This window comes from Mixophyes fleayi, chromosome 6 (assembly GCF_038048845.1).
Source record: "Mixophyes fleayi isolate aMixFle1 chromosome 6, aMixFle1.hap1, whole genome shotgun sequence".
In the NCBI taxonomy this organism is placed as follows: domain Eukaryota; kingdom Metazoa; phylum Chordata; class Amphibia; order Anura; family Limnodynastidae; genus Mixophyes; species Mixophyes fleayi.
In genome coordinates this window covers 62,010,231-62,154,409 of record NC_134407.1, presented here as the reverse complement: position 1 = coordinate 62,154,409, position 144,179 = coordinate 62,010,231, and the positions used below count along the sequence as shown (strand labels likewise).

The following is a 144,179-nucleotide window of genomic DNA, read 5'->3' as shown; positions in this document are numbered from 1 at the left end:
TCTCAAGAAACACGAGGCATTATAAGTAATCTCCACAAGACACCAATAAGCTTTCTCATGAATCAACCACCGCCTCTACACTCTATCAGGTCACTAACAGGGCATCACACTTTAAATATAGTTTAAGACAGCAGTAAGCTGTTGCCACAAGTATAGATTTACTGTAAAAAGTTCTATTCTTTAATAGCTTAAAATGCAAAAAAAATTACGAAAATAGAAAATGTTATCTATTTTATTTGCTATAGTTACACATAGGCCACAAGATTAAAATATTTGGTTTCTTTTTTTATATCCCAGCTAACATTATGTAAATGTATCTCATGAAGCACCTTGGTGTTTCTCATATTCATTTCTGTTAATTGTAATCTAAACCTGATTCATATGTCCCCTGTCATAAAAGCATTGGAAGTTGTGGGTGTTTTTGGACTTTCAAACTCTGAAACCTTAGGGACATCAGAAATTGTATTCAAACCCCCATTTTCAGCTGAATCCTAACCTGAATCCTGAATTTAATGTTTCCTCTACCTCTTGCCAACTGTCCACTGCCCACTGCCTTTCTACATTAGCCCTTCTCCTCTTATTGTTCTGAGACGACATAGAAAGCACATGCAGTCTTACACACAGCACCATTAATAGACAGTGACAGCACAAGGGCGTAGAGAGTAGGGAAGAGCCAATTGGTCAATGCAATTGCTGTGTTCAAAGCACCAGAGTCACCCAACAATGCCACATTGCCACCTGGATAGCTAAGAAATCTGGTGATATACAACGAATACTTGATGAGGATTCCCTTATATGTAGTTCTTAACTGGATTTGAGAAGTTCCAGATCCGATTTTCCGTGACACCAACACTAGAAAATTCAGTGTATCCTGGATCTAACAACAGCTTAAGCATCTTAAGCCAGATAACACTAGTGCGAACACCATTCCAAAAAATAAAAACGTCAGTAATTAAAAATAAGTAAAGAAAAAAATAATAAAATAAAACTAATTATGTCCTTAACAACATCCCTAGCTCAATAACAAGTCAAAATACAGAACTTTGTTCATAGACCCCATAATGGTGTCAGACCTTGTATAAAGTACACATATTTGGTACTTGGTTAAACTAGCTAAACACATTTTATGATAAATAGTTGGGATAGCGCTATTTGCACAAAAGTAACTATGGAAGAATCATGGGTTAAGGGAATTTCTCCTTATATAATTTCCATAAAATAAAATAAATTCACTTGTGTATACTAAGAAATAAAAAAAAATGATTACCTCTGAAATGGGCCCCTTACCACAATATGAAAATTAACCTGATCATGAAGAATGGAAAACCATCCAGTCGTGGAATTAGTTAATTTGTAGGCATCACTTTGAAATGCAATAAAAATCTAGTGAACACCATAAAGGGGCTAATCCTGCTGTTTGGCCTGAGTGAACACCCTGGAGGTCAGGCTGTTTCAGGAACTTCTGGAGAGACAGGCAGTGGACCCCCTGTCTCGGACTTCTGAATGACAACTTACTTTGGGAACAGTGGACTCTTTAAAAAAAGACGTCATAAGGGGATCACCGGGGACCGCTGGCAGTGAATTCTTCTTTGGGGCTACTGGGAGCGACGCAGGGACTGGACACCCTGGCGGTGATTCTTGAACCTAGTCAGGACATTCAAACAACTCAGGAGCCAGGGCTGTGCGTTCTTTTGAGACAGATGGTGCTAGAGTTTTGTACTCTAGAGGCTGGGCTGACACCTCCTAAGTAAAATACTTGTCCTCTGACAGCTGGACTCAGAAGACAGGACCTCATCGTGAACTGGTGCAAAGGGGCAGAATTTACCACTTATATTTTAGCCTACTAATGACCTGAGATCAATTAACCAAAGTTGGAGCTAATACCACTTTCATACTGCCGCCCCGGCAATATCCCGGGTAGTTAACCCCGGATATTGCCGGGGCACAGGGCAGTAAAGATAACAAGATTCCCGGGTCGGGCGGGTTCATACTGCACCTGTCCGACCCGGGTTTTAGAAAAAAAAAGTGTTAAAAAATATTTTAATTAAAAAAAAATACATAAGAAATGTTTACTTAACTTATTTTCAGCCAGCGGTGTCTCCGGTGCGTTGCAGGCTGTCAGGGGGACCTCTGGGTACTGAAATGACGTAATTTCTAGTCCATTAGAAATGACATCATTTTAGTACCCAGAGGTCCCCCTGACAGCCTGCAACGCACCGGAGACACCGCTGGCTGAAAATAAGTTAAGTAAACATTTCTTACGTATTTTTTATTCATTAAAATCCTTTTTTTTTACTTCACAATTTTTTTTTTTACAGTATGAATGGTGAGACCCGGGAATTACACGGGTTGCACCATTCATACTGCAGGCTAGCGGGGTCCAACATGGGAATTACCCCTCGCAAAATCCCGGGTCTAAGTCCCGGGATTTTAGACCCGGGATTTTGTGGTTGGACTATTCATACTGCACCAAGACCCGGGTTTTTCAGCGTGCCTCTGCAAAAACCCGGGTTTTTGGTGCAGTATGAATGGGGTATTAGTAACACTGGCAAGGAGTGGACTTTTAACCTACATAAATGACCTTGGCCCGAGTGAGTTAGTAAAGCCTTAGTCTCCATAATAGCCTGCCAGAACAGTTGCAGTCTTCTCACTACCCCAAAGTATCAGAAAACCTCAGTGACACTTTTATTCAAGTTCGTGTTGAGGCTTTCTATGGACCTCTGCAGCTGTACGCCAAAGACTTTGCGTTCTTAAAACACTGATCTTCTTATTCCTGGACACTTAAACCCGACAGCTGTAATGCTAGCTCAAATTGGGACTGTGGGGGATTTGCAGTGTTTATTTATTTACAGTGAAGTTACCTGTATGTGAACCTAGCATATTGTTGATATTGCAAACTGTCTGATACTTGATTGTTGCCAATTGGAAATCTTATAACTATTGCCATAGTAGAGTACAATATTTCACTGAGAGTCATATGTTTGCTCTGTTACATTTGATGTATACTGCCTTTTTCCATTGCTATTTACTATATACTATTTTTTTTAAGCGGATGTTCACTACCATATATTTGCCATTTTAAACACACCAGATGGTTTTCCCTTCATCCATTGTGTAATGTGTTTAATGTAGTTGGAGTTGACTGGGGTTTCTCGAATCAACCCCTGGCTTAGACATCTGTCACGTTGTGACCCAGAAGACTCTGATAAGAATCGGGTGGAGACACTGCACTGAAGACTGGAGGTGAGGAGCATTAAACACACCACCCACACATCAAAACAACCCTCTAAATGTGGAGATTCCAGGGTTTTACATACAGTATGCATCAGGTTTTTTCAACTAGTGACTTCTCCTTGGACTTGTGTATACAAATACCTGTGTAATGGAAGTTGAAATAGGATCTGTTGAAACTGAGGACTGTGCAGCGTAACTTGTATTAGCTGCTTGGGGACTAGATTCTGAACCACAGCTATGATGAGCATGTTGATACTGCTTAACAAAGGATGGCAGTGAGTTAATGAGATCCAATCAGTTGCTGTGTTCAATGAATACTTTTCCTTGACAAAAGTTCCTTGCAGTGCTCAGAAGATGGTGATTCCTGCCTCAATTTGTGTAGATTGTAAGATAAGTGGAGGAGTTCCCAGGGAAGGGACCTCCACATTATGGGCCTGAGTCATTAAGGAAAACAAAGCATAAAAAAGGAGTAACTTTGCACCTGGGGCATACTTGCCAACATTTTTTTTTTTTTTCCGGGAGATGCCGGCTGGGACGTGGGCGTGCAGGGGGCGGGGCTGCGAAATCGCGTCATTTTGGCCCCGCCCCCGTGACGGAATGACGCAAATCGCGTCATTTTACAGTGGGGGCGGGGCTAAACGCCGCGATTCCGGGTGAATCGCGGCGTTTAAACTAAATTTTTCCCCCTTCCTATCAGGGAGATTGCCACACTCGTCTGGGAGACTCTTGCAAAATGCGGGAGTCTCCCGGACAATCCGGGAGAGTTGGCAAGTATGACCTGGGCAAAACCATGTTGCATTGGAGAGGGAGGTAAATTTAAAATGTGGGGACAGATTTATAGCTGGGGTAGGGCTTGTCCTACATCAACTTTAAATATCATCATAAAAATAATGCTATCAAGTATTTGTGTGCTAGATGAAAAAAACAGGCAGTATTTAACTTATATGCAAAATAAACTAATTTGCACCCCTTGCATAGTAATATGGTTTATCCCGGACAAAATTTTCTCCTTTTTGTTTTGCCTTACCTTCCTTAATGACTTAGGCCCTATGTATTCACATTTACAAATATTATACTCAGTGCAAAGGACTTATCACACATGCACTGCTTCATTTAAGTCCACAGGTTACAAACAGCACCAAATAAATGCTTATTCTTCTTTCTCTACCTTTTTCTCTCGCTATCTCTATTTTAATTTGTTTTAATTATTTACACTCTTATACACTCTTACAATAAACTTTATTTTTGTTTCTCTTTTACGTGCTCTTTGATTCATTACTGTGACCTATCAAAAAAGGTTAAGATTAGGTACTAGGCCATAGGTATTATTATCACCACCAAACAGTGGTACAATTCTAATATCATGAAAGGTGAATAACTGTTTTCTTTAAAAGACACTAAAAAAGACATCATTTAGTAAATGTTGGGATAAGTGGTATTATTTTGCAATGCTATTAAATAAACAGACATTTTTCCTTCAGAAACATTTTCTAAATCAGAAAGGAAACAAGTATATACCTCAGCCGTCATCTGCAATTTGTTGACAATTATCTGAAAGAAGTAATTTAATAGATTGACCCTGGATGTGGAATTTCTCACCAACTTGTGTAGTGGCATTTAGGAATTTTGGTGTTGGTATTTCGCTTCCTTAATTTAAAAAGCATATTTGTCTATTTATACTGTAACATCATGTATTATCAATACTGAATGTGTTTGTCCCCAATTGTAAAGCGCTACGGAATTTGCTGACACTATATAAATAAATGTTGTTGATGATGATGATGATGATGTATTGGGAGTGATGTAGAGTGATTGCTATGCCTGTTTGGGTAGCGTATCTTGCATGAAGTGTTCTGTGGGTGCCCAGAAAGTGGACGAATGCATAAGCGCCTATGTAAATTTGTATGATTCTGGCACTCACTCCCGCTTGCATCTGGAGAGATGGTGCAGGAAAAGGCTTCTTACATAGCCCGAATACAGTAAGATCATGGTCATGAAATTGCAAAAAACGTAGACCAGGTTACAAATGCTTATGCGTCTGCCAAGCCATATTATTTGTGAATGGGCAAAGGCAGTTGCAAATAGCGGGTGATGTTGATGACAGTCGCCATGCCAGTCCAACTGTGAAATTATCCAGGGGGCTCTAGGAATGCTGAGATACCAGGCAGGCCATAAGTTTTTACTAAATCTACCTAATAGTGAATACAATGTATTACAAGTGGCTTGTGTGAGGTAAATAGCATATACATGGCTGGCTTTTGGGGAGATCCCACTGCACAGTGCCCAAGGAACACCTCAAAAGACCATAGGGTACTGCTCAAACTACGGACCCTAGTAATGATAAATGCACCACTGTGGCTTCCCTTTAAGCATTGCAATGTCATTTCATCTCTTACACTTAGGACCTCATTTAGAGTTGGACGCAAAGTCTGTTTAAGAAGTGTAGGAGTGGGAGGGTGTTATGAGTGTCAAGCAACCCCAGTTGCGTCCCACTCTTAATACCCTATGGAGCTGCGAGCAGTTCCTGCAGCTAGCTAACACTTGCGCCACCTAATTCCTGACGCACAGCTTTAGCCCTGTTTTAACGTGTGTTGCGTCTGCGCCTCACTGCGACTAGGATGTATTTACATGGTCACGCCTTCACAATTCCGCGTTCCTCCCATTCTCTCGTAGTGAGTCGCAAGCTGTCGCAAGTGTTAATTGCGTCCAAGATGCAGTCAGAGTTGGTGCTTTCTGCACATGCGTGGTAGTGTTTTTATGGTTAGATGCGCCTAAAACGGACTTTGCGTCTGACTCTAAATGAGGTCCTTAAACTGGAAACAGTGGCTCTGCTTTCTGGGGGAGAGGAACAGCTGCCTGGCCTGTCTGGAAGATGAGGCCAGCAGACTGCTGGCGAGGGGAGAGAACCAGCGGTAGAGAGAACAAGAGACAGGAGGAGTTCCATACATTTTATCAATACACTCCATTAATACAATGCATTTCATTGCGGTTAGTGGTAAGACCCAGGGCTTGCTGAGACCAGTAGTGCACCAGCGGAAAAAAAAGATATCATTTTTTGTTCAAGCACTGGATTACAGAGGAATTAGAGGATGAGTAAATATTCTGTTTGGCACAAATTCATGCACCATGCATCATATTTACTTTTCTACGTAAATATAAAAAAATCACTATATATATATATATATATATATATATATATATATATATAGGGATTGGCACCTACCATTTACACTATATTCCTATTCAGCAATCAATAATTTATCAAACAGACTCAATGGAGGAAGAACTTTTATTTGCTGAATCACTTAAAAATAGCTTGATATTTATTGAGGGTTTATTTTCATGGGCTGTTTGAGCATCATAACATCATTATTGTCATAAATTTGGGGTGACAGTGACACCCTGTGTAATATTCAGGCTGCTTTTGGAGGCGTTCTTAATAAGGTTTTCATTCATAAGTTGTACATTATTATGCAAATTGACGTGAGTCTCACCTATTATTTATTCATGAGTTTATAGTGCATTCAATATATTTTAAGAGGCATTCTTGCATTCATTGTCAGGCATTTCTTGTAATATATTATATAATGTATAATGTATTATTCATGGCACTGATTTTCCCATATATACTCTATACATAAATATGGATTTTTTCTTCTTTTTTTTTGTGCTTAAACACATCTCATCCTGTTCCTATTTCTCCATAATTCTCTTTAATGAATTAAGTGAACACAAAAGCTTGCAAGCAGAATTCAAATCAGCATGCAAATTTTTCTCACATTCTTTAAAAGAATACCAAGAGCTTTTCTACAGCAAGAAGAAAGTGTTAATGAATGGCAGCTCATCAGAAGCTCTTCACACTGCAAGTATACAAATGCAGAATGGCAAATCTCACTTGCAGCTGACACACAAAGGCAAAATCAGCAGACTGTGAGATCCCACTGATCACGCACACTATGGGGGAGATGTATTCACTAATCATTGCTATTTAAAGGGAAAATAAAGCTATTCTATTTTCATACTATAGATTTTTTCCACATTAATGGAACTGAAAGACAAAATTTGAGCTTTGCGTTTCACTGCAAATGCGCAGACCGGCTCACGCATACGTACGTGTCCAAAGACAGGACCAATGAAGCAGCAAGTTAACTCTTACAGATTCAAGCCAGTATTATCAATATTTTTAAGAAAATCTTAAAACAATCAGTGATTTTTTTTCTCTCTGCAATATGTGGTGAGAATGCTGTGATCGGGGTTCTAATGATAACTATTCAGTTATTGACGATATTTATATAGCACATACACATTACAAAAGGGGTTTACAGAGAATATTTAATTATTCACATTGGTCCCTGTCCCAGTGGAGCTTACAATCTATATTCTCAATTACACACACACTAAAACTAGGTACACACTACACAGTTTTCATCCAATAAATCAGCCGACATCCGACCGCTCGTTCTAAAGTCGGGTCAGTGTGTGCAGTGAGACGATGGTCGAAAATCTGTCCAAATGGACGATTGTCGCCTCATTTGGTTGGTCGTACCGTCTAATATTTTCGTTCCAATCTCGTTTCCGTTGTGTAGTGTGTATAAACTGCCGACCGATCCACAACAGTGAGTACGAAATTACATTGCTCACGACAACATGGCTGTAAAAAGTCGCTAAAGGGACGTCCGCTCTTCCCTTTATCGTCTTAAACAAGGCTAGTGTGTATGCAGTCCATGGACAGAGCGATCGGAACATCGATCGCATGTAAAATCGCTCGACATAAAAAGTTGGTGGAAAATTCTGTAGTGTGTACCCAGCTTAAGGATAATTTCAACAAGCCAGTTCACCTACCAGTATGTCTTTGGACTGTGGGAAGAAACCAGAGAACCCAGAAGAAACACACACAAACAGAGGTAAAAGATCAAACTCCACACATATAGGGCCCTGCTTGGAATCAAACCTATGACCCCAGTACTATGAGGAAGCAATGGTAACCAATACCATAGTACCAATAAATGATACTGTTAGTCAATTATAGAAAATAGGATTATTGTGAGGGACAAATAATTTCAAGGACAAATTTAATTTAAAAAGTTTTCTCTTCCATATTATTTTCATATTTACTAATTCGTGCTTTCTGATTTGAGACTTGACTATACACTGGCTTGTTCAGGGTCAATAGGGGGAATTCAATTGACCGCAAGATATTTTTCATTAATTTATTTTAACGCTGTTTTTTTTTTTATCATTTTCGAGCGGGTTAACTTTACCCGTGATTCAATTCCATTTTTAACTCTCCGTTTTTTTTTTTTATAAAACGGTTCTCTCGCACTCCAGTCGAAGGTCTATTGAAAGTATAAGGTGGGTGAGAGCCCACTGCGTTGTAAGCTACTCAATTGTTTTTTAACATGGCGCGTTAAACAGGCCAATATGCTGTTTTATGTCGCACCTCTTTGGGGTGTGCTAAAAACAAAAAACCTAAGAAAGCTATTTGAAATCATGTAATAATGAAAAAAAAAAGATAAACAATGTTTATCAGTAATGCATAACATGAAAAAGTTGATTTTATTTAAAAAAAATTATGAAAAAAAACATAAAAATAAATAAATCACTAATTAAATATATTTATGAATGTTTTGTGTACAAGAATGTATGTACTAATGTGTTTTGACATGGTATAGATGATTCTATAGTAAAAAAGTAATGAAATAAAAAAATATGCTAAAGAAAGTACTGTAATGTAGATATTATCAAAATAATGGTTGTGTAATGCAATCTAATGTATGAAAATGTATTCCAATCCTTTTTTTGGTTATAAATGACCGTGTTAAACACTCCCCTTCACTCCCCTAAAAACTCGCAAACACCAATGATTAACGCGCAGGGGCAGCGTTACCTCTTTTTCAATTAAATTGCACAAGTTTTAACGCTGTGTTAACTAAAAATGGTTGCTATAGCAGTTAAAAACGCGTGTGGGATTTTTTTTTTTTTTAACGCTACAGGAAAAAACAACAACTCGCGGTCTATTAAATTCCCCAATCAGATTCTATCTGTCATTTTGTAGAATGCACTAAATAAATGAAAGTTAGAATGCGATTGGTTGCTATAGGCAACATCTCCACTTTTTAAAACCTGCAGTTTAGTAAATATACCCCAAAGTATTTATTAAAAATGCTGTAGTGGAAGTTCTACTTGGCATGATGGGGCAGATGGGACTGATAGTGAGCCAAGTCCAAAACTGTTTTGTTTAACTTGCAGAGAAATAACTTAATTTAGAATAAAATGCATTTCTGGGGCCCTAAGGTTAACATAAACTGGATTTGAGTATCCTGTATATTAAGATATGTGCAGCTCGAAATACACCATCAATAATCATCATCAACTTGGTGTTGATGACTGGCGAATCTATTGCATAAAGTAAATATATAATTAAAACAAAATCTTCACTCTAACAAACTGAAACCAGAGCTAGTTACGTTGGGCTGATAAACGCTAATGTGGAGGACAAATCATACTTGCCTACATTTGAGACTTCCCCTATGTGGTCCAAAATTAATTAATATTTAAGTAAACAGGAAAATATAGAAAGACTTTTAAAACTAAAAGCTAGGATTGTTAATACAAATATAAAATAAGACTTGTAAAATAAATACATACCTATAAAAGCACAATATGTAAAGTGATGAAGAGGTGAATTATTAGTTAAACCACTTTGTCTAAATCCCACTTAATTTAATTAACACTTAATTAGAGCATAAACAAACAGCTACATTCAAGTCACACTAAACAGCAAATCACAGTGGTGAAAATGTCCCAGCAAAATGTATCATGTGAAATGCTAATGAGTAGTCAAAAGGAAAATGTTGTATCAAAGTAACAATTGTTAGTATAGTTAACTCCTCCTCATCCTAACCACTACAATAATAAATAAATCCCTCTATTGGAAACCCTGATATCTTTAGATATGACTCCACCAGAGGCCCACCTTGGTATATTCTCCAGAATGCAAATCTGATTAGGACTTTAGCTCAATTCTCAAAGGAGCTGATTGAACATGGCATGTGTAGATTTGTACATAGATGTGGTTTTACTAACTTTAGTAAATTTCCCTAAACATTCTTTTTAAATCAAGCATCACACATGGAGCAAGGTTAATTAACCGGTATGTTAGAGTGAAGAGTAAACCAACTCTCTGCTGATTTAGTTGATTCCAACACAAGAAATGTTCTGAAATACATGGCCCTACTCACCTCTATATAAAGATTTAAACTAGCCACATATGCTAAGATATCACTAGTGGTGGATTATAATAGGGGTGGAATTGCTACATGTTTCTTTATTTTTTGTAACTATTTTTTTTATAAAATGTTGATTGGCATGTGGGTGGAGGCTAGGGCTCTGGTCTGGTTGTCTCTGGCCTAAAGCATTGGCATTGCAATTCTTCCTGGTGGATGGCTCCCCAGGAATTAGTCACAGTATTAATTGTCCTGTTGCTAACAGCTGGGATCAGCCCCCCGCCTGCTCTGACTCACTCAGCTCCCTTTCTGCAAGCCTAGACCTAGCCAGTCAGGACAGGGGCTGATCCACTCCTACTTCATGATGGTCCAGCTGGCTCCCCTTCATCTCTCTTCTCTGCGTAGGCTAGATTCTCCGTCATGCTTCAACACACATGGGGCTGATGCCAGCTCCTCAAATTTGCACAGAGCATGCAGAAAGCTGACAGAGAAGTCTGGCACCCACAGCATTCATGCTCTGCAAATGTGTGGTGGTGGGGTATTATTATAATGTAGTGGTAAGTATTAATGTAATGTAGTAGGGCTATTAATGTAATGTGGAGGCTATTCATGCAGGAGTTATATGTGACAAGGGGGGATAGGGGGAATAATGTGACCGATGACAGAAGCGCAGGACCACACAAGTCTCAACTACATGTCAAGCGGACATTATATGGCAGATATATGCCACATAATGTATGCTTGACGTGTAGTTGAGACTTGCAAGTGGGGTGAGAGCCCATGGTATAAAACCAATCTTAATTTACTACTGGACATCACAGCCTGATAGCACAGCCTGTATGCCCCCTCCTCTCAAATGACCATAATGCCAGATACTTATCCTACCAAAGTCAATAGGATCATAATTTGGTATGGTGGAAAATGTGGTTGGAATATAACTGCTATCTACCTGTGTGTGACCCACATGACTTGACCACCTATATGTGTGGTCAAAATTTATTTTGTAGATCAATTCTTGGATCGAGCAGCAGGATTGCCCTGTGTTTGGGTACTCTTTGTCTGAAAATGGAGTTATAATGTTGTTGAAAAATAAACATGATGACTTCTATAAATTTACATCAGATTATGATTTCCAAGAATGTAGTAGATCTAGAAAAAGATAATTCAAAGCATCTTCTGTTCCAGGATGAGATGCATGGTAGTGTGTTTATCTATGGGGCTTGTTTGGATTGTGATTCCTAGAATTGTTTATAGTTACACAGAGTGTGCATATACATTGCAGCCTTAGGGTCAAAGAAGAAGCTGTAGGTCATTTATCCCAATCACAGTTCACTGACTTTTTGAATGTAATACTTTGTGTTTAAGTCTTGATCCTCTCCATCAGATAGATGCACCAGAATAGACAGCAGAAACAATGGAGCAATGAACTCATTATTATAATGTTTATTCAGCCTTCTCCCCATATGGCAGGACAAAATTAACCATTTCACTGCGACAGTGCTCAGTCCATGAATTAAAGCCAGAAAGTGGTCTTATTATTTTTATTTTAGTATTACTATTTTTTATATAGTGGACCATGCTAAATGATACAGTGACATTGGAGGTAGCCCAGACCAAACAAGCCGACGATAATTGTGATACACATTTAAAATAATAAACACACATTCACAGAATACCACCAGACCACCACATTGCTGCGATATTAGACATGCACTATCTATAGAAATAACATCCACTCTGTTGTCTTCTTAAATGAAAACTAGAGCAAAATGACAAGTTGCCCTACAATTTATATTACATTAAAATTGAAATAATTACAAATAAGTGTAAAGATTATGTACTTCCTCAAAAAAGGATTTGAAAGATTCTGATCCAATTTTAGTAATTGTACTAATTTGCACCAATGATGTCTTTCTGCTTTACCCAACAGTAAGTCCTATTGTATGATTGCTAAAAAAATAAAGCCACTCAGATCTGAAAAATGTAGCAAGTTACAGGAAAACCGCTGAGACCTAGCTTACTGACAACAGTACATACTGTGTGACTAAAAACAATAGGCTTGATTCAGAGTGAATCACACTCCCGGTTGTCTAATGTATGTTTACGTTTATTAGCACAACGCATGCTCAGAAAATGAATGTACAGAACTGCGGCTATGCTGACACTTTTTGGCACTTGCAAATTCTTACACCCAAAAAAGCCCGAAGGGGGAGGGGAGGGCTGTTCTAATATAGGCAATGCACTGTAAGAGTGTGTACGAGCAATTGCGTTCACATGCAGATGGGGATGTAGTCACAGATGCGACTGAAATAAAGGTTTTGCAGGTGGTCAGGGGCAGTGGTGGATCAAGATCACCCCCCCCCTTTAGCAGGGGCAGGCTGCTTGCTGCCACACATTATGTACATGTGCCTTATGGCTGAAAGGCAGGAAGAGAATCTTGGCCGGCTACTCCGATTGTGTTTAAAAGGATAAGGTCCGAACTTGGGCAGGAGTAGGTGAAAGTGGTGGATGATGATGATGATTATGATGATGAACATCCAAACTAGTGAACTGCTTGTAATTAGAGGCTTGCTAATTGAGACTTTAATAGTCACTTGGCCATAGATTAGGATTTGCTCAACGTGCAGTAGGACAGATATTTTTTGTATGCATGGTGAGAAGTTGTTCCTGCTATAATAGATAGATTATTCAAGTTTAAATGATGATTCATCTGCTACCCATTCAGACCTGGACACATCTTCAACTCTGAATATGACGTAGATACACAATTACTTCCGTGCTAATTTTTAAAACACAAGAACAGTAAGGTTAATCTATGAAGTGGGGAACAAAATACCCCCCTGCAGAGCGTTTTAATTTACATACATGAGCCATGTTTTTCTCATTGTGCACACATACATAGACAGAAGCCCAATAGATGGACAAGCACATGCGGCTTTCTGGAATTGCCTCCAGAAGAGCACTCCACTCCTACTTTTGTTTATTTCAGGGTCTGTCAAAAATATGCTTGTTTCTGCCTCTTGGTAGCCTCCCTGAATGGTTTTCTACTTGTCCTGTCATCATGATTTTGAATTTGATTGGTTAATTCATAGCAAAGTTACAACCCCATTATGAAAAGCTGTGCTTACTTATTAAACCTTAATATTGTAGTGGGGGGAGGGGGGGGGCGGCGTGGGGGTAATTTTTTTCCCTAAACGTTGTTTATTTCTTTTTCACTTGAATTTTGCTGGTTGCATGGTCGCATTAGAGGTGGAAAAAAGTCTTGCATGATTTATCTTGATTTCTGCCTTTACATCACAAACATCAGTAGGGTGTGTAGACTTTTTATATCCACTGTAAGTGAAGTGGCCTGCACTCAACCCGAAACACCCTGATCTACCCAGTTCCTCCCATCAGAAGCTGCCCTATTGACAAGCAAGTTCATAGGCTTCCTATAAAATCTGATTAACTTGAGTAAAAAATAGGTGCATGAAGTTGCATTTTTGCCCTGCAGACCCGGGGGCTGATTCATTAAGGATCCTAACTTAAGAAACTTCTTATTTCAGTCTCCTGGACAAAACCATGTTACAATGCAAGGGGTGCAAATTAGTATTCTGTTAAATACTGACTGTTTTTTCATGTAGCACACAAATATCAACTTTAAATTTCAGTGTACAAATAAGCTATCAAGTATTTGTGTGCTACATGAAAAAACAGTCAGTATTTAACTTATGTGCAAAACAGAATACTAATTTGCACCCCTTGCATTGTAACATGGTTTTGTCCAGGAGACTGAAATAAGAAGTTTCTTAAGTTAAGATCCTTAATGAATCAGGCCCCTGCATTTTATGTACATTCATAAATGGTCTCCACTGCTCAAAAAACATTCAAACTCACAATAGCAAACAGAGTAGATCCTAATATATTGCCAATTTTAAGAGTAAGATCAGGGATGCACAGAATGTTGTAACAGAAACAGTACTGCTGCTTCACTACATTTTGCAATAACAAAAACATGGGACTATGTATTTATATATTTATATTTTACAGTGCACCTTTTTTCACACGTTTCTTAATTAGCAGAGTGTGATAATATATTCCTGCTGTGCGACTTCCCTTCAAGTCAATGAAGATTTATCAAATGGAAAAAAGTTACATCTATCCTCAAATGTCCTATTAAATATGCTGTTAATCACAGTTTGTGGCAAGATGGCCTTACCCGCATACTACAAGAAATTTATAGCCTGTCAGAGGCCCTCTCTTGTCAGGAAGAATGCTTAAAAATTGCCCTATAGCAGTATATGTATTTGTTTTACACACTGAATTATACCACATGCAGTGGTTTCCCTGAAAATAGCTCTGATGCCCCAAAGACCGTGAGCTGTGGATATTGTTATTTACTTTCAGCCTGGCCACTGCCGACCACTACATTGTGCAGTATGAAGAGACTAATACCAACTGGAAGTTCTAGATGGTCCAGAGTCCTAACCAGCACAAAAAGCGCAGAATAGGCTAAAATCAGAGAGGGAACCACCCTCATCGTTATTAAGAGTAATTAAGATACTTTATGAAACAATATCAATGCCCATGTGTAAGCCCTTATCTCCCAACTTTAGGGCGCCATCCACAGCAGGAGACTCAGGCAATCTAGCGGCTGTACCCAAGCTTTAAATCTTTTGGCGAAAACTACTAATGCAACCGGTCCACAGTCTTGCATCCCCTTCCCTCCTGGCACCCAACAGCACGGGAACAGCAGTAGACTTAAAAGTTAGTGCCAGAGAGCAAACAGGATGCCTGGGTGACAGGACTGGCTGGTAAAAGCAGTTTCTGCTGAACTTTCTGAAAAAGTAATCACAGCTCAGAGAAGACTGCACATCCAGCGCTACTGAAACCTCATTCCATGGGTATTGATCTTACATTCTCCTACCGAAAGCGGGGTAACATTAGAGCTTGACCACTGCTTTGCTGGCAGCAGGAACCATCATCGGGATCGTTGTAGCTCCAGGGTTGTGGCTGTGTATTGTATATAGTATTTATTCCTTGGGTGTGTTATCTCGTGCAATGCGGTAATATATAATTAGAACAGAATTATAGTCACTTTTGTGAGTTTGTTTATTAATAAAAAGCTGTGCTTTGGTTCAAGACATTTGGCTTATGTGAAGATTGTGCCCATGTTAGTGACACCGGCTAAAGAGGGGAAAGCATGGGCATAGAGGCTGGAGGAAATCCTGTAATCTGACACAATTATACATGTATTTGTTCCCATCATAATAACAAATTATGGGGCACATTTATCAATATTCACATAAAGTGAAAAGTAGTTTTCAATCCTTATCGCAATGATAAGGATTGAACTATTTCTCACATTTATGTACAGCCCTGCACAGAAACAGCAGTTCCGAAAAACTGCTGTTTCTGTGATGTAAAAAATCATACTTACCCCCCTCTTCGGAAGCGCTGTCTCCGGGTCTTCTCCTCGTTCTTTTCATTCTTCAATTGTGCATGTCCAGTTCCAAGAACTGTACATGCGCACAAAGATCCCCTCTCTGTCTCTGCAACTATCGTTGCAGAGAGAGAGCGCTGAGTGACAGGGAGGGATCATGTGATCCCTCCACACATGCGCTGTCCAGCTCTGCTCTTCGGAGCTGAGCTGACAGCATTGGATTTCTTCAATTCTGATAATGTACGCCAGCTTCAGCTGGCGTACATTAACATAACAAGTTCCCGAACATAACAAGTTCCCGAAAAAAAGGACTTTCGGGACTTGTTAGATTGCGGCCAGAGCAGTCACCACACTGTTGTATGGTGACTGCTCGCAAAAGCTATAAGGAGTGCAAGGCAGCAGATATCCATGATGCAAATAAATTGAGTAGGAGACATCGTGGACTAATTTACACGGTAAGTGCACGATAGTGCACTACCGTTATTTCTTAAATATACCCCTATATTACAACAAATGTGCTGCCTAAATCCGTTGCTGTGGAAATGTTAATCAGATAGCCTGTCCCTTGAGAGAGGCAGGGATCCTGAAGATATATACAAGTGACTCTATATGAAACTCCATATACAGATGCAAAGGAAGTGAAAAGGGAAATTGTGTCCAAATATGCCCGTGGGAATCTTATAGATGAGCTTGAGCTAAATGTCTGATGAGGGATCTGTAACTAAATGTCCCAACAATAAAATCCTACCATCGCCATAAACCAAAACTCACTGGATTACAACCAGTAGGCTGTATATGGCTGAATAAAATAAATGATAATAGCAGTTAATACTTTTGAGGACTATAGAAGATCATGTAGATTATGTAGTAGTATTCATTAGTTCTAAATAGTACTAAATAGTTCTAGTTGTCAAAATTGTAAACCAGTTTCCAGGGACACTTTGCTGTCTGGTGGACGCATCTAAGGCAAACATGATTGATGGTGTCTAAATGGATCATTATGTGGTATATTCACAAGCATGATGTTTACTGAACTTGATTATAATGTAATTGCTTTTTAAATCCTCCAAATCATTAAATATTACCTTACATAGACATCACCAAGGAAAAAATTCTAAGAATAAATATTTAATTTACTTGCACCATGTTTTTGTTTTTAATTTTGTTTAAAAAATGTGTATGCATCAATATAAACAATGAGGCTTACATGCCTCAAAACAAAAAGAAAAGTATCTAAATAAAAAGAGCAAATCCCTATATCTATAATTACCTTAACAATAGTTGCATAATGTCTATTAAGTAATATTATTGACTTCTGTTTTTAAGGTGTCACAGTGCTCCACAGCATCGGACAGTGGGGAAAACAGAGCATACATAGAACAAAGGCATACAAGGTAGACAAAATACATGCAGACATGAAAACAAAGTGTATGGAGGTTTCTGTTGATGAGAGACAGCCTAATGCCCTAATATCCTTAACACTACAATTTAGAGGTTTCATGACATTTCTCTAATCATTGTATGCATCCAATATTCTTTCTTACACATAGGGGTAAATGTATCAAGCTGTGATTTTCTGGCAGGTTTGAAAAGTAGAGATGTTGCCTATAGCAACCAATCAGAATCTAGCTGTCATTTTGTAGACTATACTAAACAAATGTCACCTATAATCTGATTGGTTATTATAAGCAACATCTCCACTTTTCAAACTCACTCGCAGCTTGATACATTTACCCCATAGTGTCTTAGCAAGTACAGACCAAGTCATAAAATGCATGTGAAAATAGAAAAGTATTATTATACCTATTGCAGTGTGCAGTTGACTCAGTGTCCATACATCCACTATGCTGGATAGTAATACCAAAACAGTATCTATCAATACATCCTTCCATCATTATTATCATCAATTATTTACATAGCACCATCAATTCCGCAACGCTGTACAGAGAATATTTCTCACTCATATCAGTCCCTATTCGATTGGAGCTTACAGTCTAAATTCCCTAACACACACACACAGACACACACACATACACACACACACACAGACACACAGACACACGCACACACACACACACACACACACACACACACACACACACACACACACAGAATAGGCTACTACTACATACTACTACTTTATGTTACCTGTCCAAGGATCAAAAGCATCAGATGAAGGATCCTGCTCTGTGCTTCCCACCGCATATGGTGACTGAGCCCACCTGGACCAAATAGTATCATACAGTACCATTAACTAGTGCTTCCCACTCCTGGAAGTGTGGACCATCTGAAACCTTCCATGCTCTCGATATGCTCACCTTAGCCAGTACAGGCAAAGGTATTATATCTGGCCAGGTCATTTTGTAGAATGTACTAAATAAATGATAACCAGAATCTGATTGGTGGCTATAGGCAACATCTCCACTTTTTCAAACCCTCAGCTTGATAAATATACCCCCAGGTCTCCTTATACATTGTGTCACAGCACACTAATAAATTCTGTATTTTGGGTAGTTCCCACAGATGGCACTAGAATGGCCTAATTTCTCCACCACATTTAGGACAATTTGGTCTTTGTCCTCTGCAAACTGCATTAATCTTATGGGTGTAAAATATACCTTATGCAAAATACAACTGGATCTGCTGTTTCCAAAACACCTGACATGGTATGAATATAGGGACATGTTTAAGTGCATATAGGGATTTAGGCTGCACAATAATTTTAATTAAATTAACTCTGCACGTCACTGAGAGGAGTACATTTTTCTAGTGTGAATTCTGATCTTTAAAAATTCCATTAGATGATGAATATTCAGCTGAATGCATTCTGACATGTTATTAGACATTTAAACCTGGAAGGACACTGCAGGGCGAGCTGATGTGAGTCTGTATGCAGACAGTATGTTTTCATTGTAAATATATTGGATTTATCGTAACACCAGAAAAATAGCCAAACCTGTCCACTAACTATGTTTTGTTTGCTGTAACTCTGATGTCATATTCTTGAGCTTTGCTAAAGATTCTCCTCAATTCGGGAACAATAACAACATAGTTCAAGTGATCCCCAGGAAAACCTTAAAGTGCACATATCAGTAAACATGTAGTAATAATAATAGTAGTATTCATTTTGCAGTTCAAATGGATTGCAAGTGTGAAATGGCAAGAGAGTTTAAAATAGCCTTAGAAATAGTAGCCTTACAGATCTAGGGGTAAATGTATGAAGCTCCGGGTACTTCAACACCCGCGAGTTCGGCGTCTTCAGCGCTTAAATTTAAAGCGGCACTGCCTTGTAAAGGAAAACTTCCCTTTACAAGGCAGCGCCGCTTTAAATTTAAGCGCTGAAGACGCCGAACTCGCGGGTGTTGAAGAACCCGGAGCTTCATACATTTACCCCCTACTGTACTGTGCACCTAAACAAAAGCAACTTCTTGCCTTAAGTTGCTAAACCATTGTTTAAACAGTGTTTACACATACAGCACCAGGCGACTAGACTAATGTAGCTTCCCTTACTCCTGGACCTCCTGTAATAACACTTAGGGGCATATTTAACAATAACCGCATTTTCATTCCTTATCGCAATGATAAAGAATAAAATATTGTGACCAATTACAGGGGCGCACGGAAGATTGTCGGGGGAGGGGGGGGGGTTTCTCCCCGCCGACCCCAAAAAAAAACCCGAGAGAGAGCTGCTGCGCATGCGCCCGCGCATGCGCAGCAGCTCCATTTTGCCAGCGCTGTCCTATACAGCAGCCGCGGCGCTGTCTATGAAGCGTCTGTGGCGGTGCTGTATACAATACAGCACCGCCGCGGACGCTTCTTTGACAGCGCCACGGCTGCTGTATAGGACAGTGGCCACTTAGTTAGCGCAGTGGGGGGGGTTCTAGAGACTCAGAAACCCCCCCTGCGTGCGCCACTGAATTTTTAAAAGTGTTCTGCTGGAACAGCAGTCATGATAAATTACTATGCCAGCGAACACCTATCTCCTCTATGGTCACTATCACACCTTTACCATAGTAACCAGATAGGGTTTAACAGCCATCTGAACATCGGGCACAAGTTCCGCAAATCTTTGACTTTTGGAATTTGGTAAATTACGCTAAATAGCAGAACCCTATGGGGACTGCTTTTGTGTATGATAACAGTGGGACCAAAGCAGATATCAGAGCTATCTGCTGTGATTCTTTCGTTATAAATAGCTGGGATTCCTAATATTGCAGTAGTCCCCGGTCTATCTTCTTGAATAGGCCCCATAATTACAAGGTAAGGCTTGGATAATCAACAATTTGGCAGGGGCTGATGGAATTATTGGTTATACATTTTGATGTTAGCGGTGTTGGGTGGATGTGAAGCAACAGATTATTTTAACTTAACCAGGTTGCTGGTTTATTTGAACTTGATAACAAACAGATTATGCAAGTACTCACAGTTGAATGTATAACCATTGTAGTACAGCGGCAAATAGGTGTACAGTCTTGTATGCAGTATATACAGATGCAGGTTATTGTAATGGTACTTAGTCTCTGAACGCCCATTCAGGATAATATCACTGTTGTGGGCACAGACTCTAGTTATAGGGTTAGGAGACCCTCCAGTCACTTTCTGTTAGGTATCTGGGGTTTCTACAGTTTAACTGACACGCAGCTATCATCATCAGCAGTAGCAGCAGCTATTTATATAGCGCTACTTACTCTGCAGCGCTGTACAGAGAAGTCACATCAGTACCTGCCCCATTGGAGCTTACAGTCTAAATTCCCTAACACACACACCGAGAGTGACTAAGGTCTATTTAATATAGGGATGTGCACCGGCGACTTTTGAGGTCTCGTGTTTTGTGTTTTGGATCCGGATTTTCGTTATTTTTGGGGTTCGGATTTGTCTCGCAAAACACTTGACGAAAGGTCTCGGTTCGGATTTAAGGTTTTGGATTCGGATTTTTTTTGAAAAAAACATAAAAAGTGTAAAAATCAAGTTTTTGGGCTTATTTTCACTCCTAGGCTATTATTAACCTCAATAACATTCAATAACAAGCATTTCCACTAATTTACAGTGTATTCTGAACACCTCACAATATAGTTATTAGTCCAAAACGTTGCAACAAGGTATCTTTCTTGACTGCGTAGAGGAGTGGGTCACCACAATATATATTAAAAACCCTGAACTTTTATGATTCGCACCAATAAATGTACCTGGACTGCGTAGAGGAGTGGGTCACCACAATATATATTAAAAACCCTGAACTTTTATGAATCGCACCAATAAATGTACCTGGACTGCGTAGAGGAGTGGGTCACCACAATATATATTAAAAACCCTGAACTTTTATGATTCGCACCAATAAATGTACCTGGACTGCCTAGAGGAGTGGGTCACCACAATATATATTAAAAACCCTGAACTTTTATGAATCGCACCAATAAATGTACCTGGACTGCGTAGAGGAGTGGGTCACCACAATATATATAATAAGAAAACCATCAACTTGTTTGATTCGCACCAATAAATGTACCTGGACTGCGTAGAGGAGTGGGTCACCACAATATATTAAAAACCCTGAACTTTTATGAATCGCACCAATAAATGTACCTGGACTGCGTAGAGGAGTGGGTCACCACAAAATATATTAAAAACCCTGAAATTTTATGATTCGCACCAATAAATGTACCTGGACTGCCTAGAGGAGTGGGTCACCACAATATATATTAAAAACCCTGAACTTTTATGAATCGCACCAATAAATGTACCTGGACTACGTAGAGGAGTGGGTCACCACAATATATATAATAAGAAAACCATCAACTTGTTTGATTCGCACCAATAAATGTACCTGCACTGCGTAGAGGAGTGGGTCACCACAATATATTAAAAACCCTGAACTTTTATGAATCGCACCAATAAATGTACCTGGACTGCGTAGAGGAGTGGGTCACCACAATATATTAAAAACCCTGAACTTTTATGAATCGCACCAATAAATGTACCTGGACTGCCTAGAGGAGTGGGTCACCACAATATATATAATAAGAAAACCATCAACTTGTTTGATTCGCACCAATAAATGTACCTGGACTGCGTAGAGGAGTGGGTCACCACAATATATTAAAAACCCTGAACTTTTATGAATCGCACCAATAAATGTACCTGGACTGCGTAGAGGAGTGGGTCACCACAATATATTAAAAACCCTGAACTTTTATGAATCGCACCAATAAATGTACCTGGACTGCGTAGAGGAGTGGGTCACCACAATATATTAAAAACCCTGAACTTTTATGAATCGCACCAATAAATGTACCTGGACTGCCTAGAGGAGTGGGCACTGGGCACCACAATAAAATATATAAAAAACCTTCAACAGGTCTGCATTACACTACACATACGGCTGCTCCTCCATCCTCTCCATCATATACATGTTGGAGTTTTAGCGTGTGACAACCTCTTGTTTTTGCTAATGTCAGTGCATTTTGAATATTTTTCAATTTGCCCCACACCACTGAATGTACTTTATCTATGATACGCATCTATCTATCTTGACTGCGTAGTGTGGTGGCCCCGGTACACAATTTGGTACCGAGGCCACAATATAATTAAAAAACCCTCCACGTGTCAGAATTCCACCAAACAAGTATCTGGACTGCGTAGTGGGGTGGCCCCGGTACCCAATTTGATACCGGGGCCACAATACCTCCTCCAAACATGGTACAGACAATTTGTCATTGAGATCCCATCAAGTATGTTAAAGACAGACAGGGTCGAAGTGTTATTGGTTGACTTTGTAAACCAAAAAACTGTCCCTGTTGCACATAGTCGTGCAATGAAGACTGACTTTTTCATTTAAAGGCACCATCTTTCAAGTGTAGTGTTTGTAAGTCTAAGTCATATTATACTTTTGGTAAAATTGGTTTATTTTGTTCCTCTTTATGGTAACTACTAATAGAATTAAAGTATTAAATAGAAGCGGCAGTTCCTCTTTATGGTAATTAGTAATAGAATTAAAGTATTAAATAGAATTAAAGTATGAAATAGAATTAAAGTATTAAATAGAATTAAAGTATGAAATAGAATTAAAGTATTAAATAGAATTAAAGTATTAAATAGAGTGGTATAGAGTTGTAGTGTGGTATAGATAGAGTGGTCCCCACAATATAATAATAAAACCCTCAACTGGTCTGAATTCCACCAAACAAGTATCTGGACTGCGTAGTGTGGTGGCCCCGGTACACAATTTGGTACCGAGGCCACAATATAATTAAAAAATTGGGCATCAACTGTCACCGTTGTTTAATATCTGATACACCTAAATATGGACTGCACAGTGGAGTGGCCCCGGTAGTAAATTTGGTGCCGGGGCCACAATACCTCCTCCAACTTCCAAGTGTAGTGTTTATAAAGACAGACAGCGTCGAAGTGTTATTAGTTGACTTTCTTAACCCTAAAATTGTCCCTGTTGCAAATATTCGTGCAATGGACAGTTACTTTTTTATTGAAAGACTCAAGCTTTCAAGTGTAGTGTTTATAAAATATAAACAACAATACAGTAGTTTTAGAGCACGTCAATACCTCTTGTTTTAAATTATGACACGGCATTTTACTTTTGGTTTAATTTCTTGAATTTTTTTAAATTTGGTTTTACTTTTTGAACATGGCAAACGACTGTTGATTGGTCATATAATGCAAAAAAAAAAGTTCCAAGATGGAATTGTCCTTGGGCCCTCACACCCACCCTTATGTTGTTGAAATAGGACATGCACACTTTAACAAACCAATCATTTCAGCGACAGGGCCTACCAAACAACTTTGGCTGAAATGATTGGTTTGTTTGGGCCCCCACACCAAAAAAGCTATTCATCTCTCCCTGTACAGACTAAACAGGCTCTACTGAGGCAAGATGTCGTCCTCATCCTCAACCTCTGATTCCTCTCCCCCTACAGTGTGTACTTCCTCCTCATCACACATTATCAATTCGTCCCCGCTGGACTCCACAACCACAGGTCCCTCTGTAGTATCTGGAGGGCAGTGCTGTACTTCATTGAGGAATTGATTATTCATTTTTTATAAACATCATTTTTTCAACGTTGTGAGGAAGCAACCTCCTTCGCCGCTCACTGACCAGGTTCCCCGCTGCACTAAAAACTCTTTCCGAGTACACACTGGAGGGGGGACAACTCAGGTAAAATAGAGCCAGTTTGTACAGGGGCTTCCAAACTGCCTTTTTTTCCTGCCAGTAACAATATGGACTGTCTGACATGTCTACTTGGATGGTGTCAGCAAAGTAATCATCCACAATTTTTTCTATTGTGACAGCATCCAATGCAGCGAGAGTAGACATGTCTGCAATGGTTGGCAGGTCCTTCAGTCCGGACCAGATGTTATCAGCATCCCCGCCAGTGCCTCTTTTGGGAAAACTGAGCTTTTTCCTCGCAGCCATAGATGTGGAAGAAAATGAGGGTGGAGCTGTTGGCATGTCACGGTCCTCTTCAGAGGACAATCTCCTGACCAGCAGCTCTTTGCACCGCTGTAGACTTGTGTCTGCCGGAAACAGAGACACAACATACGCTTTAAACCGAGGATCGAGCACGGTGGCCAGAATGTATTCCTCTGACTTTAAAAGAGTGACTACCCTCGGATCCTGGCAAAGCGTACGAAGGGCTACATCCACAAGAGCTACATGCTTGGTGTAATCGTAATGGCTTACCAGCTCCTCCCTCACTTTCTCCAGCTGCTTCTGCAACAGCCTGATCAGGGGAATGACCTGACTCAAGCTGGCAGTGTCGGAACTGACTTCTCGTGTGGCAAGTTCAAATGGCTGCAGAACCTTGCACAACACGGAAATCAGTCTCCACTGCGCTTGACTGAGGCGCATCCCCACTCCTTTGCCTATGTCGTAGGTGGCTGTGTAGGCCTGAATGGCCTTTTGCTGCTCCTCCATCCTCTGCAGCATATAGAGGGTGGAGTTCCAGCGCGTCACAACCTCTTGTTTGAGGTGATGGCAGGGCAGGTTCATGCTTTGTTGATGTGCCTCTAGTCTGCGGTAGGCACTGGCTGAATGCCGAAAGTGTCCAGCAATTTTGCGCGCCACCGCAAGCATCTCCTGCACACCCCTGTCACTCTTGAGGTAATGCTGCACCACCAAATTAATGGTGTGGGCAAAACATGGGACGTGCTGGAAATTGCCCATATTTAATGCCCGCACAATGTTACTGGCATTGTCTGACACAACAAATCCCCATGAGAGTCTAAGTGGGGTAAGCCACTGGGAGATAATTTCCCTCATTTTCTCTAATATGTTGTCAGCGTTGTGCCTCTTATTAAAGCCTGTAATACACAATGTTGCCTGCCTTTGCACGAGCCGCCATTTTGTAGTTGCTGCTACTGATGCAGCTGTTGCTGCGGAAGGGGATGCATCTACCCAGTGGGCTGTCACAGTCATATAGTCCTTCGTTTGCCCAGAACCACTTGTCCACATGTCCGTGGTTAAGTGGACAGTGGGTACAACCGCATTTTTAAGAGCACTGAGGACACTTGATCGTACTTCTCTGTACATTTTTGGTATCGCCTGCCTAGTGAAGTGGAATCTCGACGGGATTTGGTACCGGGGACACAATACCTCCATCAACCCTCTAAATCCCACTCCACTGATGGCGGACACCGGGCGCACGTCTAACACCAACATTGCAGTTACAGCCGCAGTTATACGCTTTGCAATAGGGTGACTACTATCGTATTTTGTGGTCATGGCAAACGACTGTTGGACGGTCAATTGTTTTGTGAAAGACTTAGCGGTCTTACGACTTCCCCTCTGGGAAGATGACCGACTAACAGCAGCAACAGCAGCAGTGGCAGTAGTAGGCGTACCGCTGCAGGATTCCTCGGATGAATCCCGTATTGAGGAGGACTCAGTCTGGCTGCTGACTTGGGCTGCAGGACTGAATCTGATGGAGATTGTGGAGGAAGTTGACGAGGAGGGTGTTGCTGGTGTGTATCCAACTGGACCACGGGATTTAGGTGTCCCTGTACCGATGAGGGTCCTAGCCCCAGTTCCTGAACTAACCACTGAACTATGAAGGTTATTCAGGTGACGTATAAGGGAGGATGTTCCTAGGTGGGCAAGATCCTTACCCCTGCTTATTTGAGCTTTACATAAGCTACATATGGCCATACATTGGTTGTCTGGATTTGGATAAAAATAACTCCAGACCGAAGAGGTGCATTTTTTGGTCTTTTGACCAGGCATGACGATGGGCTTTTTCATCCCATGGACATCAGCTGTTTCCCCCCCTGGTGCCTCATTTACAATAACCACATCACCATCCTCATCATCAAGTTCCTCCACAGCGCCAGCTACATCATCAATAGCCTCCTCCCGAGCCACCTCTTCCCGTACAGTGATGGGAAGGTCAGGCTTGACAACCACCAACATCCTTGGACTCGACTTGTGGATTTGTGATAATTTCTCTTTAGAAGGCAGAGTTGTTTGCTGTTTTGTTGCTGACAGCATAACTCTCTTCAATTTTTTGTAGGGGGGGGGGAGGTGGAGGAGGGCTAAGATCCGTGGGTGAAGCTGAACCACTAGGCCAGGGCCTAAGCCGTTCCTTGCCACTCCGTGTCGTAAATGGCATATTGGCAACTTTACGTTTCTCCTCAGATGATTTTAAGTTTCTCTTTTTGCTACTTTTTCTTAACTTGGGCTTTTTGGATTTTACATGCCCGGTACTACGAGATTGGGCATCGGGCTTGGAAGTTGATGGCATTTCATCGTCTATGTCATGACTAGTGGCAGCAGCTTCAGCATTAGGAGGAAGTGGGTCTTGATCTTTCCCTACTTTATCCTCCAAATTTTTGGTCTCCATTATATGTAGCACAAGATACTGCAGAATGTGTGAACTTGGTAATATTGCAGTACCAATGGACTTATACTGCTGTATTGGTTTTGCAAATTTGGTTATAATTATTATATTTTTTTTTTTTTTTAATTTTTTATTTTTTTTTACTTTTTTTTTATTTTTTAAAAACTTGGGAATAATGGGGAAATAACTATGCCCTTAGAAGCACAGAGCACAGGACACAGCACCACTGGACTGAACAGGACACGGCACAGGACCCAGCAGCACTACGGAACTCAGCAGGACAGAGCACAGGACACAGCACCACTGGACTGATACTGCAGAATGTGTGAACTTTGTAATATTGCAGTACCAATGGACTTATACTGCTGTATTGGTTTTGCAAATTTGGTTATAATTATTATATATTTTTTTTTTTTACTTTTTTTTTATTTTTTAAAAACTTGGGAATAATGGGGAAATAACTATGCCCTTAGAAGCACAGAGCACAGGACACAGCACCACTGGACTGAACAGGACACGGCACAGGACCCAGCAGCACTACGGAACTCAGCTGGACAGAGCACAGGACACAGCACCACTGGACTGATACTGCAGAATGTGTGAACTTTGTAATATTGCAGTACCAATGGACTTATACTGCTGGATTGGTTTTGCAAATTTGGTTATAATTATTATATATTTTTATTTTTTTTTAAATTTTTTATTTTTTTTTACTTTTTTTTTATTTTTAAAAAACTTGGGAATAATGGGGAAATAACTATGCCCTTAGAAGCACAGAGCACAGGACACAGCACCACTGGACTGAACAGGACACGGCACAGGACCCAGCAGCACTACGGAACTCAGCAGGACAGAGCACAGGACACAGCAGCACCACTTGACTGATACTGCAGAATGTGTGAACTTTGTAATATTGCAGTACCAATGGACTTATACTGCTGGATTGGTTTTGCAAATTTGGTTATAATTATATATATTTTTTTTTTAATTTTTAATTGTAATTTTTTTTTTACTTTTTTTTATTTTTTAAAAGCTTGGGAATAATGGGGAAATAACTATGCCCTTAGAAGCACAGAGCACAGGACACAGCACCACTGGACTGAACAGGACACGGCACAGGACCCAGCAGCACTACGGAACTCAGCAGGACAGAGCACAGGACACAGCACCACTGGACTGATACTGCAGAATGTGTAAACTTTGTAATATTGCAGTACCACTGGACTTTTACTGCTGAATGTGTGAACTTGGTAATATTGCAGTACCAATGGGCATATACTGCAGGATTGGTTGTGCAAATTTTGTGGTAATTAAAAAAAAATAAAGTAGTTTTTGGTATTTTTTTAAAAAACTTTTTTTTATTTTTTTAAACACAGGGGAATATTGGGGAAATAACTATGCCCAGGACACAGCACCACTGGACTGATACTGCAGAACACAGCACAGCACAGCACAGCACAGCACAGCACAGCACAGAACTAAACAGCACAGCACAGAACTAAACAGCACAGCACGAGATCTACCAGGACAGAGGACCACCTAACACACCCTCCCTCTACCCTGATCAATGCCCGAGTGAAGATGGCGGCGACTAGCGGGGAATTTATAGGATCCGAGTATCGCGAGATCCGACAATGGGATTATGAGTCAGAGCCTCAGTTTCAGATTTGAATTTGGCGCCAATACCCGGATCTGTCTCGGATCCGACTCGGATCCGCAACGTTCGGGTGGGCTCGGATTTCATAAATCCGAGTGCGCTCATCCCTAATTTAATAGCAGCCAATTAGCCTATTAGTATGTTTTTTGAGAGAACATACAAACACCACATAGATAAGGCCCTGTTTGGGAATGGAACTTATGACCCTGGTGCTATGAGGCAGAAGTGCTAACCAATAAACCACTGTGCTATTAGAGCTTTGTCTGTCTCATGCACAGTATAATGGAAGACTCAACACTTAAACCGAACTTCCGGTTTTAGACATTGCAGTCCTGCCTCAATTCCTCCTACACTAGTACTCCCATTCTAACAGGAATTTATTGAAATAAAGCAGTATGATATAATTACCATGTGTCAGATGTGTGTCCATTGGTAATCTATATCAGTGTAATAAAGGAAAATGCAGTAGATATTTATTTATGATTATTTCACAATTTCACATTGGGAGCTATGCATTGAAAGAAGCCTCTGTGGAGATCTCTATACTTAATACAATGCAATTTTTAAGTAAGCATAATATAAAATGGGGCAACCCCACTCACCCTCACGTGGTTCATTGCTGTGGAGTGATATCAACATGGTTAAGTACTGTACAAGGAATTCCTATCATCTTGGACTTTCTAATCTGTTTGGTGGAGGATGTCTAAGGGTTATATTTATTAAACTGCGGGTTTGAAAAAGTGGATGTGTTGCCTATAGCAACCAATCAGATTCTAGTTATGATTTATTTAATACATTCTACAAAATGATATCTAGAATCTGATTGGCTGCTATAGGCAACATCTCCACTTTTTCAAGCCCACAGTTTAGTAAATATACCCCTAAGTGTTTACATATTACACTAGGGGGCATATTCAATTAGGTTTCCGGTCTACGGTAACGCGCCGAAACGGGCCGCGAAGGCAATCCACGGTACAGCAATAACGTGGATTTTCTTGCCATGGTTGGAAATTGACCCCAGTGCTTTCAGGCAGAAGTGCTAACCACTAAGCCACCATGCTGCCCTAGGAATTTGAGGCTGAATAGGCAGTATCTGCCTATGCAGTCACAGTAGTAGAAATATAATATAAACCACAATCATGCTAATTTAAAAAAAACTTAAGCAATTGATCCCATGCCAGAGCGTGAGTGATGGTACACGTCACACTGCGCTAATTACAGCTCAAATTTTCAAATAGGGAACAAAGATATTTATTTCAATGTTTATTAACACTGGGAGTGGACGTTTGGGTGATGCATCTTTCGCATTCATTCATCAAATACCCTTAGGATAGTTCTATATCTGTATTTTGCAAAACTTCTGTTATATAAAATTCAGGTCTTTAGTATATGTTCCTATTTTCTGGTCTAATATGTGTAGATTCATTTTGAATGACAATATATAATGCAAAAATATTTTATCATCAAATTGAGCAATCATATTGGACCTCATTTAGAGTCGGATGCAGAGTCCGTTTTAGGCGCATCTAACCAAAAAACACTACCACGCATGTGCAGAAAGCACCAAATCCGCCTGCATCTTGGATGCAATTAACACTTGTGACAGCTTGCGACTCACTACGAGAGAATGGGAGGAACGTGGAATTGTGAAGGCGTGACCATGTAAGTACATCCTAGTCGCAGTGAGGCGCAGACGCAACACACGTCAAAACAGGGCTAAAGCTGTATGGCAGGAATTAGGTGGCACAAGCGTTAGCTAGCTGCAAGAACTTCTCGCGGCTCCATAGGGTATTAAGAGTGGGACGCAACTGGGGTTGCTTGCCACTCGTAATACCCTACCTAGCTGCGGCACACTTCCACGCTTACATTTCTTAAACAGACTTTGGATTGACTCTAAATGAGGTCCATTGTGAGGATTATACTGCACCAAGGTCCTCCAAGACAAAATGTACATGTTATGAAAAGCATACTCAGTTGCAAAATGTCCCTTATTTTTTATTTTTTTAAATGTGGCAATGTGACCAGTGCTACTAGATTAAACATATATCATGAAATACTTTGGGTTTATAAATTACATGATTAATATTCATAAGCATCATACTTCAGACAAGTTTTTATCAATGGCAACTTGATATATACTTTCACAAATATTTATGGGTGGGATTTTTTAGCACCTCAGTTTGCTTGTAATTGAATTGCCCCCCATAGACCTTGATCAGGGGACTGACAGATCATTTAATCACGCCATTTGTTCCATATGGACAGCAACGCAAGACATAAGCTCTGCTAATATTCATCTGTTGTTGGCATAATCCATGGGTCAAATCAAGCTCCCAACCGATGGAAAATTGTGCATTTTGATCTGATCCGCAGCTGTCCGTGTGAACTGGAGAGAAATGTAGGTACAGGGATCAATGATCTTTGTGCTTGCTGAATTTCCAGACCGATATTCTTGCATCTGTCTGAAAGCATTCATCTGGACTAGCCTTTAAGCTTAAATTCAGTTAAGATATATTTCAGTACCTCTCCTTGCACTTAGTACACCATCCTCTATTCTTCACAGTTATTATCCAGTTGCAGTAAACTGAACATAATGGATTAAGTAGCAACATAAATAAGATACTGAAAACGAATTAATTAACCACACTACAATGCAACTGGAAAATAAATAGTAGGAATAGGAGGGAGCACATTATTGTGTACAGAATCAAACTGTGCGTTTTCTATATCGTTTTATACAGCAATAACCAGTAAGTGGTACGTGGGTCAATCATTCCTCAGATGTCAGTGTGCACTATTCTGTCTTATAATGCTTGAACGCTATTTATTGCAGGCAGCCCTTATTTTAACAAGACTGTTGGGACAGCAGTAAATAACCATTCCTTAGAAAAACAAGCTGATGAAGAAACGACTGTCCGAAGAAATGACTTCTATTTTCAAGGAAAAGTGCCAGATAGCCAAACAGCGCACACTTGGTGCTAGTCTGAGACAAAGCTAACAGAGAGATCGTTGTTCATAGAGATCCCTGGAGAAGAGGAGGGGGGAGATGATGGGAGTGGAAAAGAAGTTGGTGGGAGGAGAGGGAGATATGAGGGACAAGACGAGAAATACGGTGAAGAGGGTGGTGAGAGGGGAAAGAGGGTGGTGACAGAGGAGGGATACCCTAGAACCCCTCCCATAGACAGACACGGACCTCACTGAGATGATGCACTCCAGGCTCCAGCTAGAACCCACTGAACACTCACCAACTTCTCGCCCAGCTCCTAACCTCATATACAAGTCTCTCAGAGGGTGTGTTACAGCAGAGCAGCTAAAACCGAGGAAGGGAGACTTTGAAGTGCCTGCGCCTGATGAAAAGTTATCCTCTATTGGTTCTGCATAGGAAATTCCATCTTTTGTTGCTATTCTCACTATTCAAGATTTGAAAAGAACAAGGTGACGGCAGAAATTTGGCGTCTGGTTGACTTCATGCTGCACCCCCCACTCTTATTTCTGCTTAAACCCAAAAGGAAGGGATAAGAGAGTGTGAGGAGCCCGCTGCCTGCTGCTGACATGCGGGCTGTCCTACTGACCAGAGACCACCCCCGGGCTGTGTGTCACCCGGCTTGGATCTTACCCTCACACTAACACCGATATAATACAGCATTGGGGAGGCTAGAGGCAGTCATACAAGGGACCAAGGAGGAGAACTAGAAACTGGATGCTCCAACTCCACATTGTAAGTACACGTTTTACTTTTAGTAACATGCAGGAAGGGGGCGATCTTGTGGCTGTCTGGGATGTGAACTCAAATTAGAACAAAACGCGCTTCTTCCTGTACAGGCACTGCCTAGTAATTTGTTCTGAATTGGGACCCAATCACTTATATGAATCATAACCACTTATTAGAAAATGCTACAACAGCCACTGTTTATAGCAGTGTTCTCGGTTGTTAAACCAAGGAATACATTGTAGCATTAGTGTAATAATAAGGGAACATGATTAAAAAAAAAGAAAAAGAAATATTGTACTATATACTTGATTACCTAATTTCCCTATAAGAGGTTTTAATTTAAAAAGTGATCCTCATTTACATGTTTTGCAAAGAAAAATGATACTTCCTAAAAGGTATCTCCCCAGTCTGAATGCTCATGTTGTATAAGGGTGATAGATGGGTCTATGTTAGTTCGACTTTCGATATTCGTGACTCATCTAGGATGACAGCGTCTCAAAAAATGTTTATATTTGGCTGCTGGTGCCTGTAGCAGCCTGCTGCATGTGATTCTCTTATTGGCAGCAGCAATACACACTCTACCTCTCCGAACACTGAAATGTGAAACTGATGTGAGGACAGAGGTTCTCCTACTTGTTGATGACAGCTCCGTTCTAGCTTAGAGTACATATTATACACATTTAATTATGCTGTTCACGATTAACACTTTTCAACAATAAACTCTAATTAGCTTTGTGGCCCTAAGTCAGTTTACTCTGCAGCTGTCAGCAAACATGGGACAACTTATTACACATCATTAGTATCTAAGATACTATTACATTAAAAAGTACAAATGAAAGTTGCAGGATTATCTAATAATATCCTGCATTCCAATTGCGAACATATATCAACCTGTTTGAAGTCACCTGTCCACTTCAACATATCTTTAATAGGAAACTCGGCCACTAAAGTTGTGATACCCATGCATTCTTCCTAGTCCGCTACAGCAGTAGCAAGTCAATGTGGAATGTCTAATCTTAATCGCTAGTCAGACGTAAAATGTGTCCGCAGGCTACGATGACAGATGTCACCAGGGAGTTAATCTATGGGCAATGCTGTCTAACCATCCTCTCAATGCTGCTATTTTAGGTGTTTTGTCATTAATTTACTTTGGCCATGAATTCTCCGATGTGACAACTATTTATGGGAAAACGTGAATGTATCTGCTTTTAAAGGGTTCTAAAATTGCAAAGTGCCATGTATTAAAGACACACTGTGGAGTGTTGTACACAGGATCAGTGGTACGTGGCACAGCAGACAGTTATTTCTAAGGAATGCTATAGTCCCAAGATCTGGTTAGCGTTACAGTATTTGACACGGATGCTAATTATATTTATAACCTGCTAACTACATGTATTCACCCCAGCAGACTGGAAGTGTCAGTAGCTGTTATAACCCATGCACGCCGTCTACTTTTTGCAGTTTAACACCTTTGCATTGGTTGGATTAAATTTCATGAAAGTACGAGGGGGGGGGGTCTATTCTGGCTGCTTATATTATATAAAATTCAGTAAAAATGAATACTGGTTTTTTTTTAGAACTAATCTGGAGCACACATATATAGGGGGAAGGGTAATTACAAAGTTGATGTGGTAATTGATTCCCTACAACAGGCTGGAGGGAATAGTGCTTTTAGCTGAGAAAGAGCTGTACCACAGAGCCCGAGAGCCGTCAGGGCATGAATAGAGCTCAGGAGCCCGGATTTGTTTGTTAAGCATTAAAGCTCTGTGCTAACTAACTATTCACATTCACTTAAAATACCAAAAGGAAAAGGGGACATCAAAGCCACAAGCCTTGAAGCTGGGATGGTTTTCTGTTCCTTTGTGAGTTTATCCATGTCTCTGGAAGATTCACAGACTAGCAGAAGCTCAGCTAACAAAACCCAAAACTGCTGTTTATAACCACAGGAAGCATGTATTATTTCATGGCATGGGTTCAATGGCTGTGCTCTTCTGAAACATATAACAATCAAACAAATATAACCCAATGCATAACAGTAACAATACTGATATAAATATTTACTGTCTCGCGGTTTATGAGAAATGTCTTCAAATAGGCAATATATAAAGTATAAAATGATTTCTACCCATATATTTGCAGCACACATATTAACCTTAGTAGATAATAAATCATTAGTCTAAATTAGGGTTGTCCAGTAGGTGGCCCAGTTAGGGAGTAAATATTGGTCTCATGTGGACAGTATACACTATAAGGGCTTGTATTCATCAGAAGTCAGGCTTTCAATGTGTGTTCCTAAAACCTGCTAAACACTATTTCACGCTGATAGTACAAAAGATGATGGACCTCATTTAGAGTAGGACGCAAAGTCTGTTTTAGGCGCAAGTGTCCAAGGTGCAGGCGAATTTGGTGCTTTCTGCACATGCATGATAGTGTTTTTTTGTTGGATGCGCCTAAAACGGACTTTGCGTCCGACTCTAAATGAGGTCTAATGTAAGCAAATGGACCTGTACACACACAATTTCTGACAAGCCTTTGATTCATGTCAATTTCAATATGGCCAACACCGTTTATGAGTGTTAATATATAGGTTTTCTATGGGGCTGCTCATTAAGTACATAGTACACTGTAGGGAGGCTTCGAAAGTATACTTATAATTCTCCGTTTTAGGTGAGTAACAGGAACATTTTCTCTTACATTGCTTTCAACTGGCCTCATAGTAATAATCAGTGTATACAGTGGTCAAAGTGTGGGTGTATAAGATGGTATGCCATACCACCACTTCAGCGGTGGTAGTCAGCATATCGATACTGACTACCCTGACAAGACTTACACCAACGTCTTCACACCGAACGGCTCCTTTCACGTCCAGGCTCCAGGACGACTGATGTGACAACCGGCTGCAAGACATCGCAACGAATGAAGAAGCCGGAGAGACTTGGTGACGTCACTGGTGACCGCAACGCTGTTATCGGTGCTGTTAAGGGGGTATGTAAGTATGCGGGCATGGACAATGTACAACGCTTTGCAAAGTACATTGTCCATGCATGCATACTTACATCACCCCCTTAACAGCACCGATAACAGCGTCGCGGTCGCCAGTGACGTCATCAAGTCTCTTCGTTGCGATGCCTTGCAGCCGGTTGTCAAATCAGTCGTCCTGAAGCCTGGTCGTGGAAGGAGCCGTTCGGTGTGAAGACATCAGGGTAAGTCTTGTCAGAATAATCACCATCATTATTCCGTATCCCACCCCACTTCAGCTTCTCCTTTGATTGTAAAACTATCAAATTCAACTGTCTTACATTCCCATTACATTTTTCATACCGCCACTTCTAAAGTCCCACTTCGACCACTGACTATATACAATGAATAACAGACTTATACTGTCAAATATTCAATGCTCTTCAGTATTGTATAAAAGATGTCACTGTATGCAAAGCTGATAGGGACACAATGCTGGCTCATGCAAAGTGTGGTGAACAGATGTTTACTACAGATTTGCACTATAAAGCTTACAGTGTAATTATGTAATATGTCCAATAGGCTTCAAGAATCCCTATGTTAAAGTCTAATGTATTTACAAAGGGATTCAAATTGATTGGTCATGCTGAGAGTTACTGTTAAACATTAACTGGAGTGCTACTGGCTGTTTAAATTGTCCTTGCATATTACATATACATTTGTAAATCACCTGTCAGACAACACTGCATGTGTCATGGATGCCTAAAATAGGTTTTCTTAACCTGTGGCATGTGTACCCCAGAAAGATTCGAGGGGTTATTCAATGGTATTCCGCAAAGTTAAAATCAGTATAACAGTTTAGTACATAAGTAATACATAAAACATAGCCAAAATAAAGTAGAATTCTTATTTTATTTAAAAAAAAATTAAAGGCATAAAGATTTACTTGGCTACCATTTATACACATTATGGGACAATAATCATACTTATAAATGTACACGTTTTAGGGGTACTCTGTAAGTTAAAGGGGTACATGCAAAAAGGATGAGGAACCCTGGCTTAAACCAAACTCACGTATTAAAGGACAATTTAACCTAAAATACAAGTTGATTATATAAAACATTAATAACATTAACAGATATGTATGTACAAGATACAGGACCTTATCAGAAACTAAAATATTTGAGATAAGCATGTGCTTTTAGCCCAATAGTCAGTCATTCCATTGATTAATGCTGCAGCAAACCTCCTTTAAACATCTTTTTCTGAAAATGGCTAATAATAGAAAACAATTGCACAGCAAAGTTAAATGTAATGTCAAGCATCTGGAATTCTGTCAAGGTATGTGAACCTTTACTTACATATATATACTTGGGTATTAAGTATCTTTTATATAAGGCAAGTTGTACTTTAATCATACTGGTCCTTTAAGAACAGATCCTGAAAACCAATATTTTATCAGCTGGGTTTAGAAATACACAGCAACACTGCATGACAAATGACAATACATTCCCCTTGGCAATGTAACACATAGGTGTGACATGACACCATACAATGTGTGCTAATATTCATTATCACTTTTTTACTAGGCTGTGATTAATGGGTCATTAAGAAAGTTGGAGTTGGGATGTAAATCAGCAATACATTTGCATGTGGAAATATATCTTGAAATACATCAGTTTTATAGTCCCCCATCCTCAACTAAAGTAACTGGTAAACTTAAACATTTCTGACGCTTACCTATGCAGGTACTAGTACTGATTTCAATGAGCTGTTAGCTTATATTCTAATAGATACATAGGGGCATATTTAACAAACACTGCGTTTTGTACACAATCATTTTCATTCCTTATTGTAATTACAAGGAATGAAAGATTGTGACCATTTATCAAAATTGTTATTTAGGAACAGCAGTCACGATAAACGGCTGTCCCAGCGAACACACAAGTGTACCTATCTTCTTAGTGGTCACCTTTGCGACAGTAACCAGAGGGGAGAGCAGGTGAGATGTGGTGAGGGATCCGGAGATTCCTCTAATGCAGATGTGTCAAATGCCCTTTTTTTTGCTGCCCTGCATTACTATGGGAAAACAAGTGGAATGCGGCTCATGTTTTAGTTTATTTGGTTAAACGACTTCACTGAATCCGACAGAACATGCGCTACGGAATATGTTGGCGCTATATAAATAAATGATGATGATGATGATGATGAGTTCAGTCAACCTTCCCCATCAGTGACATGTGACACGTGTGCACGCAGATTACGCTCGTCTCCCTCCACCCACGGTGTATGTTGACGCACACAGTCAGAGCAGTACGCTTTTGTAATCATTATTTGTTTGGTAAGATGGTGACCAAGGACAAATGTATTACCTGTTTGTGCTGACGAAGGTTATTTATTTAGTTTTAGTTTTCTTGCGGCCCACACATTCTTAGACTTTAATGTCTGTCTGCACACGTTGCTGGCTATTACATTAAGGAATCTCAGCTCATTTTTCCTTGCACCTCTATGGGGTGAAAAAAAGAGCAGCGATTTTAGCCTCAACATGGGCGCAGTGTGTCTCCGGGGAATGTTCTGAAGACACATTGCACTGAATCCCCCCCTTGGAGCAATGTTGGGGCAGTTAGATCGGTATTGACTAAATTGGCAGGCTTGATCCCTCCATGTGTAATTACAGTTTGACCCACAATGTAATAGATCTTGTAACATTAAAAAACCCATTAATTAACACTTCCATAACATGAGTCTAACATGTTTGATGTATTTAATTCTAGTAGTGAATTTATTTAATAACACAGTGCAACTGAACCTTTAGCAAGCAATTTGTAACTAGCTTTGTTTCAATGGCGGAACGACCGTCTCTACAGAGGGTGTGGCAGCTACAGGGTCGCGAGATAAGGGATCCAGGCAATACTGGGTCACCCTCCCAAGGCTCCATGCTCTGCTCTCAGAAAAGCAGAGTAGTGGAATCTAATGAGCATGCGCCGATTCAGTACATGTGGAATGAAGCCACGATTGAGGTATTAATGAGCATGGTCAGAAGAGTTGGAGCCAGAACGTAGCCTGCATTGGTCCAGTGCATACGTAGTGCAGCTCCAGTCAGGACTGTAAAACACATGCATAGGACCCACACATGCTCCGATGAGCCCCCTGTTCTGCTCTTCTGAGAGCACAGCAGGGGCCCTTATGGCTCTCCCCCAAATTTTGCCATGGGGCTCGGCGATGCAGCACTTCACCCCTGCTTTGGTTGATCTAATGCAAATTTGACTACTAGACAAATGTGTAATTGCTTGTTATAGGTCTTTGAACTGCTGCAGTTTGTTAATAATAGCTCCCAATATCCTTTGTTCAGGATCTTGAACCATTTGCATGCTACTATTTGCTGTTTCTTATAAAATTACTTGCTTTTTATTCTTGCTGTTTTGGATGTGTGATAGATGATTCTTATTCTCACTTGTCATTTTCACACTTCAGAAATTGCACATAAAAATGCATCTATTTCTGCCAACTATTTTTGTGCTTCGTAGTCGTCTCAAAGCAACGCTTTATTATAAATGCAATGACAGGTATTGAATTACCGACAAAGGCAATCCTAGGTGCCGCACTGTAAGCATCTGTAGCTACTTTGAGAAGTATAATTTAGGAAATATATATTCATAGAACAATGTATTGAACACTGACTCATCTTTGACAAATCACCCAGTTGTAACCTAAGGGGTACACATAATCCAATCTACATTTTGTGAAACCTGTGTGAATAGAAATCAATGTGTATTTCTATTCCATATAAGGCTACAGAACAGCACATTTTATCAGCAGATTTTGCTGGTCATTTGTCATTGCCATATTGTGTTTCCTCACTCTAATCATCATGGAAATTACAAGGGAAGAATTTTTTGAACTGTCCTTGCTGGCTGCACGAACACTGTTCAGATCATTGAGATACATGTGCTTACACAGTTCTGATCACTTAAAAATATGTTCTTGTATTGGAAGGGTCACACGTGAATTCATGCATAGATTCTATTGATAGAAAATATAAAATATCTAAGGCATAATTGCCAACATTGGCAGCTCTTGTCCCAGGGGGGCAGGTGGGTGTGTGGGGGCGGGGCTCGAAGAATCGTGCCATTAGCCCCACCCCCAAAGCTGTCACCATCCCTATTCGGCCAATAAAACTGGGGGACGGGGCCACAATGACGCGTTTATTTACTTTTCCACAGCCGTTGGGGATCGGGAGAATTGCCCTCACTCCCGGAAGTCCGGGAGACTGACCCAGATTTTGGGAGTCTCCCGGATATTCCGGGAGAGTTGGCAAGTATGATCTAAAGAGATTACACAGTAAGCAGTGTCTCCACTGTTTCTCTTAATATGTATAAAGGTAACTCTTATTATATGTATGTCACTATTTTACTCTGGTCAACCATTCTTCTTATATGGGTGTTTAAAGCATATTTAGAGGTTACTTTTTAATCTATACTGAGTAGAAACACACCTAAAGAAATTTAATATGCTTTGTTTTTGCCTTGTACCTTATCATGATTTGATGTATCTGATATGTCTTAACATGAGTGTTTAATGAGTCTCTTATAGTGTTTCTTTGTGTGTCTTACAGTGAATTTGTGTATTTGTACAATATGTTTTATATGCATAATGTATGTGTAGGTGCTGTTTAGTAAAACAGAGTTGATGCTGCCTTTTTTATTGTTAATGTTTGTTGAGGGGGCCCTTGACATCATTTGTTCTGGACAGTCCCCTGTACTGGCACTGCCTACAATTTGGAAGCATCATAACTCTTGCTAGGGTATGGTATTTTTTTTTTCCTTATATATTTGTGAAAACCAACCACAATGAATAATTTTGTATAGCGGAGGGTTTTTTAAAGACTTTTTCATTCATTTACTTAAGTTAAGTTACAGGCTTCTATTTAATACCTACTAAATGTCTGCTGAACCTATTTCTTCTCATTGGCATGCAATGCCAATAGTAATTGGTACAGCTGAACTGTTACATTTTGAATAACAAAAGGAGTGTCCGGGGAAAATAAATAACAAAAGCAGGGTTTCCTGCAGCAAGCAAAAAAAAAAAATCCAACTGCAAACTTCATAATGGCCTTTTTAAATGTGACATGCATGTCATGATTAGCAGCTCCTCAAATAACTCACCGATGCATTAGAAATCATGTCATTCATTATTAATGTGTGATGTAGTATTGATTCCACCAACAAGAGCAAACTAACTGTAGTTTGTGATACCTTCCAGTGGTCACAGTCCAAAGAAATTTTGTAGATAGAAGCTAGCACTTAAAAAATAGTTACAGTTTATAATGTCTGTGAATGTTAGAACATTTAGACTGTCAGCTCTATTGGGGCAGGGACTGATGCACGTGCGTTCTCTGTACAGCGCTGCAGAATTAGAGACGCTATATAAATAGATAAATTGATGATGATGATGATAAGTGTCAATGTATGAAGATGGTAGATAAAAGAGGAGTGTGAGGCATTATGAGATATTGCATACTCTTGTGAACCGACCCCTCCCACCCCCGACTTCAGCTGTCAGTGTATAGTGAAAAGATCGTCTTGTTTGCACTTCAGTAAAAAGTTAAATGATTCTGAAGTAGAGTAGGAAACGGATCATAAATAAACCTCACACATTCCACACCTGTAAACCTGAAGACTCTGTGTGACTACAAGAGATGCGCTCCAGTTTAGTCTTTGAAACCCAGCTCTGATATGGGGAAGAAAGGGGAAGTAGTACATTCAAAACAGGACGTATAACATTTCTCTATACACTTTACAGCCTTTTGTTTTTGTCATTGGGACAGGTGTGGTTAAGTAGGGTTGTAGTAGCTGTTCAGCCTTTAAATTAGCTTTATTACTACTAAGGGACTTACATATTTAAATTGTCACTATTAAAGCACAATTAATTAGCCCATTACAATAGAACGTTATTTTATTTTCTAAAACATATCGGGCCTGATTAATTAAGGAGAGCAAAGCAAAAAAAAAAAGGAGTAGCTTTGCACCTTGGCAAAACCATGTTGCATTGAAGAGGGAGGTACATTTAAAACATGGGGACAGATTTATCGTTGGGGTAGGACATGTCTCAGATCAACTGTAAATTTCAGTGTAAAAATAAAGCTATTAAATATTTGTATGCAACATGAAAAAACAGCTAGTATTTGATTTATGTGCAAAGTAATAAACTAATTTGCACCCCTTGCAATGTAACATGGGTTGTCCAGGAGAAAATGTACTCCTTTTTTAACTTACTTTCCTTAATGAATCAGGCCCATCAGCTTTTGTCAGTAATTCTACTGGAGAATGTTGCAGCAAACCTCTTTTAACCCCTTTTGCTGAAAATGACTGTAACAGATAACAATCCCAGAGCATATGTAAATACAATGGCAAGAATTCAGTCAAGTTATGGGTACTTTTATATATGCACACAGCATGTTTGTGAATGGTATTAGTACACTTATATAAGGCGACTTGTATTTTGGTAGTAGTGGTTCTTTAAGAACAGATCCTCAAAACCAATATTTTATCAGCTGGGGTTCAGTAACACACAGCAGCACTCCATTCCATTCCATATGACAGGGTACATTCCTCTTGGCAAGGTAACACATAGGTGTGACATGACACCATACAATGTGTGCTAATATTCATTATCACTTTTCTACTAGGCTGTGATTAATGGGTCATTAAGAAAGTTGGGATGTAAATCAGCAATACATTTGCACATGAAAACTTATCTGGAAACACATCAGTTTTATATATTCTCCCACCCTCAATTAAACTGGCTGCTCCACTTAAACAGTTTTGACCTTTACATATTATAATTTATGTATGTACCAAAGTGACGTTACTTGCCCTTTAACATGTACAATGTATTTTTAATTAGCACTATTTGTTTTAAATGTAATTGATAGGGAAAGGATGCGTTTTCAATGCTTTCCCAATATCTACTTTCACTACCCTATATTCTATATTTTGGCTATGATTCCTCAGTGGTGCAACAACTGCTGTATCACTATATATAAGATAAATTCCCACTGCGGACACTCTAAAAATAATATATATATATATATATATATATATATATATATATATATATGTAATGGTGTATATAGCACTTGCCTTTCCAGAAGCTCTCTCTGGGTGGTGGTAGCCCCCACTCCTGCCAGAGCTTGCTGACATCAACTGTTCACACTAGGTTCAAGCCTGAAGATGTCAGGTTTGTGATGTGCCAGTAGGGACCACGTGCACATATAGGGCATGTAGGGTAATACAATTGTGACCGCTACACCCATAGATAGAGCAGCTGCAAAAAAGCAGGTGCTGTATATACTCTGTTAAAAACTATTTCCCATAGGATAGGGTGTACATTCACACTAAAACCTCTAGAAAGGTGGACAATCTTGAAGAAAGTCTTGGAACTCAGTCCCCAATTGAACATGGCTGTCATCTGATATCACATGAACAAATGCTGTGCATGTCATCAGATACAGATGCTCCTCAGTGAACTGGGGCAAAAACCAGATCTTGGAGATGAAACCAGCAAGCAGCTTATGTTCTTATCGGTGTCAGAATTACCACCATTACAGGGGTTGCAGAGGACACAGGCCCAGAAGATAAATGGGGGCCGCCCAGGCGGACACCATGCCACAATAGTAACTCTGCCCCTGCCTGCACCCTCTATCATCTCTGCACAAGCTCAGTGATGCCAAAACAAAATTACAAAAAATGTGCAAACTCTAAGCTGTTCGGACCTGCAGATGTCCAGTAAACCATGTAATAAAATAAACATTAAACAGTTGGATTCTGTTTGTGATTCTCTCAGTTTACGTGGAAAAGTTTAATTACATAATGTTTTTATTAATGAATTAAAATGTAAAGTGAATAACAATATGACTTAGTCTGATCTGTGAATCAATTTTAAGTGTTTGAATTAGCACAATTTATACCAATCTGCATTCCTAGAACGATCAGTTCCCTTATCTCTGCTTGTAAGCAGTTTTCTGGTAGTAAATGCCAAGTCTCCTTAAATCATAACATTTTGCAGACATAAAGTGGTTGCCAACTACTTTTGATAGTCCGTGATGTATCAGGCAGCCATTAAATGTAATCTGCACCATAGGAAAGATATTTACATTGATATCGCCAGAGGTAACCGCTGTCAGTGATAACATTTGCTGTCTTTCTCCCGTGGTAGCCTTTACCATGCTTTGCTTGCCTATTTAACAAAATCCTCCTTTCTCTCAGGATGGGGATAGCAGACGATAACAAATGGAAAAAATGCTTTGATTTGTTATTTAATTAAAGTCTTAATAAATTATTTTCCAATGACAAATATTTTTAAATAATAATTTTTAAAATATTTTTTTGACCTTTTTTTGTTCACTAAGTGGAACTTAAAGCACAGACCTGGGCTTCCGGTTCAACTGTGCATGTGGGAGCCGACAATATAACATCCATATAATATAGTAACAAATCTCTGGCCCATTTCATCCAAGTTGTACTGGTGTCTGTCTAAAGAATTCCCAACAAAATATTCTGTCCTGACTGATCAAATTGGATTTTTATTGTCAAGATGGTACCTTTTGTGTTCAAATGTTTAGGCAACATTGACCAAATGCCCAACCGAATTAACATGTGTGTGGCTAGATTTTAGTTGGTCATACATGAGTAGATCTAGTTACTTAGCGGTAGGTATTTCCATATTAACCAGATATTTTGCCATATTGGACAATCCACATGTCTGGATTGTCCAATATGAGTCACAAAGTCGGATCACTCAGGGCAAAATTAAGCTGGGTACACACTACAGAAAATTGCTGCAGATGCAAATTTTGTAACAATTTTACTAACCAATGAAAGTCCTGATGATCATGCAGATTCATGTGTACAGACCTACACAATTTACCTTCAGATCTGTGCTCTTCATCTGTCATAGCCATCTGCTGAAAAAATTGTGACTCTGCACACTCTATAGACATCTGCCTACACTGCTGGTTGTGAGTGCAGACACACTTCCACATTTGCCTGACACTGTTCCATTGTTGATCGTGATTTTTAGGAAGTTTATCCAATCATATCAAATGATACAATGTGCTTTGGTGTGAAAAAACATGATCGTGGGAGCGTACACACTAATGGGATATCGGACCTTACAGTCGTTTATAGTGTGATTGGCATGCTAATTGGTTGAAAAACCTGTAGTAGGTACCCAACTTTAGTCTGATCAGGCAAGAACCACATACTGCCAGATTACAGTCATTTCCTGCTAATCCTGATCAGATGATGATTGAGATCAGTTGTTTTGAGTCAGTAGCCGGCTGGGCTTGGGGGCAGGGGAGCAGGTGCCCCCCGGGCAGGTCCCATAGTGGGCTACCTTAGGCTGGGTCACTGGGCCACCTGCATTTTCATGTTCCTAATAGGTCGCTGAGTTGAGTCTTGCCCCCCAGGCTAAAATTTGCCAGCCCTTCTCTCTTTTGATCCTGTTCTAGTAGCAATTTGCAGCCAATTTGGTACTACCATGACCACATTGGCTGCCAGAATGGCTGTGTGTATTGGTAGCCTTAGGGATGTAGAAACAGCAGAACCCTGGTTTAGAGAAGCCCTGCTATAATCTAACCATAGTCTTCTATTGGATGGCTCTGCAAGTGATCTTACACCATTACAAAGAAATACTAAAAAATTACGTTAGCTATTCAAATAGTTTAATTACGTCCAGATTTAAGAATGAAGGTGCACATTTAGTCATCAATGCGCTATATACAACTGTTAGAAAAGCATCTTTCTCGTGTTACATCCTGCCAGCGTTCACACAGCATTCATAGGCAGCTTGTGTTTAAAGGCGCATCATGTATCAAAAAAAGCTGTTTAAAGCTATCATGTTACTTTTTCATGTCAAAATGAATGAACTTTGTATGTCTGAAGTTCCCAGATGTGAGGCGTACTTCCTTTGTAACATCAGATTTAACATCCCAGATGTGGAAGATTTCCTCCTTTCTATCTTTTCATTTACTACAGATCCAGGCAATGTTTTTTTATGTAATAAAGCAGCAACATTAGATTACACTATCTCCAGGCTACAATCTTTAATGCCATGAATCATGCCCCGTGAGTGTTGTTGGCACATTTATTCTCTCACTGGCAGGAGTTCTATCGCTCATTACTACAGCAGATGGGTAAAAACATCTGGATCTGAAGTAGTTAAGCAAATGTATTTGGAAAATTAGCCATGCTCATATTGGTTACATTTAATGACATGAACCAGTCAATTTACACTGAGCTTTGCTTCAACTCTGTAAGTGTCAGAATGTTTTATATATTGTTGTCTTGTAGTGGCTTAATCCAATAACAATGAAATGATTGTCACAGAAATAGTGCAAAAATAAATAACAGCAAAGCAAAAGGATTTACTTGCTTAAACAGAAGTGTTAATCAGAAAACACAAAGCACACTGAACTGAACTTTTGCACATTCTTAAATGAGCCTTAGGGCTAGATTTACTAAGCTGCGGGTTTGCAAAAGTGGGGATGTTGCCAATAGCAACCAATCAGATTCTAGCTATCATTTTGTAGAAGGTACTTAATAAATGAAAGCTAGAATCAGATTGGTTGCTATAGGCAACATCCCCACTTTTTCAAACCCACAGCTTAGTAAATCTGGCCCTTAGTGTCAGTAAGAAAATGTTTGAATTCAACATTTATTACCTACAATCTTCGCTTTCACTAAACCTTCTGCCCGAGGCAACTACATTAGTCTGTATGAAAGTACCTAAGTACACATGGATTTGTCACACTGACTTGTTGGTTCGTATATTCTTTACATACTTACATTCTAGCTCCACGGCATATCGTGTCTGTCTACCCCTGTCCTCTAATAGTATTTTGTGATTTGCAGTCAAGCTGTCACTGTTCTTGCATTGATTTTGCCAGTGTGTATCAGGGAGATATATCTGTGTGCATCTAGAAGTGAACAACTTACAACTAAACTATTAATACTATTGAATAAAAAGAAAAAGAAAAAGGTTAAAAACATGATACTATGTTATATACATTTGAACTGTGCTTTGATGACATGTGGTAAGTGTAGCTTTCTATGTCGCATTCAGTGCGCTGTACATGACATACACATGCGCTGCAGGTATGCACTACTTCCATGTGTAATGAATTTCCTTATAGAAACAGCACTGATCATAGGGTAATGATCTTGTGGTCATGCTGACATCACTATTTGCACCACATATTAGAAGATCTATTTCTCCTCCCAGCTAGTCGTCTAAGCAAGACCCAGTTGCTCAATTTTAGGCAGTGGCAGTGTAAGTGAGCATCATGATGTGGGCAGAGCTGGATTACGGGGTGCCCGGGGAACGTAAGACAGGAGGGCCTCTATGGGATAGTTACTTATCCAATTTTGAGTCACATTGTTCTGAATATACGACACTATCACCCTTGATAAATGAATAATGGTGCCCCCCTTATGATCTAAATCAGTGGTAGAAGTGAGGGGTGTAAATGGTGGTACAGCTTTAATGTAAAAGTCTACTGCCGTCATTGTAAAACTATCAAATGCCATTCACTTACATTCCCATTACATTTTTCATACCGCCACTTCTAAATTTCCATTCTGACCACTCATCTAAATTAATATTAGTGCCCCTTGATGATCTAAAGTAATACAACTAACCTCTTGATGATCTTAATACAGTGCCCTTTTCATTATCACAATTAATAAGACAACCCCCTTGATGGTTGCAATTAATTAGAGTGCCCCCTTGATAGTTGTAAGTAATAATATTATCCCTTTGATAAGTATAATTAATAGTAGCTGCTGCATTGCCAGCCCTGGTAGCACCTGTTGCGGACAGATGCTGCCGCTTCGTCAATGGAGGCCCCATGAGACAGGGGGGCCCAGGGCACATGTCCCATGTCCCCCTTCCTTAATCCGGCTCTGGTTGCGGGGGTTTATGAAGTGAGGTACTACAGACATATGTATGAATATCAGGACCTCCATCAGGGAGATACAAGGAGTACAGAAGTATAGGACCCAACAGCAGTATGGGGCCCCACCAATCCAGAGCCAAAACTTTTTTTTAGGGGAGTGGGGCCTCCACAATGAATTAAGGGATGTAGCGGGCTTCATTTCTAGGCAGCAGCTCCTCAGATATGAGGGGTTTGGAGTGGCCTCCACACTGAATTAAGGTATGTGCCAGCGGTCCCCACTTGTAGGCAGCATGTCCGCATCCACTCCCAATAAGTTGTGGCCCTTGGCTGCCTCCATTTGTCCTAGTCCCAGCCCCCCAGGTGCACATCTTCCAGATAGGCGCCCGGCTCCTGGACATAGAGCCACAATAAGGCAGACAGGCTCCCTGCAGCATCATTGAAGTCATGTAGTTAATAACGTCACACCGCTGTCAATGGAGAGGAGCCGAAAGGAGCCAGCAAGAAGAATCAGAGAGGTCAGCAAACGATTGTAGGGGTTAGATAGAACCGGGGACAAGGGGTGACTGAAGAGAGCATGGGGAGAATGCAAATGCTGAGTGGAGGATAAAGTAAAAATGGATGTGGGGTGAGAGAAGGGGGGGGGGGCAGCCTGTTACATTTGTACAGGGCCCTGCAATTTCTGGTGGCAGACTTGATGGACACTGGTGGTATAATGTGTGTATTGTTATGTATTGGGACTAGTTGCTAGTATAAGTTATGGAACTTTCTGGTAAATACAATATATATATATATATGGGTTGGTCCTGTTGGCATGTTAATGTGCAGTGGTATATGGGACACATTGCTGATATACTTTTCTGGTGAACTAAATGTGTAGTAGATGTTTAAGGGGTGCTGAGAAGAGCAGATGATGTGATGTGGCCTTAAAAGAGCTGCACTGACTTGGTCTACATTTACTCTCCTTCAATCAATTGGTTTCATATTACGGGTCAGGAGATTGGACATTTAAGGTTGCCTTTTTTGGACTTCTCTAGGGAGCCTTAATGTGAAAAATAACCCAAATGGCTTTTTTTTTTAAATTACAACATAAAACCTATATCTAATTGTTTGTTTGATACATTCTCCAGCAGAATGTATCAAATGTATGTTTTTGAGCAGATTTTCAACATGCAGGTGGCAGGGTGTATGCAGTCCCCTGCCTATGCCTGGCTCCAACTTGTTACCTGGCCAACTTTAACTGTTTGAACTGAGTAGTGTGAAAATATATTTACACTACTTAGTTCACAACCTATGACATTGCTGGGATAGAGGATATAGATTATAGAGAGATATATTGCACTCCCTCCCCATTAACCACATAAATAGAATGATCGCTATTTCAATTTTGAACACATGGCCTACTGTCTATTAATAAATACCTTTTAATACCTTTTAAAAACTGGATAAAGGTGCAGTGAGGCACTGTTGGCCCAAATGTGTGATTTCTGCAGTTACACAGTGAATAAGTCTATTTAACCTGTTTGATGTTTACTTGTGTCAAAGTTTACCCATTAAGAGATCTCTTATCTAAGTTTGTAGGACATTATTTAGAGGACAGATCTAAGTGTAAGTGCAATACTGTTTGAACACAAGCAGTTATTTTATTGTTGCAGATTTATCAACACAATCAATGTGTCTAATTACTATTCAACCAAATATCGCAGCCAACCACAGACACTGTTTGGTTCTTTTTCAAATAACTTGGAGTAGCCAGATTTTGCATCCTAATTGTCTATAGAAATTCTTGCTTCTTAAGATGTTTAATTTCTAACATGTAATATGTAGTTTTCTCTTATCATCATCTATTTATATAGCGCGACTAATTCCGCAGCGCTGTACAGAGAACTCACTTACATCAGTCCCTGCCCCATTGGGGAGGGGGGGAGAGAGAGATAGAGAGAGAGAGAGAGAGAGAGAAGAGGCAAGTTGATAGCAGCCAATTAACCTACTAGTATATTTTTGGAGTGCGGGAGGAAACCGGAGGAAACCCACACAAACACGGGGAGAAAATACAAACTCCACACAGATAAGGCCATGGTCGGGAATCAAACTCAGGACCCCAGTGCTGTGAGACAGAAGTGCTAACCACTATTGATGAGCAATATTTAAAAAGCATTATACATTATATCCAAATTCAGTAATCAATACACAATGGAGATTGTCGTCTACCAAGGTAATGCATATTGTAGATAATTGCATGACAGACCTAGGGGTATATTTACTAAACTGCGGGTTTGGAGATGTTGCCTATAGCAACCAATCAGATTCTAGCTGTCATTTTGTAGAATGCACTAAATAAATGAAAGCTAGAATCTGATTTGTTGCTATACATCTCCACTTTTCCAAACCCGCAGTTTAGTAAATTTAGTCCCTAGGCTCACTTCTGTACCTAACGGCCCCTGCAGATTTGAAAATGTTTTTAAGTATGCATTTTGTACCCTATATGTGGGGGTGAAACTTTAATTACAGGTAGATTATGCATTTGGTGAACTCAGCCTTTTATAAATAGATGTTGATACTAATATTGCCAATTTCCTTGTTCATACCAAGGATGTCAACCTGAGACAAATATGGAAGACTTCTGGGTGTGTTGAAATATGGACAAGAAAGCTGGCAGGCATGTTTGTCTATTGTGTGAGTGATTTTACACAGCCAATAAACTATACAAAACATTGTTAATTCAAATCAAATATATTCAATAATTTAGCTTTATCTGACCAGTAGTCAATGAAGATATTATTCTAGTGACAAATATAAAATCAGATAGTCTATTCTAGGGTTGAATATATGAAACTGAGTCTATTCTAGTGACCAATTAGAGAGAGCATTCTAGTAACCATTCTATAAAACCTGGTATATGATAAATCTGGAGTGTATTAACACTTATTGGGTTATTTAATAACTACAATACATATATTACCATAATATTTTTATATTTAATTTTAATATTTTGATAAATATTGTTTTTAAAGTATTAGGTTTTCCTGTGTGTCTAATTAATTTTAAATGCACAATAATTCAGACTGTGAACCAATAATCGAAATGTTTTATTTCTTAAACCTGGTTGTTACATTTAATATAAAAGTACACCCAGTATCTCTGTTTCCTTTCATAAAGTTTGGGCTCCCTGGGCTTCTTGCCATAATCAGCCACTACTCCACCATCAGGTGGGACTCAGCCACTACTCCACCATCAGGTGGGACTCAGTCACTACTCCACCATCAGGTGGGACTCAATGACTACTCCATCTTCAGGCGGGACTCAGTCACTACTCCACCATCAGGTGGGACTCAGTCACTACTCCACCATCAGGTGGGACTCAGTCACTACTCCACCATCAGGTGGGACTCAGTCACTACTCCACCATCAGGTGGGACTCAGACACTACTCCACCATCAGGTGGGACTCAGTCACTACTCCACCATCAGGTGGGACTCAATGACTACTCCATCATCAGGCGGGACTCAGTCACTACTCTACCAGAAGGTGGGACTCAGTCACTACTCCACCATCAGGTGGGACTCAGTCACTACTCCACATCAGGTGGGACTCAGTCACTACTCCACCATCAGGTGGGACTCAGTCACTACTCCACCATCAGGTGGGACTCAGTCACTACTCCACCATCAGGTGGGACTCAATGACTACTCCATCATCAGGCGGGACTCAGTCACTACTCCACCATCAGGTGGGACTCAGTCACTACTCCACCATCAGGAGGGACTCAGCCACTACTCAACCATCAGACGGGACTCAATGACTACTCCACCATCAGACGGGACTCAATCACTGCTCCACCATCAGACGGTACTCAGCCACTACTCCACCATTAGAAGGAACTCTGTTTAGGGCAGGTGCTACCCTTTGCTACCCTACCTTTTTACTGCTCTTTTTTCTTCACGTGAACTTCACTTCTCTCTCTCTCTTTCCTTTTCTCTCCTCAACCTTTCTCTTGACCTCTCCCCCTCTCTTTTTCCTGATAAATATTAAAATGTGCATTGCTGCCGATGGTATCTAGAAAGTCGCGTTCACTTTGTGTATGTATATTCCTAGGTCAAGTCTATCGTGAACTTATATATTGTTTTATACAAGACTACTTGTCCTTTGTTTGTTTATTACCATTTCTTGTTTGTCTTATTATTTCTCTTGCAATGTTACCAAAAAACAGTATTAAAAAAAAAGTACTAATAAAACCAATGGAATTTTGGTAATTTTTGAAAGCTGGTGTCAATCTCCAGTCTCTGCCCAAATGAGCACTATCCATTGACATGTTTATTCACATAGCTATGTCACAAGATAAGTTATCTTGCTTTTTAATTAAATAAACAGATGTTGTATGCCTATGCCTCTTATTTTAACTTGTTCATGAGCTAGCCATACACAGACCAGTTTTGCCATACAACATTATGGTGGTAATCTAACATACTTCATTAAGGTTGTCAGAGAAGACTGCATCTGTCCTACACCTTCTGCTGGACTGTTGTGCTTTGGATCATTGGCTTTTAAATTTGTTCCCCAGGACTATCTATTTTTCATATTTCATATAAATATAACATATTTTGATATAATTGCCAAATTTTAGAGTTATATAAAACAATTTATTAGTAGCAAGGGCCTGGAAATTAATGGAAACAGACACTTGAAAAGGGCAAGCCTGTGAAACTTTGAGATCTGTCAGTCACTGTCACCTCCTACAGCCAGTTAGTCTGAGTATGTGTTTGTAAAAGCATGGCTAATGGAAATAGAAGGCAGCCAGGAATTGGAAAATGTAACCATCTTCTCGATGCTATAAAAAGCACATGAGTTCTTAAATATCTTCATTTTTGTTACGGTCTGGAAATACATGTATAAATGTTACAAAATGACCTTTTATTAAACTATAGCCATGCTTTTATCAAGGGTTTTCAATAAATTCTTCCAAACTGCTCTATGAAATAGTCACAAGTTTTGCTGGCGGAAGTTCCCAGTCTTACCCCAAGCACCCCACACAGCAGATTTTATGGGCCATCTTTATCCCAGCCCTATTCGTAGTCTATAGTCTATAAATGACCATAAATAGCATTCCATAGACTGGCAAAGAACAAACATAACTCTAAGGGGCATATTCAATTACGATTCCGGTCTACCGTGGAAAGTGCGCAGTATTACCGGTAATACGGTACCGCAATAACGTGGTTTTTATTACGCAACCCTATGGGCTGTGAACGAAAATCCACGTTATTGCGGTACCGTGCATTAAGTTCGCGGTCTGTTCCGCCCCGATCCCGCGGACCGGAATCGTAATTGATTGTGCCCATAAGACAGTATTGCTGAAAGTTTGCAATTCTACAAAACATTCTTTTCCGTCTCGAAACTCGATTTGGGCAATATTTAGCCATAATGTGTCTCTTCGTTAGTTTTCAATTAAGGCGTATCTTTTGGGTGACACAAGCCTGAGCACAATACCAAAGTGCAAAAAGCAATAACATCAGTCATTCAGATCTTTATAACAACGTTAATACTGTACAGTAATCCTAACTAAGATGGAGGCAGGATTATAGCTAAACACATAGACCTACACAATTTACCTAGCATAAATATTTTATCTTGAAATTACACTTTAATTTGAACAAATGGCTAACTAATATGCACATTTCTTTTGCATATATACAGAGCGTAAACTGCTCTGAGAAAGAGTAAAGATCCATTATTGTTATAATTTATTTATATAGCGCCAAACAGTGGTCAAAGTGGACATTTAGAAGTGGGGGTATGAAAAATGTAATGGGAATGTAAGTGAATGGAATTTGATAGTTTTTTAATGAAAGCAGTAGGAGAAGTGGCGGTATGACATACCCCCCTCTTCCACCACTAGTGCCAAACAAATTATACAACACTGTACAGAGTAGTTATGTGGTCAAACATATCCGTCCCTGTGCCAATGGAACTTACAATCTATATTCCATACCATACACACACTGACTAGGATCCTTTTTGTTAGAAGTCAATTAGTCTACCAGTATGTTTTTGGAGTGCGGAAAGAAACCGGATGAAACCCACAGAAACATGGGAAAAACATACAAACTCCACACAGCGAAGGCCATGGTCAGGAATCAAACTCATGTCCCCAGTGCTGTAAGGTAGCAATGCTAACCACCACACCACTGTGCTGCCCACTGGGGTAACTGTATAACATATACAACTACATTCTGGACTGTGGAACCTCATATTCTCTTCTATGATAGGTTGAGTAGAGTGGCCAAAACAAAATAAAATAAAAGTCTCCAATGCCCACCATACCTGGGAACTTTATGCTTAGCACGGTGCCCAAGGGTTATGGGGCCCAGCAGCTGAAGGGACCCACCAGGGGTTGTCAGGCAACTTGTCCAACCGAGTGGCTCAGTGAGTGCCACTGCCGGAGAATGAATAACCAAGGTGATCTAGCAATAGACCGTCCTCCAACCCTTACACTTGCACTAGAAAAATAATCTCTATATCTGCCTGCAAACCAGGCGACATCCCTCAAGATGGTCCACATGACATGACAGTGCCCCCTTTTGTGCTTGCTTCTACACGTACCTTATCCCAATTTTTGGCTGGGCAATGGTGGGAAATATGTGATTGTTGTCAGACAGTGCTCATCTCTTCTACCTGCCCTTGCAGCTTTGACAACCTACTGCTGCTAGTGTGGAGGCAGGTTAGAAGGAGGATGAACAGATCATGGTGGCTTGGGTACATAAAATGCTTAAAGTGTGTCTTCATCCTCACAGCCGATTGCTTTATTTGCCACTGATTGGCACGCAGGAGATTTGAATAAAGGAATATTCTGCATTGTCGAGAGGGAATTTGTCAGCAACAGTTTTAGTCCAATCACATGCAGCCTCCTCCAAAGACGTTATCTTACCTTCCCTGTCATCTTCCAACTGCATTTACTAACATGTTACTTTCTATTGGATTATATTGGTCATCAGCATGGTTTTGGGGTCACACATGCAATGATATCCGGCCAGTAACCCATATCAGCAGTGATATTGCACTGTGTGTGGCCAGTTAAATATGTAGAATGGGTTTAGCCATTTGGTGTGTGTACACATTCGGATAACAGAATTGCACACAATGCATTGTCTTACTGTTTTTTTTTAAGAGTAGGGAAAACAGACCGGCTGACACGTAAGTGAACACAATGGTTTGGGAAACAGCTGTGTGCTGTTATCACAGCATTGACTAATTCAGGCCTACCGTTTATTTGTTTAGAGCTCATGATGCGCATTTTCTCATGCACATCCATGTGAAGAAAATGTTTATGTTAGAAAGAGGTGGAAGGACACTCTGTTTAGCCTAATGGATGTTATGCATACATTGGTATCCCACACAGTATGTGTAACGGAAAAAGTAAAAGTGAAATGTCATTTAAAAAAAAAAAAAGAAAAGCACCATTTAACTTGTGTATGCAGTATTTAGCCAATTTAGCATAAGTGACTTGCATCTAAGGTAGTATTGACCAACAATCAGTGACAGTCAGTACTCCTCATATCCAGGTGTGTTGTCTCTGCACTGTAATATATTCCACTGTGGAACATATTTGCTGAGTGAGTTAGATCGTACAAACGTGTTGGAGACACAGTAAACGCAATAGGTGTTTCATCCCTAGGGCACAAGTATACACACAAGTAAAGTATTCACAAGCCACCTGAGAACATAGGCTGGTATAGTGGTACATTTTACCTACAGTACCTAGGTACGATGATATTCTAAATGTTTTAGTTATTATCCTAGACGTCAAACATTATCACTTCTATTAAACCCTTTGGAGCATTATAACTTCCAACATTTTAAAAAATAATCCGGGACATTTAACTGCTGTACAGGAGCATGTTAGAAGTGAGTCATTCATTCAATATATAGATTAGGAAATGCGCAGAGAGTCAAGTTTGGGAATAAAGGGACATTTTCAGGGTGACATATGTAAACCCTGAGTGACTGTTTCTGAAAGTTGCCAACGTTTATATGCGATATTAATTAATATATTTTCAGACGAAAGTGTTTCATTTGCAAATAAAAAATACAGAGGCTTGAAAAATGGTGAACATTTGCTGCAAACTGGCGAATGATATAAATAGTCTGGCCTGAGGTAGGGAGGAAAGTAAATTTACTGTGACAAAATTGCTTACCTAAGCCTTGTTCCCTGCAGAGCGGACATAGCAACCTGTAATTTCTTCATGATTATCTGCAGTCTCCTGGAAGCTGCAGAAAGAAAAACAGTCACACAATTAACTGCCCTTTATAAGAAAAGTAAAAATGTTTCAATAAATTGTGTAAAATAAATAAATAAATATCTTTAGATATATAGGATATCAATCTACTGACGGATCGGTTTGTTCCTTGTATTCTCCATTAGAGACCACAGCAGGGAAACGTCTATTTATCTGCACACCCTGTCGCCTTATGAGTATATTTCCTTTACTAGACAATACAAGCAAATGTAAAGCCCAGTAAACACAATGGTAAAACACAGCTGGAAGCAAATCTCAAAACAATATAAACAAGGAAAAGCCTAAAAAAAAAAACCTCCCATGAGCTGACCGGGGCAAACAGGAGTCACCTCACCTCTCTCATCTAAACCCAGGCATTCTCTACCCCTGTCTTGGGAAGAGGAGACTCAATCTCTTCCCTGGTATTACATGCCCTCTTGACCTTACTTCCTCCAAAGTCAACATTTCCAACTCTTTTGACTGTCAAAAAAGTTGATTGGTGTCCTATTGCTTTGACATTTTCAATTACATCAACATAATAGATGCACTTTGCACCTGTTGACACAAGTAACTGTAGACATAAAAGCGCAATGTACAGTTAGTAGAATAAAAATCTATCAATCAAACAATTTATACTGTGCTTCCCATATTACAGAAACTGCAAAAAGTAATGGTCAGTTATCAATTATAGATTTATAACAACGTTCTTGTTATGTGTCCACATCTTCATATTATAAATAACATATTATTCTGTACATGGATCACATTTTAATTAAAATCCTTGTTCTACCTGATGAAGATGCTCTTGCTCCATTTTTTACATGATTGTACGCATCTCCTGCAAGTTTATTAATTACATTATTATATCTTACTGGCTCCTTTGTTTTTCAGTCATGTGTTTATGTCATCAAGTAGAGTTGTTATTTGTGTTGGCGGGGGGTACGACATAGCTCTGCTTTGGACACAATTATATCTAAAAAGCAGCTTTGTGTTAGGCACAGTGGCCTAGTGGTTAGCACTTCTGCCTCACACCACTGGGGTCATGAGTTCAAATCCCGACCATGGCCTTATCTGAGTGGAGTTTGTATGTTCTCCCTGTGTTTGCGTGGGTTTCCTCCGGGTGCTCCGGTTTCCTCCCACACTCCAAAAACATACTGGTAGGTTAATTGGCTGCTATCAAAATTGACCCTAGTCTGTGTGTATATAATGGAATTTAGACTGTAAGCTCCAATGGGGAAGGGACTGATGTGAATGAGTTCTCTGTACAGCGCTGCGTAATTAGTGGCGCTATATAACTAACTGATGATGATGATGATGATATCCTAGGACAACAAAAATAATCAATCCTGCCAGATGATTGTAAACTTTAGAGGGAAGACAGAAAGATGGCACAATGTGTATAGTAAAAGTTGCAAGAGGACATATACAAGCTTCCATCTGGTGGAAGACCAGAACAAGTATTTAGTAGGTGGAAAACCTGCTTAGCGTAGTGTTGACTGTACAGTTATTGGGCATTTTAATGCCGATAACAGATTATTGTTGGGGCTAGTGGGCAGCCATACAAAATGCACTGCCGCTTGTATTTACCATGCCAGAGCTCATTGTCGAACGCTGGCAAAACTCTTCTCCTAAACAAACTAAAAACTCCTTCACCAGCAGCGTAATGCTGCTGGGGGATAGAGAATCGTACCCCTGCGCGGCTATAGCGTAGTGACAGGACCAGTCAATGATACCATGGCATCTACTCCAGCGGCGATGAAGTCTATAGAAACGGTAAGCTAACGCCATCTTTTCACCACCTTTTAAACTGCGTCAGATCTATGACCCAGACCATGGGGACTGCAGTGACCAGTGTTAAACAGGTTAAGGCAGAATAAATCTCTGATTTCTCCTGCTTTAACCCCTTGATAAGTTAAACGAAGAGCTGCAATGGCCATTCTCTGGAGAAAACAGATGTTTTCTCCAGATTTTTGGCTTGGTGCAGCTTAATAAATAGACCCCTATATATCCTTAGAGCTTGAAAACACACCCTGTGACAGTTTAAATGATTAACCCCTTCCATACAAATGCTTGCCTCAGAATAGGAGCATGGCCTACCCATGACTCGGTTAAACCATGGTGTTAGTCACTAGAGCGTGGTATTGATACATCACCGATTTCTCTTTTCATGAATGTGTTTAGACTGATTCATAATATGACCTCACTGGCAGCGCGGCAGGCACGGATAAGTACTTCCACATGCAGAGCTCCCAGGGTACTTATATATTAACATGATGCAGAGATATTCATTCAAAGGCACAGCGGTATCATGGGATGATAGCTTTTGTCAGGTCAGAGAAAGATTGGGAGAGAAAGTCGCCTGTCCTCTGCTGAACTCTGGGTGAAAGAGAGAAACTTGGAGATGCATAAGGAAAATCCTTTCCATTTCTATTTCAGCACAGTTCAGGGAGTGAGAATGCAAGAAATAGGCAGGAGGCCAAATTCCATAGCTCTGGAGGACTAGAGCCTCCCAGCGCAATTCTGGTCTCCATGACAAGATGTGGTCTACACTTGTAGACTGAACTTAGCGATTCTGCCCTGAGCTATAACAGACAGGAGGATGGAATGCCTGACAAGCCAGCGTGCGGTTATCCGTGCTCGGAACTAGCCGACAGCTCATTGTTTAGCATAAGAAATCACTTATTGACTTTTAAGATTTAATTTAAAGGTCTAGACCACAAAATTACTATTGTCATTACAGTAAACTAGAAAACTACATAGAGAATTTGTCATGCGATAATTTTGTTCACTTTTTGTTATTTTACTTCTGAGATAGTGTCTTACTGGTATTGCTTTTCATAACACTCTTTAAGCTATTGCATGATGTTATATAACACCAAAGTCCTGGGCACATTTTAAAACAGTTTATGGGTCCAGATTTACTACGGTGCATACCTCTTTTGAAATGGTTTCAGTAAAGGGAATTCACCACTAAAAATAACTTCTGTTTCAGTTGGGCAATATTACACGGAAAAAAACTCTGCTTAACACACTGCATCTTATCTATTAAAATAGTATGACAACCAATCAGAAATCAAAGCAAGACACTTGAATGATGGATTACATTTGTGCATACCGTGCAATCATCATCATCATCATTTATTTATATAGTGCAACTAATTCTGCAGCGCTGTACAGAGAACTCGCTCACATCAGTCCCTGTCCCATTGGAGCTTACAGTCTAAATTCCTTAACACACACACACACATACAGACAGACAGACTAGGGGCAATTTAATAGCAGCCAATTAACCTACCAGTATGTTTTTGGAGTGTGGCAGGAAACCGGAGCACCCGGGGAGAACATACAAACTCGACACTGATAAGGCCATGGTCGAGAATTGAACTCATGACCCCAGTGCTGTAAGTCAGAAGTGCTAACCACTTAGCCACCATGCTATTACCTACTACGATGAACAGGATAGTAAATCAGAGTTTAATGTAAATTCAATTTAATGTAAATTACATTTAATGTAAGTTGTCAAGAACAAGATGGATGATCATTTGGATTGTGAGAATCAGCAAAATTAGAGTTTGATATTATTAATTTACTAATTTATTTATTTAATATTATTAATTTACCCACATTCATGAACAGTAGGGCTACATTAATCAGACTGGCAAACTGTCCAATGGGCTCCACGCTGTTGATCTTTTATTGACTGCATAAGGCTGTACTTCAATTAGGAAATGTAAAAACACATGTATGTGACAGCAGCACCTGCTACATTGTGCAACTGTACCTCCAAGTAAGTCCAACTTCTCCCCTCTGCCCTGTTTCACAGACAGCTAGGGTCATGTGACCTCTGCAGGTGCTGCAGGTAAAACATTACCTCAGCATACACACCAAATTCCATATCGCATGCCTATATCCAGTAGAGATAGACACTGACATTAACCACCTTTCAGTTTAATGTAAAGTCAATTTAATGTAAATTACAAGTTAATATAAATAACAATATAAAGGGATTACAGGAACTGCAATATTAAATCTTGTCTTGCCATACAGCCTACCCATCCACCAACTTCCATATAACAGACATACCGAACACTACATGACATACAGCCTACCCATCCACCAACTTCCATATAACAGACATACCTAACACTACATGACATATAGCCTACCCATCCACCAACTTCCATATAACAGACATACCTAACACTACATGACATACAGCCTACCCATCCACCAACTTCCATATAACAGACATACCTAACACTACATGACATATAGCCTACCCATCCACCAACTTCCATATAACAGACATACCTAACACTACATGACATACAGCCTACCCATCCACCAACTTCCATATAACAGACATACCGAACACTACATGACATATAGCCTACCCATCCACCAACTTCCATATAACAGACATACCTAACACTACATGACATACAGCCTACCCATCCACCAACTTCCATATAACAGATATACCTAGCACTACATGACATACAGCCTACCCATCCACCAACTTCCATATAACAGACATACCTAACACTACATGACATACAGCCTACCCATCCACCAACTTCCATATAACAGACATACCTAACACTACATGACATACAGCCTACCCATCCACCAACTTCCATATAACAGACATACCGAACACTACATGACATATAGCCTACCCATCCACCAACTTCCATATAACAGACATACCGAACACTACATGACATACAGCCTACCCATCCACCAACTTCCATATAACAGACATACCTAGCACTACATGACATATAGCCTACCCATCCACCAACTTCCATATAACAGACATACCGAACACTACATGACATATAGCCTACCCATCCACCAACTTCCATATAACAGACATACCGAACACTACATGACATACAGCCTACCCATCCACCAACTTCCATATAACAGACATACCTAACACTACATGACATACAGCCTACCCATCCACCAACTTCCATATAACAGACATACCTAACACTACATGACATAAAGCCTACCCATCCACCAACTTCCATATAACAGACATACCTAACACTACATGACATACAGCCTACCCATCCACCAACTTCCATATAACAGACATACCTAACACTACATGACATACAGCCTACCCATCCACCAACTTCCATATAACAGACATACCTAACACTACATGACATACAGCCTACCCATCCACCAACTTCCATATAACAGACATACCGAACACTACATGACATACAGCCTACCCATCCACCAACTTCCATATAACAGACATACCTAACACTACATGACATACAGCCTACCCATCCACCAACTTCCATATAACAGACATACCTAACACTACATGACATATAGCCTACCCATCCACCAACTTCCATATAACAGACATACCTAACACTACATGACATACAGCCTACCCATCCACCAACTTCCATATAACAGACATACCGAACACTACATGACATATAGCCTACCCATCCACCAACTTCCATATAACAGACATACCTAACACTACATGACATACAGCCTACCCATCCACCAACTTCCATATAACAGATATACCTAGCACTACATGACATACAGCCTACCCATCCACCAACTTCCATATAACAGACATACCGAACACTACATGACATATAGCCTACCCATCCACCAACTTCCATATAACAGACATACCGAACACTACATGACATACAGCCTACCCATCCACCAACTTCCATATAACAGACATACCTAGCACTACATGACATATAGCCTACCCATCCACCAACTTCCATATAACAGACATACCGAACACTACATTAAATATAGCCTACCCATCCACCAACTTCCATATAACAGACATACCGAACACTACATGACATACAGCCTACCCATCCACCAACTTCCATATAACAGACATACCTAACACTACATGACATACAGCCTACCCATCCACCAACTTCCATATAACAGACATACCTAACACTACATGACATAAAGCCTACCCATCCACCAACTTCCATATAACAGACATACCTAACACTACATGACATACAGCCTACCCATCCACCAACTTCCATATAACAGACATACCTAACACTACATGACATACAGCCTACCCATCCACCAACTTCCATATAACAGATATACCTAACACTACATGACATACAGCCTACCCATCCACCAACTTCCATATAACAGACATACCTAACACTACATGACATACAGCCTACCCATCCACCAACTTCCATATAACAGACATACCTAACACTACATGACATATAGCCTACCCATCCACCAACTTCCATATAACAGACATACCTAACACTACATGACATACAGCCTACCCATCCACCAACTTCCATATAACAGATATACCTAACACTACATGACATACAGCCTACCCATCCACCAACTTCCATATAACAGACATACCTAACACTACATGACATATAGCCTACCCATCCACCAACTTCCATATAACAGACATACCTAACACTACATGACATATAGCCTACCCATCCACCAACTTCCATATAACAGACATACCTAACACTACATGACATATAGCCTACCCATCCACCAACTTCCATATAACAGACATACTTAACACTACATGACATACAGCCTACCCATCCACCAACTTCCATATAACAGACATACCTAACACTACATGACATACAGCCTACCCATCCACCAACTTCCATATAACAGACATACCTAACACTACATGACATATAGCCTACCCATCCACCAACTTCCATATAACAGACATACCTAACACTACATGACATATAGCCTACCCATCCACCAACTTCCATATAACAGACATACCTAACACTACATGACATATAGCCTACCCATCCACCAACTTCCATATAACAGACATACCTAACACTACATGACATACAGCCTACCCATCCACCAACTTCCATATAACAGACATACCTAACACTACATGACATATAGCCTACCCATCCACCAACTTCCATATAACAGACATACCGAACACTACATGACATACAGCCTACCCATCCACCAACTTCCATATAACAGACATACCTAACACTACATGACATATAGCCTACCCATCCACCAACTTCCATATAACAGACATACCGAACACTACATTAAATATAGCCTACCCATCCACCAACTTTCATATAACAGACATACCTAACTACATGACATATAGCCTACCCATCCACCAACTTCCATATAACAGACATACCTAACACTACATGACATACAGCCTGACCATCCACCAACTACCATATAACAGACATACCTAACACTACATGACATACAGCCTACCCATCCACCAACTTCCATATAACAGACATACCTAACACTACATGACATACAGCCTGACCATCCACCAACTACCATATAACAGACATACCTAGCACTACATGACATACAGCCTACCCATCCACCAACTTCCATATAACAGACATACCTAGCACTACATGACATATAGCCTACCCATCCACCAACTTCCATATAACAGACATACCTAACACTACATGACATATAGCCTACTCATCCACCAACTACCATATAACAGACATACCTAGCACTACATGACATACAGCCTACCCATCCACCAACTTCCATATAACAGACATACCTAGCACTACATGACATATAGCCTACCCATCCACCAACTTCCATATAACAGACATACCTAGCACTACATGACATATAGCCTACCCATCCACCAACTTCCATATAACAGACATACCTAACACTACATGACATACAGCCTACCCATCCACCAACTTCCATATAACAGACATACCTAACACTACATGACATATAGCCTACCCATCCACCAACTTCCATATAACAGACATACCTAACACTACATGACATAAAGCCTACCCATCCACCAACTTCCATATAACAGACATACCTAACACTACATGACATACAGCCTACCCATCCACCAACTTCCATATAACAGACATACCTAACACTACATGACATACAGCCTACCCATCCACCAACTTCCATATAACAGACATACCTAAAACTACATGACATACAGCCTACCCATCCACCAACTTCCATATAACAGACATACCTAACACTACATGACATATAGCCTACCCATCCACCAACTTCCATATAACAGACATACCTAACACTACATGACATATAGCCTACCCATCCACCAACTTCCATATAACAGACATACCTAACACTACATGACATACAGCCTACCCATCCACCAACTTCCATATAACAGACATACCTAACACTACATGACATATAGCCTACCCATCCACCAACTTCCATATAACAGACATACCGAACACTACATGACATACAGCCTACCCATCCACCAACTTCCATATAACAGACATACCTAACACTACATGACATACAGCCTACCCATCCACCAACTTCCATATAACAGACATACCTAACACTACATGACATATAGCCTACCCATCCACCAACTTCCATATAACAGACATACCTAACACTACATGACATACAGCCTACCCATCCACCAACTTCCATATAACAGACATACCTAACACTACATGACATACAGCCTACCCATCCACCAACTTCCATATAACAGACATACCTAACACTACATGACATATAGCCTACCCATCCACCAACTTCCATATAACAGACATACCTAACACTACATGACATATAGCCTACCCATCCACCAACTTCCATATAACAGACATACCTAACACTACATGACATACAGCCTACCCATCCACCAACTTCCATATAACAGACATACCGAACACTACATGACATACAGCCTACCCATCCACCAACTTCCATATAACAGACATACCTAGCACTACATGACATACAGCCTACCCATCCACCAACTTCCATATAACAGACATACCTAACACTACATGACATATAGCCTACCCATCCACCAACTTCCATATAACAGACATACCTAACACTACATGACATATAGCCTACCCATCCACCAACTTCCATATAACAGACATACCTAACACTACATGACATACAGCCTACCCATCCACCAACTTCCATATAGCAGACATACCTAACACTACATGACATACAGCCTACCCATCCAAGCATCCACACACCAACTTCCATATAACAGACATACTTAACACTACATGACATACAGCCTACCCATCCACCAACTTCCATATAACAGACATACCTAACACTACATGACATACAGCCTACCTATCCACCAACTTCCATATAACAGACATACCTAACACTACATGACATACAGCCTACCCATCCACCAACTTCCATATAACAGACATACCTAACACTACATGACATACAGCCTACCCATCCAAGCATCCACACACCAACTTCCATATAACAGACATACCAAACACTACATGGCATATAGCCTACCCATCCGAGCATCAACACACCAATTTTCATATAACAAACATACCTAATGAACATTTTAAAGTTGTCCGTTTTACCCTAACAAGCACCCATTGTGATTCTACATCTTTGCTATGTATCACAATGTCAGTGGCTCTTTTTAGTCCTGTTTAATTTAGTGATGGTTTTGTTTTCCTTATCTGCCTATTTGTCAACCTTGTTGCTTAAAACTTGCTACATTAAATATGGTAGAAGAGACTACAGAGAGAATAAACACAAGATGATATTACATTTTGTATTTAGACACCTTTGCACGCAAATTTCCTGAGTATCAGTGGAAGGTTGCTCTGGTAAGACACATGTTATAGGTAATTCATTTATTATAACTACCTCTTTTTCCATGAATTCTACATGACTTTCAGACTGTTATCATTAGGTCCTGCTACTACCTGTCATATGGCTACAATGTAACAGTGGTCTTTCATTTGTGTGATAAAATGTTTGGTGTTGGAGAATAAACAGATCTTGCATTGTGCATTGCGGTGTTGATGTGTGAAATCAGGTATAGGATTTCTTAATTAATGCTGGGTTAGGCCAACATGAGGGAATTCCGTGAGTTTTTTTTATGGTGCGAAATTTTTCGATCAAATTGTATGGGTGGTGGTTGTGTATGTTTCTAGGTATACTTGCGTTTACACGATGCCACAGGGCTTTACAAACCTGCAAATTGTCCTGTAAATCTACCAGCAAATGTTGTTTAAACTAAGTCCAAATGCATATTTAGGACTCTATACAAGAAGCTGCAGGTACACCAATGTTTTAAAACACAAGCAATTGATTTTCGGCATTAGAAATGACGGTTATATTAAACAAAAAGAATAGCAAATGAGCAGTTTTATAAGGAAGATGGAAACGTAAAAAGGAACATGCATGTAGGGGGAGTATAACATTATAAAAGGAAGTATTTCTCCAGGCCACACACCGAGAAAAGTAAAAAATTGTAAAAATACCGAAAAATATTTTTACACATTTTTGACGCTGTTTATTTTGCAATGTTTTACTTGTTAGGCTTTTCTGTTTGTTGTATGTAAGTGGAGAGTTATGGTCTATTTCTGTTCACATTGTTCCTGCAATGAATATAATTGCATTGTAGCATAAAATAGGTCTTCAAAATCTATGGGAAGCTATTTTTAAGATTTAGTTTCCCATGGAAGTTTTGTAACTTGAAATAGTGTTTTTAGATGTGTTCCATTACATCTGTGTTGGCGTAGTGTCTGATCTTGGTCTCACTTCAGTAAATTATTTGTTTTATTAACATTTTGTTCATTACACATTTTCCATGAAAGCCTTCCTGGGGTTCAAAGCATTTAAACATTCACCTTAATGTCTGAGTCACTGGTCCCAGTTGCTCAGCACACAGAGTTATGAGTAGGTGTTTTTGAGTTGTGTAATTTTTCGTCTCAGCAGCCATCACATTGGTCACTAATCATATATAACTAGAAGAATTACCTACAAAAAGGCTACTGCACTGTCACCGTCAATATGAGAAACGTATCCAGGAAAAAATGACATGTTATGGATTCAACAGAGGGCTGGAAGACAAAAATAAGCATCTGTAGGACTGTACTCATTTGGACTTAAAGGAAACATATATTATTTATATTATTTATATATTTATAAGCTACTTTTGTCTTCCGCCGAATAAGGAATACAATATTCAGCTATACAGCGATCAATGCAAACTTGTTAGGTTCTGCATTAGATTGAAACTTGAACATATTTATGAATAGTCATGTTATAAAGGGGCCTATTTATTAATTAGAGGAAAGTCCTATCTCTGTCAAAAGCAGGTGTTTTAACCAGAGATAGGACTTATGACTTGTCTATAAAGCCCTCCGTGCTGGTGATAGCTTTCTCAGGTTAGGACAGCTCTGAGGGTGTATTAGTGTGAGTAGTATCCTCAGAGATAATGTAAGCTTTAAAAAAGAGATGGTTTTTTAGAGATTGTCTAAAGATTTAAAGGTTGTAGGAAATCCTGATTGGCCATGGTAAGGAATTCCATAAGTGGGAAGCAGCACGCTAGAAGTCTTGTAGGCAGGAGTGAGAGGTGGTTACAAGTGACGAGACAAGGTGTAGGTCAGAGCTAAGGTGGGAGGGAGAGTATTTTGATATGAAATTTGAGAAGTATGAAGGGTGGTGCTGTTGAGGGCCTTGTAGGTAAGGGTGAGTAAATTGAATTTGATTCTGAAGGACACAGGGAGCCAGTGTAGGTATTTGCAAAGTGGTGCAGCAGATCAGTGCGATAGGAAGATCAGTCTTGCAACAACATTTAGGACTGATGAAGTACGGATATATCGGTGTTGGGAATGCCAAATAGTAAGAGGTTGCAGTAGTCAAGATGGGAGATGATGAGAGAATAAATAAGAGTGCACTGTGCATATTGCAGTGGCACTGGGTACAGGTTTCCATAATTTGAAATTAAAAACCGGCACTTCCACGTGACCTGAATTTCTGGCTATGAATTCCACACCACCCTTTTAGGTCCCAAATAACATATAACATTTATCGGAACCTGTTCCAACTTATCCTGGTAATTTGTGTTTATTGTGAAAGTTAAAGATCTTTTTCACAAAAAAATGGGACTATTTTGGGAGAATGAGACACTTGGGTGCCCCACACAGGATGTACCCAGTAACGAGTGCAAAGAGGCGACCGTCTTCACAGACTGTAATGGGTTCTGTAAGATCTCGACATAGCCCCATATGTAAGCAAGATATAGATGCCTTTTTAAAGCATGGAAAGTTTTCCATGGCTGTTATTCTTCCCTCAGATGACATAGTAAAATAATGTACTAATAATATGTTAATATATAACTTGTTGAAGACACAGAAATTCTGTTGCAGTGATCTGTGAAGGTCTTTCAGTTAATAGACTTTTCAGACAGTTAGTGTTAACCTCACTCACAATCCGCCAATTGTATGTGAACTATTTTAATATTTTTGGAATAAAAAACCCCATCACACTAGCAAATTATTGGTGAGCAGGTATATGCTATCATCATGTTACATGTATACTGAAAGCAACAAGTACATTACACTAAGTGTACTCAAAGTTGCTCTGTGTTTTACACACCAGTTATCAAAACTGACATGTTATGAACAAAATAGGCACATCTCCCCTCATATAACCCTTCAATGAGGGTCCCCCCTCAATGACCTCTACCATGACTGTAGCTGATGCCATTCCCCAGTTGATAGTGGAACAATAAGTAACACCAAGGGAATCTCAATATGCCGATATTGTTGATCAGTTTAACACTTAAAAAAGAAACAATACATCACAAATATAATCTCGTACAATGTCATTGTATCAAATGGAATCTTTTTAGTGCAGGAAAGATGGGAAATCTTGTAAGCTAATCAGTGTGCATAGTTATTGCCCTGCAATAAATGTTATACTCCTGGCCATGTGGAAAGGCAGGATCTGTGACATTTGGGCACTGCATGTGTGTAGTCAAGTTGGACATAGATTGGTCTGTTCAGCAGCCTTTCCAGATTCCAGCATGTGTGACTTTGCTTTAGCTGCTGTACAAGACTCTTGTGAACTTAGTAGACATGCACACAAAGATAATTGCCTAAAGGTTTACAAAATATGTTTTCTATTAAATTACACAAAGTTTTCCATTACATCTCAATCAGTTAGCAACAGCTTTAGAAAAACAACATTTTTTTCCCCCCAAAAATAATGGGATATTCACCAATTGACCTGATATTACTGTTTGCTTCACCCATAAAGAGCACAATGCCCATTAATAATCCAGTTCAAAATGATAAGATCATTATCTGACATGACTGTAAATGCGGACTGAAGATAATCTCTATCTAACTCTATTACCAGACCCGCATGTGGTCCAGAAAGGACCCAGCCACTCAGCCCTCCCGCTGACTGGCCAGCTCTCGTCTGCGTTGTGTGGCCAAATTGGAATATGTGATTCCACCTCTCAGCATTTGGGCTGAGCTGCAAGATCAGCCAGTGTGTGTCCAGCTCCAGGAATTTTTCATATAGGTGATGAAACTTTGATTTAAACTTGCACAGTTATTTCAACCCAGTGTGACGTTGTACTAATGCACTGTATATGCACTACTTGACTATTTTATATATTTGACATAGAATAGATAATTAAATGGGAAATCTAATTAAACATTATTTTTAAAACAATTCTTTTTTATTTCGGATTGTTTTGCCCAAACGTCATTGATAGTATGGCTAATACAATATTGTATTATTTTGCCTGATAAATTGGTCACTGCATTTTATTAAACTTTATCTCAGCTGAAGAAATTAGTTTTTTTGGTAAAATAAAGGAGTGACAGTAAACCTTACTTTGTCATGTTAAGGTATTTCCACAGATCCTGTTTTAATAAATCAAGTTATAAGTAAGGAAGATTCTTGTCAAAATGTATTGTAGAGAGTTCTCAGTAGCCTCTTCCACTTCAGCAAATGATTCAACTTCTGGTTAATTAGGTCACTAATGACCCTGCTCTGTCTCTAACATGACTGAGCTTTATTGTGCTAAAGTGTTATTGTTAGGATGTTTATTGAAGCTTGTTAAATTTCTAGGTGTGATCAAACTGTAGCCTAGTACTGAGTAGCTGCAGGCATGTTTATTTGGATTCAAGACAATAAAAAAATGATAGTAATGTATCATGTCTATGGGGTATCACGTTATTATTCGCTGATGAATTATGGTTTCACAACACACAATCCATTTATATGGTGTTCTTGGCAAGATGATTCTATTTACATATGCCTTTTTTCCCTATAAAATATCTAGACAATTCTACTTGTGTATATGTGTTAAAAATAAAAAATGTAGAACTGATATGGTTTATTTGGGAACTAAAACACCCATTTGCCAATTAGTACTACATTTTATGTGTTAATTCATTGGCAATCCATAAAATATACACCACCATTGCCTGGGTAACTATGTTTTAAGAAAGATTTTGGCCATAAATTATATTTAAAATGATTTGCAATTGACCTATTGATAATAATATATATATATATATGGATAATATATGCTTGACTTTTCAGATGTAAATATTATAAATGGAATTCTGCTAATCAGTGTGTGAGCTTTGTTTGTAATATTAAATGAATAGCGCTTAAAACCCATGTGAACTAGACCTATGGCTTCTGCAAGGAACATAATTTCCTTTTTTTTAATAATATATTTTTATTTAACTTTCAAGTAGAAAACCCAGGGTGGAGAGTTCAATGAACAAATTTTAAAATATTAAATAAAAAGGTATATACTATATTTTCACTTTTATGTGCTATTATGACTTTAAGCATTTTTCTTATGCTATTCTTATGCTACTCCTTTTAAAGGGTTAATATACCAGCTTATGATGCAGTATGTCAGTTTTAGCATAGGATTTCTTGCTGGATTCTAATGTGTACACTGTATACTACACTAATGGTTTTAACAGGTTGTATTTTGACCTGCTCAGAGTTTCCAAACTGGTGTCTCAAATTGCAACCTCTGCTGTCTTCAGGCAGCACATTCTCGGAATAGGAATTCCCTGCATTGAAAGGGTAGAAATAAATTTCACAGTCATTCATAGATTTTAAACTGAAGTTCCTATGACAAAACATAAATAATAAAAGTCTTATATTAAATAGGTTACTGTCTGTTTTTGCTGAGCTGAAAAAGCGTCACATCAAAAAACTGATGTTTATAACTATTATAGAAACAAATAACAGCAAATATGTCATAAATCTGTTTTAAAGGGAAACATGGATAAATGGCTCTTTAATATAGTCAAAGGGCAATTTATAGCTTGTGTGTATTTAATATACAACAAAATTGGCTTTTAATACGTCATCATCGTCATCATCAGCTATCTATATAGCGTTTTGTATTCCACAGCGCTGTTCAGAGAACTGACTCAAATCAGTCCCTGCCCCATTGGAGTCTAAACTCCCTAACATATACACACACACAGACTGAGAGAGACTAAGGTCAATTTAATAGCAGCCAATTAACCTACCAGTATGTTTTTGGACTGTGTAAGGAAACCGGATCATCTGGAGGAAACCCACGGAAAGCACATATAATCACCACACAGGTAAGGCCATGGTTGGGAATTGAACTCATGACCCCAGTACTGTGAGGGAGATGTCCTAACCACTAAGCCATCATGCTGCCCATCAATGACATAAGACATTTGGGTATGGATATGATGTTAATGGGTGAGTGACATGTGTGCTACTTCTAGATTATCATCATCATCATCATCATTTATTTATATAGCGCCACTAATTCCACAGCACTGTACAGAGAACTTATTCACATCAGTCCCTGCCCCATTGGAGCTTACAGTCTAAATTCCCTAACATACACACACACAAACAAACACAGACAGACAGACAGGGAGAGACTAGGGTCTTTTTTTTTTTTATAGCAGCCAATTAACCCCTACCAGTATGTTTTTGGAGTGTGGGAGGAAACCGGAGCACCCGGAGGAAACCCACGCAAACACAGGGAGAACATACAAACTCCACACAGATAAGGCCATGGTCAGGAATCGAACTCATGACCCCAGTGCTGTGAGAGAGAAGTGCTAACCACTAGGCCACTGTGCTGCCCTAGATTATCACTAGACATAGAGATGTCAGAGATTGATCTTCCAAAGCAGCGCTGGACAACAGGTGACCTTACGGGCCAGAAGCGGCACGACAAGTCTTCATCTGCGGCCCCCCTACCACGCCTTCATCTATGATCCTATCAGAATGGGGGCAGCTGACTGACCTGTCGCGTGACCTCTGTACTCACAGGTAGGTCATACCGCATACCTGGAGATAGGAGTGCACTGTGCTCTTCTTCCTTCATTTGTGCAGCGCCTAAACTTTTGGCTTAAAACTTATGGCCAGGGCACTCACAGACTACCTGTTTGTTCTTGCAAAACACATACTTACACTCTGGATACATCTTCGATTCAAAGACCAGTTTTCAAATAATATAGGGCTTTGCTCTCTTTAATAAATAGTCCCTGTGTATGTATGTATGTATGTATGTATGTATGTATGTATGTGTGTGTGTGTGTGTGTGTGTGTGTGTGTGTGTGTGTGTGTGTGTGTGTGTGTGATTATATTGTATATATAATCCCTCTTTATTTTACCATCCAGTATTGCACAATTGTTTTTGGAAAAAAAAGGATTGTGGATGAATGCTTGAGCTACAGCATATTTGACAGAATATCCAAGATCTATAGCAAAATAGTAATTCTATTTCTCTATATCTAATGTAGCTAATGTAATTATCCACAATATGTCAACACTGCCCTCTGAATTTAGTCAAACCCCTTTTACCTACTAACCCAATCCTTAATAGGCATTGCAATGTAGGCACCACCAACACTACATGTTAATAGCTAGGTATGGCCTATTTTCAAGCATGAACAGAATCTAAGTTTCAGCAATGGAAAACTGGTGGGAGATTCAAAACTGGCATGGACTTGAATGCAGTCCTGATTGCATAACCTAAAATACTGTATTTTGCCAGTTCCAGAAAGCTAAAAATATATTCTTATCAGGTTTACATCCTACTCTCATTGACTGAGCCGAATCTGTACAAACTCAAAGCTATAGTGATCTGTCAGCCTACAAATTGAACTACTCAAAATCGGAAGCCATGCTCCTCCATGTTTCCTCTCAGAATACTGAATCCCTTAAAAGTCACCTTCATTTTGAGTGGCAAAGTAAAACAATAAAGTATCAAGTGGTATTTATCACTTTGTGATATGATCTGTTATTTCAAGGAAATCTTCCCCAACTTTTCTCCAAACTTAAGCCTGACATGACCCACTGATTATCTCCTGGCTGGGCAGGATCATTGTGGTCAAAGTGCATATTATCCTTAATACCTCTTCCAGACCCTTCCACTGGCTGTTCCTCTCCCTCTCCTAAACAATGTCCAGAAAGCCCTTATTCGGTTCATCTTGAACAATAGACTCCCCAGGCTTTCTGCTAATATCAGGAAAAAAATCTATAGCTAGAAGGGGAAGCGGACTCCCCAATATTAAACTGTACTACTTGGCTTCTCACTTCTTCCAAGTGCCTACATCATATGCACCCATGTGCTTATCCTCTTGGTTGGATACCAAGTCTAACTATCTAGATTGGCCTGGCCTATCTCCCCTGTGGGGTATGCATAGAGAGCAAAGGTCACTGATCTCCAAATTACCTCCAACTTTGACATTTTTTATTAACTTTGGGATTCATACTCACTGAAACTGAACCTCTCCCTTTGACTCCTATATGGGGTAATCCTGCATTCCAACCAGGAACATCTGCAGCCAAATTCACTAATTTACTTCAAACTGAACTCAAGTTCCCCATCTTTCTTATCACTCAGAAAACAAATGTGGCACATAGCTGCAATGGAGGAGATTACTTATTACCTCCATGACAGAGGTCATGTGTTTACCCGGGTAGGAGCACCCTGGCTCTTCACTGAAACCAGATATCAGCCTTCCTGTTCATCCGCTCCTTGATTCTCCTTCCTGACCCATGTACGGGGTAAACAGCCCCTACATCCCCACCTTTCTCCCTGGCGCCCAGAAGCTCCCACCTTTGGCAATATGATAAACCTTATCTATTACCAATTACCAACCCCTTTAGGCAACATGACAAGGTTATTGCTTCCTCCCTACCAGTCCTGTATCAGTCCTCCTTCCAAATCCTTGTTCCCTGTCCTGTCCACTGGCCCTTGCTTTATTTTTTGCTCTTTTATTTTTATTTTTTTTTGTATCCCTTACAAATGTGTAAATTTTTGTTGTATTTATATAGTTCCTATTATCTTTCATCATGCCTGTTTCATTTGTATATTGTTTTTCATATATAGTTTTAGACCCATTGTTCTATTGCAGGAATGTATGTATCTTTACTTTTGACCTTTCAAAATAATGAATTCTAAAAATAAAAAATTGAATGGACACCGGCAATTATTGGGTAACAATGGAGCTGCCAGGATGTGGACAAACATTGGAAATAAGTGTCCTGGCTCTGTGCCCAGCAGCGAGCATGATACCCAAGAAAAATACCAGGAACCTTTTGCAGCCTCTTCCAAGTACAGAACAGAAAAGAGGCTCAGCTGAGAAAAATGGTAAGGGACAGTCATGGTTACCAACAGCTGACTGTTCTGCCGTTTCTGCAGTACATCTTTCATGTCTCCACTTTCCACTGCAATACAGTAGCCAATTAGACTTTCCCCACCAGCTACCATTGTAATTCCACTACCTTAAGTATCAGTTTTTCCCTACACCTCTTAGATTGTAAGTTTATTTGGGCAGGGCCATCTTTAACCTCTTTTTCATGTCATTATGTGTCATTTGTTTGTATCATGATTCCCTAAAAGTCCTCAGTTCAGTGGCTGAAGTGGGTAGGGGTGGGGCTAAATGTGGTCATCATGGCCCCACCCCTGCTGTGATAGGGCGATATTGGCACCTTTTTACAGGTGGGTGTGGCCTAACGACACAATCCGCAGGGACATGTCCTCATGACGGAGCCCCTTCCTGGACACCATGACCCCAAAGTTGACAAGTATGCTTAATATGTTGACACTTTATAAATAAAGGATAATAATAGTAATAATAATAATAATAATAATAATAATAATATTAATAATAATAATATTGCACTGTCGAAAAGATGAAGGTCTTATAACTCAAATAGTATCACATTTTTCTATGTCTTGTTTGTAAATTTCCATGTATGTTGCCTTCTTACAATATCTACCAAGAGGCAGCACTGTTTGTAGGAGGGGAATATTTCTTGTGTGAACATGAATGCATCTCAATATGGCAGTTTCCATATATCCATCCATAGATGTGTACAAATACAACTAAGCATGTTCTCTGCAAGCAATAAACAGATCCCATATGTTATACTTTCCTTCTAACAAAGTAGACTGGGTTCAGGGAAAAACCTTGAGTGAATAAATGTCTTAAAATCCACATGAATACATAAATAAACAATAAGTAAGAGCAATCTGCAAACACAAATATAAAACAAGATGTTTATAAATAATATTTTTGCTTTAACTGCTGACGTCCGCTCTAAAATAAACATGTTTATAGGAGTAGTTTTGTTTTTGTGCATAGAACTGCTGATAAACAGAAAGCAGATCTCCTCGGTCCCTGACATATGTCATCGTATGACGTCTAACTGCATGTTGTACAGTCCCAGTCGTGTGTCCTATCCTATGAACGTAGAAAACGACTGCACTCCATTTCTGCACTTAAAAAATATTAAGGGGAGTTTACAAGGATATAAATGAAGTCACAGTGGCTTAGTGGTTAACACTTCTGCCTCACAGCACTGGGGTCATGAGTTCGATTCCCGACCATGGTCTTATCTGTGTGGAGTTTGTATGTTCTCACTGTGTTTGCGTGGGTTTCCTCCGGGTGCTCCGGTTTCCTCCCACACTCCAAAAACATACTGGTAGGTTAATTGGCTGCTATCAAAATTGATCCTAGTCTGTCTGTCTCCCTCCCTGTCTGTCTGTGTGTGAGTGTGTGTCTATATTAGGGAATTTAGACTGTAAGCTCCAATGGGGCAGGGACTGATGTGAATGAGTTCTCTGTACAGCGCTGCGGAATTAGTGGCGCTATATAAATAAATGAGGATGATGATGATGTAGCATTGGATAATGTTAATATTAATATCAATAGTAGTACAACTGGTGCTATAGGCATTCAAGGCGCTTCTGCCTGTATTTCCAGAACTCAACGCAAGAAAATAGTCAAATTACAGTGTTAACATATTCACAAGTAGACGCAAAACATTAAAGTACAGTATACATAATGGGTCTTAATAATGAAATCTAATTATACAATCACACATAAAATAGGAATAGCAAAAGTGGGCTCTAATATATAGCTGGTTGCTATGGGCTACAGAACATTTGCATTTAGTCATTACATAAGTCTGCTAATGCCTTTTAGGGGTAATAACAGTATATGTATAATTCTCAATCAAATAATACCATACAAGGGGGAAATATTTACATTTTTAATTGCGTACAAATGGTCAGTAATTAACTGTAATAAAAACAAAACCCACAGGACATTATAAGTTCTGTGTTTTACTGGTTTGTTGGTATGAGTAAGGCAGAAAGATTTAAACGATTTTTCAGTACAGCAGTTAAGCTGTATTTGGTTACTATAATAACTGGGGAGATCTGTTTAAATTACAAGATTTATTATACACAGAGCAATGTTCAGGCTGTGTGCTTAATGTCAGTGTCTTTATTCAGACTGTTTACACATGTTTATGCATACTGCATACCAAACGAACAACACTTTTCTACAGTATTCACCTGTCAAATTACATACCTACATGAGCAAAACATTTCTTTGAAAAAATAAATTGTGAATATTAGCTGGAGACCTTTAGCTATGAAGAAGTGTTTCTGCACCGATAGGGGGGTAAGCCTACAGACATAGTAGTCAGTTCTATCTTTTACATCCAAACATTTCAAAAGGCCGAACTGTTACACTTAAAAGAGAATTTACGCCACCATTTTTTTCCAATTCAAATGGATCCTACTACCTATGAAGAGCGCTGACTTCAACTGTTCAACTTTTACGCATGCCAGAGGAGGGAAGGGTCCAACACATTGGCTAGAAATTACAGACAGCTGCTGATTGGATAGATAGATGTCAACCAAAGCTGACCAGCAGAGATCCATTAAAAAGCAAGATGGCCGCTGCAATGTAAGACTGAGGTGAAAATATAATCACAAAAGGTTTTCTAAGTGAGCCAGACGAAGTGGTATTTAATTATATATATATATTTTGAAACAGATATGCTTTGAGATGCATTTTTACGGTGCCACCCACACCAAGAAAACTTGAAGAGAACACCCTGTAAAGATAATCTAGTCAGCAAAGTGTATAGCTGCGGCCTGGCACAATGTTTAGTCAGGTGAGAAATATTCCTGTACTGTAATACAAGTATATTTCTCAAGAGCAGCAGCTTTTGTTCCTACAGTAGCCTCTGTTCTTTGGAAATTGCAACCCAAACAAAAAAGAACACATTAATGTTATAAATGTCAGCAATTACTTAAAAAAATACACGTTCTGCATTATTTATTTCCAACCAGATACAACACATTTGTTTTGCTTTTTTTAAGCTAGTAATGAAAGATAAAATTGCCTGAAGACTGCTTGGTAACCTGTGCAATTCAAATCGTCTTAAGGTATATTCTTTCAATATACTAGCACTAACATTTTTGGGTCAGCTTGTACTTGTTTTTATAATGCATAGAGAATAAAAAAATACATCCTATAATGACATCATTTAATGTATTTTTTACAAATGTCTGCCTATGGATAAGTATAGACCGCTGAGTTTTATTTTGCCCTAAACCTCTCAGTATGGTTTCACAGTGGTAAACCATACTTGCCAACTTGCTGAAGTTGGCTTCCAGGAGCGGTGGGCGTGATGGGGACGGGGCTCCAAAATTTGCGCCATTCTGGTCCCGCCCCCCGTGACGTCATTTGACAGCAGGGGGCGGGGCCAAACGCTGCAATTCCCGGTGAATTGTGGCATTTTGAACCTAATTCTGCCCACTTCACTAGGAAGTAGGCAGAATTCTGCCAGATGCGGGAAATTGCCACACTCTCCCGGGAGTCCGTGAGACTCTTGCGAAATGCTGGAGTCTCCCGGACATTCCAGGAGAGTCGGCAAGTATGTGGTAAACATTGTAATCTCACAGTGCTGGGCCAATGGGTTTGATTCCAACCAGTGCATTATCAGTTAGAGTTGTTCTCCCTGTGTTTGCGTGGTATTCCTACAGGTGCTCCGATTTCCTCCCACAGCTCCAAATATACTGGCACGTTAATTGGTTTCTGACAAAAATAACCTTACTGTGTGTGCTCGTGTGGTACAGAATATATGAAATGTAATAATGATGACTCATCAGCACTAGCAAAATGCTTCTGATTGGCTCCTTTGTGGAACTACCATTGGTGCGGCAGGTGCAGTGCACTGGGGCCCATGGACATAATGGAGCCCACTGCATGGCAGATGCAGAGGGTCAAGGGCCCCGGTTCTCTCCTCCCCACCTCCCTGCACCAGGCCCCACAGCTCACTAGTTCAGCCTCTAGATTGGCTGATTAGCGGACAGTACTCAAATAATTAGCGTTGCAGCTATATTATATGAAGTCGCTGCCAACTATTTGTATTGCTTAATAGACATTTCATTTGAAAAGTAGAAAACAGATGTTTAGATTGTATATATATATTTTGCATTTGTGATTGTATTTAATTGCATTTTATATTGGAAAAGTGACTTTCACATTTATTAATAACTGTCACAATACTATTCTCTCCTGTATACATGACACTTGATTACATTATTATATTGTGATATTTGATTTTACGTACAATGTAGTGCCTAGTAAACAATAGTACACAATAAAATGCAAGTTTAATATTAATCCAATTTTAGTATGGATTTGGAATTGTTAATGTGAAGGTCCACTGTGTTTATAGAATATTGTTTGCATAGTAAGTAAAAAAAAATGTAAATAAAAAATTGACTGTTCTCTCCTGTGTGTTGTGACAAGACCAGAGTAAACTATGGTATCTACACAATGCGGTAACAATGTAATGTTACAATAATTAAATCATGTTTAAACAGAAAAATATAAATTATACACAATAATATACCAAGGCTAAATGATTTTGTCAGCGTATCTCCCCTATAGCTTACCTTTGCTTAGGTGTCAGGTTCTGTTTTATAATAATCACTTACAAAAGTAACATTGAACTGGCCTCATATGGTATTAATATACAAGCGCATTTTTAACATGGGGGCATTAACTAGAGAACAGTAAGGATCTGTTGGTGCATATAATTCAAATAAAAAAAAATGTTTTGTGATAAAACAACAATAGAGGTGTGAATTCTCCTCCATTCACCTTTATGGGGTGTTAACATCAAGCTTGTGTTGTGACTAGCGAAATGTTTGCACTATTAAACAGCTAGACAAACACACGCGTTCAGACTGACTCACTGGAATTTAATTGCCTTATAAGTCTGCAATAATGACTGTAGCCAAACACTGCGACTTCTCTTTTTCTAGCATTCAGATTGTATGTGTCTGTATTGTAGCCATGGTAAATATATATTTGCTTTTTCAAAATTGTTTTTGCTCTTATAAAATCTTTATGTCTGTCTTGAGCATTGTTTTAAAAGAATAATATCCTACTTAAATGGCTTACCCAGCTGATTCCAGTTCACAGTTGCTGGGATACAAGTGGTGGCTAAATCAAAAGTATATGGATATGTCGAATACACTGCACAGAAAGGGGCTCATTAAGAATTTGGCCACATTTACACCCACAGCAAAAAATGGGTGAAAGGCGCATTTACTTGTTTGTTTTGAGTTGCACATATGTTATGATATAAAATAATTTTTACCAAATGTGACCACACATATTTTACATATGTTTAATTGAGTTGCCCTGAGCTGTGTCGTTTAGAACACATCTTGCTCCATTTCATATCATCCGACGCGCATCCATGCAGTTGAAAATGTCCATGCAACGCAATGGAAATGCATTGCAAATAAAATCATATGTGGTCAAGAAGCTTTTACATATGTATTCAGCTTTAACTAAGTGATAGGTGATAACTTACAGTTTTAACATAGGAAGAGTGAGGGCCTGTCATAACACCACAGACAACAGGTGGCAGTATACTGTCAGCTGCACATGTCCTATGACTTACTACCAGCAGCACTTCTACTAAAGGTGAAGTCAATGAAGACTAAGAGACCTCACCTGTATGTTGCCTTTATAAGGCCCTCACTCCTAGCTTGGATTTGCATTCTCTGTTGGTACTTCAAAGAGTCTTGTTTTACCTGTTCATCAACGTCAGTCTCATCCCTCACTATTCTATCTCTCCTACCCAACAACTTCAGGTTCATCCCTCACTATTCTATCTCTTGTGCCCAACAACTTCAGGTTCATCCCTCACTATTCTATCTCTCCTGCCCAACAACTTCAGGTTCATCCCTCACTATTCTATCTCTCCTGCCCAACAACTTCAGGTTCATCCCTCACTATTCTATCTCTCCCGCCCAACAACTTCAGGTTCATCCCTCACTATTCTACCTTCTCCCGTCCAACAACTTCAGGCACATCCCTCACTATTCTATCTCTCCCGCCCAACAACTTCAGGTTCATCCCTCACTATTCTATCTCTCCCGCCCAACAACTTCAGGTTCATCCCTCACTATTCTACCTTCTCCCACCCATCAACTTCAGGTTCATCCCTCACTATTCTATCTCTCCCACCCAACAACTTCAGGTTCATCCCTCACTATTCTACCTTCTCCCACCCATCAACTTCAGGTTCATCCCTCACTATTCTATCTCTTCCGCCCAACAACTTCAGGCTCATCCCTCACTATTCTATCTCTCCTGCCCAACAACTTCAGGTTCATCCCTCACTATTCTATCTCTCCTGCCCAACAACTTCAGGTTCATCCCTCACTATTCTATCTCTCCCGCCCAACAACTTCAGGTACATCCCTCACTATTCTATCTCTTCTGCCCAACAACGTCAGGTTCATCCCTCACTATTCTATCTCTCCTGCCCAACAACTTCAGGTTCATCCCTCACTATTCTATCTCTCCCGCCCAACAACTTCAGGTTCATCCCTCACTATTCTATCTCTCCCGCCCAACAACTTCAGGTTCATCCCTCACAATTCTATCTCTCCTGCCCAACAACTTCAGGTTCATCCCTCACTATTCTATCTCTTCTGCCCAACAACGTCAGGTTCATCCCTCACTATTCTATCTCTCCTGCCCAACAACTTCAGGTTCATCCCTCACTATTCTATCTCTCCCGCCCAACAACTTCAGGTTCATCCCTCACTATTCTATCTCTCCCGCCCAACAACTTCAGGTTCATCCCTCACTATTCTACCTTCTCCCACCCAACGACTTTGGCTTCATCCCTCACGATTCTACCTTCTCCAATGCATTGGCTACAGCTTTGTTCCACACGACCCGTGCTCTCAGGACTAATTAGTTTGGTCAGACATAGTGTGTATCCAGCCAAGTGGTGCTATCCTGCACTATGACAGAAAGCTGGACACAGAGAGAAACAGAAAGCGTGTCACCATTAGTCAAATAGATATCTATCTGCGAGCAGGCATCATGTAGCTACACCCAAACCTCCTTCCATCTCCACCGTTACACGCACAAGGGGGTGAGAGCTGGGATACCATTTCTTCTGTCTTCTCCACATCCACAGAGGACAGATGAAAGTAATTGATTTTTATTATGGAAAAAAATATTTGACAACACATGTGGGTATATTTACTAAACGGCGGGTTTGAAAAAGTGGGGATGTGGCCTATAGCAACCAATCAAATTCTAGCTGTCATTTTGTAGAATGTACTAAATAAATGAAAGCTAGAATCTGATTGGTTGCTATAGGCAACATCTCCACTTTACAAAGTTTAGTAAATATACCCCATGATGCTTATTTTCACTTTATAGTGTATTTGTGTATGTACTTAGTAATAGTTTATCATGCATGTACTCTCTGTTCTGGAATCATGTTCCCCCAGGAACTCTGCACCAAAGAAGGTACATGCTCAGCCTATGTTCTTTCTTCCTGAAACAAAACATGGCACTTTGAAACTATGTTGTCTTTTGGATTTTTGTTAGATAAAAATGTTTAAAACATTATATTATTATTATTATTATTATTATTATTATTATTATTTTGTGTTAACGAAGCACATCTGGCAGTTTGGAGGATGAGTTAACTAATGCCTCTGGCAGTTCTATTAATGCCTGTACCAATGTGGAGGGTAAATAAAAAAGGTCTTCAGGAGACGCACAGAGTGTATCTGGTCTAATGACACATGATTCACCAACTTCAATAGAGGAGCCATCGACTACTGTCCAAGCTTCCTTTGGGAGTCTGCTTACAGGGAAAAGAAATAAGACAAGAACAGAAAACACATCTGTCCATAATGCAGTCGAATGTAGTCAATATTATTGATGGTTTTTATACCCAGTTACAAAGCCAAAACAGAGTCCCAGGGTGCTGCAAAGAAAAATCCCATGTTTCCTCTGTGGTCCTGAACATTCTGAGGATCCATTAGGCCAGTTGATATCAGATCTCATTAGCAATAGCGAGAATAGAAAGATCAATAGGTAATGTCTGAAAATGGTGGTCTCCTAAGTGTTTCACCTGCTTACAGGCTTCTGGATTACCCCTCCTCTTCTGGCTAGGCTTCTATCACTTTCCTCAGTAGCATTATGATTAAAATAGTCAGAAGACAAAGTTTAGCTTGTACAGCATATTGTTAATAATTAACATATTGTTTATTTTAGTTTGTTATAGTTATCTTTTAAATGCATGTCACAGGACAATTTAATTATGTGCACTGTGCACAGTCCTGGGGAGGATTCAAATCATAATGTTACTGTTGTGGAAAGTGATAGAAGCCTAGTCAGAAGAGGGGGATAATCCAGAAGCCTTTAAGCAGGTGAAATACTTAGGAGATCACCATTTTCAGACATTACCTACTGACCTCTCTAGTCTCACTATCTCTGATGAGATCTGATATCATTCTTTGTTATATATCCTATTTACATAGACATAATAATTAACATATATAAATAATACCTGCAACATTTTGCAACAGTGACTTATCGATCCACTAAAGGCTTTGTGCAGACATATCTTTACCCTCCCTCTTTTAAAAATACTAAAAGTGTCCATCTGCGTGGATGAGGAGTTAGTTCTCATTTTCCAACTGGTATTTTCTTTAATAGGGGGGGGAGTACATGTTTAATTGACGCTAAAGTGAAAAGATGGGCATTTTAGGCTGTACTGTAGCTGTAAAGAAATCATCTCCAAAAATGTCCATCTGGCAGGGGAGGGCTGGCAACTTTTAGCCCAGGGGGCAAGACTGACTCAGAAGCCTATTAGGAACATTTTAAAGAAAAAAAAAATGCAGGTGGCCCAGTGACCGAGCCCAAAGTATCCCGCTATGGGACTGGCCCGAGGGGCAGATGCCCCCCAGCCCTGCCTGCCCCTGCCGTCTGGCCATGTCAATTGGTGTCTACACAGTGGTATACCTATATTATTTTTTTTAACATGAGCTGAAAAAATCCATTAATAAACTTATGGATCTATACATTTCCTAGTGTCGCTGTTGTAGAGTGCATCTTTCCTGCTAGTGTAATGATTTATAATAAGTATCTTAGGATGAGATCTGAGTTCATTAGGAAGTCATGTTTCTGCCCATACGTCTTTAGTTGCATCACTACAGTAAATGGATTCATAACATATTTGTTATGCTGAGTCACTAGTATAGATTGTAGGCATTAGTATTTCTGCAGTCCTAATTATCTCTCCTGGACATTGCAGAGTGTGCTGTCCTTCAAGCATATCATAATAAAGTGTCTGTTACTACACTGGACAAAAATGAGATGGAACTCATAGGCTGCATAGTAGCGGCTTTCTTGTATCGTGCCCTTGTAACAGTGCCGTTTAAATATACAGGTAAAGGAAAGTTTAACCTTACATATGGCTATAAAGGCAATGTAAAAAATTGTATGTGACTGTGGAATCCTCTACAGATTTGGCTACAATGTTGCAAAAAAAGGAAAAGAATATTGCAAATGGAGAAAATGTTAAATATATTTCACTGTTTGCAGCTGACCAATGCTTACTTGGGAAATATCTACAACAACATACAGAATATATATTAGAAAATGTAATGAAATTACACAAGTAGGAAATTATCAATTGTAGATGATGGCGGGTTAGTACATATAATAAATTGTAAAGAAACTATCAGATATAAGTTTAATCTTCAGAATTTTATATATATATATATATATATATATATATATATATATATAAAATATATATATTATATATATATATATGTATATAGTCACCATGGCATTGCAAACAATTTTGTAATAGAAATCCTCAGGTATCTTGTTTAGTTTGCAGGTAACAGGTATGTGCATGTGCCTAAGAGTTATATTGTCCACGTGTTGGTTGTTACTGACAAACAACTCTTCTGTCTCTGGGCACTTATAAAAAATGCTTGTCAGACCTTGCAGGATTGAGTAGTAAAGATTTAGCAAAAGTGCAGTTATCTTTTAGAATGTTAGATTTATATATACTAGTAGAAACCTATACCATGGTAAAATTGCAACATATAAAAATATATGTACTCCACATTATCCCCCCTGAACAGAGCACTTAGCAAAAACATATATTCCACCCATCTCAGTTCATTATTGATTAAAACTAGTTTCATACAGATCCTAAAATGTGATTATGTGAATTATTACGTTTAGATCATGTTTTTATCCTTCCAAATTCATTGAGGTCAAAATCTGGTTGAATTCTTGTTTAATGAAATAAGCATTTAAAATTACCACTCCCAATGACATACTGGATTCATTTATAATCTAAATTCCAAGTAACTTCGCAGTATGTCTTTGGACTGTAGGAGGAAGCTGGAACATCCACATGAGCATAGGCAGAACATTCAGGCTCACACAGATAATGCCCTGGTCAGACGTGAGACAGCAATGCTAACCAAATTGAAAATGTAAAACCAACCAAGTGTAATGGGGTGTCAAATTTTATTTTAGCAGGAAAACTGTACCATGTGCATCCAAAGTTGTGTAAATCTCCTCCTACCTTGAATACAAGACACCGTTTATAGCAACTCTTTCCTTCTTAGCAGCCATTATCGTAATTTTCGGATAATTGTTTCCCTCTGTAGGATTATGAGCAGGGGTGAATTGTTGTATGCCCCACTGAACTGATGGTCGGTAGGCCAATGCTAAGTCCAGAAAACACCACACAAGCAGTTTTTCCTGGGTTTCTATTTAATGGCTGTTTTTGGAGGAGCTGAAGAATTTGTGTGATAGGATCTATTTGCACTGTTAATCCTGCAGTGACACCATTGTATAATTCATAGTAGTAACCACATACCTCCCAACCGTCCTGATTTAGGAGGGGCAGTCCTGATTTGAGGGCTCTGTCATGCAATCCTGTTCAGGACAGCTTTGTCCCTCTGGTGTGAAATTTGGGAGGTATTAAATGTGCTGGCGCACATGGTAATGAATGGAAGGAGAGGAGAGTGTGCGGCAGCCTAGTGCTTCAACAGGCTGGTCATGCCCCCATTGTTATGTGGCCATGCCCCCATTGTAATGTGCAGTTACAGTTGTTTCACTAAGCTAATAAACAAAGGGCCTATAATTAGCCTTATGGGTCTAAATCTCACTGGGTCTCTTGTATCTCTCTGCCTCATAGCAGAATATAGACTCCAATGGATATTATTACACACCTGATCCTTAACCTTTGTCATCTCTCCTTTGTAAGTTAACATCGATAAGTGCTGATGTGTTCATTATCACAGATTAACTTTCAAAGCTATGTTAGGATGTGAAGGTATCTGATTCTTAAACTGGGTACACGCTACAGGAAAATTCTAATGATGCGATAATTTTTAGCTAATTTGACAGTGACAGGAAAAGAAAGGTCCCGATCAACATGCCGATTCATGTGTACATACTATACCCGTTGTACAAGACTACCTTCAGATCTGTGCTCTTCATCTGTCATAACCATCGGCTGCAACTCAGAGGATTTATCCAGGAAGGTAATCCAGGCAAGGCAAAGTGACAAGGCAAAGTCTTGGGTTCCGGTATCAGTGGGTAGCCGGAGGTCAAGGAGAGCAGACGCTCAGTCTATGGCGGGTGTGGGCTGAGACTCTCATTAATACTCATGATCGTACAGGGACACCACATTAAGGCGACGTGGTCCTCAAGGTAATGGGAGATTGTCCTAATGATGTCCACAGTGATAGAGGTCATAGCATGCACCCCTGAACTGTTCTCTGTGGGTCACAACTCATAGCCTGAGAGACTTTCTCAACTATATCCATGCTTTTGTTATGTAGTGTCTTGTGCGTTTGTGGTATTTTATGTCTACTGATCTATCCTTCCCCCTAGGCGACTTCCTTCACCTCTGCCAGGCGAGTGCTCACCTATGCTCAATGGAAGTGAGGATAGGTCAGTATGTAATGTAATATGTAATACAATAAAGACTGTATCGAAAAGACAGTCGTGAATGCATACACACTGCAGAATTGTAACAAAATCTTTCCATAGTTGAACGAGATTTTTAGTTCAGTTTTAAAATCTCGTTCAACGATAAGATGGGCTCTGGAACGCTAATCGTTCAATCATTGCAGAGTACACACTACTGTGATATCAGGCCAACTGGTCGTTTATGGTCTGATTGACCCGATAATCGGTTGAAAACACAGGAGTGTGTACTCTGCCTTAGGCTGGGTACACAGTGCAGATATTTTCGACCAATGTTCTTATCTACATTGTACAAACGACTGAAAAAAAAAGGTCCCGATCAGCATGCTGATTCATTTGTACACACTATACATGGTTTAATAGATTTACCCTCAGATCTGTGCTCTTCAACTGTCATAACCGTCAGCTGAAAAGATTATGTCTCTATGGAGTTCCTGGTCATGAGTGTATACACACTGCAGGATCGGAAGGACATCACTCCATAGCTGAACGAGATTTGAACAATCAAAGCAAACAATGATCTGTGCTTAGGAATGACAATCGTTCATTGTGCAAGTGTACACACTAATGCAATATTGTACCAAATGGTCTTTTTTTGGTTGTTTGACCCGATAATTGGTTGAAAAACCTGTAGTCTGTGCCTAGCCTTAGGCTACAGCATCTGTCCAATCAGCTGCTTCCTTAAGAGTGTGATTTTAGTTTTCATTGTATAGAGATTTCACAGTGCACTGTTTACATACCCCCAATGTGTAGAGGTTTTTATTCCCAAAATGTATTTATTTATTTATTTTAAAAAAGGCATTTATATTGCCAAGCAGCTGTTACCATGTATAATATAGGATTAACCGAGCGCTGGCTTATTTTTTTCTCTGATTTTGTTTCAAAAAACCACCTTATGTTGTCTCAGCAGCTGTCCTTCAGCCCTATAGAAGGCATTTTTAGGTGTGGCTCACAAGCCAGCCCTTGCTAGATGTAAGCCACTATACTTGGGAGGTTAGTGCATCTGATTTTAACTGCATTTTAATGGTGTTTAAAGAATATCATCATCATCAACAACAACATTTGTTTATATAGCACCAACTAATTCCGTAGCTCTTTACAATTGCAAACAACCACAGTAATAAAACAACACTGGGTAATGCATACAGAAAGAGAGGTAAGAAGACCCTGCTCGCAAGCTTACAATCTATGGGATATAAGTCAGTGTAGAACCAGCATACAATGAGATACCCTTGACGCTGGGATGCAGGCTTAATCATTTTGATCAAAATATAAACCAATGCATTATGTTTTCATTTTGCTAGATCCGCACACATATGCAACTGTTTTTGTCTTGTTATTTTGTTTTGTGTATATAGGGCATTTATATTGCCAATCAAGTTGTACCATGTATAATATGACATTATTCGAATGCAGGCTTATTTCTTCTCTGATTTTATTCCCAATAGTCTTTTGTAAAAGTATATGTAGTTTGGACAAATTCTAAAATACGGTTTGTGTTTATTAATAATAAGAGCATTAATAATATTCCTAATATTAAGAGCCGAATAAAAATATATTTTAGCACTGAAAGTTTAAAACCAGAACTATGGAAATTAGACTTGGATGGTTACTATTTTCATACTGCGCATGTGAACAAAAATGTGTATGCCGTTTTTTTTGCATATTGTTGTCTTGCATATGCTTGCGTCTGGAGAGGCAGAATGGAACAGGCAGCATAGGCAAAGTACAGTAAACTAAATATGGGAGCTTCCACAAATACCTTTTAGAAGGTGTATCTCTTACAGTGGTAGTGGAGAAGTGATGCAATAATAAGCATTGAGTTAGTAGCACTATATAGCCACTTATGATTGATTGATTGATTTTGTACTGACTGTCCAGCTGATAGTATTTAAATCATTAGCATTGTGGCTGTAATATAACAGGTTTCCATCAGCTATTCGCACTGCTTAATTGACATTTCTATTTGGACTACTGCAGGATAGACATTTCTGATTTGATGTTTAAAGTAGAGATGGGCGGGTCCGGTTCTCCGAGAACCGAACCCACCCGAACTTTGGGTATCCGAGTACCGAGCTGAGCAGCTCGGTACTCTCCCGCCCATTCCGAATCCAAATCGAGGCCGAACGTCATTGTGACGTCGTCGGATCTCGGGGCTCGGTTCTCGCGATACTTCAACTTTATAAATACACGCCTCCACAGCAATCCATCGCCATTTGACAGAGGGAGAGAGCAGGGTGTAGTCATAGGCTAATTAGAGCAGGGACAGAGAATACAATATTGTTCTTGCAATTGCTCTAACCAAAATCGCTAGTGCAGAGAGGAGGATAGAGGTTTATTATTTTTTCTTCATATTTGGCACTCCCCAGCGCTTTTGGGGTGTCCCCCATAATTGTGCATAAATATTTCTGGCTGTCAAAAGTCATATCTGACAGCAGTATCTACTAAATAATTTTTAGCACTCCTCAGTGCTTTTGGGGTGTCCTCCCTAATTGTGCATTAATATTTCTGGCTGTCAAAAGTCATTTCTGTCAGCAGTATCTACTAAATAATTTTTAGCACTCCTCAGTGCTTTTGGGGTGTCCTCCCTAATTGTGCATTAATATTTCTGGCTGTCAAAAGTCATATCTGTCAGCAGTATCTACTAAATAATTTTTAGCACTCCTCAGTGCTTTTGGGGTGTCCTCCCTAATTGTGCATTAATATTTCTGGCTGTCAAAAGTCATTTCTGTCAGCAGTATCTACTAAATAATTTTTAGCACACCTCAGTGCTTTTGGAGTGTCCTCCCTAATTGTGCATTAATATTTCTGGCTGTCAAAAGTCATATCTGTCAGCAGTATCTACTAAATAATTTTTAGCACTCCTCAGTGCTTTTGGGGTTTCCTCCCTAATTGTGCATTAATATTTCTGGCTGTCAAAAGTCATTTCTGTCATTAGTATCTACTAAATAATTTTTAGCACACCTCAGTGCTTTTGGGGTGTCCTCCCTAATTGTGCATTAATATTTCTGGCTGTCAAAAGTCATATCTGTCAGCAGTATCTACTAAATAATTTTTAGCACTCCTCAGTGCTTTTGGGGTGTCCTCCCTAATTGTGCATTAATATTTCTGGCTGTCAAAAGTCATTTCTGTCAGCAGTATCTACTAAATAATTTTTAGCACTCCTCAGTGCTTTTGGGGTGCCCTCCCTAATTGTGCATTAATATTTCTGGCTGTCAAAAGTCATATCTGTCAGCAGTATCTACTAAATAATTTTTAGCACTCCTCAGTGCTTTTGGGGTGTCCTCCCTAATTGTGCATTAATATTTCTGGCTGTCAAAAGTCATTTCTGTCAGCAGTATCTACTAAATAATTTTTAGCACACCTCAGTGCTTTTGGGGTGTCCTCCCTAATTGTGCATTAATATTTCTGGCTGTCAAAAGTCATAACTGTCAGCAGAATCTGCTAAATAATTTTTAGCACTCCCCAGTGGTTTGCGCTCAGAATGGATTCAAAGCAGTCCACATATGATCTGAATGAGCAACCAGGTTCTGTCACCAGTCCTGATGTTAGTGTTCCCAGTACGTCATCTGGCCAAGGCGATGTCAAACAACAGAGTGTTTTCAAATTAGTGCAAAAAACAAGAACCAAAAAATTTTTTACTGTATTGAAGCGAAAAAGAAGTGTAACTGAGCAAAAGTTAAGTGACGATAAAAAAAAAATTGCAAGCATGCCATTCTACACACGCAGTGGCAAAGAGAGAATGAGGCCTTCACCTTTGGCTATTAGTGGCAGATCCCAAAAAGTTACCCAGCCTACAATTGGTGCACAACTACTGTTACGCGTCAAAGCCGAGCTGCAAGATAACAGTGAGGCATTACAGGAGAATATTTGCTCTGATTCACAAATGACAACAATCCCTGTGGAGAGTCCATCCAACAGTGGGATGTCTAATCGTGAGCATTCTGCTGATGTGTGCCTTAATAGCCCGAGTGTAGCCGGTGATACCCAAATTGAGGATGCCACTTTGGAATTAGAAGAGGATGAGGGGGAGATTTGTGTAGGCGACGAGGGCGCTAATGATGATGTTGATGATTATGATGCAGACAGATACCAAATTGCCTTTCTCAATTTCTATTTATATTCTAGATTATATAACGGCTGAATAGTTTTCTATTTTACTCCTAGTGGAGAGAGGATCTGATGCAGACAGATACCAAACTGCCTTTGTCCATTTCAATTTATATTGTACAGTATATAACGGCTGAATTTATTAGTATTTTATACAAGTGGAGGGGGGCCTAGAGAGACAGAAACCAAACTGGCTTTCTCCATGTCAATTAATATTGTACAGTCTATAATGGCTGAATTTTTTGTTTTTTTAAAAAAGTGGAGGGGGGCCTAGAGAGACAGAAAGCAAACTGTCTTTTTCCATTTCTTTACATATTTAACTATAAGTGTAGGTTGTAATATACATCCAAAGACGATGGCTGCATTGCCAATATGCATAGATGGAGGGGAAGACAATCTGTTTTGTGTGTAGAATAAATGAAGGCCTACCAACGAAGAATTAAACAGTTTTTTTGGATGATTTATTACCTCAACAATTAGATTATTTATCTCTAAAACAGTTGGAGCACTAAATTGGGTTATTTTAGGCACAAAAACATGTATTTTCCAACAAAATAGCAAAACAAAACCAAACAAAACCAAAACCAAAACACGCAATGGCGGTTTTGCAAAACCAAAACCAAAACCAAAACACGACGGTAATCCAGATCCAAAACCGAATCCAAAACCAAAACACGGGGGTCAGTGACCATCTCTAGTTTAAAGGTGGAAAGTAACAGATGTTTGTATTTTAATTTTATTTTGTGTTTGCATTCAATTACATTTTATATTGAAAATGCGACATCATCATTTATTAATAGTTATTCTGACACTATTTTATCATCATATATGACACTTCGTTATATTATTATTTTGTGTACAAAGCATTTACTACTAATATTGTTAAGCCACATCTCTATGGTATCGTGGGGTGTGAGTATACACACTTTTAAGCATTAGATATGTCTAGCGCATGTGCTACTATGTTTCAGATGGACATATCTTGAGATGCGTATGACTGATCATATGGACATAAATGTGCAATTTTTATGTGCGTTATCCTACATCCTTTTGGAACACAAATGTATCCGCTTCTAAATTATCCTGGTAATACTTGTGTTGCTCGCTAGGTGCAGAAAGGCTAAGACACGAAGAATAAAGAAAAATTCAATTAAACAAAATATCCCAGCTGGCACTGAAATTGTTAAGAAGAATAAGGTCATTGCTAGAAACCAAATGTTTTCTGGTAAACCGTATTTCACCCTAATCCTTTAAACAATGGTTCATTTAGAATTTAAAATGCTCTCAGTGACGATAAGTAAACAATCTTAAAGTTTGTCCAAAATAAAAAAAAAAATGCATTAAGCAGGTCATAAAAAATAATGGATCACAGCAGCAGCCCCATATCTGCAACAAAAACGGTAATGTAGTCTTCTCAGCAACCGGATCTGTGAACGCCAGAAATCTCCAATTACCTCAGCTAGCAGCAAAACTATAACTAATAATCACTGACAGGGAGACCCTTAACTGTTCATTAAGTCCCTTATAGCAAGGTCAGTTTTAAGCTACTGGTTCAGCTGCACGTGTGAGACTGTTACCTTATAATATTATCATTTGTCTTTTGGTTTTGGTTTTAAAAAAAAAATAATTTAAAACAGGAGATTTCACAGCACAGTTTTTTTGTACCCAAGGGGCCTGAGTCATTAATGAGAGCAAAGCAAAAAAAAGGAGTAACTTTGCACTGTGGTAAAACCATATTGCATCGGTGGGGGAGGTAAATTTAAAATGTGCGGACAGATTTATACTTTGGGTAGGGCATGTCCTAGATCAACTTTAAATTTCTTTGTAAAAGGTTATCACGTATTTCTGTGCTACATGACAAAAAGGAACCAGTATTTTCTTTATGTGCAGAATAATAAACTAATTTGCACCCCTTGAATTGTAACATGGTTTGTTCAGGATCAAATATACTCTTTTTTTTTGCCTTACTTTCCTTAATGACTCACAATCCTTATTTCTAACAACCTGATAAACTAAATAATCCAATTGCTGATAAACCCAAATGAACAGGACAAGCTGGAATTGGTTACTACGGGCCCGATTCATTAAGGATCTTAACTTAAGAAACTTCTTATTTCAGTATTCTGTTTTGCACATAAGTTAAATACTTTCTGTTTTCTCATGTAGCACACAAATAGTTAATTGCTTATTTGTACACTGAAATTTAAAGTTGATATTTGGGTGCTACATGAAAAAACAGTCAGTATTTAACTTATGTGCAAAACAGAATACTAATTTGCACACCTTGCATTGTAACATGGTTTTGTCCAGGAGACTTAAATATGAAGTTTCTTAAGTTAAGATCCTTAATGAATCAGGCCCTACAACTGTTTTACCTTATTTTGACCTTAAATGAAGTATGGGGTGAAATTTAGCCCTGAACATAATTCATCTTAAATGAGGGTCTATGTTTTTCATCTCAAAATTTTGGTAATCTTACCCTGGCCATGAGGGTTGCCACCTATCTGGTTAAAATAGGACAAATCTCGTTACTAGGACAGAAACTTTACAGAGAAAGGGTAACTCATACCTGCCTCATACTTGCTGATTTTTTAATTCTTTTGTAACTTTTGATCCTGGAGGGAAGGTCACGTGGCAAGATCAAGGAGGGGTGATACACCAAATTGCATCACCCCTCCCCCCTTGTGATACAGTGATCAGTGTGTAGCATTTCATCAAGGGGGGGTAAAATTATGCGATTCAGCATGGCAGCACGGTGGCTAAGTGGTTAGCACTTCTGCCTCACAGCGCTGCGGTCATAAGTCCAATTCCCGACCATGGCCTTATCTGTGAGGAGTTTGTATGTTCTCCCCGTATTTGTGTGGGTTTCTTCCGGGCGCTCCGGTTTCCTCCCACACTCCAAAAACATACTAGGAGGTTCATTGGTTGCTATCAAAATTGACCCTAGTCTGTTTGTCTGTGTGTGTGTGTGTGTGTGTGTGTTAGGAAATTTAGACTGTAAGCTCCAATGGAGCAGGGACTGATGTGAATGAGTTCTCTGTACAGCGCTGCAAAATCAGTGGCGCTATATAAATAAATGGTGATGATGATGAACCCTGTCCCACCCACTTCACTAGGAAGTGTTTGGGATCAGGGAGAAAGACCTGCAAAATTTGGAGGTCTCCTGGAGATTCCGGAAGGGTAGGTAAGTGTGACTTGCCGACTTTCTGGACCTCCCCTTCCAGATCTGGAGGAGAAGTCCATAGGGCAAGTGCTGGGGGTGGCATTGCATAGTGGGGGGATGAATCGTCTCATCAGGACAAGCCCGGTAAGGCGTGATGACATAACCTACGTCATCAAGGCCCTGTCCTCTTTACAAAAGGAGCTGCAGGATCCAGGAAGGTATTCTACTTTTCTAGGAGTCCAGGAGGGTTCCACAAAATTGAGGAGAATAGACAAGTATGTTTTATATTTACAGTTTTAGTGGATAATATTTATTGCGAAACCAAAACAAATTTGTCTATGCAGTGTCCTTTTATTTTTGTTAGAATAAAAGACTCAGCAGAGTGAAATTCTGCCTTCTAAATTGCAGAATCATGTGATTGTAATCAGCAATGGCTTGATGAGGCATCAAGGAGCTGATGGTGTCTAATGTTACTGTTTCCATCCACAACATGAGTTTTTGCTTCATAATATATGCATGGCATGATTTTGTTTTGAGATCCAGACCGTCTAGTGACTAATGATATGGTAATGCATCGAAGGGAATAATCTGATTTTAATAGAAATTATCCATATTTTCTCCTCTAGGCTCTAAAAACATAGGGGTTGATTCATGAAGAAACGCAAAACGAATGTAATGTGCCTCTTTGAAAAAAATAAATCGAGGCATGCGCACGTCCATATTCAACAAGGAGCTGATCTGTAGAAACGTCTCAGGTTGAAACAGGTCTAGATACGCTCTGCACTGTCAGACACAATACACTGCAGGATACGTCCAATACATATGTGGAATTTTAAGTGCCAGGAGAACGCACAGAAAAAAAAAAGAAATTCCATTATTGTCACCTGGTAATAATATAGTCATTTATGGAAAACATTTTTTTAAAAAAAGTGTTTCCCCTTATGAAATACATGAATCATGATGTTATTAATGTCTCCTGTACATAAAATGCATTTTTACAGTTATGCTTGATTGCAAACACATGTTCTAGCGTGCTTACATGACTGTCATCACTATCACTTGGCACTTACACCAGACCTGTAGCTGCTGGAAGTGATACGACTTGAATCAAATGCTGCTAAGCTTAGCACGTCCTTACTGTACATTGACTACGGGTATACGCCCATTCACCTCCCCGTTCCGCCCATGAAATCATAGCCTGTCTTAATTGTACTTTGTTCTCGAAGATGAATTGCCTACACTTGCGTTCTCTGGCGTATAGCTCGTTTCCGGGCATGCGCAGTGCAAGATAATGCAAAATACGGCAAGTATCGGCATTTGCGTTACTTAACGAATCAGACTCATAGACTCTATTTTATTGAAGGAAGCAAAGAGAAATTAGAAGTCCATGGAAATCTAATTTCAGTTTATATCACATCGACACCCAAATGTGCCTTTTCCTCACCTGTAGAAGAAACAAAACTTCACAGGGTAAACCTATGACAAACTGTGTAGTATAGTGTCTTATGCCCTATAACGTCTACAACAAGATTTCCTCACTAAGGGCTTGAGTTATTAAGTGGAACAAAGCACAAACAAGGAGTAACTTTGCACCTGGGCAAAACCATGTTGCATTGGAGGGGGAGGTAAATTAAAAATGTGGGGACAGATTTATAGTTGGGGTAGAACATGCCCTAGATCAATTTTACATTTCAGTGTAAAATTAAAGCTATCAAGTATTTGTATGCTACATGAAAAAATGATCAGTATTTAACTTATGCGCAAAATAATATTTCACCCCTTGCATTGTAACATGGTTTGTCCCAGAGAACATTTACTCCTTTTTTGCTTTGCTATCCTTAATTAGGTTCTAGGTCTGTTAAGTACTTCAATATGGCTGCTGACAGCTACCACATTTGTTCCTATCTGAAAGTTGAATGTCTTTATTGAAAGCCAGCAACATGTCTGCCAAATTAACTGCAGCTTGACCTTCTCTGTAATATTTTTCAACAATCAACAGTGAGATCATCTATTATATTTTGAATGTGAAGATCGTTATGCACTGTTACATCTGTTATTCTTTCATTATTATGGTGAAGCTAAATATTAAACATGGTAAGTTTTATGCCACAGTAAAAGCTTACTTTCACTTGTGTGTGAGGGGATGTAATGGCTTAAGAAACCAATGCTGCATGATAAAGCGAATTATGCCGTATTGGTTTCTAATGAAGCCAATTGTGTCATCAGGACTTTGTCCCGCCCTCCTTACAGATAGACAGGTGAGATCTGGGAGGGAGTACTACTCTCCCAGGAGTCCAGGGGGACTCCACAAAATTCAGGATTCTCCCAGATATTACTTCTAAGTGCTCATTTAATATTAATGCAGTGTACTGTTACCCACAGCAACCAGTCATATCCTAGCTGTCATTTTTCTAATATCCTACAGTTTGCATAATGGAAGCCTAATTTATTGCAGCCCGTTTGTGTATATAGCACCATCTTACATATGTTCTACAGCATTATTTTAAGGAAGCAGCAATAAGCTAAAGGTTAGCATACCTCCTAACCTTGCCTTTTCTTCAATCGGAAAATGAGAGGTGACAAGTCACAATGAGGGAGTGTCCACACATCATGATGGGGGTGTGGCCAAATCCCTGAGGGTGTGCCTAGCACACTTGAATGCTAGGCTGCCCTGTACTCCAAACACCTTGACTGCCGTGTGCACCAATATGGAGCACCTGTACACCACTGCTCTGCCATGCAGAGCGGCAGTGGATGAGACCACCAAATGTACCACCCGTGGGACAAAGCTGTCCCGATTGGGATGGCAGGACAGATCCCTCAGATCGTGACTGTGCCACCCAAATTGGGATATTTGGGATGTATGGTTTAGCTACTTTTAGTCGTATTAGTATCATGTCATATGGTTCATTATGACCGCTCTTACCAGGGTGTTCTAATAACTATTTGGATTTAACTCGTATTTCAATATTGTTATATAACCGTTTAAAACAAAATGGGAAATTCATCCAGCTTCGCTGCTTAGGTTCTTGTTCTGGAAAACAATCGAGATGCTGGGCCTGAGTTTTGTCATTTTGGCTAACTCATGTTTGAAGTATTCACCACATGTACTCAAATAAGTACTTTAAAATAAAAAGACAGCACAAAACTGTCATAAAGTAAGAAAGTTTTGCTTAAGCACAAGAAATATAAGAGACATTCAGATATTGTGGGTAATGAGTATGTGTCATGCTTATAAGAAAAGGTGTGCAGCAGTTCTAACACAGGAAATGGAATTTCAGTGTCAACGTAGTAACTAGCTTTGTGGTGGGTTTATGGTTTAGCTTTAAGCAGAAGCTGCTGCTGGGCAGACACACATTGAATATAAAACAACCAGCACAACTCTTACCACATCTTCTTTTTCACATTACACAGGTGCATGTTTTCCATTGTAAAGCGCACAAAAGAGATGTTACAACCCCAGTACCAGGTACGTACATTTCAGTTCTCCATTTAATATTAGCTGTTTTGTTGTCTGTAGTTTCTAACCCATAAATGCTATGGGAATTTTTTTACTAACTAGCTTAAATCTAAACTTGCACAGTATAGTAACCCGTACCAATCAATCAGCAATTAGTTTAGCAGAAGGTAAGATTGTATTTACCATAGTGGTAAATGAAGTACATACCTAGGAAAGTGTTGTCCTGATAAAAGGGACATTCAGAGAAAGGGTTGATTTTGTCAGTGTTTTTCCTCATGCTGTTATGTCAGCTATGTGTGCCTATTGCCTTAATCTCTCCATGCAAACGTCCACAGATATGTCTTCCAACTATATTATTGAAGCCTAAACACATTCTAAAGGCATGTTGCCACAAAGGATGGAAGGAGGGTAGGATATGATCAGTCTGTGCTGTCAATTATAATTTTAGTTACCTCTTTTTAGTGGGTATTTCTGAAGTCTCTGTATAATTTATTGAGGAACTAGGTAAACGGTGGTTTAGTGAAGAACAGAATCATAGTTGCCTACTCTCCCAGAATATTGGGAAACCTACAGGGAAGGTAGGCTAATCTCCCTGATCTTTGCTGCGCCTCCTGTACTACAAGAAAATGGCCACTGCTCTCATAAATGAGGTTTGGTAATTTTGCTCTAGTGTTTTCTCTTGATAACTGATCTCACAGATCGTCCTACATATAGGGCTAGATTTACTGAGCTGCGGGGTTGAAAAAGTGGAGATGTTGCCTATAGCAACCAATCAGATTCTAGCTGTCATTTTGTAGAAAATACTAAATAAATGAAAGCTAGAATCTGATTGGTTGCTATAGGCAACATCCCCACTTTTTCAAACCCGCAGCTTAGTAAATCTAACCCATAGAGTATAACAAGGAGATTCAGTCATGTATTTAGATCAATTATAGTCATTACTCATTTTCCTCCTTAGTAATTCCTCGCTGGTTATTGAGATTGTCCTGCACAGAATATAATTGTAAAATTCCACTCTAGATCTATACGATACACAGGATAGTCCCTTTATTTACATGGAGATATTTACCAGGAAGAGGTGCTCTCAAGACAATGGCCACTGCTCTCCTGTTTGTGTCTGTGTGTTTCTCTGTGTCATAGTTGCCTACTCCCCTGAAATATTTGGAGACCTCTGGGAAGGTAGACTTATACCCCATTCATACTGAACCAAAATCCCGGGTTTTTGCCGGGGCGAGCTCAAACGACCCGGGTCTTGGTGCAGTATGAATGGTGTTTCTGAGCTGGGACGCTCCGAGCCCTGGCAAAAACCCGGCTTGAAAAACCCGGGATATTGCCGGGGCGGCAGTATGAAAGCGGTATAACCTCCCAGATTCCCACTGTGCCTCCTGACCTGTGATGCAGGCTAGCATAGGCACACTAGCCAACACTAGCCAGCATATATGAAATGGACCCCCATGTATCTGCATGGAAGACCTAATTATTTATCAAGCAGTGTGGCAGTAATTTCATTGCTGCCCTGCTTTGTTATCCCTGCCGATAGTAAAATTAAAATAATCTTCCCCTCAGTCCTGCTGCACTATACAGCCTCTGGCAGCAAACTGTGCACAGTACCAGAGGTTCCACCTGCTGGGGCTGGACACGCCACTGGATGGCACTAGATAGGCCCATGGGGAGAGATTGTGCTGTCTCCCTGAAATGATTATTTAAAAATAGTAAAGTATGAATAACCTCCCAGCTTATTATCCCGAGCCTGAAAGCTCTGAGGCAGTGGCAAGTGACAGTTAAGATTAAAGCTATACCCAGAAATTGTTTGACAAGAGACTCCTGGGTTTGTACTTGTCTCTCAGATGCCGGAGGGGAGGTCAGATCGCAGGTGCAGGAAGGGGCTTGGTGTCACCATGGCCCCCCCACTGCTATGTAATGCCAAAATTCACTATATAGCGGGGGGTGGGGCTTGATGACAATAATTGTTTCAGTTAGCCCCACCTCCACCAGGATCCAGGAGGGCGCCTACTCAACTTGGAGGATTCTCTGAAACTCAATAAGCAAGTATGGTTTTTACTATCCACTGGCTCTTAGACATTTCCTACACCAGGCATTAAGATGAGGCTTCTGTTTTTATCCTCCATAGACTCATTTGTTCTGATTCTAGATGAGGCTTTTACTCACTTCTCCTTTGCATGCCGTTAGATTTTGGATATTTTCAGATTTTTCTGAAGGGGCTCATGTAATTTTAGGGGGGTAAAATGTTTCTCGGTACAGCCAATTGTTGGATCTAGGGTTACCAACTGTGCTGTGTAGGTTTTCAAATAACTAACAGGAGATATATATATATATATATATACAGATATATATATATATATCTATCTATCTATATCTATCTATCTATATGTGTGTGTGTGTGCTACAATCCATGTGTTTGTTCATTTGTTATTATAGGCCTTTGTTATATGATTAACTATTTTAGTTAAACCATTTTATGATGAGGGTTTGTGCAGTACTTTGAGTTATTATTATTTGTTCCTCTGTGTTTGTCTGATAACATAATTTCTGCTGTGTGTAATAAACTGTTAATCTGCAGACAAATTGATTTGTGCAGATTGTATTTGCTTTTCTTTCTTTCTTTTAATATTCTTGTTTTGTTACTTTTTATCAACCATTTATTTTCGCCCAAAAAAACATATGGGGGAAGTAGTGTCAGACAGTTGGTTACATGGGATACACTTATACAAATTCAGTGCATATAAACTCATAGGGGTTGACGCAGAGTTGTGCACAAAATGTGAATAACTTACTCTTAACATAGAGTTTGGAAAACAAGCATATTTCCACCCATATGCAGCAGAGCTGTACGCATCTCGAGATTTGTCTACCTCCGCACAACTGTAAATAGACATTGTAGTGCCCTGGGTGAGAGAGACCGCGGTGTAGACACAGAGACACACAAATACAAAGGTAAGGGGGGGAGAGAAAGACAGACACACATAAAGAAGAGACAGAAATGAACACACAAAGGGACACATGATGAGGCAGAAGGGGAGAGATTGTCATAGTCAAATGAATGGGAGAGAAAATTGCTCAGATGTGAAACAAAACTGACACAGAGAAAGGGGGGGAGAGACTGGCACAGACAGGGGAATGGCAGAAAGATTGGCACAGACAGGTAAAGGCATAGGGGCTGGTGATTACAGGGGAGGCGCAGAGAGAGAAAGAGTGGATAGACTGGTGCAAACAGTGGAAGGTCAGAGAAGCTAATGCAGACATGGAAAGGGCAGAGAGGCTGGAGCAGACAGGGGAAGGGCAGAGAGGCTGGAGCAGACAGAGGAAGGGCAAAGAGGCTGGAGCAGACAGGGGAAGGGCAGAGAGGCTGGAGCAGACAGAGGAAGGGTAGAGAGGCTGGAGCAGACAGAGGAAGGGCAGAGAGGCTGGAGCAGACAGAGGAAGGGCAGAGAGGCTGGAGCAGACAGAGGAAGGGCAGAGAGGCTGGAGCAGACAGAGGAAGGGCAGAGAGGCTGGAGCAGACAGAGGAAGGGCAGAGAGGCTGGAGCAGACATAGGAAGGGCAGAGAGGCTGGAGCAGACAGAGGAAGGGCAGAGAGGCTGGAGCAGACAGGGAAAGGGAAGATAAGTTGGCATAGAGGCTTTAAAATACAGAAGATGGGCAGGGAGGCAGGTGCAAGCAGGAAAAGGGCAGAGAGGTTGGTGCATGTAGAGGAAGAGCAGAGATGTTGGAGCAGAGAGGGAAGGGGCATGGAGACAGACACAGAGAGGGGAAGGCAGGAGAGGCTTTTGCAGACAGGGGAAGATCAGAGGCTGGAGAATACAGGAGAGGAGCAGGGAGGCAGACGCAGAGAGGGGAAGGGCAGAGAGGGTGGTGCAGACAGGGGTAGGGCAGAGAGACTGGTGTAGTCAAGGAAAGACAAAGAGGCTGATGCAAATGGGAAGAGCAGAGAAGCTGGCGCAGACGGGTAGAGCAGAGAAGCTGGCGCAGACAGGGGAAGGGCAGAGAAGCTGGCATACAGGCTGGAGAATACAGGAGAGAGGCATGGAGACAGAGAGAGTGGAACGGTAGAAAGGCTGGTGCAGACAAGGAAAGGCAGAAAAGCTGGCATAGACAAGGGAAGGGCAAAAAGGTTGGTGTAGGTAGTGGAGGAACAGGGAGGTTGGCACAGACAGAGGAAGGGAGGCTGGTGTAGACAGAAGAAGGCCATAGAGGCTGCAGAATATAGATGAAAGTCAGGGGGTTGCAGATGCAAACAGGGGCAGGGTAGAGAGGCTGCCTCTGACAGGGGAAGAGTAGAGAGGCTGGGGCAGAAAAGGGAAGGGCCGAGAGGTTGGCTTAGACAGGGGGAAGGCAGGAATGTTGGCACAGACCACGAATGGACAGGGAGGCTGGCACAGACAGTTGATGGATAAAGAGGGTGGTCTAGATGGGGGAGGGGCAGAGAGGCTGGCGCAGACAGGGGAAGAGGAGAGAGGATGGCACAGACAAGGGAAGGGGTGAGAGGATGGCACAGACATGAGAGAATCTAATACTAACACCCGCAGTTAGTATTACCTTATTTTCCTTCACTCCCTCCTACATGTGCAGATGGTAGGAGGAGAGTGTTCAAGTGTCACAGCCCAGTAGAGCAGGAGAGGTGGGATTAGGGAGCTTAGAACAGATGTTCTGGGACTGACTAATCCCCATCTAGATGAAGAGCACAAGAAATATGGCAATAGAAATATACACAAGCACCTAGGTACCAATTTTACTTTATTTCGAACATTAAAAAAAATAAAAAATGAGTTTCCGTTCATAGTGCATCTGAAGTACATTGCCCTCTTCCGCCACACTAAACTACCGGGAGCCTATCTTTATGGGGCCCTGTGGAATGCAGGGCCTTGGAACAACCGCCAGGTGGCAAAACATCCCCTCGGCTTTGCGCCCTGCGCAGCTGCACTACCCTTGTTCCAGTCCTGCAATTCTGCAGCTGGTACAAGATAAACTAATGTCTAAATGACTGCTTACTGCACTGTCCAAGTTTGCACCAATATTAGTAAAAAGTACGTGTTGGTTATTATGTAAATAATGTTTACTACATTATATATTTTTACCTGTACCAAACCACCAGAAGCTGTACAAACATGACAGTTGCAGGTGGCTGCTTTAATATTGGTGGCGGATAATTATATAATATAATATTTTGGCACTTTATAAATAATGATCATGATATTTAAAGGTTACTACATATATAACTGCAATATTTAATACAATTTCCACAAAGACAAAAGAAGGCTGATATAGAATAATACACACGCAACACGACATGGAAATGATTATATTACAACTAGACTGTATTGTAGATGATACTTTTCAACAAACCATTTCTTGTAGAACATAAACAATAAGAGGAGCTGCTGAGAATTATAAAACAGGATAAGTTAGGTTTGAGGAGGCACAATACACTTATTAATTATGTGCAATCATTATTGATTAAGGGAGCAAAAGCAAATAATAATGATTTTATGTGGGCAAATTATTTTCTCAATATATTAGTGGCGGCACTAATGTATGATTATTTAAGGGGGCAATATTATTTAACAGCAATATTAAGGGAGCAATATTAGTTTATAATTATATTATTTATGCAATACTATTTCATTGCTAATGGGGGGCAGTTATACTTTACTTATGATGGGGGCGAAATTTACTATTTCATGATGTGGGCCCCATGTGTAATGCATACTAGTGGCACTACAAGTGCCAGTATACACATGAGCATACAATACTGAAACTCCAAGGGGTAAATGTATCATACCCCGATTTCTTCAACTCGCAGGAGTTCGGCGTCTTTGCAGCTTAAATTTAAAGCGGCGCTGCCTTGTAAAGGGACGTTTCCCTTTACAAGGCAGCGCCGCTTTAAATTTAAGCTGCGCAGGCGCCGAACTCCCGCAAGTTGAAGAAATCGGGGTATGATACATTAACCCCCAAGTGTTTAGTTTGTCAGAAAATATGCAAATATTGTTGGCTGTAGTTTCTAGATTGAGTTACCACAACAGGAAGAGCTAATCTTCTCTGTAGCTATGTATATCCACAGTGATAGTGACAACAACAACAATATCGCCTGTTAGAAGAGGTTGAGAATCTGTTTTACACCATTTTATCTCAAAGGCCTCAGCAACAGCGAATGTTTTCAATAGATCCTACAAAAAGCACATCCTAATAAATTTGCATCTATCCTTTTGTGTTAAAAGTTAAATTGTAGTTAAATTGTGCTCTGCCACTGCTGGTGAGCCTTCATGACGACAATTACTCCTCAAAGTCCTTACATAGTGCCTGATTCATTAAGGAGAACAAAACATAAAAAAGGAGTTACGTTTGCACCTGGGCAAACCCATGTTGCATTGGAGGGGGAGGTGCATTTAAAAGGTGGGGGGACAGATTTATATTCGACATAGGGCATGTCCTAGATCAACTTTACATTTCAGTGTAAAATAAAGCTAGCAAGTATTTGTGTGCTACATGAAAAAACAGCCAGTATTTTCCTCATGGCCAAAATAATAAACTAATTTGCACCCCTAATTTGCATTGTAACATTGTTTGTCAAGGATCAAATTTACTCCTTTTTTTGCATTGCTGTCCTTAATGACTCATAAAGCTAGATTTACTAAGCTGCGGGTTTGAAAAAGTGGGGATGTTGCCTATAGCAACCAATCAGATTCTAGCTTTCATTTATTTAGTGCTTTCTACAAAATGACAGCTAGAATCAGATTGGTTGCTATAGGCAACATCCCCACTTTTTCAAACCCGCAGCTTAGTAAATCTAGCCCATAGTGTCTTAATAGTTCTAAGGCATCTCTTGTTCTTCATGAATTGTGGAGACAAAAAAAAATCTTTGACTTCATTAGAAAATGTGATCTTCCAGCTTACTTGTCTACTCTTCTAGAATCATACCTCCCAACATTTAGAATTATGAAATCAGGATAAAAACCCCATTCAGTCCAAACTCCGTCCAAAAATGTGTCAAACTTGGGTAAAACTCCACCCATGTTTTTTAAGCCCCACCCCTTTTGTGTCCCATTAATCTGAATGTCCAGCAAAAATTTAAACAGTTGGGATTTATGTAGAATCTCTAGACAACTGACAAATTTTGGGAGTTCAGCTAGATTCCTGGGAGGGTAAGCCACATTCCGGGATCCCACCTCTCCTTCTTTAAAAGCATTGTACAGCAGAGGATGGGGTCTTTGCATCATCACTTCCCCATCCCCCCACCACTTGCCATTTGGAGGTATAAAAATAAGGCATGTGTGCCCTCCAGTAAGATGTATATTCTGTGTAAATTGTTTGCTATAAATAATGTCAGGAATATAGATTATACTGGCATAATTATACGAGAGATGCAGCAAGAAATAATGGAGAAGGTTACTTAAGTAAATCATGTTTTTGTCTCCGGGCTTGCTAATGCACACGAAATAATACTGTGACTAATAGCCTGTACTGCTTTCTCACACCAATGTAGAACCATGGGATTGGCTCTGATATACTCTGCACTGACCCTTGACATCTGTGTAATGAGCAGCCATTCTACAAAAAAGCTTTTGTGCCAGAAAAAAAAATTCACACAAACATATTATGTTACATTGACCAGCTTTTGGACTGTTAAAAGCAATGCTTCCTCCCATCCCCTGTGAATAGATACAATATGATAACTTGTGACAAAATGTATGTTACATTTTATGTAGTAAACTTAGTCGATATGTCCCCAACAAATGAAACCACATTTGGGTTTCCAGTATATCAAACTAGGATTTGTCCAGTTGATTGGGTCCCAGAATTATTTATTGATCTTCCAAAAGTGACAATGGCAAAGACAACTTCTAAAACGCATATCGGCTCTTCTACCTTCCTGAACACTACTGGAACAAACTAGTATCATGATAATGTTTACAATGTTTATTTATATTAGAGATGCTCAGGCTCGGTTTTCCGAAAACTGACCCCCCCCCCCCCACGAACATCACCAAGCCGGCTCAGTACTTTTCCGCTTCCTTATATTGAATAGAGGCCAAACGTAATTTTTGCATCGTCGGATCTTGCAGGCTTTGGATTCCATAGGTACCTCCCTCCCCAGCAGATCCAGCGCTATTACTCACACAGAAACAGGAGTAGCAGTGTTCTTGTTACTCTCCATTCTCCAGTGACATTGCTCAGTGCCATTGCTCACACAGACACAGGAGTAGCAGTGTTCTTTGTCACTCTCCAGTCTCCAGTGACATTGCTCATAGAAAAACAGGAGGGGTAGCAGTGTTCTTGTCACTTGACAAAAATTGACTGTAAATTACTGGAAATTAATATTATTGAGGGTAATAATAATGTAGGAACAAAAAGAGAGCCAAATATGTGATTTTAGCATTTTTTAGAATTTTCTTAAATAAATAAAAAAACAGATCCAAAACACCTGAGGGTGGTTTTGCCAAAACCAAAACATGAAGTTAACACAGATCCAAAACCAAAACCAAAACATGGGGGTTAGTGAACATACCTTATTTAAATGCAGGAAGCTTAGCCAAGGTACTCAGTCCTAGGTACTAGGGTAAAATTAAAAGAGTTTCTTTACTTAGCTATGTGTAAGCTAGACTTAATTTTATGTTATCCCTTTGTGCAGACTATGAGTAAACTCAGGGGGTGCACTTGATAACTCTTTGCTTGCCCTCTGTCCTTTTCAAATCTCGGCCCAGACCCCAAAAACATCATACTCCACCCCATCACACACCCCTTGCCATTGGGCCGAGCTCCAGGCTATTGTATGTTGAGAGGATTTTCACACTAAATAAGACTGACAGGAGAACTCTGGGCAGTCATAAAAAGTTTATGGGAAAAAGAAGACAACAGCAATTGTACAGAATTGTTAGCTCTGAAAGCCGACTACCTTAGAAATAAGGTAAGACAATATAACTAGAACATTTTTAAAGATGTATTCCTTAATATATACAAATGGAAAACAAAGATTTTGGGTTATAGTCTCTTTCATTTGAGGGCTAAAGGACTGACAGAACCATCTAACTCTTTCATTAATCTCTATTGCATTAATTTAGGTGGACACACAAATGGCACAGCATAACCTGTTTGTGACTGAGGAGTCATAGATCCCTAATCAAAATATGAATGGACCATAGCCACAAAAAATGAGACACGTTACATCTTTAAAAAAAAATATTTCCACAGGGACTTCAGCACACAGGACATCCTACAACACTTTAAATAATGTTCTACAAATGGTGGTGGACCAATGTATATGTGATTTCCTCAAAAATTATATGTGCGTTAGCTATTAACCATATGTTGCTTTAAGATTTTTATTATTAATGACAGTTTTTTCAAAACTGCCCAACAAACTATTTAATTGAGACACTGGATCCACATGTCTACATGATTATAGCTCACTTTTCCTCGCTGTTTAACAAAAAATTTGTGTAAATATAAGAAAACAGAGACAACCTTAATAAAATCGATTAAAATCACACTGTGTGACATGGAATGAGTGCACAAAATAATCAAAACACAGATACAGTGCAATACACCCATTGCAGAGAAATCCTGAGATGAAGTATTAAAATTGAAACATAACACTGTAACACCAGAAGAAATTAGGAATGCAGCAGAGATCTCTAGAGAGAAAGGAGAATTCAGCTGGGCTACTAATTTATTCTGTAATATTTTAAATGCTGCCCTTTGTTGCTGCATTTTCCAGTTTCTCCTTTGGATTACAAGCGATTCCTTTTTCACTTGTTACTTTTATTTATTATTAACATTTATTTATAGTAACAAAAGAGATGAGAGGCCCTGCTCGCAGGCTTACTATACTATAGAACTTATTATGTATTATTTGTTTCTAAAACTATAAAATGTCCTGCATACACTTTGTGGCACAATATAAATGTATCTTATATATTTAATCAGTTCCAACAAATGTAACATATGAACTACATCATATTACGGATGTCCTTTGTGCAACAGAACTTAGCTCCTATGTTCTGTACAGTTTGGTGAATGTGACACCCTCACTAGAACTGGGCTGTCATAGCCAGCCCCTGGTTCTAATGCGAAAGCCGGGAGCCGATTAATATTGTTCCTGCCTTTTAGATCTGTCCACATAGTATATTATTAAAGAGTGTTTTATTGTGTCTATATGCAGAATCCTATATGCAAGGAAAATTCCCGGGGAATGACATCATTAGGGGTCCCCTGGCAGGAAGCCCAGGGTGACTCTCCCTCAGTATGTCAGATCATGCTGTAACACTGACATCTAAGCTTATGTTAATGCATGTGAACACCTTCCTTTTATAATAATATTAATAATAATAACAAATATATATATATGTCTAAATATCACTCAACAAAAAAAAAAAGAATTTAAAAAAAATTAAATAGAATAATAAAAAAAAAACACAAAGTACATATATTTGGTACCTCTATTGGTGTTAATTAGTTACTGTGTGCTTTTTTCTATATATCTATATATCTCTATCATACCAACTTTACCAACTCATAGCCAACGTTTTAAATCTGTTCTCCGGGAGATCGGAGTACAGATCATGTGACAGAGGGTAAGAGACGTAGTGACGATGTCATTACATCACTATAGCCCCGCTCCTACCATAAAATACAAATTCACTGTATTGAATAGTGGGGGGTGGGGGGGGGGGGGTCGGTGGGCTTAATGACACGATTAAACCTCACTATTAAATGCAGTGAATTTCAGCATTTTATAAGGTCCGGGAGGTTAGCCTACTCTCCTGGGAGTCTGGGAGGACTCCACGAAATTCGGGAGCCTCATGGAAATTCCACGAGAGTAGGCAAGTATGATCCACCTATCTATCTATCTATCTATCTATCTATCTATCTCTCTCTTTTTATATATATATATATATATATATATATATATATATATATATATATATATTAAAAGAAGGCCCTACCAAAATCTATGTAAAAATGCAAACTTCTCCTGGATTCGCCAAGTACTTAGACAGTTATTATCCACAAAACTGAGACACAGACAAATAATTACATTTGCTATGGTCACAAACACTAATTGGGCTAAGTAATATTAGGTGCCACGTCCTCTTATACACAATATATATAAGGGCACTCCCTTCTGGTCAAGATTGCTATTTTTCTTTATCCTGTCCTGTTTTCCCTGCTTAGTCTCTTGTTAGCAAGTTATTAGGCTGTCAGTGAGCAAAAAAAATAGAGCTGCTGACCTGCACCCAAAAAAGCAAATGTATTTGTTGGCCCGGAGTACGCAGACGTTTCTTTGGCCTGATGCAATATTTGGCATCCGTTTCTGTATCAGTGAGCAGGACTGGCGCAAGTAATTAAAACAACCGCTCCAGCAATTCTTGGATCTATCCTGAACAACTGCAGAGAACACACTTGTTCAGGCAACACAAAGAACAAGTGCTTATCATTTATCTTGTGATAAAGAGCCATCGTCAGGCGACTGTAATTTAGACTTTCCTTCCCAGGTGCACACTGATACATTTATTTCAACAGAGACACACTTATTGCAGCTGCGAGGTCTATGAAATGACTTTGTGTAGGAACAGTGAGTGTTTCATTAAAGAGATTTTATTTTATTCACAATCCAATTTTCTACTTTAATTTTACTCTCCTTACTTCAGATATTATCAATAGGACGGTCTAATTACAGAAACTGAACAATGCTACATCAGAGGCTTTGGATCTCAGATCATTCTTCTAGAAGGGAGCCATAGTAATATGCTACTTTTCAAACCAAGATTGTAACCTGTGCTGAGAATATACAGAAAAGTACTGTACACATATATTTTATCCTGAAACCAGCAATAGCGAAGGAAGGGAAAATCCTGCTGCACTATTATTAGGTCATACACACCCATCATCAGTCACTGTGAGGAGCGTTGCTTAACAGCTTAATGAAGCAGTGTGAAAAAATACATGAATAATATTTGAGGCAAGCACAATTTACAGAATAACCCCTTGTATTAAGAACTTTATATCTAAGAATTCCAGATAATAGATCCCATGCATGTACATACCTAAGTCTGCTATTTTAGAAGCATATTGATAGTTCCATTATATACAGGAATATGTGTTGGCCCATAAATATTTGTTGCATAGTTGTGGTAATATTTCATTATCTGTTCCTGCTGCCATTTCCTGATAATGTCAGTGGCTGCATTATGTAAGGAAGAAATAAAAGAGATTATTTAGTGTTTGTCACTGAAACAATTGCACCCAAAACTGAAAAGTCAGTTTTGCGTGGAATTCCTCAGGATATGCCACTTTCGTACATACCTGATGCCTGACATTCATGAGGCTCGATAGTCCCCTAACGTCCTCTACCACTCTCCTGGTTCATTCATGCTGAAGAATAAAGACAGAAACTGTGGGAACAAGGAGAGTGCTGCAGACAGTGCTGGATTTTCCTTGATCCTTTGGAAGTGATGCTTATTCAGACAGGCCACGTGTGGTTACACAGCGTGTAGGAGCCAGGAAAGGGGCAGTAAACTTTTGGAGACTTCCACCAGTGGACCACAGGTACGTAAACGTTTAAGAGGGGGTATAATTTGTGGTATTTCACCCAAAACTGAAAAAAACTCATTACAGTATATTACACAATTACTGTATGAAATGCTGTTATTCTATAGCTAACTGTATGCTCACCTCCAATGCACTTATCCGTTGAAGTACTTTTGCTTGTTGTGAATGCACTGCCTAGAAAGCTTAAACCTATATAACAGTTGCATTGAATAAAGTGTTATGCAGGAATGGAGGACACACAGCCAGAAATACAATCATTATAAAGTGGTATTAAAGGTTCTACCACTTCCTATTGGTGGTAGCTCATTAATAAGACTTTAGATCAGTGAGGAGCAACGTTAAGTAGCTGGAGGGCCACAAAAGCTGACCTCCAGCCTTCACAGGGGCCACGCAGAGGAAGGAGGGAGGCCACAGTGCATTCTCTCTTCCTCTGGATATGCTGCGTGACCTCATAACACTCTGCAAAGGGGTGTGGTGTTAATTTTCGGCACTGACAATGCCGACAGAAATGACAGCGAACAAAAAAGAACGATTATCTTAAAAACAACAGTGTAAAATAGCGACTTAGCATGTAACAGACATCCAGGATTTCTGGCTGCTGTAATGAACTTCACATTGAAAGACCAACTTATTCAAATGTGTACAATCAGAAGTGACATCAGTGGTCATGGACCCTGTGAAAACGGCGCTTTTAAAGCGGCAATGTTAGAACCCACCGTCTGTATAATGTCATTCAGGCGGTGGGTCCCAATGTTGCAGTTTTAAAAGCCCCGTTTTCACTGGGTCCATGACCACTGACGTCACTTCTGAGTGTACCCATTTGGATAAGTCGCTCATTGAATATGAGTTCATTAAAGCAGCCGGAAATCCTGGATGTCTGTTACATGCTAAGTCACTTTTTTATATTGTAGTTTTTATACTAATCGTTATTTCTTTGTTGCTGTGATTTCTGTCGGCGTTGTCGGCGCTGTAGACTACTACCAGTGCAAAGGATGTCAGTTGCCCCAGTTCTGCTAAGATGGGGAGCAGCAGGCTGAGGGCCACACGCTAAGCCTAGGGGGCTGCCTGCTGCCCGCTGCTGCACTACGTTCTCTCAGAATAAGCAGTACATTGCTCTCTGGGAGGTTAGAAGCAATTATTTAGCAGTGTATTATAATATGGCTTACATTAGGTAAAATGCACTTCACTTGGCTTGCATTCAACATGGAAAGTCAAATGAAACTTACATATAATAGCACATTATATTGGCAACATCTCCATATAATAGCACATTATACTGATTTCATGGTAAAGGTCTGTGAAATAAAATGTCTTGTATTTCTTTTATAGAAAAGAGTCCAAAAATCCTTATTTGGATCTCTACCGGATACTACTGGAGGACCATTTTATATGTAATTAAAGCTCTGAAATATTTGCTAGCTCACTGCATCAGGCTTGGTCATGCTTGGGAATTCTCTGATTAAGATCTAGACACAGAAGGAAAAAGCACATTATGACTAATGTCCTGTCTTTCAACTCCACTGTTTGGCAGTACAGCTAAATCCCTAGTCAGTACAGACTTGGTTTCCCAAGTACACTAAAAAGTGGTCAAAATAATCTAAGCAATAAAAGCAGCAATTGTTCTAGGTTAAGTAATCAAGAGAGTGGAAGTAATAGCATCCGTAAGAAAATGTACAGGATATATCTATAAGCTTTATTATTATTTTTTCACATGTCTTTTTATGTGGTATGTTTTCTATCTTTGTAAATGTTGACCTACAAAGACAGAATGTTAAATGACTTTAATGCCTTTAAGTATTTTATTTAGCAGAAATCATACCACACAGAAAACCGTAGTTCAGCACAAGTTTCAGGAAGAGTGGGTGCTCCATTTTATTTAATTTTTTTTATGTTATATAAAGAAATTCTTCAACAAATGTATACCATGAGACAGAGAGGAGATTTTAAAGAACTTTAATTTTATTTCCAAGTACAATGTAATAATAGTTGCCAGTACACAAGATGATATCAAAATTCAAGCAGATAAGCAAGTCACAAAGTAAACAAAAGGTACATAGTAGTGAGTAAGGCTGGGTACACACTACAGTGTTTTCAGGCAATTATCGGGCCGATCACCCGATTAACGATCGTTCAGCCCATTTTCACAATAGTGTGTACACTTAGACGATGAACGATAGTCGTTCCAAAGTACAGATCATAGTTTGATTTGATTGGTCAGCAGAACTATAGATCTCGTCCACCTATGGAACGACGTCCTTCCAATCCTGCAGTGTGTATGCAGTCACGATCAGGATCTCAGAGTTTAGAGTCATGGGGCCTGAGTCATTAAGGAGAGCAAAGCATAAAAAGGAGTAAATATTCTCAGGGACAAACCATGTTACAATGCAAGGGGTGCAAAGGAGTTTATTATTTTGCACATAAGTTAAATACTGGCTGTTTTTTCATGTAGCACACAAATACATGATCGTTTTATTTTTGCACTGAAATTTAAAGTTGGTCTAGGACATGCCCTATCCTAACTACAAATCTGTCACCACATTTTAAATTTACTTCCCCCTCCAATTCAACATGGTTTTGCCCAGGTGCAGAGTTACTCCTTTTATATGCTTTGCTCTCCTTAATGACTCAGGCCCATGGGGTAAATGTATGAAGCTGCAATTTGCAAGCCGCCGAATATTGGCGACTTTGCAGGGGAAATTTAAAGCGCCAATGGCTTTAAAGGCAAAACTTGCGTTTGCCTTTAAATCCATTGCTGCTTTAAATTCCCCCTGCAAAGTCGACGATATTCGTCAACTTGCAAAATGCAGTTTCATACATTTGCCCCATGATCTTTTCAGCCAGCGGTTATGACAGTTTAAGAGCACAAATCTTGGAAAATCTTTTAAAACGTGTATAGTGTGTACGCATGAATCGGCATTCGGATCGGGATTCTAAGTATTCAGAACAATTCAAAATAAAATATATTGAGAGCTTGTGCGTTCAACAGGTTAATGAAAGTAAAGATATAAAACTGAGCAGAATATACAAGGGTGTGCTGTGGGGAGGGGATATGGAAAGAGGGGGGCCATTGGACCAGAAAGAGGATTTTAGGCCAAAGAGCAAATTTTTTTATTTTTTTATGAAACAGTACAATGGAGAGTAACAGAACGAGTACTGAAGAACATGGTGTATGATCGTGTTTTTTGTTTTTACTGTAATGGATTTGACTACTTCATTCCCCTTTCCACTATTTTGCTTTCATCTGGATCAACTGTAATTTTGATTTTGGGTTGAACTCAATGAATGTGTCTTTTTGTTTTTTCATCCTAAGTATGTAACATTGTAATTATAATATTTCAGATTTCTTCCCCAAAAATGTGAGGTTTTCATTATCAGCCAATCAGGAAAGAGAATGCCGGTACTACATAACCCTGAGAATTTGGTCCTGCTTTCTGAGGTCTAATATGAAACCTGAGAGATCCCAGCTCTGATTGTAAATGGGAGTCATCATGTTTTAGGCATTAATCACTCACTAATTCAGTCATGCCTTATTTGTAATTTGGGGATATTGGCAAAGATGAAATACTCCGCCTGGGAGCCAGAACAACACTTTATCTTGGCATAGAATCTTTAACATCTCATAAAACATATGTTTCCAAGATGACCACAATCCTATTGACGGCACATGCTTCGACTTCTGTTTTCTTTGCTGCGGTGTCATTTAGAAAATATCTAGCAAATGTTCAGATTTTATTTGGAAACACTGTATCTCCTATCACGGTATGTGAGAATGTGGCGGAACAGAAAGCCTTCAACAATCAGTTGATGTATATAAATAAATGGTGATGATGATGATGGTGATGATGCATACGGTGCAATTATCAACAAAAGACTAGCTTGATTTAACGTTTATATTACAACTATTAAAAGGGCCCTTCCGACATTATGTCTAATACAGCAGAAAACTCGACTCATTAGACTGATACACAATAGGTAGAAGCTATATAGCAAAGCCCAACAATTGTTTCTTGCCAAAGAAGTTTACAAGTATTTTGGTGCAAAAATGGTATCTAAAATACGAAAGGGAATACAGAACAAGTAATATGTAAGAACTTTCATATATATTTATATAGTATATTTCCTTGAGTACATAGGTATTTGCGTTACTTTAAACACTATGCAAAACTTATTTGACACTGCGTTCACACATGTTCCTTATCCCAGAGCACAGTGCTGGCCAACTTGTGGCTCTCCAGATGTTGTTAAACTACAAGTCCCAGCATTCCCTGCCAGCTATCAGCTGGCTATCTACTGGCAAAGTATGCCGGAGCTTGTAGTTTCACAATACTTGGAGAGTAAGTTGGCCCGGCCAGCCATAGTCTATTTAAATAATAAACAATTATAAAGTGCTTCGAACATATTACATTTTAATGCATTAATGTATAAGCACTGATTGTTGTGCCGTGGACAGGCATATATCATATAATCACATTTTTTTAAGGTGTGTCAAGTAAACTTTTATTTGTTTCAGTTATTGCATTTCTGAAAGTTGCATAAACTTTAAATTGCTTTAAAAAAAAATGCCTTCTGCAGCTAATAAAGTATGCTACTAATTTATTAATATTCCCTAATTTTGTAGCATTAAAAACTTCAGGCCTCATAGCCGATTATATGTAAAACATAAAAATGTTTCAGATGAGAAAGAAATAATAATAGCAAAACACACCAAAAAGATGAATTTACATATATACTTCTAAGTTTAATGACTAGATGCAGCCCGCTTGGGGGTACTGTATTAAAAATACTGAGGGACATTTAAACAAACTAGTGCAAAGGAAAGCTAGTGATGTTGCCCATGGCAACTAGTCAGATGTTGGTTCTTATTTTCTAAAGTGTACTAGCACAATGACATTTAGGGGCAAATGTATCAAGCTGCAAGTTTCCAGCAGCTTTGGAAAGTGGAGATGTTGCCAACAGCAACCAATAAGATTCTAGCTATCATTTATTTAGTACATTCTACAAAATGATAGCTAGAATCTGATTGGTTGCTATATGCAACATCTCCACTTTTCACACCCGACGGAAACTCACAGCTTAATGCATTTACCCCCCAGAATGTGATTGGCTGCTGTTCTTTTTTGCATTCGTTTTCACAAATATGCACCATTGTGTTATATTGATTAGCACTATAAATAAAAACTTTTTGTTGGTTCTCTGAGGCAAATCATTTGAGACACAACATTAAGATGACCTAAAACCTTAGAACGTCAATACCAGAGAAAGTTTAAATGTCCACCCAAAGAAACAGTGTTCTCTCCAGATAGCGTATTTCTGTGTATTCTTGGCAATGCTGAGGCCCATAATTGCAGCTTTAATATTGTTTATTTTACATTTGGACTAAATGCCAAAATTTTGCAACTCTAGAGAGTTTGATTAGAAGCTTGTTCAGAGTTCATGTTACTTGATGAGCAGAAATTCCCTATTTCATTAGGAAGGTTTTGTGTATATGTTATATTAAATACAGCCTTAAAGAGATATGCAACCAGAAAAGTCTGTACTATTTAACACTTTCTTTTCATATATTTACTAAAACATTCGATTATTTACATTTTTCTTTCAATTTTATTTTTAATAATGTCTCTCTTACTTGTATAACATTGGGCACTTTTCTGTGTATCTTTAATGCTCAGTTCCACTTCCTAATTTAGCATCTTACTACTCACAAAAGGAGAAATACTGTTTCATCTTCTATATATATATATATATATATATATATATATATATATATATATATATATAAAAGAAGAAGTTCCTTTGTTTCTTTGTTTGTTGGTGAATATCTTCCAAAGATCTCAAGGTAAAGCGGCCAAATATCACATAGTTATTTAGTATTGCAAAAATAAGCTATTACACCATATACCAATAATGCAGAAAATAGTGAAAACATCAGTTTTGGGGTGTAAACAATTGTTTGACTGCTGTAAGGATAACTTGCAACACAACTTAATGACAACGCGACAAAGTAACAAATCTTATTTTCTAAATAGCATTTTTGGCCTATTTACCAAACAATTGGCTAATATATAAAAACTGATGCACATCACAAATTGGACCCGCGCAACTCCAGGTGATCCTGCTTGTTTATTAATATATAGCGATAGGGCTTATGGCGGCGATAGAAAATCAGCTATCGCCATCATTTATTATTAAAATTTCACCAAGGCCGCTGAGGTATTCTAAGCGATATCTTTACCTGACCCTCCTGAGTCAATACGCGTGACCAAGTTCCACCAATTAAAAAAAAGATAATAAACATTAAATAGTAGCATATAGAAAATAAAGTTATTGACGAATGAAACAAATTCTTTACTCAAATTCATTCATTATCTTCTGTTATTGCCATCCTGAGTTTGTACCTATTTTTACTTGTCGTTTGCTAGCCTGCTGGAGTTCACTTTTTTATTTCTTACCAACTATACTGCATTGCCTGTTCATTCAATGCACTCACCTTTTCTGCTAGTCATTCATTAGTTATCATGGGTACGGATACAAGGCATACTTGCCAACTTTTTTAAGTCAGCATCCGGGAGCTGTCTGGGGGAGGCGGGCGTTTCAGGGCCTGGGCTATGCAAAGCATGCCATTTTGGCCCCACCCCCCGTGATGTAATGACACAAATGCGTCATTTTACAGCAAATGCCACAATTCCCTGAGAATTTTGGATCTAATTATGCCCACTTCACTAGGAAGTGGGCAGATGCGGGAGGCTGCCATACTCTCCCGGGAGTCCGTGAGGCCAACCCAGAATCCGGACATTCCGGGAGAGTTGGCAAGTATGGTACAAGGCTTTCAACACAACAAAAGACTTAAGGGTGGGGGCATTTCTGAAAACTAGTGCAAACAAATAATATGGCATTACCCATATCAACCAATTAGAAGCCTGTTTTAATTTTTCAAATATCACTAGAGAAATGCCACTTAGAACTGAATTAGTTGCTCTAGTCTAGAACAATGATTGCCGGATTTTGATATTTTAAATATTATTATAAAGATTGAGTGCTTCATATTATGACTGATAGATTTCAGATAACATGTGATACTAGGGAGGTAACAGTGAAAATGACCCTTACATTTTCTTATGTCAGATAGTCTTCCTATTGAGTGCATTGGTAAAGGACATAAGCACACAAGTAGTACTACTGAGAGCAAAAATGTCATTACAGAGTTCTGAATAATTAAAAAATTCCATGTACCACACTCAAAAAAAACAAAACATTTTTTCTGAATTATTAACTGTTGTTTAATATGGAAAATGAATCCACAATGTTCAACAATTAACAAATATGACCTATAAAGATATTATTGAATAGCTTCTTGTTAAACATAAAGGAGTATACAACAGTAAAATGGTATGCTCACTATCAGACTTCTACCTGGTGGCAGAGCCTGAATTACCTGGAACACTTATCAATATGAAACAAACTCCTAATAAGGAAAACAAATATTTTATCTTTACAGGACATTTTAAATGGTGTGGGTGAATCCCCCCCCCTCCACCCTGGCCCCCTTCCACTGTGATGCCAGAACCAAAAAACCTGTGTAAATGCAAATTAGTTTTTACGACCATCTTTTCAAACCACATTTCTAGATAGGGATTCTTTTGGGAGGACTAAAAAGGGAGTTCTAGAGGGCCAGAGGGCCTGTGTTACTTCTACTGGATGAACAAAACAATACACCAGAGACAGGAGGGACAATCAATGACCAGATTTTATCCCATGGTTGAACAGAGAGTTCCTAAGAACCACAACAAGCTAATTATATGAATTAAATATTAGAATCTATTTATGGTTTTATGTGACATGTAAGTAGCCTGCCAAAAATGTACCCTTGTGTATGCGTGGTAGAAAACTAAGACTGTCAACTTCAATGGAGCAGTGAATAACTAAATATTCTCTGTAAAGTACTGTATAAAATGGTGACATGATATAAAAAGAGGTTATTATTATTATTAATAATAATAATAATAATAATAATAATAATAATAATAATAATATGCAGAGATCATTCTAGTGATCGATAATACAAAAAGGAGATCATCTTAGTGACATACAACACAAATAGCATTCTAGGGACCCCTATACAATACAGAGATCATTCATCTGACCTTAATACCATGCAGAGAGCATAATAATGACTGATATATAAAACAGAGAGCAACTTAATAAGCAATATACTAAACAGAGAACATTCTAATACCCTCTATAAAATAAAAAGAGCAGTCTCATGACACTAGTCAAAACACAATGCATACTAGTGACTGCTACTCAATGAGAACCCCTGTTGAGTATACTGATATAAAATGCAGACCTCCAAATCTCTGTTGGTTTTACAATGCAGTCACCCCAAATACCTGGTGGCTTCATAATGCAAACCCCCTCCCCTCCAAAATCTCTGATGGTGTTTCAGTGCATGCCCTTAAAATCTCTGGTGGCAATATTATACAATGCAGAACCCCTTCCCCATATCTTTTGGTGACAAGATCAGACCCCAGGGGGTAAATGTATCAAGCTGAGAGTTTTCCGGCGGGTTTGAAAAGTGGAGATGTTGCCTATAACAACCAGTCAGATTCTAGCTATCATTTTCTAGAATGTACTAAATAAATGATAGCTAGAATCTGATTGGTTTTTCAAACCCGCCGGAAAACTCTCAGCTTGATACATTTACCCCCAGATCTCTAATGAAGACCCAAATGAATTACTTACTCCCCCCAACAAATGTGTCTCTCAACAGGCTGGAGGACAGGTTTGGCTGTTCTTGGATACTGTAATATCCAGTAAGACAGCTTCCTGCACTTTGATTGGTGGATTGTTTCAGCCATCCACCCATGAGTGTGTGCAGACCTCCCTACCACTCTGATTGGTGAATACCCAGTGCCACCCACCATTCAGCATTCTAGAATCCATCTAATGTGAATGACAAGATAACCAGTCACACAGCTCAAGGCCACAGCCAGAAGCCAAGAGGCAGGTATAGGATATTTAGAAATGCTGGGGAGCATCCTCTGCCTTCCACTAGCCCTGGCCATGAACTTTATGAGCCTAGTACTGTACCAGTCCAGCCCACCCTACCACTAGCCACTTGCACTAATAGAGTCAGTATGAACAGGATCAAAACTGTCACTGTAAATGATCTACATAGGTTAACAAATGTGGCAAAAATACAAGAAATACAATGAACTAAAGCATAGTTGAAAAACCAACCTATAAACCAAACTGCTTCCTTTCAGAATTCCCTTTCCTGGTCAAGAAATAACGTGTTACTTATTTACACTCAAAAACTGCATGAATGTCAGCACTCATTACCTATATGAACTCTATCTACTCTAAGGTTTTATGTTTTAGGGACTTGGTATCTTGTGCCGTTGCAATATATTATTGCTATTAAAAAAATGAAAATATATACTGGACTGTGACTGTCATAGCATGTAGAAAGTTGTCATTTGAGTTTGTATATTTAAATTTTAATAACTGTTTCTCTCAATTGACAAAGGGCTAGATTTACTAAGCTGCGGGTTTGAAAAAGTGGGGATGTTGCCTATAGCAACCAATCAGATTCTAGCTTTAATTTTGTAGAAGGTACTAAATAAATGAAAGCTAGAATCTGATTGGTTGCTATAGGCAACATCCCCACTTTTTCAAACCCGCAGCTTAGTAAATCTAGCCCAAAATGTTAAGGTGTTATACATATAAAAAAGAAATCTCCTAAATCCCAGAGAACTTTTGCTATATTCAATAAAAAAAAAAGATATAGAAATAATATTATATTATGACAGGTATAATATTTCGTTATATTATGTCCATTTGCAGCTGCTTCACTATTTTCCACCTTTTTGCACTGTACTTTGTGCCCAGCTGGTGTCTACTGGGCCTCTGCAAGCCCTATTTCTCAGTCAATCCTCATTTATCTAACTCGCCCGACTTAAGATTTCTGAGAATCAGGTGGATGCCATAAAGATTCTTGAAGATGAAGTTGTATTTCGCTACACATTGAGTGAATATAAATGTGTGTATGTCAATAGGATCCATATGTCTGCTGCCTTTCCAGGAAAATGTTGAAGGGGGAATAATTGAAAAGTTATTTTTGCAATCCCAGGCCAGGCATAAATTATCATAGGACACCAAACTTTCTTTTGGCAAATAATCAATGGATTTCCTTCAAAATTACAGATTGCACATGTTTCAGTGTGTATAATGATGTGGTAAAAAAGAATTCACTGAAAAAAGACGATACAACACACACATATTCCTGTTTTGAATTTTTTTGTCAATGACATGTAGAGTAAGGGGTATATTTACTAAACTGCGGGTTTGAAAAAGTGGACTGTTGCCTATAGCAACCAATCAGATTCTAGGGCCTGATTCATTAAGGATCTTAAATTAAGAAGTATCTTATTTAAGTCTCCTGGACAAAACCATGTTACAATGCAAGGGGTGAAAACTAGTTTTCTGTTTTGCACATAAGTTAAATACTGACTGTTTTTTCATGTAGCACACAAATACTTGATAGCTTATTTGTACACTGAAATTTAAAGTTGATATTTGTGTGCTGCATGAAAAAACAGTCAGTATATAACTTATGTGCAAAACAGAAAACTAGTTTTGACCCCTTGCATTGTAACATGGTTTTGTCCTGGAGACTTAAATAAGATACTTCTTAATTTAAGATCCTTAATGAATCAGGCCCCTAGTTATCATTTATTTAGTACATTCTACAAAATGACAGCTAGAATCGGATTGGTTGCTATAGGCAACATCTCCACTTTTCAAACCTGCAGTTTAGTAAATATACCCCCAGGAGTTATAAAATAAGTAACGGCAAATTGATAGTAGGTGTAAAATGTGCGGTTATAAAGGATTCCAATTATAATGTACATGTACTGATTAGCTCACTTGAAGTTACCACAATACCTTTATTGTGATAACCACAACTGCTATGCTTTTCTTTTCTAGGAGAATCATTGAGAACACAGAGATTTTGGAGTGATGGCTTTGTTGTAGTTTCTGAATGAAGGGGGACAGGCAAACCCTCCAAGCCAGAACTAAGAAAGGAAAGATCCACTGGAATACTCCTCAGTCATGGATAGAGTACAGAATCTGCTCATGGACCTCAGAGATGTTCTGAGGACGATCAGGATGAAGGCCAAATATGCTCTCCTTTTGGTTTTTGTGGTGGTTCTGGTCATCATTGAGAAGGAAAACAAGATCATCTCAAAGTAAGAGAGGTTGTAAACAAGTTTTTATCAGGAACAAACACAGATTGATGCAGGAATATTTATATCTATCTGTATGTATCAATTAAAGCAACGTTCTGGCTCCAGAAGCTGTAATGAAATTTCTCTCTGATTCAACATGATCCTTTAGCTAAGTATACAGTTCATAACATTGAATTGAATACCCTTCCATTGCAAAATAAGATGTGAAGACGTTTCTTGAAAATATGTTCTTCACCAGGAAACACCACGTACCTTGGCAACACTATGAACCTCATTTACTATGTGAGCTGTAGTGCAGAAAGCCTTGGATTTGCACCACAGCTCCTAGACAGTCCTCCCTATGTGCATCAAGGTGCTCCCCTACTCTCCACACTCACTAAGCAAAGTTGAAGTTCTAGTTTGGTGGAGAGCAGGCACTGTGAAAAAGTGTAACTGTCACATCCATACTGTCCAACCTCCTATCATTTTACAACCATCCCTTTCATTACACTAAAATTTAGAGTTTTTCTCCTTAAATACTGCTCAGTTTAGCCTTATTTATAGCTAAGCATGAGAGTGAGTGATGGTCTTTATTACACTTGGCACATTTCTGTTTGAAGCGTGTTACATTGCACACCACAAAAATCAAATGTTTTTGTGGAGTGGAAATGACGGTGTGTACAGCAAAGAATGCATTTTGAAATGTGTTCCTCTTTCTCTAATTTTAGTAATTTCAATCTACAAAACAAAATCTTCTTTTTGTACTACTCTGCAAAGTTAGGTACATTGGTGCTCCTACCCCTTTTCCTGCAATGACACCCAGCTATGACCATAGGCCAGTACAATCTTCTATCTACTCTACAAATTCCACAAAATTGCTCCGTAAACCTATGTATTCTAGGTGCAATTGTGAGAATCAAGGGGCCCAGCATAACAAGATATTCCTCTGGGCCTTGGCTGTATTATATTTCATAAATGAGGTATTTCATAAATGTGGTCCAGCATTTCTCCTAGTTAAGTGCTGTTCAAGTATTTACAATATTAAGAGGGCCGCACACTGTACATAGTATAACTATATCCTTGGAGGGCTCCAGTTGACCATTGAATTACCAAGTGGATAGCCCTGCCTATCGTTAATAGGTCATACTTGCCTACTCTCCTTTCTGGGAGGTTCCTGAATTACCGGAAGATTGGGAATCCTCCCAGATCGGGATAGAGGCGGGGCTTAATGACAGGATTTACGTCATCAGTCCCCATTGTTCAATGCTGTGCATTTCATGGCTAATGCACTTGTCAAATGACTCAGAGCAGAGGTTTTAAAAGTGGGCAAGTATGTAATATGTATTTCACTTATATATAAGAGTTATACATTATAAGTTATTACTCTAACGTGACACAATGAAAGAAAATCATCATGCAATATTGCTTTAATAAAAGAAATATAAAAATCATTGAAAATCTTTATACTTATAAGTAAAGAGTATAACTGCATACAAAAAGTACTGCGTTTGCATAGAGCAATCATACAAATCATTAAAATGTGGAATAGTGAGTTCTCTGCTAACAGTTCAATACCTCTCTTTGTGCACTTAATTACCGATTTCATACATGAATATATATTGGCACACAGCACCAGTTGGCAACAAGTAGTAAAGTTTTAATGGCCATCATACTGCGGTACAAGGTATGGCAAAGCATCCCAGCTTCAGTAATAGTAGCACAGCATGTCTGAGGCCCCTACTTAACAATCACACTCAATACACACGATTGTTTGAGAGGTGGATATTCCAGTATGTTTATTAAAGTAAAATGTAAATAAGTTTATATAATTTTAAAATCAGATGCACACTTCTCTTGTGAAAGAAATGGTATTGTGCTACTTCATGGGCTTGAGGAGCACCAAAGCAGTAAAGTAACCCAGTGCAAAAGTTATACCGCATCACCCTTCACGCCACTTTTCAGTAACTTAGGGCTAGATTTACTAAGCGGGTTTGAAAAAGTGGGGATGTTGCCTATAGAAACCAATCAGATTCTAGCTGTCATTTTGTAGAATGCACTAAATAAATGAAAGGTAGAATATGATTGGTTGCTATTGGTAACATCCCCACTTTTTTAAACCCGCAGCTTAGTAAATCTAGCCCTTAGTGTATAGTGAAATGTCAGTTAATACCATAATAGTAATAATATATATATATAGTTATAAAGGCTCAGCATGCAAAATATGTGAAACATATTATATAACATTAATGTATCATAATAATGGCCCCAATGTTACACAATATTAATTCCCCTAATAGCCCAAAAAATTTCTCAAAAGAACGAATTAACTGCAGTCTTCTCAATATTATACATCTTCATGTGAATGCTGCTCCCACTACCCACAACGCTTTGCTAGACTTCTAGAAGAACTGTAGGTCATAGTAATTATTAGGAAACAATCTGTGATCAGTATGCTGGGTGCCTTTACAGTGAACTCTGAATGGAATGTGGAATAATCTAGTGCTAGTAACCAACCAATTAGAGCACAAGTTGCTATGCTAGTTACTATGGCCTGGCAGAGATGGACCCTTCTGCAGGATTTGCTGTAGGTTTGTCTCTGCTGAATTGTGTGAGCTGCAGTGTGCAGTCTCTGGATTTATATGGTTTCAGATGACTGGTAGAGCTAGCTATGCACATTGTTATTTTGTTATATTACTGTGAAATATTTTTTAGCTACAACAATGTGTTTGGACACATTTAAAACCTCTCTGAAGAAATCCAGCTGTTGATTACTATAGAATGTCTACATCAGCACAATGTCTAAATAGATCCATACTACAATCACATGTAGCATTTACATCAAATATTATTCTTGTGATTCTTTATATCTCTTTCCTTGAATGATACACTAAAGCTAGGTACACACTACAGAAATTTCGACCAACTTTTTATGCAGAGCGATTTTACATGCGATCGATGATCTGATCGCTCGGTCCATGGACTGCATACACACTAGCCTTGTTTAGGACGATAAAGGGAAGAGAGGAAGTCCCTTTAGCGACTTTTTACAGCCATGTTGTCGTGAGCAATGACTGTAATTTCGTACTCACTATTGTGGATCAGTCGGAAGTTTATACATACTGTACAGCGGAAACGAGATTGGACCGAAAATATTAAACGGTACGACCAACCAAATGAGGCGATAATCGTCCATTTGGGCAGACTTTCGACCATCGTGTCACTACACACACTGACCCGACTTTTGAACGAGCGGTCGTATGTCGGCTGTTTGAGCCGATTATTGGATGAAAACAGTGTAGTGTGTACCCAGCTTTACACACAGGGACAACTCTACGACATTGAGTTTGTTCAAATCATTAAAATAACTTCATGCTTTTTATAAAATGGAATTGTAGCATATGTGAGATCTACTAACATTTCTATAAAACATGTACCTAAATTAAACAGTATGTTGAATTTTACCATTTGTGCCCCTCTTCTTGACCAGCAGTGGTTAAACAACTCTTCCATTTATGTTTTTACCTCACCTTCTCCCACCTTAAACACTACAGTGCTGCATGGCTTCATTCTCCACCATGTATAGATAAAATACATATGTTCAACAGTAATTTGAAATAAAAAAAAAAACATTCTGATGGCAGGTATGCATTAGAAAACAAGGTGGTGAGAGGATAATAGCAGGGTCAACCTTCCACCCCTTCAATACTGTCATCCTAGTACTGGGCCTGTGTCGACTAATACTTCCAACTCATCTTTTAGTATAAAAGAGCATGTCAAGGCTAATAATGCTTTATTCTGCCCAATAAAACAGCCACGCTACCTTATCCATCTTACCTTGCAAAGGTGCCATACTGGTCACACAACAGGCTACATAACCAGGTGTAGTTATGTCAAAATCATGGAATCTATGCTAGTGCCAAACATGTTAAATGACCCTCTGGGTATTAATAATATTTTTCTGTCCTTTTTTTTATACATATTCTTTATTTTGATATACTTTCACATCCAGAAATTACTGTATAGAAGATGTGGACAAATTAGGTCACAGCATGATCAATCTATAAATGTCCATATCTCCATGAGGTCCCTCTGGCATCTCAGAGGCAGGGGCAGGCTGGGCTGGGGGGCAGGGGGTCATCTGCCCCCCAGGCTGGTCCCACAGTGGGTTACCCTGGGCGTGGTCACTGGGCCACCTGTATTTTTTTCCTTTAAAAAGTTCCTAACAGGCTGCTGAGTCAGGTCTTGCCCCCAGGCTAAAATTTTCTAGCCCAGAGATATGCCTTACACTTAAAGGAGGCATCCTGTGCAGTGCTAGGCATGGTATGGGACAAGCACTCTTATCTTAGTTGCTTCCATATGCTACATTGCTCTGTGATGTTCCCCTTTAAGAGGCCAAGTACTTATAGGATCTGCTCCTATTGGACGACAGTCATTTCAGAGCAAATTTTTCTGACATTAATAATATATGCATCAGATCACTCATTTTTTAATGTGTATAAATGATCAGAATGTTGCTTCATTCTGACAGTGTTGTCCATTCTGATTAATCTGCAGGTGTAATTGAAGTTTACAACCATTGCTTATAAATACAAATATTTGTTTTCAGATAGTAATGTTTCAGAATACATGACTAAAGCTTATGTAACGCTTCTTTGGCATTAATAATTGGAATATTTTGCACATTTTATTTTGGTTTTCGGTGGCTCAAAGTGTAAAGTATTGTTATCCTTTATTTGTATAGTGCTCACATGTTATATATATTATATGTTTTATATATAGTGCTCACATGTTATATAGCACTATGCTGACCTAGGACTTTTCATTCAGGCACATTTGCCCATGCCCCAGTAGAACTTACAATATATGTTCTTTTACACAAACGCACACACCAAGGCCAATTCAAAAACCTAATTAATCTACCATTATTTCTGTACTGTTTAGAAAATCAGAAGGAAGGAAACCCAGGTAAACACAGGGACAATATGCAAAATCTACACATATACTGGGTCAGAGTCAAACCCCACTCCACAGGGCTGCCACACAACAATGTTAATCACAGTGGCATTATTTGGTTTATTTTAAAGTTTATTTATAAAGTTTAAATTGCATATTTAGGAAATGCAAAAATACATGTTGGTTAAGATGGAAAAATGCCACTATCCTGTTTTAATCATTGTGATTTTGTTTTTGTTTGCAGAGTGTCGGACAAACTTAACCTGAAGCAGATGCAGCAAAACATATTTGAGGTCAACAGCACAGACTCCAATATTGCATATTCAGAGAATGGTTCCTTGCTGTCCCTTAGTGAGTTGGACTCTGCCTTCTCTCAGTTTAGGAAACAATTGGCGAATGTCACGCTACAATTTGGAGGAAGAAACCCATTTGTCGCAGAGCTTCCAAAAACTCCTCGAAGACATATACTTCTGATGGCCACTACACGCACAGGCTCGTCTTTTGTTGGAGAGTTCTTTAACCAGCAGGGAAATATCTTTTATTTGTTTGAGCCACTTTGGCATATTGAAAGAACGGTGTCATTTGAGTCTATCGGCGCCAATGCAGTCGGTTCAGCAATTGTTTACAGAGATGTTCTTCAGCAACTTCTCCTTTGTGATCTTTACATCCTGGAAAACTTTATTTCGCCAATTCCTGAAAACCACCTTACCAGGTTCATGTTCCGTAGGGGCTCCAGCAAGTCTTTATGTGAAGACCCGGTGTGTACTCCCTTTTTGAAAAAAGTATTTGAGAAGTACCATTGCAAGAATCGCCGATGTGGTCCTCTTAACATGACACTGGCAATGGAGGCGTGCTTGAATAAAGAGCATATCGCTGTTAAAGCAGTACGTATCAGACAGTTGGAGTTCCTACGTACTCTAGTAGAAGACCCACGCCTTGACATGAGGATCATACAACTAGTGCGTGACCCACGTGCTGTTCTGGCATCACGCATGGTAGCATTCTCTGGCAAATATGAATCATGGAAAAAGTGGGCGTTGGAGGGTGCAGCCCCCATACATGAAGATGAGGTCCAAAAATTGAGGGGTAACTGTGAGAACATCCGTTTGTCTGCAGAGCTAGGATTGAGACAACCAGAGTGGCTCCGAGGACGTTACATGCTGATACGATATGAAGACATTGCTAGGTTCCCTCTTCAAAAGGCCAAAGAAATGTACAAGTTTGCTGGGATTACACTTACACCACAGGTAGAGGAGTGGATTACCAAGAACACCCAAGCTTCCCAAGACAGTAATGGCATCTACTCTACGCAAAAGAACTCATCAGAACAGTTTGAGAAGTGGCGTTTCAGCATACCCTTCAAATTAGCCCAGGTGGTTCAGGATGTCTGTGAACCAGCAATGAAACTCTTTGGCTATAAGTTGGCAGGTGACATAGAAACGCTTACAAATCGATCCATCAGCTTGTTAGAAGAAAGAGTTAATTTTTGGGTGACGTAGTGTTCACCTATTTATCTTATTTATGTGTTTGGGGAAAACTGCCAATAAACTTAGTGCTTTAAACATGGGAGGCAGATGGGAGGAGGGGCCACTTTGCACCTGCTGAGCCGCGTTGCACCGTCTTTAAAGCCTGTGTGCATTTGTCAGTGAATCGCTTCCTAAATTAGGAAGTGTTTTCTTAATGCAATCTCAGAGGAAGATGGTGAAGGCTGATTGGCTTTTAAAGTGATTGATGCCTGCTGATGTACAGAAACTGCCTACTTATACAGGTACTAAAGAAATCCTTTGCCTGGAAGAAGCCAGAGTCTTTTACTTTCCACAGCACAGGCCGCTTTCTGAAGCTAAAACAAGGATTTTCTGCACTAAACAATACACCCAAAGAGTTCCAGGACTCTGCAAACTTACAATTTCTGTACGTAGCAAATTAATTATGAAGTCAAATGTCCAGATCGTCAAAGCTTTATCATTTTTAAAAAAAACAAAATACAAACAGCCTTTTGAATTACCATTTTCTTAGAAAATAGATTTACAATTTTCAATAGTTTATTGTGTACAAAGACAGCTGACTTAGTTTGAAAATATTTCTGCCACTCAGAACAGATGTTTTCTGTAGGACAATCTGGAGATGGGATGTACATTTGAATGCAGTGCATTTGAACGAGAAACAGCTTGTGCACTCAGACCGTTGCTGCACTTGAAAAAAACTAAACAAATGAGTTGCAATATCCCCCAGTCTAGAAACTGAAGCGCTCAAACTTGTTACAGTTTCACACTGTGCTTCCCAGCTTTTTAATGTGTCCTGTTCCTACAATGCTTCATCACAAACACTTAGCTGAGGGTTCAGCATGTGACAACAAACATTTTACACCAGAGGAAGCCAATTTCTTTCTTTCCAGGCTGTGAGCTGGCACCACCTGTTTCCCACTCTGGTTTGTTCTAACACTCCATAAAATGTAAACAGACCTCTCACCTGTCTTCTCCGTTCAATGAGGTCTGTAATGAGATAATGAATGCTTAGAGCACAGGGTAATGTCCAGGGCAGCTGGACTTGTCCAAACATTTATAATTAGTTCAAGTGATTAGTCTATAAGTTGAAACCAGTATGAAGGAGCTTTAGTTAGCCCAGTTTAGGCGTTATCATTGGTACACAACAGGTATAACACAGAGAAGGCCAACCCACATAGCAGCCACTATAACACAGTCACTGGGGGACAGATGCTTGAAAGGATCCATAATAACAAGTTGTTTTGTATGTTCTAAATTAATATTCATACCCCCCCCCCATGTGATCACACCTCTTAATTCTCCCAGTGATTATCAGCCTATACCTTTGTGTCTGACACTCCCATAATTGTTGCCTTGCATCATAATGCATTGTGGGTATACCTGAGCTCATCTGTAGAAGAAGGATTTAAAGAAACTGTATCTTTATGTTGCAATTGAAAGTGTTGGTTAAAAGTGCACATTGTCTATGATTAATCAGTGTTCAGAGCTAACAAATTGCATTTTATGTAGTTTGCCAACATGTAAGAACTTGTTTTTCTGTAACATCCAAAATATTCACAATCTAAAATTTAAATGAATATTGTTTCTTTAAGAACGGTTAAGCACGACACTAATTTGTTCTTACAAAAAACAGGCATATTTTGAAAAGATTAGGACATGCTGGGAAAATGACTCTTAATTCCTCCAAGTGTTACCCTTTGTATACTGGAATACCATTGCTCAGGATTCTACTTTAAAAAGTAAAAAAAAAACAAAAAACCCTAAAACTCAGAGTCTACTTTCTAAAATGTAGTTTTTGAAATGCAGATGGAAGGTGAGTAAATACTACAGTTTGTTTTCTGAAAGTTTCTGAAGCTTTTTGGAGTTTTGCCCAATCGATTAAACCAGTCAAATTTGCAGTCAAACAGTCAAAGTGCACCCGCCTAAGACCTGTCTATATGCACTTTATAAGCAGACTTTGCCTGTTTTAGGGCATGCACATGTTGAGCTTGGTATGTTCCACCTAGGCTGCATTTACCGCAGCTTGTACAACTGTTAAAATATATCAATAAAATCAATCCCTACTGTAAGCACGCTGTGAGTACACCCTGTCACTTTCCAAACACTCCACAGACGAGGAATGCAGCTTCTATTTTTGGCCCATCAAGTGCTCAGAAAGTGTTGATCCCTATAGTAAACGCTGTCAGCACACAAAGACAATCTGTTTTAAAAGCGGTTGAAGCTAAGGTGAACATAGCTCAGGTGCAATACACCACAAAGAGTGCCTGTGTGTACAACCCTAGAGAGATATTTATTTTAGAATTCAAGATATTATCAGTAAAGTCAAACAATGTTTATATGCATCTACATTAGCATATTGAACAACATATGTACACAGTGGAGGATTATCATATGTTCTTCTCATTCTCATATAGAGGGAAGGATGCAGGAGAGATGCAAACTGTAACATAGCTGCAATATGCCATTGACAGGTTCAGGGATCATTTGAATAGCACACACACCAGCTAAATAAAACACCATCTCTTATGTTAACATCCTGGACACTTTCCAATCCTACATTTAAAGTTTTGGGTATCTTTATTAAGCGAATAAAAAAATTCTCAGAGACTACATTCAGCATTTAGAATCATGGCTTATGTTTCTGAAACTGTCCAGCGATGCACAAGGGCATAGCTGAATCTGTACAGAGAGCCACATTTTTATTCATACTTGTATTTAGTGTTAAAAGTATCACGAAAAATGCAGAACTTTATATATTGGATTCCCAATCAATATTTCTTCAAATATATATTGATCTGGGTGTACCCGTTGTTTACCCAAGCAAAAATAAAAAGATGAAAAAATAGATTGTTTACTAAACTATAATTCATGGTGATAAAAACATAATAGTATAAATTTCCATCAGATGTACAGAATGCACAGTTTCACATCATTGAAGCTGTTCTGATAAATTCACTCTGTTAAATGACCCTTTATGTTATTTCCCAGAAAGTTTCATTGAGGTCATTCCTGGCAGTGAGCTGGCCCCTGATTGAGAGAGAGAACTGTATATACATTGCCTGGTTCAGGTTCACACTTCACTACAGGCCATAAATTACCAGCAAGATGGGCTTCACTTCTTCAGCTCCTTATGGCACTATAATGCCCTCTGTGTATACCTGACATGAAAAATTCCCTTTAGACCCCTACGGTTCTGAGTGAGGTAGTACAGCACTGGTCTGTTACTGCAATTTAGCAAGAGTTAAGGTGCAAATCTGAGATTTATCTTTTCTTCATTTATAAATTCTCAATATCATACTGTTATAGTAATGCTGTGGCATTCCTAACATAGGTGTTGCGCATTATATATACATTAAATGAACGCTGTGTCCTCAAAATACCCGGACAAGCAGGACTCGGCAGTTTACACTTATCCTTAGACTTGGAAAATTCTACACTGCATTTGAAAAGTATCACTTTAACTTCTCTACATACACATAGTAATGAATGAGGCTCCAGAACTAGTTCTCATACACTCTACAAACACTGATTTTAAAGCATGGTGCACAATCGTCCATCCCACACTAACTTTTCTGTGCAATGGAATATGTAGGCATTGCACTACATAAGTGACCAGCAGTTTCCCAATTGATCATACAAAAATTTTAAAAAGACAATGAGGATTATCTGGCACCATATTATAAGGCACCATGCAGTGAAGTGTGACAGTTTTGTTTGAGTGCATACTTGTGTAATACATCTGTGACATGCCTGCTGGCTACTACAGGTCTGCGATCGTAGAACGGGTTGTGCTTCTATGCAGCTTGGTCAAAATATCTAAGCATTGATTACCTGTATTTCATTGGCCGCAACTCATTAAAAACTATCGAGCTGTTAATTTGGGCATTTTGCAGAAGGGCTGCCTGGCAATATTATTGGCTGAACCTGTCTCCCCCAATTTTGATTTAGCGGACTATCAGCCTCCCAGAACTATCTTTAATAAAATAGTTGTGTGTCCGGGCCACTGCATAATACTGTACTGGGTTGAGTAGTATGGATGGAGTTAGCCAACAGACAAAGAAGTAAGAGGGCTCGTCAGCAGGGCTGATCTGGCATTTGGGCTTTTTTTTATAGTTTGTATGGTAGTGGTGGCAAAGCAAGTTATGTCTGACAACCCTAAAATCTCCATGTTTAAAGCCTATTTTTTGCTTTCGCTCACATTACCCATCACAAAGTGCACAGGCAGGTGCAATCATGTCAAATGCAGGCAGACTCAGCTTCTGTAGGCAAGTGATTCTGCCGTACTTCATTAATGACCCAGAATGTCAATTCAATATTACAATATATACCTACTTAGCACTGTTTAAGGATTTAGGTAAAAAATTATTTTTGAAATAAAATATTAGTTGCATTTTGTATTGAGTAGTATTGAGGAAAGATAATCCAATATACTTAGTGAACGCTGCAGGAAGACATGTTCAAGCCAATGAATTAAAGTTGTCCTAAGGTTCCCTGACACATTACCAGAGAGTAAAGCTCCCTTCTTATTTACACCCAGCACACTAATCAAGTTATTGTTTTAGTTTTTCAAGACACTTTAGGTTCCTATCGAAGTGACAAGTCTAATTATGTATATGAAAATCATTGGAATAAACTTGGCATAGACATTGTTCTATATTTTATGGTTTTTTTCCATATATTGTACATTAACATCTAGGGCTAGATTTACTAAGCTGCGGGTTTGAAAAAGTGGGGATGTTGCCTATAGCAACCAATCAGATTTTAGCTTTCATTTATTTAGTACCTTCTACAAAATGACAGCTAGAATCTGATTGATTGCTATAGGCAACATCTCCACTTTTTCAAACCCGCAGCTTAGTAAATCTAGCCCCAAGTCTTAAAGCGTTTACCTCTAACTTTTCACTGTCAATATTCCCTATTATTCCCATATACCCATTTATGCCAGGGTAACCTTATTCCATAGAGCTCCCATATCCCAGAAGCAGAAAACATGACACTCCAGAGAGATGCATTCTTCCTAGTCTTTATGCTAACCGTTGCTTCACTGGGTGTACATACAGTAATTCAGTTATATCTGTCAATTTCCATCATTCCTGTCAATCAAATGGATGCTAAACATTTTAAGTCAAAGATTTCCAATTACAAAATCAATTAATGATATATTTTTTTTCTTTAGGAAAAATAAATATATTTGGGAACCCCTGAAATACTGATCTAGTACTAACAAAATGTACTAATATTTGTATAAGTGGCAGTGATGTCATCAAAGATAACGGCTTTTAGCAGCGTAATGTAGTAGAGGAACGGTAAGCGGACGTCTTACTGTTTCCTATAGGTTGTATCATTGCTTCTTATGCCAGGTTATAAAATAAGTCCCATTGTGTATTATAGGGAATAACATATTCTGTACTGTTGATCAGACTTGTATGAAAAAAGCACAATAACAAAAAAACATTTAATAATTAGAGATGTTCACTGACCCCCGTGTTCTGGTTTTGGTTTTGGATCTGGATTAACGTCGTGTTTCGGTTTTGGTTTTGGCAAAACCACCCTTGTGTGTTTTGGTTTTGGTTTTGCATCCCTATTTTGTTTTTAAAATCCTTATTTTTTTTTTTGTTAAAATCACATATTTCTGCTTTTTTCCCCCTACATTATTATTAACCTCAATAACACTAATTTCAAGTCATTGTCTGTCAATTTTGACCACCTCACAGGTTACAATATTATTTTCATACACTTTCAAACAAAGACTACTCAGTACTCGGATCTGCTAAGTTCGGTTGTGTTTGGTTCTCGGGGAACCGAGCCTGAACATCTCTATTAATAATATGGTGCCATGTCCACAAGTAAAATCCTGTAACATACAAATAGATATAGTTTTCCTTTTTGTAAAGTAACAGCCAGGCCCGGCGCTCCCATTAGGCAAGGTTACCTGTCACGGCCGCCGCACAGCATTCAGATGCACGGGGAGGGGGGGAAGAGGCTATTTTGTCACCACCGCCGCCTCTCTGCTCCGTCTCCTCCCCTCCACTTACTAGTGTCAGTGAGTGGAGGGGAGGAGATGGAGTAGAGAGGCGGCGGTGGTGAGACAAGGTAAGGAGAGGAGGGAGGAGGGAGGAGGGAGGCGATTTTTGCGGGGGGGGGGGGGGGGGGGGGGGGGGGCACCACTTTTTTAAAAATGCCTAGGGCGCCGTGGACCCTAGCACCGGCCCTGGTAACAGCTATCATCTGATTGGTAGCTATGGGTTACGTTATAGCATATTTGTACACATTGCACTGTGTTATTACTATATTATGCTACTTTATACATGTATGGAACTATTAATAGCCACAAAATTTACACCGATTGGAAGTGAAGTGAAGAAATATATGTATTTATGTTATGTGGATTTAAGGAAAGGACCTCGCCAAAAATACACCACATACATGACTTTCTTCAACCCAATCTGTAGGCACAGCAGGTCAGATCCTGAATTCTTTCTCATATCAGTTCAACAATCGGCAGGTTAGTTGAGATGATGAGATGTTTACTGTAACCCTGAGAGCTCGTTCATACCTATGTTTTGGTAAAATGGGTAAAATGCATGAAGAGCACCTCAAAGCGCGTTTTACTCATGTGTTTTTAATAGATTTTCCCATGAGCTTCTGATACGCTGCACTTTTACCAAGACAAGCTACTGGTAGCACGTTCTAACGCATGAAAAATAGGTTGTGTCACAATCTAAAATTTAAAAACACTGTTAAAATTTTAGAACACAATGGTGGATAAGAGGCCGTAAGGAACCATTCACCCTATTTTTCATGCTTTGGTGCATAAAAAGTGCATTTACAGCCGATAGGTGTGAACGAGCTCTCAGTCTATCTTTGAGAGTGCACTTTTAACCAACATTTCGCTGATGGGAATATAACTTGTCACATGATCACATCATACTGACAAGTAACTTGCACTAGATTTATCAAAATCACACATTTCATTGGTCAATACATTTTTCTTATGTTTTGGTAAATAAAGATACCTCCATTACCTTATACAGTAGATTGATTGTTGCTTTGTTTCTTATTAGAATTCAAATGGTTTTCAGATCTTTGTTTACTTTCTTAGAGCATCCAAATTTTTGTTTTATATTTTTATTTTGTCTAAGATTTGTTGCTAGAGAGCAAAACTGTTGTTGCAGTTTCCAAGTAATTTTATTTATTTATTTTATTAAAAGAGGGGGGAAGACAAGATATTTTATTTTGCAAGAATTTTGAGCTATACCAAAAATGACAAAAATATTAATAAAAACAAAATGAAAAAATGTGACTTGGATTTGTCTCTTTTATTGACCAGATATAATCTGCCATGTTCGTCACCTTGATGCCTACGCCAAACACTTTTCATTCTGCATTCTCGAATTTCAGTAGATAGGAGAAGCAGAGCTGTCCGATTTGGGGTCATGGTCACTGTAAAGAAAAATGGGTGTTATCAGATGGATTGGGCCATGACCAATTTCTGTACTGATTTTGATGTGACATTATGAAGGGTCCAACTCAAAACTTTGACAGTTCAAATTCCTGACCTAAATGGACATATAAAAGTCACAGAGACACATGAAAAAAATAAAGTAAAATATTGAACATGTAATATAATTTTAATTTAGCTTTGCAATTTAAATAATATTTTGTATTTTTATGCTATCTCCCTTTCCTGGAGTATAACAATACCACTTCCACATAAGTAAGGGGTATAGCTGACTGCCCATAAGACAGATCTCTGCTTAATACCTAAAGTAGGGAGTAGTGCAGTGTTGGCTAACCTGTGACACTCCAGGTGTTGTGAAACTACAAGTCCCAGCATACCCTTCCAGCAATAAGCTGCTATATATTGGCAAAGCATGCTGGGACTTGTAGTTTCACAACACCTGGAGTGTCACAGGTTAGCCAACATGGAGTAGTACAATAAATGGAGGGCCAACACTGCACTCAAATATTGGCAAACACTTATTCATTTCTTAGACTTTCCCCATTCCTTTCATGCACAAGGTTGTCTGAGAATTAAGTTATAGGTTGTATCAAAATTTGTGGAGAATGGGGATTGTACCAATGATTGAAGGGGGGTGTATATATGGTAGTATGCCATACTGACTACTTTCCCTAATGCCTTCATTGTAAAGCTTTCAGATTAGATTCACTTACTTTTCCACTACATTTTTCACACCGCAACTTCAAAATGTCCATACTGCTACTTCTAAATTTACACTTTGACCACTGGATTGCATAGTGATAAAAATAAACATAATGGACTTGGGTCATTAAGGAAAGTAAGGCAAAAAAGAGTTTTCTCCGGGGCAAACCATGTTACAATGCAAGGGGTGCAAATTAGTTTATTATGTTGCACATAAGTTAAATACTGGCTGTTTTTCATGTAGTACACAAATACTTGATAGCTTTATTTTCACACTGAAATTTAAAGTTGATCTAGGTTACAGTGTTGGCTAACCTGTGACACTCCAGGTGTTGTGAAACTACAAGTCCCAAGGTTAGCCAACACCGATATATAGGACATGCCTTACCCCAACTATAAATCTGTCCCCACATATTAAATTTACCCCCCTCCAATGCAACATGGTTTTGCCCAGATGCAAAGTTACTCCTTTTTTATGCTTTGCTCTCCTTAATGATTCAGGCCCAATGAGAGAATAGATCCTTTCTCTAGTGCGTCACGCTGACAGTGAATGCAATATAGTTAAAATGTAAATAGAAAATCTCCACCATAGAATGTAAACCATATTCAAGGCTGAACATTACAATAACAAATCATATAATTGAGTGACCAATTAAAAGTACTCAATTTGCTTCCAAAAACAACCTTTTAAATGAGGCTCAGTATTACTGAATGGATGTCTGTTTCACAAATGAAGGAACGCTTATTTTGTGCATCAAAAAGGGATATTTACTAATCTGTCACAAATCTGTACACATAGATTTAAAAACAAAATAGCTAGCTGCTGTTAGCTACACAGATCTTGTTTTTGTAACAAAACAGATGGCTGTTGAAGGTCACACATTGTACTACCTTGTATCAGACTTTGAATTTTCTCTTCTGATTTCTAAATTTGAGTTCAGAACCCTGCTATATATATATACATATATATATATATATATATATATACATATATATATATATATATATATATATATATATATATATATATATATATAAATATATGAGTTTGAGTTCATTCCTGACTTGTGCACAAGTCAGGGGAGGGCACAGGTGTGTGGGTGCACAAGTCAGGGGAGGGCACGAGTGTATGGGTTCACAAGTCAGGGGAGGGTACCGGTGTGTGGGTGCACAAGTCATGGGAAGGCACGGGTATATCGGTTCACAAGTCAGGGGAGGGCACAGGTGTTGTGGGTGCACAAGTCAGGGAAGGGCACAGGTGTGTGGGTGCGCAAGTCAGGGGAGGGTACCGATGTGTGGGTGCACAAGTCAGGGGAGGGTACCGGTGTGGGTGCACAAGTCAGGGGAGGGCACAGGTGTGTGGGTGCACAAGTCAGGGGAGGGTACCGGTATGGGTGCACAAGTCAGGGGAGGGCACAGGTGTGTGGGTGCACAAGTCAGGGGAGGGTACCGGTGCGTGGGTGCACAAGTCAGGGGAGGGTACCGGTGTGTGGGTGCACAAGTCAGGGGAGGATACCGGTGTGTGGGTGCACAAGTCAGGGGAGGGTACCGGTATGGGTGCACAAGTCAGGGGAGGGCACAGGTGTGTGGGTGCACAAGTCAGGGGAGGGTACAGGTGTGTGGGTGCACAAGTCAGGGGAGGGCACAGGTGTGTGGGTGCACAAGTCAGGGGAGGATACCGGTGTGTGGGTGCACAAGTCAGGGGAGGGTACCGGTATGGGTGCACAAGTCAGGGGAGGGCACAGGTGTGTGGGTGCACAAGTCAGGGGAGGGAACCGGTGTGTGGGTGCACAAGTCAGGGGAGGGTACCGGTGTGTGGGTGCACAAGTCAGGGGAGGATACCGGTGTGTGGGTGCACAAGTCAGGGCAGGGTACCGGTATGGGTGCACAAGTCAGAGGAGGGCACAGGTGTGTGGGTGCACAAGTCAGGGGAGGATACCGGTGTGTGGGTGCACAAGTCAGGGGAGGGTACCGGTATGGGTGCACAAGTCAGGGGAGGGCACAGGTGTGTGGGTGCACAAGTCAGGGGAGGGCACAGGTGTGTGGGTGCACAAGTCAGGGGAGGGCACAGGTGTGTGGGTGCACAAGTCAGGGGAGGGAACCAGTGTGTGGGTGCACAAGTCAGGGGAGGGAACCGGTGTGTGGGTGCACAAGTCAGGGGAGGGTACCGGTGTGTGGGTGCACAAGTCAGGGGAGGATACCGGTGTGTGGGTGCACAAGTCAGGGGAGGGTACCGGTATGGGTGCACAAGTCATGGGAGGGCACAGGTGTGTGGGTGCACAAGTCAGGGGAGGGAACCGGTGTGTGGGTGCACAAGTCAGGGGAGGGAACCGGTGTGTGGGTGCACAAGTCAGGGGAGGGTACCGGTGTGTGGGTGCACAAGTCAGGGGAGGATACCGGTGTGTGGGTGCACAAGTCAGGGGAGGGTACCGGTATGGGTGCACAAGTCAGGGGAGGGCACAGGTGTGTGGGTGCACAAGTCAGGGGAGGGAACCGGTGTGTGGGTGCACAAGTCAGGGGAGGATACCGGTGTGTGGGTGCACAAGTCAGGGGAGGGTACCGGTATGGGTGCACAAGTCAGGGGAGGGCACAGGTGTGTGGGTGCACAAGTCAGGGGAGGGCACAGGTGTGTGGGTGCACAAGTCAGGGGAGGGCACAGGTGTGTGGGTGCACAAGTCAGGGGAGGGAACCGGTGTGTGGGTGCACAAGTCAGGGGAGGGAACCGGTGTGTGGGTGCACAAGTCAGGGGAGGGTACCGGTGTGTGGGTGCACAAGTCAGGGGAGGATACCGGTGTGTGGGTGCACAAGTCAGGGGAGGGTACCGGTATGGGTGCACAAGTCATGGGAGGGCACAGGTGTGTGGGTGCACAAGTCAGGGGAGGGAACCGGTGTGTGGGTGCACAAGTCAGGGGAGGGAACCGGTGTGTGGGTGCACAAGTCAGGGGAGGGTACCGGTGTGTGGGTGCACAAGTCAGGGGAGGATACCGGTGTGTGGGTGCACAAGTCAGGGGAGGGTACCGGTATGGGTGCACAAGTCAGGGGATGGCACAGGTGTGTGGGTGCACAAGTCAGGGGAGGGAACCGGTGTGTGGGTGCACAAGTCAGGGGAGGATACTGGTGTGTGGGTGCACAAGTAAGGGGTGATCACCGGTGTATGAGGAGAAATGGTAGTCAATGGATTTCTGCAATAAGAACATGACAGGACAAATAGAAAGAGTAGTCAATGGCTGACACCAGATAGGACAGCAAGACTTCCCTTTTCTCCTCCTCCCTCTCCGCAGTAATCCAGAGGGCTCTGAGGATTCATACAGCAGTCAGAGGAAGTGCGTGAAGTCAGCTCCATTACACAATTTCATCTCCACAAACGATTTTTATTAGATGCCACCAAATTATTTTCATTTCAAAATGAAATCCTTAAACAATCCCATACTACCACCAGTCTCCCTATTAGCATTAATGAGAGACAATAGCATCATAATGTCAACTTGTGTCTGTTACATTAACAGCATGGTGAATACAACTGTGGAATTAGTGGCGCTATATAAATAAATGATGATGATGATGATACAACAAAAATGTCAATTCTAATGGAGATCATTGATCTATCTGAAGAAAAGTCTCATGAGAATGCGTAAGTGAGCATGGATGAAGAATGCTTTGTTGTCCTATGCTCATGGTCAGCGCTCACTCTATGGTTTATTGTGTGTACTTTAGGTCCATCCATTTGGATCTATATAAGTGCTGTTTGTGTTATATACACAGGCACAAGAAATGGCAACACTGATAAAAATGTCTAAACACATGGAGGGTAAAATTACTACCTCGCATAGCTGTGGCTTTTCACTGGAAAGAACAGCATAATTTTGGTACTATACAAATAACAATTACATAAATAAACATTCTGGAAAATCAATGTGCTGTCATAGACATCAAACGGAACAAAAGACTGCATTTGCTTTTTTTTGTTTGGCATGAAGCAACCAAACTGCTTGTTGGGCTGAAAATTTTTTATATTATCCATAAGCTCTAATTAACAGCACCCCCTGTGAAGACATAATAATGAAAAATTGTAAAATGCTTGGTTGTAATTTGCAAGCAAGAAGAGCCAAACAAATCATGTTTTATTTCCAAAATACGTAATTTCCTTAAAACATGTCACTTTATAAGTACAGTGTTTCCGTGACTTGCTGTGTGTGACAGGGCACTCATTTTCAAGCTACTGTAAACAGGGTAAGTATGTGCATTAGAATAGTATATACATTATAATAGTAGACATTATTTAAATTTCCAGCTTCTGTGAGCTTCTTTAAGGACTTGTTCACACCTTTTCTGCACTTTCCACACATTAATACATGCACGAAGAGCACATGAAAATACATCAGATAAGAGTCAAAGATGAAGTTTCCTACATTGTATTGAACTCTGTGTTCTAAAATTTAAGTACTGGTATAATGGATTGTATTGGTAAAAGTGCAGCACCCTGAAAACGCATCACTAAAATGCATTGAAAGAGCACACGATTTCATGCATTTTTATCCGGTTTCCAGCTAATATACATTAGCCGGTAATGTATACATTAGACAAAAAGCAAAGTTGAAGAAATAGTGGATTGTGCTGCTATAGACATAGACCCTTTTGTGGTTAAAGCAATTCTTTAAGATCACAAACATCAATCACAACACACCCCACCTCAGACACACCTCCAAGTACATACCCCTCAAACTCAGACCTTGGTCAGCGTCAGAACAGGTAAAAAGTCTTTTATTCCAACACCCTGTCTTGTCTGCACTGGTTCCAGTACCCTGTCTTGTCTGCACTGGTCCCAGTAAGCTGTCTTGTCTGCACTGGTCCCAATACCCTGTCTTGTCTGCACTGGTCCCAATGAGCTGTCTTGTATGCACTGGTCCCAGTAAGCTGTCATGTCTGCACTGGTCCCAGTAAGGTGTCTTGTCTGCACTTGTCCCAATACCCTGTCTTGTCTGCACTGGTCCCAATACCCTGTCTTGTCTGCACTGGTCCCAGTAAGCTGTCTTGTCTGCACTGGTCCCAGTAAGCTGTCTTGTCAGCACTGGTCCCAGCACCGTCTTGTCTGCACTGGTCCCAGTAAGCTGTCTTGTCTGCACTGGTCCCAATGACCTGCTTGCTCTTGATCTTGCTCCTCACCTCCTATTCTGGCTCCCTGACATTGTATAGAACATACTTCTATTGCTTTGATTTCTCTGCTGTATTCCTGCCTCACCTGACCAGCTCATCTGCTCTCAGTGGGGTACCTCTTCTCCTCATGTAATGTGACTATAGCAGTCCTATTAACATATGTTTTGCTTATTAGATGCTCTACAAACTATCTCTCTCCTACAGACACTAGAAGCATACCTTCCAACTGTCCTGATTTAGGCTGGGCAGTCCCCATTTAAGGGCTCTGTCCTGCCCACAGACAGATTTACCGCGCGGTAGGAATGTTGAGAGGTATGTCCTGTTTAGTGCAGCACTGAATTGGTGGCGCGTGCACATGCCAGTGATGAATGGTTATGCTAATTCTGGCATTGATGCATCATCATCATCAGCTGTTTATATAGCACCAATCATTCTGCAGCTCTGTACAGAGAACTCATTTACATCAGTCATTTGATTGAGTCTAATCTCTCTTTTAGAAGGGTAGAGTTTGTGAAGTGGAGTGAAAAAGTATGTTCTAAATTACACAGCCACCCTGGCCACCAATCTACTGTGTCTCTCTTTCCCTGTGTTTGTGCAAAGGTGGCTAAAAAGGACTTTATGCAAAGGTTCTGTGCAAGACTGCACAGAGTATGTGCACATTAGGCTGTGCAATTTAGCTTTGTCGCTGCAATAGTTTTATCCATTCAAGATATTGGTTACATTTGGGTGCTCCGGTTTCCTCCCACACTCCAAAAAAACCCCATACTGGTAAGTTAATTGGCTGCTATCAAAATTGACCCTAGTCTCTCTCTCTGTCTGTCTGTCTGTGTGTGTATGTTAGGGAATTTAGATTGTAAGCTCCAATGGAGCAGGGACTGATGTGAATGAGTTCTCTGTACAGCGCTGCGGAATCAGTGGTGCTATATAAATAAATGGTGATGATGATGATGATGATGATTTGCTCAGGGAGCGGCCCTAGATTTTTTTTTGGAGGGGATTTAGTGCTACGCCCCTTTTTCTCTGTGCAACTGCCTGTAACCACACAATATATATATGTTCCTTTTGGCAGAGACTGGGCAGAGGATGCTGCTCGGCTGCTCTGATTGTCCTTAAAACACAAACAAAGCAACCGGCCAGGATCTCTGTCTGCTCCTCAGCTGACAGGGACAAGAATATAGTGTGTGGCTACAAGCAGTTGCCCAGAGAAAAAGGGTGTTAGACTCCCCAAGCATGGAACTCCCCTGGATCCGATATTGCATTTGCTTGAGGTGGGGTAAAGGAAACTTATACAGCAAAATTTACCAGTGACATTGATTTTGAAAATATCAAGTATATGGAAGTAACATGAATGTTGTAACTAAATCCTTTTTCAGTCAATATGTGGTATGACAAAGTTGCTCTCTATACAACTGGGCATTTCCAATATTGTGAGTTGAGGGTTAATTCTAACACTTTTTAACCAAAACTATTGGTTTTCCTGTCTTGGATTAGTGGCGCACACATCTGTGTGATGATGTAAATATTTTTATGCCAAGTTAGAAGTAATCTAGAGACAATAGTGCTTTGTGTCCTTTTATATAACTCTTTTTTCTGAATTATACATCACATGAAGGACTAATGTGCTTATAGAGTTAAGATTTGTAGGACATGGCTTATCAACAATTCTGTGTATTGGTTGAAGCTTAACGTTTAATGTAGTGGAACATTTTTACAGTCCACAGAACATAGAGCACAGTTATAATATGAAACTCAGACACAAGGCAAACTTATTTAAAGGGGAAATTGTCTTTTTTATTTCAGTATATTGGACCTCACTTAAAGTTGTGTTATGTGCATGCAAACAGGTAAGAGCACAATTTCACAGGCCGCATTTTAGGTGTACATTTGGGCTTCAAAATTGCGCTGAACTGTAGATGAGACCCCTTTATGTAAAATTAAATATAACTTTACTTTGATTAAAAACTGATTTTTTTAAAAGCTGTATTACAACTTAGTAAAAATGAGGTATTGCAGCTCCTCAGTACCTCCTGCCCCCAATCTCTAATTGGAGCCCCAGGGGCTACTTCAAGTTTTCTGGGGCTCCTTGTTCCTTTTATAACCCTGGCCGAAAATCAGAAAGGGAGAGGGGGGCTGATTGGGGGGGCGAACGTAATTGGCCCTTCCTCTCACACACCCACTCTGCCATTTTAAAGTTGCAAATCGATTTAATTTGACGGTTCTTGATTACAGAACCGGCAGAACCCAGGGAAATATTGCTGCCTGTAGCAACCCTCAAGGCTCCACCTGAAGGTGGGGACCCCGAGCACCACTATTTACTAGCTGGTGCTGCAGCTTTAATAGACCATAGTAAGAGCTTTTAGCTTGCAGATGCAATTGCTGTCTAGAAGAAGCATTTGATCGTCGGCAACTTCTTTCCATATCCAGCAGAAAGAACAGTGATACCTGCATGTTTTAAAATAAAATAAATATATTTACATTTACAATTACATTTTGGATGCTTTATCACATGAGAACAGTAATGTGCATATAAGAATGGATTATAATTACAGATAATTCCTCTTCTTCAAGAAGAAGCTGAACATATAAATGTAACCATCAGAGCATCTGTTGCTTCTGACATTCACATTTTTTCTTGTCGCCATGATGAAGGCCATACTTGCCCACCAGTGGCTGCAACACTTTTTGATGAAGAGACCATTCCCCTGAGTAAATCTGATTTTGGCTGAGGTAATCTGCTATCACATTCTGTTATTCTGCTGAAAGCACCTTCAGTGGTAGAAGACTACCACTGTCCTATTGTCTGAAACAAATGTGGCATTTCTCTCTCAGATGAGATGTTGAACTGCTTTCCATACTGCTATTATTTCTAAGATGTTTACATGAGGACTTGTCTCATTTAGTGACCACTTACCTTCCAATACTTGTCCTTGAAAATTACCTCCTCATCCTGTAGTACTGGCATCTGTTGTCAATATTATCGACACTGGCTCCAGAAAGTGACATTCCGTTTGTCCTTAACTTTGGGCTTAGCCACCTCCTAAGAGACTATCTAATGGTCTTTGACAGGGTGTTGACATGATTCAGGGAAGAACTTCTGTAATTCTATTTCCTTGTAAGTTCCAACTGAAGATCCTGGATATGTCATCTTACCCATGAGATTATTCCCATGATAGATGAGAACATACCCAACAATTGCAGACATCCCTTTATTGGGCCCTGAACATGATAATGGAATTCACAAACTCCATGAGGAAATGCTTAGTACAGTCAGAACCAGATTTAGACCTCATGAGGCCCTAGGCAAGATACTGGTGTGGGGCCCCCTTCCTGAAAAAATCCATAGCACTATAGTTTTTAGCATAACATATACCTCTATTCAGGGGCTGGTTGGCAGACTTTAGCCGGAGGGGACAAGCATATAGCACTGGCCCATAAGTAGAGGCCCATTTTTAAAGGTTGGTCTCCCTGCCGGTCCTGGGAGGGCCTTCTGGGGACCACTGGGCCCTAGGCAATTGCCTAGGTTGCCTAGTGGTAAATCCGGCCCTGAGTACAGTGGTCAGGGAACAGGGGAAAATTACCCCATATGGGGTAAAAATGAAATTCCTGAGGATAATGCTGCCCGTCCTGAAAACATGAAATGATTGCTTTGAAATGGCTGAAATATTTTGTCTGCCATATCATATGCCTGCCTTACAACTTCTCAGATATCTGAAGTGCTGGCAAGCTGAGGAAGAATACTTAGACCTTCTATCTTGTGACAAGGAGTTAGACCTAACCCCAGAGGACCTATGGGGTATAACAGTATCCAATTTATCTCCATAAGGCATGGAAACTGAAGATTGGTCAAGCTAATTTTATTGATTGAGCGTCCACAAGCATCAACAGTCACAACCAAAGAGCCTCGCTAGCCACCTGTGTGGAGGACTTTGTTCTTGCTGAGGAAGCAATGGTGTCCAGAGATGTTTCACACAAAAATCCTTCTCTGTCTTGCTGCATAATTCAATGCTTTTCAACATGTGTTGTCTACTAGCCTTTTTTGTACATTTGTATACAGTAT

At 39.6% G+C, this 144,179-nt stretch overlaps 1 protein-coding gene across 2 annotated transcripts; it reads left to right on the top strand.

Annotated features, from left to right (window-relative positions):
* The first annotated feature begins 31,593 nt into the window (after positions 1-31,593).
* Positions 31,594-128,277, top strand: CHST3 (carbohydrate sulfotransferase 3). 2 transcript variants are annotated; one of them, XM_075216712.1, is made up of 4 exons: positions 31,594-32,101; positions 96,506-96,560; positions 120,105-120,367; positions 125,544-128,277. In XM_075216712.1, the coding sequence occupies exons 3-4, from the start codon at positions 120,231-120,233 to the stop codon at positions 126,796-126,798; spliced, it is 1,392 nt and encodes a 463-aa protein (XP_075072813.1). In that variant the 5' UTR covers positions 31,594-32,101; positions 96,506-96,560; positions 120,105-120,230; the 3' UTR covers positions 126,799-128,277. The 2 variants fall into 2 exon arrangements, with proteins under 2 accessions (XP_075072813.1, XP_075072814.1); XM_075216713.1 differs by lacking the exon at positions 31,594-32,101 and having other exon boundaries at positions 96,449-96,560.
* Positions 128,278-144,179: the final 15,902 nt, after the last annotated feature.

Bases quoted from the DNA above. Each gene is read 5' to 3' on its own strand.
- CHST3 (XM_075216712.1), top strand. From the start codon at position 120,231: ATGGATAGAGTACAGAATCTGCTCATGGACCTCAGAGATGTTCTGAGG. The intron at 120,368-125,543 runs GTAAGAGAGGTT...TTTTGTTTGCAG, and splicing joins GAAAACAAGATCATCTCAAA to AGTGTCGGACAAACTTAACC.